At 41.4% G+C, this 144,179-nt stretch overlaps 1 protein-coding gene, 1 non-coding gene and 1 pseudogene across 3 annotated transcripts; 1 reads left to right on the top strand and 2 right to left on the bottom strand.

Annotated features, from left to right (window-relative positions):
• Positions 1 to 5,567: 5,567 nt before the first annotated feature.
• Positions 5,568 to 6,113, bottom strand: LOC101618167 (annotated as a pseudogene).
• Positions 6,114 to 47,048: 40,935 nt separating this feature from the next.
• Positions 47,049 to 143,542, bottom strand: Anapc1 (anaphase promoting complex subunit 1). 2 transcript variants are annotated; one of them, XM_045146906.1, is made up of 48 exons: positions 143,437 to 143,542; positions 141,339 to 141,575; positions 140,092 to 140,253; positions 133,256 to 133,307; positions 132,957 to 133,057; positions 131,697 to 131,779; positions 129,943 to 130,016; positions 125,513 to 125,658; positions 125,078 to 125,298; positions 124,652 to 124,861; positions 121,697 to 121,792; positions 120,202 to 120,292; positions 120,020 to 120,085; positions 117,708 to 117,842; positions 114,074 to 114,214; positions 113,580 to 113,640; positions 110,563 to 110,750; positions 107,278 to 107,352; positions 103,664 to 103,932; positions 101,014 to 101,105; positions 99,809 to 99,957; positions 96,231 to 96,309; positions 95,771 to 95,807; positions 95,604 to 95,674; positions 90,006 to 90,184; positions 88,889 to 89,103; positions 85,816 to 85,934; positions 82,558 to 82,829; positions 81,515 to 81,749; positions 78,968 to 79,059; positions 77,819 to 77,953; positions 77,569 to 77,651; positions 76,162 to 76,240; positions 75,135 to 75,209; positions 72,971 to 73,047; positions 71,515 to 71,605; positions 71,362 to 71,415; positions 70,110 to 70,303; positions 67,476 to 67,562; positions 66,524 to 66,641; positions 65,294 to 65,371; positions 64,878 to 64,945; positions 62,911 to 63,049; positions 60,818 to 60,904; positions 57,309 to 57,404; positions 56,322 to 56,520; positions 53,586 to 53,720; positions 47,049 to 47,977 (listed from the first exon to the last, which is right to left on the bottom strand). In XM_045146906.1, exons 2-48 carry the CDS (start codon positions 141,549 to 141,551, stop codon positions 47,862 to 47,864), a joined length of 5,835 nt encoding a protein of 1,944 aa, XP_045002841.1. In that variant the 5' UTR covers positions 141,552 to 141,575; positions 143,437 to 143,542; the 3' UTR covers positions 47,049 to 47,861. The 2 variants fall into 2 exon arrangements, with proteins under 2 accessions (XP_045002841.1, XP_045002842.1); XM_045146907.1 differs by lacking the exons at positions 133,256 to 133,307; positions 141,339 to 141,575; positions 143,437 to 143,542 and having other exon boundaries at positions 140,092 to 140,225.
• LOC123460415 lies at positions 51,596 to 51,702 on the top strand. The gene has a single exon (XR_006636980.1). It is a non-coding gene; the product is annotated as a U6 spliceosomal RNA (small nuclear RNA).
• Positions 143,543 to 144,179: the final 637 nt, after the last annotated feature.

The following is a 144,179-nucleotide window of genomic DNA, read 5'->3' as shown; positions in this document are numbered from 1 at the left end:
CAAGATGCCTGGTTAGTGAGAATTGTTTAGACTTTGTATGGGTATAATTAAAATATCATCCTGGGGCTGGAGAGATTGCTCAGTGGTTAAGGTATTTACCTGCAAAGCCTAAAGGCCCAGGTTTGTTTCCCCAGTACCCACATAAAGCTAAATGCACAAGGTGGTACTTGCTCTGGAGTTCATTTGCAGTGGCTGGAGGCCTGCCACACCCATGTATTCTCTGTCTCTCTCATAAAGAAATAAATATTTAAAATCTCATACTACCTCTGCTTTCCTCCATCTCTGTATCATCTCAATCATCAAACATAACCACTGATGTTCATTTCTTTCTAAAAATTTATTTATTTCTTTATTTGAGAGAGAGAGAGACAAAGAGGCAGAGAGAGAGCAAGAGAATGGGCACATCAGGGCCTTCAGCCACTGTAAACTAGCTATAGACACATGCGCCACCTTATGCATCTGATTTACATGGGTCCTGGGGAATCAAACCTGGGTCCTTTGGCTTGGCAGGCAAATGCCTTAACCACTAAGCAATCTCTCCAGCCATGATGCTCACTTTTTGCTGCACAGAAACTTCTAAGTCCCTTGTTGCTTCCATCGCAGTCCTCAGATTAGGAATCACTGACTACTAAGATGAAGATCACAAAGAGAAGAAACAAAAGGGCCTAGAAGGTTTCTGGACTGAAGCCAAGGACATAGTAATATGAAAAGAGGAGAGGAGGGCTGGAGAGATGGCTTAGCAGTTAAGCGCTTGCCTGTGAAGCCTAAGGACCCCAGTTCAAGGCTCGATTCCCCAGGACCCACGTTAGCCAGATGCACAAGAGGGCGCACACATCTGGAGTTCGTTTGCAGTGGCTGGATGCCCTGGCATGCCCATTCTCTCGCTCTCTCTCTCTCTCTCTCTCTCTCTCTCTCTCTCTCTCCCTCTTTCTCTCTCTGTCTGTCACTCTCAAATAAATAAACAAAAAAAAAAAAAAAAGGAGAGGAGAGGAGAGGAAGTGCCCACCACCCAAGATGCTCAAGTACGTGTAACAGTTATTGTCTCATTTTTGGGACAAATTACCCAACCAGAAGCAGCTTATATAAAGAAAGGGTTTATTCCCATCTTCCAGGGGATACATCATCATGGCAGGAAAAGCATGGCAGGAGCAGACAGCCAGGCCTCACATCTCCATAGCAGCAAGGATGAAGTAGCAAGGGTGAACCTTGATTATAACTCCCCAAGGTCCACCCCTAGTGACACACCTCCTCTAGCAAGGTTGCATCTCTCAAAGGCTCAACATGCTGAAAATTAAGTATGAGGCTTAATCACAAACACATGAGGCTATGGGGGACATTTCACATTCAAATCACTGTGTGTGATATTCACTGTCAGAGTTCCCCATCCCTCCAGGGAAGCTGTTCAGGAGGAGACAAGGATGTTCCTAAAAGCCAGCTCTTCTTTGCCCCCAGCACTCCCAGTGTTTTCGTCTGTGTGTCCTGGAGGATTAAGAAGGCTGGTTTACCCTTGCAAGAAGACGCTCTCCCGTGACTCCCAGGCAACCTTAAGCACTCTTCCTCAAGATCACCAGGGATAAATGGTGTCATTTAAATGAGATGTTCCCCCTAGCCTCCAGTGCTCTGAATACTTGGTCCCCAGCTGGTGGCAGTTTGGATGGTGGAGCCTTAATAGAGGAGGTGTGTTGTTGGGGTGAGCTTGGGGTATCATAGTCCAGTTTACTCCTTGCCACAGATCAGCTCACTCTTGCTGCTGACTGCCAGCCATGACAAAATGTGATGCCCAATCTCTATCCTACCATCCTTCCCCTGCCATGATGGAGCTTCCCCTCAAGACTGTCAGACAAAATAAGCCCTTTCCTCCCATCAGCTACTTTCTCCAAGGTAAGTCCTCAGCACTCATTCATTGCCTTCCTCCGCATGGTTGTATTCTAGTGGCATGAGGCAACAACAGACAACAGATAAATGTCCTGAGCTGACTCCTAACTCCTATCCACTGTTAGCTATGTGTCACCGAAGTGAGCTCTGTAGTACACCTTCTCTCAGATTCCCAGGGGCCTCACAGGTTAATAGAGTCAGTGCAACTCTCACCATATGCTGGTTTTAACACAATCAATATAACACAGTGATACAGTGAGACAGTTAATAATAATGGTATTATTTTTAAAAGTGCTGAACACATACACTTTAGTGTAATCACCACAAAAAGTGATCATTATGTGAGGTCATACATACATATGTTAATTAGCTCATTCTACAATGTGTACTTATTCCAAACCATCATGTTGTACAGAAACATACACAACTTGTATTTGTATATTTTAAAATAGAATTACATTTTAAAAACACAGTCAAGTACAATTATACATTGGTGTTTTGAGAAGGGTGACCTGAGTTGATTTTGTCACCCTTCAGGCATATACTTAGATGATGTCCCTTCTACACACCTAAGCTTTGGGATATAAACTGTCATGTGCTCAGTCTATCAGCTGCCTGAATGTCATGAGGTGGCACACGACTGACCTAGTGCAAATGCATAGGGTAGGTGCTATTATAATCCCCGCTGTAGAGATGAAGAAATTTAGGCACTAGAGTTTATGGGTCCCCGCCCCCCACCCCCCGCCAGGGCTAGCGAGGAATAGGCAGGCTTCAAATCCTGGCAGTTTGGCTACTGGGCCTGTGTTCCCAACTATTTGTCATTCTGTCTTTCTAGGACTGTGTGTTGAATAATCAAGCAAGGCCATCAATCAAAGGGTCTCAGAGTTCCTACTTCATCTTACTCTTACACCAAAACCATTCCCCACGGGCACTGGGTGTGGCTCAGCAGTACTGTTCTGGCTCCAGCTTGAGGCCCTGGATTTGGTCCCAACACCAAAAAGAGATGGGGGAGGAGCAAAGGGGGGAAAAAGAGAAGAAAAGAAAAACAAAACAAAACTTGGCCCTAGGGTTGGGAAGGAGAAGCAGAAGAAAAATGACAGCCCTGTGTGGAGCTGTCACCACTAAAGTGACGACAGTCCACATAGGAAACAGTGTAGGCAGACATCTCTAGGTACAGATGTCACCAGCAGCGTGGGCTGCATTTCAACTGATACTTTCTTCCCTGCACTTTTCTGCATTTCGTATGTTTTAATTGACAGTAAGAATGATTTGCTTTTACAAAAACAAACAAAAAAAAAAAAACTTTTGAAAAGATCAGATTTAATTCCTTTTCTCAGGGATTTACCATCAAGTTAAGGCAATGTTCCAAAAGCTAATGTGCAGGCAGGGGTAAAAAAAAAAAAAAAAAAAAAAAAAGCCCCCCATCCTGAGCACCCCCGCCCATCCTGAGATGATGTAGGAGACTCGTGCAACAGGTAGACGCCTGGCTTGCAGGGTGGACCGCAAACCCTGAGCTCCAGGGTGCGGAATTTTTAGAAGCTGAGTCAAGTAAAACATCAGCTTTGGTGTCTCATTGTTTTTATTGAACTAAAAATGTCCAAAATAGCACCTCACTCTCCATCTCTTTTCTCATGAGCCAGAAAATTGCACAGTGCACACTCGGGACGTTTCTTGGGAAGATCTGGGTGTGGTGAGTGGGGTGAGGCCAGGCCCGGCTCAGCTGTGGGAGAAGCAAGGCGTACACACGACTCCCTCAAAACCAAAACACAGCAGAAGAGGTTCTGGGAACGAAAACCACAGGTGAGTCAGCACGTGGGGGGCGGGGGGGGGGTACAGGATAGGACATGTGGTCGAGGCCTTCATCCCACTCCCAGCACTTGAAAAGCACATTCCAAAGGAGAAACAACTCTCCGTACCCCAGGTGGGAGGCAGTGGGCCCAAGTCACAGGAGACCGCAGAGGAGTCTAACACAGTCCTGGTACACCGGCTCACTACCCCTAAGACTGACAAGGTTCAAGCAAGCCTCAATCCAGAAGCCAGCTTCACTTAGAATTGTGAAATATCTGACCCTGTAGAGAACTAGCCAGCAAGGGGCCCCTCCTCCAGCAGTGCCAGTTCCATGAATATATAGCCACATGATACTTCTGTCATCAACAGGTTAGTAAAATCCATTGATCCCTAAGTCTCAATTTCCATAATAGTAAATGCCATGCTTAAAGGTTTTAAAAGAAAGCTATGTGTCGGCAGTGAGGGAAGGGAGATGAGTAGGTAAAAGAGGAGACTTTAACTCAGAAAAATGGGTCAGGGCCGCACCCCTGTGCAGCACTAAGAATGAATCAGTGTGAATGACTCCTGAGCACTTGTTCGGTGTCTGGCGCTAAGCTGACTCTATAAGAATGATCTCATTTGTCCTCGGTGAACTCCTAACTTACTCTTTTTTTGCTGTTTTGTTTTGTTTTTCAAGGCAGGGTCTCACTGTAGATCAGGCTGACCTGGAATTCACTATGTAGTCTCAGGCTGGCCTCGAACTCATGGCGATCCTCCTACCTCTGCCTCCCAAGTGCTGGGATTAAAGGCGTGTGCCACCACACCTGGCCTAACTTACTTTCTATTGTCAGCCCTGCTGAGAAACCTGAGTGCCAGGTGAGTCGCAGAACTAGAACCTGAGCCCAGGCAGCTGGCCGGGGGTCTTCACAACTCCATTGTCCTGAAATGTCTCGGCACACTGCCACATCCTGATGTCAAGGGAACACAGAAAGAGCCAAATGAATGTCCAGGCTTAACACAGGGCAAAATCCAAGTTGGAGTAACATCTCAACAACAGGTTTCTTTGCTCCAAAATGTAAAGGCTGGCATAGAGGTGGACCGTGCAAGGAGTATTCCATGGTCCTTCCTACCCAAATGCCACCTGAGGTGCTCATGGGCTTGGCTAAAGATAAAACTGGGCTAGGGAGATTTCCCAATGGTTATGTGCTTGCTGCACAAGCATGAGAGTATGACAGTGGACCCCCAGCACCCATGCGACATGCTGAGCATGGTGATAAACACCTATAAACCCTGTGTTGGGGGGCAGAGATGAATGAATCCCTAGGGCTTGCTTGTTTAGTAGAATTAGTTGACTGGATGCCATCTGCAGGTTCATAGGGAGTATACGTTAGGAAATGCTGGCGTGCCCTGTGCCCAACCCCGGCTGTGTTCCTGGCTCCTCCATGACAAAGCGGGATCCACAAGCCTGAGAGCAACAGCCACTTATGGCTCCAATCACATCATGGGGGGGGGTGTCTGCAATTGTCCCCACTTTCATGCTGAGCATTACCAGCCCTGCTGTCACCTGCTTGGGGTTTTGCAGCTCCAAGTCCCTGGTGAAGGAGGGCAGAGGGCAGCCATTTCCTGCAGACACAAGCCCTCGACCCGGGCCCACGGACCCTTGCAGGACCTGGAGGCAGCGCAGTGCTGTGCGTGTTATTTTATTGACAGGTGCAACATTTTTTTGTAAAACTTTATTCAGCTTGTAAAACCCCATGTTGCAAACGCATGCTTGGAGCAGTGAGGGAAGACAGATGCTGTCCCTGGACAGGATCAGCAAGGACCACCTCTGGAACTGATGGAGACCCCCTGGGCCAAGATCCAGGCAGACCAGCAGGCTTGGTGACCATGGAAGTGTGATGGCTACTGCCACCCATGGCGCCCAGCTAGTGATGCTGCCATCCTTGGCAGTCTGGGTGTCCTTGCTCTGGAGGCCACCAGCCCCCAGGACGGCCATGGTTGTAGCTCCACACACAGTAGTTCAGCATGGTGGCAGAGGCCAGCCAGGCCAGGGAGGGATAGAGCAGGTGGACAACTGGTGGGCTCACCCAATGCCAGGCCATGGTCATGGCGGTTGCTGTCCCACTGATGAGCAGAAGGTCTGCCAAGGCTCAACCCATCTGCCAGGTGCCAAAGAAGATGGGGGTCATGTCCAGTTCCAGGCCAGCTGACCAGTATAGAGACCAAGAGAACCACAGCCTCCTCTGTGACCCCCCCCCCCCCAGCTTTTTCCAGAACATGTAAGAACCACACCTCATAGCTGAATACAACGTGCCCCAGACAGGAGCCAGGGCCCAGCGGGGCAGATGCCGAGAGGGCTTCTGCAGGCTTGCATACCAATGTAGGGACTCGCCATGCACAAAGCAGGCACCCATGAGGACCCCAGGCTGGGCACGTGTGAAGCGCACGGCAGGCCCCCAGAGTGGAGACATGATGGCTGCTGAGGCTGCTGCTCCAGAAAGTTAGACTGTGGGGAAAGCTCCGTGAGGGCAGGAGAAAACAGTGGGCATCAGCAGCGGATGGACTTCACCTCCTGGCCAACATCAGGTGGACAACAGCAGCAGAAGGGTGTGCCTGACAGAAGCTACACTTTTTTAAATTTTTATTTATTTATTTGAGAGAGAAAGAGGCTGGCAAGAAGAGAGAGAGAGAGAGAATAGGTATACCAGGGCCTCCAGCCACTGTGCCACCTTGTGCTTATATGGGTCCTGGGGAATTGAACCTGGGTCCTGTGGCTTTGCAGGCAAATGCCCTATCTACTAAGCCATCTCTCCAGCCCCAGAAGCAGCACTTTTATTGGGCTCTCAGAGCAGCCACCTCTGGTTTGGCAGATGAATAGAAGAGGAGGAGGAAAGAGGCCCAGGGCTCAGCTCTCCTCAGGCTCCCCAGCAAGGTACAGAAGTGTCACCGCGTACATGAGCATTAAACTGTCGGCACCTGGGGGCTCATTTTTGGCAGTTCTGGTGGCAAGGGATTCCCTGATGTTAGGCCAGGCTTACAAGGGTATCTCACCCAGGCAAACATGGACACAAGCTGGGCTGCTGTGTATTCTCTTTATTCTCATGCTAATGATTATTTTTCTAGATTTATTTTGGGGGAGAGGGAGGGTTTCGAGATAAGGTCTCGCTCTAGCCCAGGCTGGGCTGGAATTCACTATGTAGTCTCAGGCTGGCCTTGAATTTACAGCAACCCTCCTACCTCTGCCTCTTGAGTGCTGGGATTAAAGGCAGCTGGCCTTTCTAGATTTTTTTTAAGTATCCAAACAAAAGATAAGTCCTTAGAGGAGCCATCCAAAAGTCTGCACAGATATACTAGGGTGTGGGCACCCACAGTTGTTATCCTGTTACTCGAACTGTTCTGGGTGAGGCCGCCAGTCTTGTGGCCTCAAGTGCCCAGAGGCAGGGATTTGGACCTGGTAGAGAGAAGCCAAGGGAGGTGGAGCCAGGATGGTGTGGGCAGAGAAGGTTGGGCAAGGCTGATGGCAGAGGCTGCCACCCTGTTCTCAGGGCATGAAGGAAGGGTGGGGAGAGCACCTCCAGGTCCGCTCTGCTGAACTGCTTAGGCCTAGCTGCATGGCCAAACCCTCCCCTCCAACACCCACTTATTCCTGTCTTAGGAATTAATTACTCAATCGCTGCAGGCAGACTACAGCAGCGAGAAGAAGGCCGCCGGCACTTTGTGGAAGCCTGCAGAGCAAAACAAGCTGCGTTTGATGCCGGAGAACAGAGGAGACCCTGGGGGACGGGCGCGATGGGCCAAGCTCGCCGCGTTCGGAGCACGTGGCGGCGCCGCCCTGCGTGCTGGCTGGGAAGCCGCCGCAGCGGAGAGCAGAGCGCGGGGAGGCTGCGGCGGCGCGTGAGACCCGCTGCGCAGCGCTGAGCTGTGCCCACTGGTCACTTCGCACTGTTTCCATCGAAGTCCAAGAGAGTAAGCCCATACATGACTAAAACCAAAAGGAAGCGTAACATGAGAAAGCATCTGAAAATACAGGGGGAGTGGAGGGTCTCAAGATGCCGCTGACGGTCTTTGTTGCTTCATTCCAGGTGCTACTCTTTGAAATGTGAAAAAGAAAAAAAATCTTCAAAAACTGCTTCCCTAGAAGTAAAGGAGTTTTGTACAATTGAGAGCCAATTAAGACTGAACAGTAATGACTTGGAAGTGGAAGGAAGAGTCGCTATCAGAGCCAGGGACGAGTGGGGGTGGGGAGGGGATGGTAGCAAGACAGGCCTGGGGTTGGACAGGAGAGGGGCTTCTAAGCCCTCCTGCGCGGCCGGGCAGCTATGAGTGGCCGCAATTAACTGTATATCTCAAAATAGCAAGTAGCGTGGATTTTGAACATTTTTTAAAATTTTTGTTTATTTATGAGAGAGAGAGAATGGGCACACCAGGGCCTCTTGTGGCTGCAAACAAAGCTGGATACATGCACTACTTCGTGCTTCTAGCTTTACATGGGGGCTGGGAATTGAACCTAGGCCATCAGGCTTTACAAGCAAGCACCCTTAACCACTGAGCTAACTCTCCAGCCCATTTTGAACACTTCTAACACAAAATAAATGATAAATATCCAAGGTAAAAGGGCTGCTAACTACCCTGTTCTAAACATTACACTATTAGACACTTTTCTCATTGCTGACAAGCAAGAAGGACAGGCTTGCTTTCATTCGTGGTTGGGGGGACACTGTCCATCCCAGAGGGCAAGGCATGGCGGTGGGGGCACGGGGGAGCTGCCTGCACTGTACCCGAAGTCGGGAAGCAGAGAGCTGAGCTCTGACTCTCCACCTGCTTCTCCTCTGCTTCTTTTCCCCACACTCAGGGTGGGTCTTCCCTTCTTAGGTAAACCTCTCTGGAAATGACTTTACAGTCATAGCAAATTCTAAATCCAGTCACGCTGACAGTTGAGATGAACCATCACACATACTGTATACATGTACTGAACTGTCACACTGTATGCCATAAAACATGCAGTTACTAGACGTCAGAATACAAAAGGTATAATTAAAATTTATTACAGGCTGAGGAGAGGGCTCAGTGAGTAACGTGCTTGCCATGTGTAAGCATGGGGACCTGTGTTCAGATTCCAGTATCCCAAAACCCAGATTCCTGGGCGACATACTCATGTAAAATACTAGCTGTGGGCGCACACACCTGTAATTACATTTCTGGGAAGTGGAGACAGGCAGACCCCTAGGCTCATTGGCTAGTTTGAGCTGAATCCGAGAGACCCTGTCTTGAAAAATATGGTAGAGACTAAGGAGAATATCCAACATCAACCTCTGGCCTACACACACACACACACACACACACACACACATGAGCACTGGCATACACACATGCACACACACCTCACACACATACGTATATCTAAAAGCTTAGTTTTTAAAAAGTTAACAATAGCAAAGCCCATGATGAAAGAAACCTGCCCTCAGCCAGAGTGTAAATCAGGAACTAATGCTGCCTTGTTGGGGATGGAAGGCAGCAGGGAGGACTTGACATTGTAAGAATGTATCTCTTCATGTCAGGCTTACCAGAAGTTTAGGAGTAGGATGAGGCTTTCGTTTGGTAGGGTATTTCAAAGGGAAAGACCATGTACATGTTATATAATCAATTAGGTCTTCAAGAATGTCTGGAAAAGCAAATTAACTAAAAAATTTAAGTTCTTGGGCTGGAGGGATAGCTCAGTGGTTAAGGTGCTTGCCTGCAAAAACTAAGAACACAGACTCAATTCTCCAGGACCCACATAAAGCCAGATGCACAAGGTGGTGCATGTGTCTGGAGTTCGTTTGCAATGGCTACAGGCCTAGGCACCCATTCTCCCTCTCTCTCTCTCTCTCTCTCTCTCTCTCTCTCTCTCTCTCTCTCTCTCTCCCCTTCTATCTACCTCTCTCTCAAATAAATAAATAAATAATTTTTTAAAAATTAAAGTTCTTTAATTTCAATCTTTCATTCCCAATACACCCAATGATTTGGTATGCAACTTCCCAGAGCTACGTATTGTATGCATGTGAAATTGTTAAAAAAATTGCTACACACATCATTCCATCACGTCTTCTTTTTGTGTGTATGTGTAGGTTGTGTGCATGTGAGTATGTGTCCTCGTATGTGTGTGGAGGTCAGAGGTAGATGTCTGGTGTCTTCCTTGATCACTCTCCACTTACTCTTTGAAACAGGGTCTCACGATGAACCTAGAGTTCAGCAGTTCTGTTAGACTAGCTAGCTAGTGGTCATAAGAGGCTCTTTGTTTCTCTCTCCCCACAGCTGGGAGTGAGGCATGCAGAATCAGGACAACGGGCGTTTTACGTGGTGTGGGGATCTGAACTCAGGACTTACTGTTTACATGACTTTAGCTATGGGATCATCTCCCCAGCCCTGCATTCTTAATGTAACAATTTGTCATAGATATCATTTGATAAAAAGCTTTTTTAGCTTTTATTTGCAAGTAGAGAGAGAAGAGAGACAGAGAGAATGGTCACGCCAGGCATCTAGCCCCTGCAAATGAACTGCCTGTGCATGCACCACTTTGTACATCTGGCTTTCCATGGGTACTAAGGAATCAAATTCAGGTTGTTTGTCTTTGTAGGCAAGTACCTTAACCACTGAGCAATTTCTCCAGCCCAATAAAGAAACTTTTTTAAAGTACATGAACTCCAGTTTCTAAAGGATTTTATGTGACTCAGCTATAAAATATTCAACTTCATGGATAGCTAAATGAAAAAAGATAGCAAACAGGTAGAAAAGAATGCTTTAGAATTAGGACCTACCTATACAAGATCTGCACAATGAGGGGGGAAATGATAACATCAAAATAGAAGGACCTAGGTTCAATTCCCCAGGACCCAGGTAAGCCAGATGCACAAGGTAGCGTATGCATCTGGAGTTCATTTGCAGTGGCTGGAGGCCCTGGTATGCCTATTCTCAATGCCCCCCCCTCAAATTAAATAAAAATAAAAAATAAAAAGCTTAAGAAGTGAAACTGGCAAGATTTCTCAGTGGTTAAAGACACTTGCTTATAAACCTAATGGCCTGGGTTCGATTCTCCAGTACCCACATAAAACCAGATGCTCGAAGTGATTCATTCATCTGGAGTTCATATGCAGTGGCAGAAGGCTCTGGTGTACCCATGTTCTCTCTGACGACCTCTTTCTCTCTGTCTCTCTCTATCTCTCTAAAATAAATTATTAAATATTTAAAGAGAAAATAAGAATAAAAACTTAAAAAGAAAGAAATATTCCCAGTTGCCATTGCTGTTTGGATCTAGAGGCATCGGGATAACAGTAGGGTTACCAGGGCTCTAGCTTCAGCAGTTGCTATGTGACCCTGTATCATGGTCAGGCACACTTGGGGTCCAGATGGAGGTGCAGGTTTCTGCTGCTTCCCAGTGGATGTGTAAAACTCCACGTCACACAATCCCCAGTCACCACCTTCCATCCCGGGCTCCCACAGTTGCCCTCTCATGGGGAAAGAGAAAAAGGTCTTCTTTTGTTCCTGTGCCCCCTCCCCACTTTGATGTGGCTGAGGGAGGCAGGGATGCCTTTGCCTTGATCTGGCCTCAGGGCGGAGTCAACCACAATGCGGTCATGCCGCCAGAATTCAACTCATCTTCACAGAGTGCCTGTGCACTGTTCAGTTCAAAGGCCTGCTTTGTAGCATTGAGTCATATTTCAAAAATTCTCCTGTCTCTCTCTCTCCCTCTCTCTCTCTGTCTCTCTCTCTCTCTCTCTCTCTCTCTCTCTCTCTCTCTCTCTCTCTCTCTCACTGTGTGTGTGTGAGAGAGAGAGAGAGGAGAGAGACAGACAGAGACAGAGGCTCCAGGAGTGGGGAAGGGAGAGAAATCAGTCCTATTATATTGCTCACACTAGGTGCTGCATTCTCCCTGCAGAGGAGGGAATAGCTATATTAGGTGCCGGCCCATCTCCATCCCTTCCCCATCCCTTCCAGGACAATGTGTGCCACTGAGCTCTTCCATAATGTGAATAAGCTCATGTGCCCACAAGAGAGTGCATGGTTGGCTAGAAACAGAGCTCCTGGTGAAAGAACTACACCAAGGAAGGCTGCAGTTAAAGGCAAGGAAACACTTCACGATTGCAGTCCTGAGAAAGAGAACCAAGTCTGCCCAGGGCGGCATGTTGCATGACTCTGGTATTTGATGATGGAGCTGGATGGTCCCACGCTAGGCTCAGAGTCTGCCTGTGAACTTGAGTTGCGGTGGCCCACCCACTGGCCCCGTGCCTTTGCCCCAAACACCCAGTTGACTCTTCTAACTCTGCGTGGAGCCCTCATTCTCCACAGTTCACCTAGATAGCTCCAGGTCAAGCCCCAAACTTCTAAGCCATAGAAACATAAAGCTCAGAGACCTTGGCAATAATCCCAAGATTCCTCAGTTAAATATTTATTACAGGAGTTATTTTTAATGTTTGGTTAATGGTTTCAGAAAAAAATAAGAACCATTTCTGTGTGTGTATGCACATACATGTATACACATCATACGCATTCCTGTGTGTGCAAGCCAAAGGACAGCCTGCTGTACAGGCACACCATCTTCTCTGAAACAGGGCCTCTCACCAAACTGGAACTCCCTAAGTGGGCTAGACTGTCTTCTCAGAAAGTTCCAAGAATCCTTCTATCTCTATCTCCCTAGCACTGGAATTCAAGCATAGGACCTCATGATTTTAAGGCAAATAGTTTACCAACTGATCTATCTTCCCACCCAAAAGCCACTTTAAAAAATTTAATTTGTGTATTAATTTCTTTTATTTATTTGAGAGAAAGAGGCAGAGAGAGAGAGAGAAAATGGGCAAGTCAGGACCTCTAGCCACTGAAAACGAACTCCAGACACATGCGTCACCTTGTGCATCTGGCTTACATGGCTCCTAGGAAATCAAACCTAGGTACTTAGGCTTCATAAGCAAGCACCTTAACCACTAAGTCATGTCTTCAGCTCACAAAGAGCCACCTTAAAAAAAACTGTTATTCAATATACATTACACCTCAGTAATGCTACTTTTAATTTTTTTTTAGACAGGGTCACATGTAGCCCAGGCTGGCCTCCAACTCAGTATGTAGCCGAGGATGATCCTGAATTCCTAGTCTTCCTGCCTCCACCTCCAAAGTGTGCATTGCCTTGCTTGGCCTGTGGGGTGCTGGGGATCCAACCCAGGGCCTTGTGAATGATAGGCAGTCACTCTATCCACCGGACCACAACCCTAAGCCCACCAAGAAACACCTTAAAAAAACACTTTTAAAAGTCCTTAGAAAAACAAGCAGCATTTGGAATGCTGTGTCCCTTCTCCTCCTCTACCTATGCACCTCCAAACCTCACGCTGTTCCAAGCTGTAAGGACCCCATAAAAAAGCGGACTCTGGATTTCTCCATTCAGAAAATACTATGACCCTGGGTTTTCATTCTTGGTTCTTATTTTACAACTTTGGGGTAAATTTTTACATTGTATATTTCTCCCATTTGCCTCGATATCTCTAGGATTTGGCTAAGGGAAACAAGTTTTCCATGTTAGCTGTAAGAGAAAAGTGAAGGCCCACAGAGATAAGTAGTTATCTGTAAGTTCAGGATAATCTGTATGCAGGGCTGGGGAAACACTCTCAGGACAGCCAGGAGTCTAGCAGAAGTCTGGAACTTCCATGGCACCAAACCTTCCACCCAATACACTTTCCCTATACATACAGAGCATCAGTAAGCGTTGTAAGTTTATGAATAGTTAATAACAGGTAATAATTAGAACAATTATAAGAACATGCTGAACTTGGACTGGAGCGACGGCGCAGTGGGCAGGAGCACTTACCATTCTTAGTCTAAGAGGGCCTGATTTTCTAGCTCCCAAGTCAACAGTTAGCAGCAGCTACCCATGCCTGTCACTGCAGTCCTGTGAGGAGCAGAGATCAGAGTCACCACGGCTCGTGACAACAAAACCTCTGGGTGCAGAGAGAGACTCCATTTCAGTGAGACACCCAGGTGAGCAATGTAGGAAGACATTCGGCATTCTCGGCTGGCCTCCATGTGTGCACATGGAATGCATGCACACACACACACACACACACACACACATGCACGCACACATGTGAACACATACACAGACCACACCACACATACTACACATGCAAATTAAAAAAGAATATGCTAAACTTAAAAAGTTACTAAGTGGGCTATAGAAATGGCTCAGTGGATAAAGAGCTCGCTGTGCAACTCTTGAGCACCTGAATTTGGATCTCCAGAAGCTGTGGCAGGCTTCTGCAAACCCCAGCATGCTGGTGGCAAGAAAGGAAGCAAAGACAGGAGAATTTCCCAGAAACTGGTGAACAGAACAAATAAAGTGAGCAACACAGACCCTGCCTCAAGTGAGGTGGAAGGGAAGGACTGACCTGAAAGCTGTCTTCACAAACACACACACACACACACACACACACACACACACACACACACACTCACTGTATTAAATAAACAAATTTCAAAAGGTTATTTAAGACATGAATTATTTGCTTCTTGTATTTTCTATTCCGTATTTTCAGACTGCCATTGGCCTTGATGACTGAATCACAGAAAGCACAACTGTGGATCAGGAAGGACACTGTGCAAAGCCAGGGCTGGGCCAGAACCAAGGTTACTGGAGGGGACACCAGTGAGAGAAGAGACATGTCGGACAGCAGGTGAACCTGGCTCGGCCTTGCACCACAGGATGGTGGTACCAAACAAGAACCCACCTTCTCTTGGTGGCCCTTGTCCGGCACACCCTGCTCCACATCTCCTCAGGCCAGCTTAGAACCTTCAGGCAAGGTGGGGGAGGTGCCCTGGCAGGACATGCCCCCAGGCTTGATTCTAGACTTGGCAGCATACAGGCCAGGACTTGTTTGCGAATCCCATTTGTAAGGCTTTAAAAAAACAATTTATGAAGAGCAAACAGGAAGTGCATGTGCTGGCCTAACTTGAATCCACACAGCAGCTCTCTTTATCCTGCCCCGCACCCTTTGCAAGTCCTCTATGAAGGGTGCAGGCCAAAAATAGAAGCAGAAAAGAACGAACATTATGTCTCTTTCATACAGTTTATGACATCTGACATAGTTTTGTAGATCTGTGAGATTTATTACTCTCCTCCATCAAAGCATCATTTTCTAAACATTAGAAGTTTGGCTCTTGAGCTGGAAGGATGGGTTAGCAGTCAAGGCACTTGCCTGCGAAGCCAAAGACCCAGGTTCAATTCCCCAGGACCCACATAAGCCAGATGCAGAAAGTGGCGCATGTGCCTGAAGTTTATTTAACATGGGTGGAGGATCTGGCACACTCATTCTCTCTCTCTCTCTTTCAAGTAAGTAAATAAAAATAAAATATTTTAAAACCTTATTTTTATTTTGTTTATTTGAGAGCAAGAGAGAGAGAAAGAGGCAGAGAAAGGGAGAGAGAATGGGCATGCCAGAGCCTTAAGCCACTGCCAACAAACTCCAGATGCATGTGCCCCTTGTGTATTTGGCTTAAGTGGGTCCTGGAGAGTCAAACCGGGATCCTTTGGCTTTGCGAGCAAACACCTTAACCACTAAGCCATCTCTCCAGCCCCAAAATAAAATATTTTAAAAAGAAGTATGGGGCTGGAGTGATGGCTTAGCAGTTAAGGATGTTGCTTGAGAAGCCTAAGGACCCAGGTTCAATTCCCCAGTACCCATGTAGGCCAGCTGCACAAGGTGGCATACATGTCTGCAGTTCGTTTGCAGTGACTGGAGGCCCTGGTGCACCAATTCCCCCCCACACACTCTCTCTCAAATAAATAAATAAATAAAACTATTAGGGCTGGAGAGATGGCTTAGCAGTTAAAGCACTTACCTGTGAAGCCTATGAACCCAGGTTGTATTATCTAGGTCCCATGTAAGCCAGGTGCACAAGGTGGTGCATGTGTCTGGAGTTTGTTTGCATTGGCTAGAGGGCCTGGCGTGCGCATACTCTCCCCCACTATCCATAATAAATAAATTTTTAAAAACTTAAAAATAAAATAAAATATTTTAACCAGAAGGTTGGCTCCCAGACTGCTATATAGAACTAAGCCCTGTCACTGAAGGCGAGAGCCAGTGGTGGAAGAGCTGATAGTGACAGCGTTTGTGTGACTCTGTAGTAAATTGCTAAAATGCATATGAACCTGGCTAATGTTCTATGGTACAGTAAAACTATAAAGTTCATGTCATCGTTTCATCCACTCAAATCATTTGTATTTCTACTGGACAAAATTTCATTGATTATCTTCTACCAGTTAGCGCGCAGCTCCAGGCAGGTCTGAATCCTAACGACAGTGAACAGCACATTTTTAAAAAAGGCATTCTCCTGGGGGGTTAAATAATCATTGAATGGACCTTCTAGGCAATGCTCTAATGAATGGCTTTGGATATAGATGAAGTTGTATTTTTTTAACACATTATGGGCTCCTTTCTAGTAATTTGGACAGCATCCAGCAAGTCAGCAATGATGCCTGAGTTATAGCTTCATGACCAAAAACGGTGTGACTACAAACACACAGATAGCAGATAACCACCGCTGTGCAAATGGCCTACATATTGAAGAGTGTGAGCTGAAGTTCCCCAAGGAAGCTGCGTTTAGCGGGGAGCTGGGAGGACAGCTCAGCAGAGGAGTGCTCATGCCCGGGGTCCAGGCCCGTCGTCACCATGCATACGTATTATATATGTATCTATCCTCCAGGCAACTTGGTCTTGGCTCGCTAGAACATCATGATTGCAAAGAGACAAAATGTAATTTGTGAGCCAGAATGGTCTTGGGCTACCTTAGGTCTTTTAATAGCCTTGACTTTTCTATCTGACCTAACATGTTCATGACGAATAGATGAACTTTTCAGAATGTGTCACCAAGGCTTAGAACTCTGCCCTGCCCCAACCCAAAGACTTAGAATATTACAAAACAATGTCTAAACCTTCGAAAGAGATGTCCCCGCTCTGCCATGGCCCATCTTGCCTAATGTTCCCACAAATGTAACTGGAAAATGTGTCAATTTACGACTTTTTTGTTCTGTGGCTATAAAAGTTCATGTGACCCTTCCAGAAGGAACATGTCCCTCAGATTAACTTGAGTCTCTCCTGGGCCATGGTCATTCATAGTTGGCTCAGAATAAATTAATTGTTTTATTTCTTTTCAGATACGGTGGTGGTTTTATTTATTTTTTAAAAAAATTTTTTTGAGGTAGGGTTTTGCTCTAGCCCAGGCTGACCTGGAAGTCACTATGGAGTCTCAGGGTGGCCTTGAACTCATGGCAATCCTCCTACCTCTGCCTCCTGAGTGCTGGGATTAAAGGTGTGTGCCACCATGTCCAGCTTAGGGTGGTCATTTTAAATTGACAAAACAAAGCACAATATTAAATTACTAAATAAAATAACATTAGTTTAGTTGCCATGTACAACTGAGAGCAAAAATTAAAGATATTCAAACACCCAGACATACCTGACACCTTTCTTGGTCCTTATTTTTTAATATATTTATTATTTACTTATGTGTGCATATGTGTATGAGAGAGAGAGTGCACCAGTGCTTCTTTCTACTGCAAAGGAACTCCAAATGCATGTGCCCATGACTTTGTACTGTGTCTTTGTGGGTACTAGGGAACTGAATCCAGGCCATCAGGCTTTGCAAGCAAGCACCTTTAACCACTGAGCCATCTCTCCAGCCCTTGGTCTTTACATTTCATCCATCACAGATAAATTTATCTTGATATCTTTTCACTTAGTGTGAGAGGGTACAAGTGTGTGCCACAGCCCCTGTATCAAGGTCAGAGGACACGCTTGTGTGTTGTGGTGCAGGTGAGGTCCTCATCTTCTGCTTTGTTTGAGGCAGGATCTCACTGATGTTCGTGTCAATCCAGCCAGAGAAGAGCTGGGATTACAGACGTGAGCTGTGTTTGGCTTTATGTGGGTTCTGGGAATCTACCCTCAGTTTCTCACAGATGGGGTAAGTACTTTACAGAGCAATCTACGCAGCTCTCCCACTTGGCTTTAAAGAGAAACCTCAACCCTTCTCTATAGACCAGTCTGTCACCTCAGGCTTAGCCACTGTGTTAAGAGGAAGAACTGAGGAGCTGGGGCAGGGCCTGGCAGGGAGAAGACCAGACCCTAGGAGGGATCTGAAAACATATGGCTACATCAGATGCTGGGTCTGGAGTACAGCCTTTACTTGCCATCTACAATTTGCCAGGCAAGCATCGCTCTCCAGCAAATGTCCAAACCAGAGACCTTTCCCTTTCTCATCCTTCCTTGATGGCCCAGTGGCCGCCTCTGTAATCCATGCCTTTGTCATGCCACACAAGATTACACAGTAACATCCAGTGTTTTCCCATGCCAGGATCTCCAAACACCATCACCAGCACCGACACAACACTTAGCTTAACCAAAAAAACACTTTCTGGACAGCCTCCGAGTGGCAGCCAGCCCTGCTCTAGGTCCTGAGAACAATCAGAAGACAATGAGATCACAAAACAGTTCTTTGCCCCAAGAGCAAAGAAAAAGACAATTAGTCAAAGCAATGCTAAGTGATGATCTATAAAAAGAAAGTTGGACATTGTGGCACACACCTGACATTCCAGCTCTTCAGAGGCTGAGGCAGGAGAATCAGGAGTGGGAGGCTAGCCTGGGCTACATAGAGAGTTTAAAGGAAGCCTAAATAATAAAACACTGTCTCAAGAGGAAAAAAAATTGAAAGAACCAGGCTAGCCATGGACCCCTTTGCACGTGTCTCCCACCAAGCTGGTCCTCTCATGACTCTATGTCTAGGCCCCACCTGCCTTAGAAGGGGGAACCCCTGAAAACACACACACCGCCTGTCCTCCATTCTGTTGTTTCATGATGACTATGTCATCTAAGGCTGAACCTGCCCTCCCTCCAGGGAGGATCCTGAGCCTGTGAGTCCTTGCTTCCCTCCTGCGTGGCGCATCACCTAGCACAGAATGGGCCTTCAGCAGACTGGGTTGCTGATGCTAAAGAGAGCTGTGTGGCAGGAAAGAAGGCCACCCATCATGGTGCCTGAAGCGACAAAGGTTCCTGAGTGATATTGTGTCTGCAGGTAGCTTCAAGAGTGTCTTTAAATAGGATGAGCATTCTCCTTGGAGTATCTGTGCTTAGTGGGTCCTTCCTGTCCCTTCTCCATAGAGGAAAAACATGGCTCTCGACTCAGCTTCCTGTGGCCCACACTGTAATTGGAAGGGCCAGGCGTGGCGGCTCATACCTTCCTTCCCAGCACTCGGGAAGCAGAGGTAGGAAGATCACTGTGAGTTCAAGACCAGCCTGAGACTACATAGTATATAGTGAATTCCAGGTCAGCCTGGGCCAGAGTGACACCTGACCTAGAAAACCAAAGGGGAGAGAGAAAGGTGAGTCCCTTGGGCTCTGTCTGCCACCCCATGAGTCCCCTTCCCACCCCAAGAAGCCCTCCTCGGAAGAATGAGTCTTCCTCTAACTGTAAACTACTCCTAAATGGCATATCCTGTTCGGTATGTTTCAAAATTGAAAGAAAAAGCTTCTCCCACAATTATAGTCATCTTGCAACTAAAGCCCACAGTTTCCAGCTCCTTCTAAGCCTGCTTATTTTGGAAACAGGAAAATCCTGCCATGTCCCAGCATGCTCCTTCCTGGATAAGTGCAGCAGTCACAGTTCGCTGCCTCACTCGCCCAGAGCAGCTGGGACCATGGGACGCAGCACAAACTAGGTGATGTCACATGCTACTGTCTTCTGGAAAGATGAGAAAGCTGCTGTTTCAAGAAAGGCTAAGGCCCAGTAGAGGATTTGGAGGTCGGTGTGGACCTGCCTGCTGGGTGCCAAGACCAACAGAGGTACCAAAGGCAAGCGTGGGGCCTGGGCACTGCACTGGACTGCCCACTGGGCAGATGGCACGGTACCTCAGAGGGTCTTCCAACACTAAGACAGGATCCCCAGTCCCTTCCAAAGAATGAGCTGGTGCCTGCAAGCTTATGATATGACATTTTCTAGCGCCTAGTCATCTCTCGGAATGAAAAACAAACAACTCCCTCACCCCCGCGGCAAGGCATCCATGGAGTAAACGTCACCTAAACTTGACCCTAACCTTGTCATGAGTAAGCTACAGCCTCGAATGCCAGAAAGGACATGACAGGGGAAGAGGGGCTCACAAGAGACCATGCCTGCCATGAGCCTTGCAAGTGCAAGTTGACAAAACTGACTTCCCCCGGAGGCAGCTGAAGGATTCCAAGAGGACCAACTACTTTGCATCTTATGAACACCGGCCTATGAACACTAGTCTCTTCAGGTGAACCAGAATGACTCAGGGGACTGCCAAAACCCAGTGTGCCCCAGCACAGCCAAAGAATGCGTCAATTCTACAGACTTTGTAAGGAATTTCAGTCCAAGGCCAACTCGACAGTTGCTTTGCCCTCATCATAAAAAAGGGGGAGTCAATTTTCACCAGGTGTGAACCACAGACCACTGACCCCAAGCTGAATTTTCAGCGTCAAACCTTCCTGACCCCCAGACACTAGTCATCTTGGATTTAAACTTGACCCTGCCTACTCCTAGCATACATGAGATAAAGGTCAGGCAACTTGACCCTTCAACATGCCTTAAATGTCTCCAATAATTAATCACTTCCCACCAGCTGCAAGACAGCCACAGATGCTCTAATTCTTCTCACCTTCAGGCATTATCTCAACGCAGGATGAACTTGAAACTGTCATTAGAGGCACATGCACAAACTGGTCTATGAGGACTCAAAGGACACGTGACATTCCTGACTCACACGCTCTGTGACAACATGGATATTCCTGACTCACACGCTCTGTGACAACATGGATATTCCTGACTCACACGCACGGTGACAAGGTGGATGCGGCTCCTTCAGGAGGACAATGCAAAGCCCAAAGCTCAAAACTAGGGTCATTTCATCCATAGACAACATGTCTTTTTCCCCAAAGCCCAGTAACAAAATTACATGTGAGATCCTGTCAAATGTCTCTTGAAACCACTGCACAAATAGATCACCATGGAATCCAGAAAGGCCCAGCATGCATTCTGGGCTAAATATGTCCATCTTGATACAATACAGCAGCCATTTGGAAAAGTTTCACGGGATCTTATGAAATTTAGACATCTATCTGCCCTATGGCCCAGGAATCCCACTAGTGGGTATTTTAGCCCAGAACAATGAAAATAGGTGCTCACACAAAGACTTGTGCTTGAATATTTATAGTGGCATTATTCCTAATTGCCCCAAACTGGAAGGAGTTCAAATAGTAACTGGTGGATAGAAAATTCAATGTGGCCCAAGTCTACAAGGGAGTCCTGATTGGCAATCAACAGGGACCCACCACTGTCACAGTGACAAGGACAAGTGTCAAAAGTACTGTGACAAGTGAAAGAAGCTGGACACAAGAGTACACACTGATTCTAGTTATGTGAAGTACTAGAGAAGGAAAAACTATAGTGACAGAAAACATCACTGGGCGGGGCCAAGGGAGAGGGTGTGACTGCAAAGGAAGTTCAAGGGAACTTGTGTGGGGTGATAGAGAGCTTCGCATCTCCACTGTCAATATGCTCAAATATCAAAATTCATTGTGTGCACTTTACGTGAGTTTTAGAAATTCACCAACAATAAACATGAGTTATCTCAAAGAAGATGAGTGTCTGCCTCTGGGTGTAATTCAAAGCAGATAGGGGCGTCCCAAAGTCAGAGCACCAGAAATAAGGTGGATCTTCCATGTCTGCAGGTTATATATGCTCAGATTCAACCAAATCCAGACAGAATTAGTGAAGAAGAAAAAGGACAAAGAAACAATAAAAATGGTAATGCAGCAAAAATTATACAAACAGAAAGACAACAAAACAATTGTGTACATGGCATTAGTAATGTACTAAGTAATATAAGTAGTTTACAGATGATTTAACTTATGCTGGAAGATATGCTCAGGATATATGTAATTAGCATTCCTTTTTATTTTGGGATCCTGGAGTCATTTCCCCCTGGAGACCAAGGGATGACTATAACAATCTTCACTTCTGAGACATGGAAGCATGCCTTTCCTATAAGGTCTGACCAAATTCTAGGGAACACAAATTATTTGTCTTCCTTTCTAGAACACAAACCATGACACTTACTGAGAGGACAAACAGTGAAGGCTGATCTGTTGTTTTCCACAGATGTCACACATGCAGAGCCTGGGAAAAGTCTTGGGCAAGAATGAGAGGTGCCCACGGTTGCTGTTTGCCGGTCAGCAAAGTGACCACAGACTCTTCCCACCACCTCACTCACTGGAAAGGTGTTGGGAAAACAGAGAACCAACACTACCACATTACATGCCAACTGTTGGTACCAATTTCTGTGAAATAGCAAAGAAATCATTGCAGATCTCTTGAAGCCAAACCCCTGAATAATAGCCACAATCCCACAGCAGCCCCCAAATTAAAGGCTATAGCTGCCAGTCATGAAAGGACTGCCTGGTCACCCCAGCCACGATCTTCACTCCCTGCTGAATGCTGCCCACATGCCCAATTTTGAAAGCCACAAGAAAGTGTTAGGCCTTTGCAACCAAACTGGTGAGTTTACAAGAAAACATAAGAGACGAGTTAATGCCCTGACTCAGAGAAGAATGTCCAGTCGTTGAGGTCCCCAGGGGTCCTTGTCCAAGGTCCCGTTCCCACTCTGTTCCTCCTCCTCCCTTCCCCTTCTCCACATTGCTCTGCTCTTCCTGTGCTGCTCTTGATGAGCTAACCAGGACAGAGCCGTGATAAAGGGAAAGGCAATACGGGGAATGAAATGGCAAGGAATGTACAGTCCAATCTGCACTTAGCTCACATTCTCTCTCTGTTGGGGTGTTGAGGGGTATTGCAGTCACTTTTGTGTTGCCAAACACCCAACCAGAAGCAGCTTTGGGGAGGAAAGGGTTCATTTCAGGCTTGCATTATCCAGAGAACTCCATCATGGTGGAAGAAGCTAGTTCACTTCCACAGATCCACAGCAGAGAGACACGGCTGACAGCCAGCAAGCATGAGCAGCCAGAACTCAAGCTCACGGGGCTAAGCTGAAGTTCTATCCCCAGTGACAGCTCCTGCTGGCGACTTAAGTAGGAAGTTTAACCTTTTAATCAAAAATCCCTGAGGCAACATTCTTGAGGGGAAAGTTTTACTTCTCTGAGCCTTCCTTGCATTACACACTTGCAGATATTATTGGTGGTATTTTAACTCACTTGTCTTAAGGGCTGGAGAGGTAACTCAGCAGTTAAAGTGCTTATCTGCAAAGCCTAACGACCCAGGTTCGATTCCCCATGTATATAGGAAGTGGTGCCTGCATCTGGAGTTTATTTGTAGCAGCCAGAAGCCCTTATGCTTTCAGTTCTCTCCCCCACACACTCTCCCTCCCTCCCTCCCTCCCTCTCCCTCCCCCTCCCTCCCTCTCTCTCTCTCTCTCTCCTTGCAAATAAATAAATATACATATTTTTAAGTCACTTATCCTAAAGCTCAGCTTGAGTCTGGGATTAAGGAAGCCATGGCTTAAAAGTTCTGTTTTTGTTGTTACTGCTGGGACAGGGTCTCAGTATATAGCCCAGGCTGCCCTCAAATGCATGATACTTCTGCCCCTGCTTCTCCAGAGTTGTCATTATTGTATGTACCATCATGCCTGGAACACTGCCTGGGGATCCTCCCCCAGAGAGGCTCCAATGAGCTGGTTGCATAAGCTCTCCTAGATTGGTTGCCTGTGGACCTGGCGGGAAGATACAGGGAGTAAGAGTCTTCATGCTCAGGTCTAAGAACCAGGAGTATTCACGTCTATAGATGAGTGCCTCAGGTCAAGAAGAGACAGAGCAAGTTTGCTTTCTACCTACCTTGCTTTCCATGTGGGCTCTCAGCAGACTGGCTGGTGCTTGTTCATGCTGGTGAAGGTGGGGCTCCTTCACTCAGGTGCTGATTCAAATCCTGGCCTCACCCAAAATCCTCACCAGAAATTCCAGAAAGCATATTTACAAGCTGTCTGGGCATCCCTTAGCCCAGTCAACTTGACATATAGAATTAATTACCACATATACATCGGAATATTATTCAGCTGAAAAAAATTAAAAGTACATTCTGCTGCATGCTACAATTTGGATGAACCTTGAGTACTTTCTAGAAAATGAAATATCCCAGTCACAAAACAACAAACACTTCATGATTCCATGTATATGGGATCACTAAAGTAATCAATTTTTTTTGGTTTATTTTTATTTATTTATTTTGACAGTGACAGACAGAGAGAGAAAGAGGCAGAGAAAGAGAAAGAATGGGCACACCAGGGCCTCTAGCCACTGCAAACAAACTTCAGACACATGCACCCCCTTGTCCATCTGGCTAACATGGGTCCTGGGGAATCGAGCCTTGAACCGGGGTCCTTAGGCTTCACAGGCAAGTGCTTAACTGCTAAGCCATCTCTCCAGCCCTAGAGTAATCAAATTTATAGAGACAAAGAGCCTAAGGATGGTTGTTATTGTGCAGGGGATGGGAGGAAGAAAAGCACTTACTTTCTGGGTGGCTTAATGGGTATGGAGTTTCACTTCTGTGAGGTGAAATGCTCTCTGGAGTTTGGCTGCACAACACTGTGTATGTGCTTACTACTACTAAGATATACCCTTAACATGGTGACTGTGGTTGGACATTGTGGTATAAACCTTTAATCTCAGTCCTTGGCAGAGTGAGGCAGGAGAATCAGAAGCTCTAGTCCAGCCTAGGCTATATATATAGTAGGCTCTGGTCTCCAAAATAAATAGATTAGTAATAAAGTTTAAAGAAACACAGATTAGGGCTGGAGAGATTGCCTAGTGGTTAAGGCAAAAGGATCTTGGTTCAATTCCCCAGGACCCAGGTAAGCCAGATATACAATGGGGGCGCATACGTCTGGAGTTCTTTTGTAGCGGCTGGAGGCCATAACACACCCATTCTCTCTCTCTCTGCCTCTAAGAAAGAAAAGAAAGAAAGAAAGAAAGAAAGAAAGAAAGAAAGAAAGAAAGAAAGAAAGAAAAAGAAAGAAGGGAGGGAGGCAGGGAGGGAGGGGAGGGAAAGGGAGGGGAGGGGAAGGGAGGGGAGGGAAGGGGAAGGAAAGGAAGGGGAGGGGAGGGGAGGGGAGGGGAAGGGAGGGGAGGGGAGGGAAGGGAAGGGAAGGGAAGGGAAGGGAAGGGAAGGGAAAGAAAGAAAGAAAGAAAGAAAGAAAGAAAGAAAGAAAGAAAGAAAGAAAGAAAGAAAGAAAGAAAGAAAGAAAGGCAAAAAAACACAGATTAGCATTATAAATTTTGTACTCTGTATTTTGTTATTTTTGAGGCAAGCTGAACAGACTGCTTTTTTTTTTTTTTTTTTGACGTGAGAGAGACTTGGCACACGAGGGCCTCCAGCACTGCCACCAAACAAGAGATGCTTGTGCCCATGTGCAACCTTGTATGCTTGCATCACTGTACGTTTGGCTTATGTGGGACCTAGAGAGTTAAACACGAGTTCGCAGGCAAGTGCCTTAACCCCTTAGCCATCTCTCCAGCCCTGTTCTCTGTATCTTATCACAACTAATTTTTCTCTGCATATGAAAGTCCGCACTGCCTTTGCTGAGAAGCCTCTCTGCTCTGCTGCGGTGTCTCCTTCACCTTCACAGCCATCTGGTGCCGAGTTCACTAACGATAGAATGAGGCTCAAATAAACCTTCCTCCAGAGAAAGGACAAACTTGGGCAACTTTCCAGGACAAAAGAATAAGAAAATAAGCAAACCTCAGTGCAGAGGTGCCCTGGTTCTGCAGCCCGCCCCCACCCGGCTTCCCAGGCAGGCATGCTCCCCTGCATAAGCTGGTCTGGACACCAAGGACTGACATGTGGGGCAAGGGAGGAGGAGACAACAGATAACCATCCACAACATGTATTATCACTGCTCTTCCAGGTTCTACATGTTTCTTTCAGGGAGTCACAAAGGTTAACTGACTCAAAAACAAAACAAAACAAAAAAACCACAGGGTTTTCCATATATAGGCTGTCCTCAGGAGACCTCTCACGGAGTGCTCCCTCCTTCCTCTTCCACAACTAGCAGCTGCTTCTTAGCATGCGTGTTTACAGAAATACCAGTAGTTATTGCATGTTCCTTGCCATGTGATTAAGCATTGCCATAAAGCCGGGCTGGATTGGAAATAGATCTTTCCCTTCTGAGTGGAACATAGCTGGGCACAGTGATGTGCAACTTGTGCCACCTACTGGCCATCTCTGGAATTACATGCCAAGTGCCGAAGCCTGGACAAGGCTCTACCTGTCCAAAAGAACCTGCCCACCCTGCCTGGTGAGAGGGGGCTGGGAAATATGACCAACGCCCCCCCACACCCCGTTTTAATGTGTCCACGCCCAGTTGTGTGCTCCACAGCTCAGGTCTCCAGTCACCTGAGAGATCTGCCACCAGAGAAATACCAGGACCCATGTAAGCCAGATGCACAAGGTGGTGCACAGGATTTCTTGCTCCATACAGGTCCCAGAAGAGAAGCAGTTCAGGGTAGCAACGATCATATATTATGGCATAATATCATAAATTGCATATGAAACTTGGGGATGAACACAGTACATCTCACTGCGATTTATAACTTATTTGAAGCATCTGAAAGGTAGCATATATAAATTATTTGCTCCTTTGACCCCTAATAAGAACTGTATGGGGGGCTGGAGAGATGGCTTAGCGGTTAAGCGCTTGCCTGTGAAGCCTAAGGACCCTGGTTCGAGGCTCGGTTCCCCAGGTCCCACGTTAGCCAGATGCACAAGGGGGCGCACGTGTCTGAAGTTCGTCTGCAGTGGCTGGAAGCCCTGGCGCACCCATTCTCTCTCTCTTCCTCTGTCTTTCTCTCTGTGTCTGTCGCTCTCAAATAAATAAATAAAAAATGAACAAAAAATAATATTAAAAAATATACGTTTCTAAAAAAAAAAAAAGAACTGTATGGGGCAAATTCCTTTGTTATTATTTTAAAAGGGAGGCATGGCAAGTCTTGCTCACTGGGTTCTGATCCACAGAGGGAACTAAGAGGAAACTGTTGGGAAGTGGAAGTATAACTGCTGTTGTCTTTCCTTCGTTTCCCCCCACCACCCCAAGCATACCGTGATAAAGCTATCTAGTCTTTTCTATGAAGCTGGGAGAAACTTCTTAAGAGTCCCATAAGCAAATAACCCCACCTGACGGCTCCAGCTGCCCCTCCTGTTCCTTCTCCCGGGCTTACCACTCTCCAGGGCCACACAGAACACTAAGTTGTGGCTTCTTCTATACACACCTCGCTCTTAGCCTCAAAACCATGGTAATTTTTGAAACGCTAATCTTACATTAAGAAAGTTGGCCAGGGATGGCTTAATGGTTAAGGCAAATGCCTGCAAAGCCAAAGGACCCAGGCTCAACTCCCCAGGACTCATGTAAGCCAGATGCACAAAGTGGTGCTGCTTCTGCAGTTCCATTGCCGTATCTGACGGCAGATATTCAAGCACTAACAGGAACAAGACCATAAAATCTCTAAGTGTGACCATGTCAACCAACATTACACCCGTGCAAATATATACCCTGATAGGTGCATTATGGGGAGGGGGATCAGCAGCATTGTTTGAAGTCACACATGAAATTTAGAAAATTTGTTGTCATGGAAACTTTTCCAGACTCGTCCCTTCAGGAAGAACATGCTAGAAATGGACTCTTCCCCAACCCCAAATCCTGCTCTCCTATCTCTTTGTATTAGGTCCCAGATAATCCTACAATCGGTTCTTACCTTTATTGAAGGGGATGAAAGGAAACCTCAGTGTAACCACACAGCTCCCCTCTGGCATTTTAACAGCATGCCTCACTCCAAAGGCAAGGCAGAGTGAGGAAGAGCAGGGAATCCTCACAGCATGGACTTGACTGGAACAGGGAGCCTGAGGTGTAGCCAGGAAGCAGGGAGCTCTGGCCCATAGCAGGACCTAGGTGCTCAGAAAGGACTGTGGTGCTTGTTTTTGGGCACCTGATATTCAGGGTTTACCTGAGAGCCTGTAGCAGGTTTCAGAATAGTAGCCACATGCGTTTAGCCCTTTATCCATCAAAGCTCTCTGATGACCACTTTCCTATGAGATGTCTGTAGCTGAGCTCTGGGGGCTGTAGGTTAAGTTATTATTGCTCTCAGGCAGAAGGTTTGGGCTGTTTGCCAAAGTTCAAGGCAAAATATGGATGGCAATTCCATTTTCTGGCACCATTCTCACAAGTGCCATGGTATATAATACCCACATGAAAGAGAGAAGCTCAACTTCACAGGAAATTAGAAGATGAGACCAATAAAATCTCTTAGACATAATCTCCCCCCTGAAAATTTCCTTTCTGCTTTTTCATTACTGGGGATTGAAGCTAGGGCCTCACACATGCTAGACAGGTGTTCTACCACTGAGCTGCAGAGCTGTGTCTCCAGAAAGCTTCTCACTTCTTTTTTTTAAGAACTCTACTTTTTTATAAGTATGAATTTATATATATAAATTTATCTATACATAAATATATCTATACATATATATGTTTTCTCTCTCTCTGTATGTATATATATACATACATACACATATATACATACATACATACATACATATATATATATATATATATGTGTGTGTGTGTATGTATGTATGTATGTTATAGTCTCAGACCCTCTCATCCCTGGCCTCCATTTCCCTGGAGCTCTTCCTCAGCAGGATCTTTGGTATTCATTGTGGGGTAATTAGGGCCTCTGTTAGTTTCTAGAGATGGGGAGGCTGTACTTCCAGGTATTTCTACCCACCCTGTGGCTCTTACAATCTTCCTGCCCCTTCTTCCACAACAATCCCTGAGCCTTGAATATGTTAGCAATTTTTAGTGTTGAGTTCTCTGTAGCCTCTGTATTTCTGATATGATGTGTTCACCTCTGTGTTTGTTGCTATTTCCTTGGAGGTGGTTGTCAGGCTAGCACTGGGAGCAGTACTCATGCTTTCATTCTTTTTTGTTTGTTGGTTTGATTTTTTAAGGTAGTGTCTCACTTGTAGCCCAGACTGACCTAGAACCCACTCTGTAGTCTTAAGATGGCCTTGAACTCACAGTGATTCTCCTACTTTTGCCTCCCAAGTGCTGGGATTAAAGGTGTGAGCCAACATGCTTGGCTTTTTCACTTCTTAATTGATAGAGAGCTTCACTAAGTTATCAAGGCCAACTCAACTGTAGCCCAATCTTGAATTTGTAATCCTTCTGCCCCAGCCTCTCAAGTTGCAAGAATTATAGGTCTGTGTCACCAGGCCCAGTTCTCTCTTTCAGCATTAAATAAACCAGGAGATATGGTGAAGGACTGGAAATGGGGAAATGGGTTGGCTTCACAGGAGAAGAAGGGTCAGACACCAGCAATAGGGATTTATTTTTAACATACAAAGCAGAAGGTGGCCTGATTCTCAAATGATTCTGGAGTCATCAGAGTTGGAGGTAGCATTGATAAAATCTACCCCCCACACACACACACCATGTTCCTCATAAGGAAAAGAAGTTCAGAGGGCTTAAATCTTAGACCCAAAGTCATCCGACTCTGTAGAGCACGTTAAAGGCCTCTGTCTCAGGACAATACAAAACCACAGAGGCAATTCATGACGCAAGCCAGATGGGAGTCTGCCCCCTTGGTCCCCGTTACTCCCTGTACTTCTGCCAACATCGGTTCTTCCTGAAATCCATGCAAAGCTTAGTTGGCACTGCAGAGAGGAACAAGGCAAAGAAATGAAAGCAGGTGCTAATGTCCTGTTAGAAGTCAAGCAACCCACAGGCAAGCAGAGAAGCAAAGAGCAGAAGTTCCTAGTCTCTAACTTAACTAGAAGCGAGAGCTGAGGAGTGTGGAGGGGTAGAGGGTGAGGGCAGGGGTGGCGACATGTGTGGTGCTGAACAACAGACAAAAGGATTGACACAGAGCTCAGGCAGATGGGCATGTCAGAGACTTGCCAAAAATGTTGACTAAGGACCAAAAGAAACCCCAGCTCAAGCCTCAGTGAAACACCCACTCATTCACCAAACACATTTACTGAGCACCTACTCCACGCCAGCACTAGAGACTGACAACATAATATCTACATCAGCCTTGGCTCTGCTCTTGTGGATATCACAGCCAAATAGAGGATGCAGAAACTAAATGCAAACTATTTTGTGTCCAGAGTCGAAGGCTCCAGAAATAAGGCTGATAGCCAGAGAAAGGGAAGTTGGAGTGAAACTTCACTGGGAAGATGACATTTAAGTTTCTTGATGAAGATGCAGATGTAGATGTTGGCCAAGTGACTGGCATGAAGCAAGAAGAGTGCCCCAAGCAGAAGGAAAAGTCGCCAGAAAGCTCTGAGTACAAGACTCAAGTCACTAACCACTGGTGAAGGAGGCAAAGGGAAGGGGACTGGCAGTGGCCTTGTCTATTACAGTTGTCACATTGAACTCAAGCAATAGGAACTCACTGAGGACCAGATCAGAGCTGAGCTTGTCCAAAACCACTCCAGCTTCATGTTAGACAGTGGTCTGCGTCTGCAAAAAGAATGAAGGAGACATGCAAATTCTACTTAGTTCACCCTAGTGAAAGGTGGTAGGACTTTGTTCTTGTGAGACCCTTGGTCAGTATAGGAAGTAAGTAGGCTCTAGGAGACTTAAGAGGTTAGGCTCTAGGGAGCCTGCTGATGGGTTGCATATGAACAGACAGCATGAGGATGTCAGGACTACCCCCAAGAGGACGCGTGCGCCCTCTTGTGCATCTGGCTAACGTGGGACCTGGGGAACTGAGCCTCGAACCGGGGTCCTTAGGCTTCACAGGCAAGCGCTTAATCGCTAAGCCATCTCTCCAGCCCCCCATCTCCTACTAGGTCCCACCTCTTACAAGTACCCTGGCCTCTTAACACTGCCACACTGGGTGCCAGCCAAGTCTGTAGCACATGAAACTTTGGGGGTAACACTCAGACCATATACAAACCATAGTGGGCAGTCAATGAGGTCATTGAATAAGTAAATTTTAGGATCACCAAGGACAAAGATGCTGGTGCTGGGGATCACAAAATGACAGAGACTAAGAAATATTCATGGGGGAGAGTCACAAGATGTCTTCAGGCAGCCCTTTCCTGACCACCAGACCCAGGCTGGCAATGGCTACCCATACCTGAAAAACATTGGGTCAACAGAAATTTAGCTAAACAGTGACCTGTGTCTTTAGGTGTACTTTCCAGAATGTGTGTGTTTTGTCAAGAAAAATGAAAAACCAGAGCTGGAAAAATGGCTCTGCAATTAAGGCACATGGTTGCAAAGCCCAAGGACCAGAGTTTGATTCCCCAATATACATGTAAAGCCAGATGCACAAGGGGGTGCATGCATATGTAGTTCATTTATGGCGGCTAGAGGTCCTGAAGTGCCCATATTCATTCATTCTCTCCCTCCCTCCTCCCTCCCTCTCCCTCTCAAATAAAATATATAGAAAATTGCAAAAACAAGCACAAAAATCTCCTTGCCAGTGGGTACTTCCCTTGTGTTCCATGAGGACTGGCTCTTACCCAAGATTCCTATCTTCTGCAGTAGACTAAGCCGTGATGGTTTTATATTGCTATGAGTTCTGAGTATTTACCCACTGGCTTAGTTATTCATACTTATTTGGCACCTACTATGTGCCAGATGTTATTCTCCATAGCTAGGATTCCTGGGTGAAACAAACACAAAAAGACTTGCCACTAAAGATTTTATATTCTAAATACAGACACAATATCAGCATAAATGTGATGGGCAGTACAGTGAGAGATAAAGCGAGAAGGAAGGAACAGCGTTGGAGGAAGGAGGGTTAGAAGTGAAGGAAGGGGAAGGAGTTACAGATAAATTTTACAGAGTGGTCAGGGTTAGCCTCATTGCAAACGTGACAGTGAGCAGGGACATTTAAGACTAAAGTTCTCCTTCCCTCCCTGCACAGACAAAACAGAACAGACAAGTCCAAGGGCAGCTAGAAAACTCCACCCACATGATTTACTGTAAACCCACTGACAGATGTGGGCACAAAGCACTCAGGAAGGGTGAGCTAAACTCTCTAAGAGGCGAGCCTGGCTTTGCCATTGAGCGCGATGGTGATGAAGTAAGAAGACTGCACAGGAAGTCACTGCGGGTCGGGTGCGAGTGGCCTGCCCCCAAGCGGAAAACAGAACGTGTGACCAAGTGAGGACATGGCAAGTTTGACAAGACCTAAGTGACAGGAATCTGCTAGACACACCAATCTTGGAGTTACATCCACAGGCTATTGGCCTGTGACAGAAAAGGGAAAATCTCCCAGATACGGGCTTTCTGGCTGTTTCTCATTATATGGAAAGGGAGCTTCTACTTCCATGGAGAAGCCAAGGCCTCTGAATGGATTCCTGTCTCCTGGCCACGTCCCTAGCCTGCATCAGAGCTGACCTCTCTCATGAAAGGAACTGGCTTCTTCCAGGCGCTCTGCTCAGCCTCCTGCCTGGCCCCACTCTGGGATTAAAGTCAGGGGCAGGCCTGGTGAATCAGGAGTTTTTTATCATCTAAAAGTAAATGCCTTGCTCAGTCTCCAATTATGAACAACAGAATCTCCTCTGATGAACTGAAGGGTTAAGTGATTACTTACAGCATGAAGACAGCGCACCACATCACTCAGTGCTGGAGAAGAGAAGACAAGCCGCTTAGCACCACAGAAGTGACTCAGGAAGGAGGAGCTGCTGCTTCTGGTGCCCCCTGAAGGTGCTGACTTGGGACCCCCACCCCTAGTCATCAGGCCTTGCTGCTAGCCTTCCACGACTACCCAACCCGCACTGCATGCTTAGCTCCTTGACTGAGTGTGTGCGATTACTGGGTCAGAAATGACAAGTTTGCAAGGTAGGCTGTAAAATGTAAGCTTTGAGATTTCACATCAAAGACTGGAGTTTATACCTTGTGGAACTGCTGTGCTTTGGATCCAGATTGTCCCCCAAAGTCCTGCTGCAAAGGACTGGTTTCCAGCATGGCACTGGTGATGAGTTGGGGGTCTAGTGGAAGGTCACTCTGGGTACCCCCTCAAGGGGGATTGTGATGTCTTATGACCTCCCTCCTCTCTCTCTTTTTCTCACCCTCCCCCTCTCTTCCACCATCTTTCCCACCTGCTCTTGCCACTAATGTGCTACCTGCCCACACATGTACAGCAATAAGGCCCGTAGATCATGAACTGAAACTGTGAGCCAAACTGGATCTTTCCTCTTTGTAAGTTAATTAATCTCATGCATTTGTTATAGTGTCAGAAGACTAGCCCAGAAAAAATAAATAAATAAAGCATTAAAAAAGATTTGGGAGGCCTACAAATGATAGAGGTATATCATAGTGGCCTTATTGATATATCAAAAACAGACCTAGATTCCCCGCTCCAGAAGATGTCTATGCAGAATGAGTAGGCCAGAGCTCCAGATTTGTTCCCTAACCCTGGAAGAAATGGATGAATTCCTAGCCACATACCACCTACCAAAACTAAACTCAGAACAGATTACTCTCCTAAACAAACCTATAACATTCATCTAGATTGCAAGGTAATCAAAAACCACCACAAAAAGAAAAGTCCAGGACTGGATGGCTCCTCAGCTGAATTCTATCAAACAATCATTAAAGAACAGAAACCAATTTTTCTCAAACTGTTTTGCATAACCGGAGACCAGGAAATCCTCCCCAACTCCTTTCATGAAGCTAGCATCACCCCGATACCAGAACCAGACAGATACAACAAGGAAAAAAAAAAACTATAGGCCTATATCCCTGATGAACTTAGATGCAAAAATCCTAAACAAAATCCTCACAAACCAAATTCAACAACACATCAAAAGCATTATCCACCTTGATCAAGCAGGATTCATTCCAGGGATGCAGGGATGGTTCAACATATGGAAGTTGGTCAACATAATACACCACATAAATAAACTTAATAACAAGAACCACATGATCAATTCAACAGATGCAGAGAAGGCCTTTGATCAAAACGCTGGAAAAAATAGGCATAAGTGGTGTATATCTCAGCATAAAAGCTATATATAAAGCACCAAAAACTCAAATAATACTTAATGGGAAAAGACCCAGGGAGCTCACATTGAAATTGGGAACAAGACAGAGGTGTCCACTCTCACCACTGCTCTTCAACATAGTACTAGAAGCACTAGCTCAAGCAATAAGACAGGAGAAAGAAATAGAAGGGATACAAATTGGAAAGGAAGAAGTCAAATTAGCCCTATTTGCAGAAAACATGATCCTATATATAAGTGGCCCAAAGTCTCTACCTCAAAACTTCTAAGGGTGATTAATTGCTTCATTAAAGTGGCAGGATACAAAATCAACACACAAAAATCAGTAGCCTTTCTATATGCAAAGGACAAGTATACAGAGAAAGAGATCAGTGAGCCTGTCCCATTTTCAATAACAATAAAAAATTAAATACTTTGGAATAACACTAACCAAGGATGTAAAAGATCTATATAATGAAAACATAAAAACACCCAAAAGAGAAATTTGGAAGGACTTGAGCAGATGGAAAGACTGCCTATGCTCCTGGATAGGTAGAATTAATATTGTGAAAATGGCAATTCTACCAAAAGCAATATACAGATTTACTGCTATTAAAAAAAAAATCCAGCATCATTCTTCACAGAGGTAGAGAAAATGATCTCAAAATTCATATGGAATGACAGCAGGCCTTGAATATCCAAACAGATCCTCAGTAAAAGAGATGCCTGTAGAGGTATCACCATACTTGATCCAAAGCCATGGCAACAAAAACAGCATGGTACTGGCATAGCAATAGAAATATCGACCAATGGAGCAGAATTGAAGACCCAGACCTTAGGTCAAGTAACTACACCTACTTGATCTTCAACAAATGTGCCAATAATTTACACTGGAGAAAAGACATCATCTTCTACAAATGGCGCTGGACAAGTTGGATAGCCACGTGTAGAAAAATAAAACTAGACCTACTCATCTCACCATACACTAAAATCAATTCCAAGTGGATTAAAGACCACAATGTAAGACCTGAAACTCTCCAACTACCGGAAGAAAAATAGGAGGAACTCTCCACGATGTAGGAGAGGGGAAGGGCTTCCTCAACAAAACCCCAGTAGCCCAGGAAATTAAACAATCCCTTAACCAATGAGATCTCATGAAGCTAGAAAGCTTTTTCACAGACAAACATACCATAAGTAGAGCCGATAGATTACCCACTGAATGGGAGAAAATTTTCACCAGCTGTACCACTGATGGAGGCCTAATACCTAGAATCCACAAAGAACTCAAAAATCTAAAGAATAAAAAAATCAAACAACCTACTCAAAAAATGGGGTTGAGGGGACTGGGGAAATGGCTTAGCAGCTAAAGCATTTGCCTGTGGAGCCTAAGGACCCTGGTTTGATTCCCCAGCACCCACATAAGCCAAATGGATAAGGGGGTACATGTGTCTAGAATTCATTTGCAGTGGCTAGAGGCCCTGGTGTGTCCATTCTCTCTCTCTCTCTCTCTCTCTCTCTCTCTCATAAATAAATTAAATTAATATTTTTTAAAAATGTGGTAGAGAGCTAAATACAGAGTTCTCAGCAGAAGAAATACTGGGGGAAATAGCAAAAAAAAAAAAAAATGGTGTGAGCAAGCAGGGGTCTAAGCTACCCAGAAGCAAACCAGCCTGAGAAGAAGTACACCTTGGTGCAATGGTGGCGCACAGCCTTGGTGGGTAACCAATGGCTTTTTGATTGGCTAAGACATCTGCTCAGTGGAAAGTGGAACCCATATCTGGAACTGTGAACCAGGGCTGAAGCCTATGGAGACAAAGGCTGTGCTCTTCAGTGTCAAGCTCCTACTAGTCTTTGGCTAAAAGAGGGACTACATCCATCCAACTCTCCTCAAATTAATAATGTTTATCCAGTTTAACCTATGCTGACTTTACTCACATTGGAGAATCTGTTTTTCCTGTTCAGAACATAGTGAGACCTGAGGAGGTAAACCACCCCTCCCATCTCAGTCAAGGTGCAGGGGAAACCACAGAGGAAGTGGGGAGACGAGCAGGAGTGCTGCTTCCCTGGGGAGCCTGACAATCAGCACCAGGGGGAAGGAGGCAGATGCTGAGGAAACTCAACACTTACAAAGCAGAGATCCAGAGGCTCCTGAGAGCTCCTCACTGAAGTACACTTAAAACACACCCACCAAGGCTCAGGGAATTTTGTGGAAAAGGGATGCAGAAAGATTCTAAAAGTCACAGGTTGGGATGTTATGCCCAGAGGCACTGCCTCACCCCCCACCCCCAGTAACTGACTGCTGCTCCCACAATGCATAACCACAACCCCATGGGGAACACCAGCAACCCCACTGAGGAGGGCCCCCTGCGGAATGTGGGCAAGAAGGAGGGAAAAGATGGTACCAACACACGATGTGTCCATGCAAAATATGTTCTTAAAAAAACAAATGAAAACCAAGAATGTAGCTCAGCTGCAGGTGTCCCCCATAAACTTAGGTGTTCTGAATGCTAGGTTCCCAGCTGATGGAAATTTGGGAATTAACACTTCCTGGACAGAGTGTATTGTTGGGGGCGGGCTAATGGGTGTTATAGCCAATTTTCCCAGTGTTTGGCACACTATCCTATTGCTATCATCCATGTTATGTTGGCCAGGGGTGATGTCCACCCTCTGTTCATGCCATCATTTTCTCCTGCCATTATAGAGCTTCCCCTCGAGCCTGTAAACCAAAATGAACCTCTTTTTTTCCACAAGCTGCTCTTAGTTGGGTGATTTCTACCAGCAATGCGAACCTGACTGCAACAACCACTTTGTGCATCTGACTTTACATGGGTACTGGGGAATCAAACCCGGGTTGTTAGGCTCTGTAGGCAAATGCCTTAGCCACTGAGTCATCTCTCCAGCCTTCAGTGCCCATTTCTTTAGGCCTACTTGTGGTTCTTGATATTTGTGGACTCTTTGCCTCTGTATTCACTATACACGACCATGAGACTGCATGGCCCAGTAAACGTAATTCAGGATCGGAGCTGCATGAACACAGCCCTCCTCACCTGTGAGCACACTAAGCCCACTGAGAAAGTGATTACAGGCTCATTCTCCACTGACAAGAATTATGAATGCATATCCTCCCTGAAAGATGAACAGCTCCTAAATTAATTCATCCATAAGTATACGTAAGCATCTTAATAATTGTCCCATAAATGTCACATTTCTAACTATAACATTATAAATTCTCACATTTTGGTACTTTTTCACTCTTCTAACCACTATCCCATGTGATGATAGCTGTCGTCTCTCAAAGCCTACCTGAAGTAGCTAAGCAACTGGCTTATTCGCAGTAGACAGAAAGTTCCCTCCTTCCCATGAACCATGTAAGGTGAGGATGGTTTTACGATTTTAAAGTACCCCTCATCTAAGTATATATTACCTGTGTGGTATGCCTACACTGCCCAGGACAATTTCTGCACAGCAACCAGGACACGCAGGTGCTGCTGTTCAGGTACTGGACCACTGGAGGGCACTTGAAGCATGTCCCACAGCCACCATCAGAGACAGACCTTCTCTTAAGACAATGCCTGTGCAGATAACAAACTGGCATGCATCAGGCAGCCCTCCCATGGACCCCAGGAGGAAGCGAAAAAGAGGGAAGGAAAAGAGATGCGGCTGTGTTGACACAGTGATTCACAAATTCTCATTCAATAGCCAAGAGTTTTTGTAACTATGTCCTGGAGCGAGAGTACAGGTTGAGAAACACTTTTCTCCTCTCTCACTCTCTCCGCAGAGCCAATCCACCAAAATGAAGGAAAATATTCATTTTATGTCTTTCCTACAGGTTTATGAGGTGGAAAATAAAGGAGGCATGGTTCTGTTATCATATTCCATCTATTGGACAAAATGTCCTGCCAGAACCGGGGACACCTAAAGGTCACAGAAAGAAAAAGGTCTTTATGGACTGCTTGAGGTGTTTCTTAGCCCCCTTTGGTGAAGAAGCAGATATTTCCAGAAGGCTCCACAAACCCAGATTTCTTTCTCCACTCCAGCCTGCAATAACACCTCAAATTCTACATGCCCCGCCAAAAGCTAAGCCTCTCATGCCAATGGCCCTTAACCATTCCGCCAATAATGCCTGATGCCAATGGTACTGCCACTCGCATGCCAATAGTCCCCCCACCCATGCTAATGATCTCCCTCCCTGTGCCCACAACCACTCCAAGCAAGCCAAGGTCACTGTGTGAATTCCCAACTCTGATATGGCCAAGCTTGCCCTGTTCCATCCATGGAAATGTTAGTATACCTGTTGTAAATAACATGTGGTTGGTTGCTGTTTTTCTATCAAGTCTGTGATCCTTACCTCAAATTTATATCAGACAACGTCTGACTGGGGAAATTTGGTAGCCCAATACCCACCTCTTGCATTGTCATTGAAGACTGCTGATGGGTTCCCTATGTTGGGGTGGGGTATCTCTTTAGAGAGCTTGGTCACTTTTAGGTTTGCCTGCTGCAGACTCCAGAACACACATTCCATAAAGCTGTGTGAGGTTGCTGTATTTATTTGTTCTCAGTCCTCATCCATGTCATGTTCCAAGGAAAACAAGACAATGGAGAGAGATACTTTTAGCAAGTGGAATTTCCAGAGCCACATCTCACCTCCCAACACAGGCTGCTGCTTCTAGGCCTGCACAGGTCCTGCCTGAGGGTGTTTTCCAAATAGATAAATAAAATGTCTTTTAAAAAGCTTACAGGCTTTTTCCAAGGCTCTTGGTTGCTCACCACAGCTAGATGATAAGACCCTTCTGCTGAAGGCTCCACATGCCTGGGCTGCAGGTCATGAGAAATCAAGCTGGAGCTGAGCTGAAAGCCTCCTTCCTGTTGACTAGCTGCCAGGGTGCTGCAAAGACCTATGCAGCCTATTGGGGGAGAAAAGCCAACCAGCAGTGGACCCTGAAAGCTGTGTGGATGACCAGCCAGGCCAAATGTACCAACTGGTACAATAGTGGCATATCTGTTATGGGGAAACCAACTGCTCTCTGACTGGACTTGAGGCCCACTCCACAGAAGGGAATTCCTGCCTGGTACTGAAAACCTAATCAACACTGAAATATCTCTATCACATCCTCCAAGGCTCAGGGTTCATTGTGGGAGAGGTGGCAGAAAGAATGTAAGAGCCAAAGGAAGGGTACCACTCCTTACATGCAACTGTCTGGACAGAAATTGGCCTCAATATCCAAGACCTCACAGTGCCTATCAATACCTACACAAGACCCTCATTATAGGAGAAAAAGATGATGACATCAAATTAAAAGAGAGACTAATGGCAAGAGAGAGGGGATGTGATGGAGAGCGGAGTTGTGAAGGGGAAAGCAGGGGAGGGGAGGTAAATATCATGGTTTGTTGTCTGTAAGTTTAGAAGTTGAATGTATATATATATATATATATATATATATATTTAAAAGGCCATGGCTTGGAACATCACAAGCCCTAAAAGGGAAACTACTTCTATTGTTTGATTTAGTGGATTTATTATACCTACCAAATTGCCCTCTCAATACTTATGCCTATATATCAATGATGCTCTCACCTTTGGCTAGAGAAGAGTCTCCTTTTAGTTAACAATGATTACTAGAGTGACTCAAAACTCACAAAAGTGCTGAGAAGTGACAGTGGAATGTTTGGCACAAAATGAGACATTTCTATCACACCATCCAAGGCTCACTGAGGAAAGGGTGATGGAAAGAATGTAAGAGCTAAAGGAAGGGGAGAAGGGCTTACAGTGCTGTCTTGCAGGCACAAAGGGGACTTGATATTCATAACAACAAAGTGGCTGATAGTAGGAGGAAAAATGCATAACAGGCAGAAAAAGTGGCATCCGAATAGAAGAGAAACTAGTTGGAAAGACGGGCTTCAATGGAGGAGAGGTTTGGGAGGGGGAAAGGAAGAGTGGTAGGAGGGGATTATGTTCATGGTATACTATTAATATTTGTGGAATTTATTAATAAAGGTTTTTTATAAAAAATGTTCTGTGAGGCTTCACATTCTCTCTTACAGTCGCAGTCTCCTCTTTCCTGACCCTTTCCCCTCAACTGGCAACTACTACCATGTGCCCATCTCCATAGTTTGTCAGTTATGCTATATGAATGGAGCCATACACCATAAGGCATTTGGATAGTGCCTAGCATGATGCCCTTGAGACCCACCCGAGTTGCTTCCAGGCTGCTGAGGACTAGCCCATGCTTTCCTTAGAGAACTAACAGAGGGCGTTAGAAAGACCCACTGTTTACCGTATTTCCTGTACAAGTGTGAAGGCCAGACAAGGCTAGGGCACCACTAGAGTTTAAGCCCCAGGACCCATACAACAGCTGGGAGGGGCATGCATGCCCGTAACTGTAGTCTCATAAGGGGCGGAGACCTGAGAATCACTGGAACGTGTGAGAAACAAAAAGCATAAACTCAGAATCAGCAAGAGGTCGGAAGACTACCTGGGCATCACATGGGCCCTCACGTGGATGGTCACAACGCACACACACACACACACACACACACACAAGACAAAAGAATAAAGGTGTTATATTCTCTTGTAGTTCCAGCCAATAACACTACTTTATTAATGACACCTCCATTTTCGTCAACATTCGTTGTCTCATTGAACAAATGGAAGGGAAAAGAACTATGAATGAAGTTGCAACCTACTTTCAGTTTATATTTTTCCTCCTAACTTGCAGAGGGGTTTGTTGTTAGTGTTTTTAATGAATGAAGCTTTTGGGCATCCTCTTCCTCATGAAATTTCTCAATAGTAACTAAAAGCTCAAAATCTTGTAACTCTTCTGGTTATGAGCAAATTGAGTGGCGTAGATAAACTTCTTTCTGCTCGTCCTTCGAAATGGGGCAACACAAAAGGCTGAAGTGCAGGGATGAGGAACAGCCTGAATAAGGACCTAGAACATGAGAAATGACACAAGTCTTCATGCTTTGTTTGGCTTACCATCTCAGATGAGAACCAGAGCAGCCAGCAGTCCAAAAAACACCAACATGCGCAAACAAGAAAGCTGCTTTCTGAGACCAGAGGAGCGATCCTCACAGGGCACAAAACTTCTATTGCCAAACTTCACTTGTCTGAACTCTTTTCTATTTTCTTTTCTATGCCCCTTACCACAGATGCACATCATGGGGCTGAAATGTGGCCCTATCCACACACTTGTTAAGAGAGGTCGAGTGGTGAATTGGACTCTACCCTGTCTTGGTAGTTACAAGGCCACCTGACACTCCCACACTACCCTGGGGGTTATGATGCAAGGCTAAGTGAAATGTAGGGATTTAATTCACCCTGGGAAAACCCACAGCATGTCTTCTTGCAGTGTGGGAGGAAACTGAATGGAGATCCCAAGCTCTCATGCACACCCAGCAGAAACAAGCATCCCTAGCCAGGGAGGAACCCTGGGCCTCCACTCCTAACTGGCTCTAAGGCAATGCCACCTTCACCTGCAAGCACAGTGTCAAGGAATACCTACTACATGCTGAAAGCAAACAAGAGAACAACAAAAAACCACCAAAAATAATCAAAACAAATGTCAGACTAATAGGCTTCCAAAAAAAAAGATGAGTTATTTCATTGCATCATATCTTGTAATAGAAAAAAAAAACTTAGAAATCAAACAATACTCTCTAAAATATAGATCAATGAAATATAATTTAATCAAGTAATGAAATGGTATATAGCAATAAAAACAAAAGATTAGTGGTTGGAAGATGGCTTAGTGATTAAGAGGACTTATTTGCAAAGCCTACCAGCCCAGGGTTTATTTCCTCAGCCACCCACAAAGAAACTGGACGAGCATCCATTTTCACTGGTAAGAAACCCTGACATGGATACACACACACACACATATAGACAAATTTTAATAGACTTTAAAGACTGTAGCAGGGCTGGAGAGATGGTTAGTTGGATAAAGGTAATTGCTTACAAAGCTTTCCAGCCTGAGAATGCCACCCCCAGGCCCCGCCCAGCAGTTCTCTACTTCATCTCCCTTAAGTCTCCCAGTCAAGTTCTACAGATGCGTGGCAAGGGCTGTCCCAGTGAGCCTGGAGAGTGCGTTCTGAGTCACATCTGTAGGTATGGCAGACCGAGGACCAGAGAATGCGTTTGTCTGTGCAGGCTTTCCCTCTAGGCACACAGATCCCAGCACAGGGCCACAGAAGAGAAGCCTTTCCTTGGCAAAGAGAGGTTTGCAGCTCAACTCCTAGCCATCTTGGTAGATAAATGCAAACAGGTACGAGTTGCTCTTTTCATGTCCTCGACAGACACATCAAGGTGACTTTGAAGAGGAGCCCATCCTTGCCCAGAATGCTTCCATGGTAACCTGGGAACCTCTCTCCACAGACCCACAGGGCTGCAGCCCTTGGGTCTCCCCTCTCAGCAGAGAACCAAGAGGAAGAGGGAACAGATGAAAAGGAAATTGATGATGTGAAGGCAGGTATGTACCCACAATTGTTCCTCAACTTTCTTGTCCCTAAAGGAAGGGCCAGGTACAGCTGAGTATCTACTGATCAGTTTGTTCAAATGAGTGAGGTCTAGATTTCAGAGTAGATGTCAGGAAGTGCCCCAGTGTTCCCAGACTGTCCCATGCGTGCTCCCTGGGACTTTGTTCCCTGCACTGTCCCAGGACAATAGCTCTCAGTCCTTCAGTGCAGCCACCTCAGAAGCTGTCTCAGAGCTGAAGTTCTGTAGGAGGGAAGGGACAGAAGAGGACCATATGCACTGTGAACTATGTTGAGGGGACAAACTATGGATGTCCAAAAGGAGAAGACCTAGCTACTGAGCTGAGGACCTAGAAGCTTTCTATGGGCTTTTGGGTAGGTTATCTGGGCTGGGTTCGTTTCCCTAGTTGCATGGAGGCATGGGGGGGGGGGTGCTCTTTTTCCGAGCTGAGTTCTTAGACAAAGGAACAGAAGCTCAGAACTGAACAATAAAGGGCCATCTCTCCCTTCAAAGCACACTCACTGCTCCCACCAGTCCTGATATTAAAGACTGGTAATGGAGGGACTAGTGACACCCTGGTCTCCTGGCGCTCTACCTAGGAGTTACAAAACAAATACATAAATGTGTTCATCTCAGCAACCGATAACTGCATGAAAAGCAAGGTGCATGGCTCTTAGCAGTGGGTGTGAGTTGTGAGCAGGACAGCATTGTGCCAGAGCTTGCAGGCAGGTGTGGCAGGCTGGGGATGCTCAGGTGACACGGCCCATTACAGCATCCACTAGCCACATGCAGCCACATGAATTTACCTTTACCTCTTCAAATTCAGTCCCTCAGTAGCTGGAGCTGCCTTTCTGCTATTCAACATCCATGTAAGGGTGAAGGCTACCATACCGGACAGGAGAGGAATGGGATGTTTTCATAATCACAGGAAGTTCTTTTAGCCAATACTCTTCTGAGGATCAGGCAGTCTGGAGAAGACACCTGCTGTTCAAAGGTCATTATCCTGGGCAAGATGTAAAGGACACACAGAAGTTCACCTTCACAAGCTCTTTTGCAGGAAGGAAAGCCGCTCATTACTTCACAGAGGAGATAAGGGATGCTTATCTACAACTACAACTACAGGGTAGTGTGGGGATAAGGGTAGTATGAGTATTCTGTCCCTACCCAGGGGTCCAGTCATCACACAGGACAGAGGAGCCACACACAGTCACAACATGGTGAGGTGATACACTGCATCGTCATAGATACCATTTCCAAATATTTTTAATTTTTTTTTTAATTTATTTGAGAGACAGAGGGAGGGGAGAAAGAGAGAGAGAATGGATGCACCAGGGCTTCTAGCCACTGCACACTCTACATGCATGTGCCACCTTGTGCATCTGGCTTATGTGGGTACTGGGGAACCAAACCCAGGTCCTTAGGTTTTGCAGATAAGTGCCTTAACTGCTGAGACATTTCTCTGGCCCCCAAATGCAAATTTTATTTATTTATTTTTTATTTTTTATTTTTTTTTGGTTTTTCGAAGTAGGGTCTCACTCTGGTCCAGGCTGACCTGGAATTCACTATGTAGTATCAGGGTGACCTTGAATTCATGGCAATCCTCCTACCTCTGCCTCCCGAGTGCTGGGATTAAAGGCGTGCGCCACCACGCCTGGCTCCCAAATGCAAATTTTTGACACGAAGCAAATGTGTTAAAACTTTGAAAGCTGGGTAAAGTCTGTTCCATGAAGACACATATTATACTGTACCACTGGTCAGGTTGAAGAACCAGTGCCTGCAAAATCCAAAGTCCAAACTTAAACAGTAGAGTGTCCATGAAAGGACCAGGCACAGTTCCTAATACTAAGGCTCAATGCTTCCTAGACAGAGACAGCTGCTCCCCATCAGAGACAGCCCAGATGGAAAGGTCTGGACACTGTCCTTCTTTCCAAAATAACCCTGAAGACAGTAATCCTCCCAGACGAGAGCTCCAAGCCCCCAGTACCCTTCTTCCTTTGCAGAGGATCCCGTTATCCAGAGCTTCTTGGCAGCTGACGTCTTATTGAAGGTGACTGACAAAGTGCCTACAGCACAAAGAAGGGGTTGATGGAGTCACCGAATCACAGCTTCCTGGAGACAGGCATAAAAGCCACAGACCTGTGCCAGACCAGGAGAATCCCCTCAAGAACCTGCTGTTAAGGACAGAGGAAGTAGAGACACTGACCTTTCCTGCCCTGACCCCGAACTCCTTCCTGGCTTTCCCACTGGCTCACGTCTGAGACACAGGGATTTGAGACCCTCAGCGAGTCTCCCTCTGAGTATCACTGTGGTCCCCTTACCCCGTCCACTACTCTCTTCCCAACATGCGTCACCCTCAGTACCTCCTGTGCAGGGTGGTGGAGCACTTTGGCCGGGCTGGGCTGCCGGGACACCTCTACAGCAGGATCCACTTCTTCCTTGCCCTGTGAGCACCTCCTTGGGGAACACTTCTCAGCCTGCCCACACCCTCAATCCTATAGGTGCCACTGCCCATCAGGACCATGCTGTGTGAGGAGGGATGGTTCTCAGGCACAGAAGACCCTGGCATGTCCATATACATATAAAATAAAATTTTAAAAATATTTTATTTACTATTTAAAAGCAGAGAGAGAATGGGCACCAGGGCCTCGAACCACTGCACACTCCAGATACATGCACCACTTTGTGCATCTGGCATTACATGGGTATTGGAGAAGCAAATCTGAGTGAGCCACCTCTCCGGCCCAATATATACATATATATTTTAAAGCAAGCCCAACAGATGGGCCTTTAAAAAAAAATAAATAAGAGAGCGAGAGCGCACAAGAGCAAGAGAATTGCCATGCCAGGGCCTCCAGCTGCTGCAATCCAACTCCGGACACATGTGCCACCTTGTGCACATATGCGATCTTGCACACTCAAGTCATCTTGTGCCTCTGGCTTATGTGGGACCTGGAGAGTAGAGCATGGGTCCTTAGGCTATGCAGGCAAGCACCTTAACCACTAAGCCATCTCTCTAGCCCTCAAAATGTAACTTTTTAATTTAAACACAAAGGCTAATTTAGTGAGCCAAATTTCAAGAAATCACACAGAGGCCTTTGTCTCTGAAGATAGATACACAGAGAAAAGAATAATTTGCCTGCTTTTCAAACATGTTCATAAGCTCTACTGGATGCTTCTGAGTCCCGTGGATTAGTAGGAGGAGGCAGCAGAAGCCAGGGTTAAGGCGGGAGTGCAGCAGCATGGCTTGGGATCCCAGGCTGTTAGATATGATGGAATGGCCCAGGTCCATCCTGGCATCTGGGCCTTCCTTCCCTTCTCAGACCTCAATGGATGAAAGTCGATGTCAGGATCCTTTGGGGGAAGAACAGCCTCATGAGTGCTTATCTGTATGATTGCATTGTCTCTTTGTCTGTCTGAGGAAGCAATGGAATGTACTTCTAGCTGTGGAAGTTGAGTTCTAGGTGAGCAAGAAATCAATCCTTGAGCTCAGCAGCATCTGCCTGGCCTCTTCCCCCACACACCCGTGGCTCCAGGAGGTGCAACTATGTACTCCTGGCTATCCAGCTCACTAGCAGTGTTGTTTGCCACTGGGGAAGCACTTCACTGCCAGGTGTTCCTTGGGCCAACTCTGAGGAGGCTGCCTGCCCTGGATAGGGAATGCCATCTTCTCAGAATTCCTGAGACCCATGACTGAGGAGGCTGCCTACCCTGGATGGGGAATGCCATCCTCTCAGAATTCCCGAGATGCATGACTCTGAGGAGGCTGCCTGCCCTGGATGGGGAATGCCATCCTCTCAGAATTCCCGAGACCCAGAAAAAGTCAAACTGGTTTCATTTTGGATGATGTTAGCATGGCTCCTCAAGTGCAGACTGACTGACTGGACCCTCGGTGCACTCCCCGCCAGCTTTCATTAGCATTCCCACCAATGCTGACTCTAGACTGCACTCTGTCCTCTTTCTAAAGCCTGCTACCCACTTTTGTGACCACATGCTACTGACTCTTCCTCCTAGGTGCCTTGATTATGACCAAAAACTAATTAATGTCTCTCAGGTCCTGCTGTGTGCAGGGAAAGCACAAGTCAGCTTTAATCACTGAGAGTGAACACAGCAACAATTCCCTGGATACTGGGTTAAATCTTGATGCCAGTGCAATTTTCATCACCTGCCAACTGATTTTTTCTTTTACCTATACTTACAGTAAAACTAACAGTGAAGGGAGACACATTTTGCCTTACATTCAGGAAGAAACTGCTTTGGCACAGATGGGAGACAGCAGACCACAAGCATCAAACACTGCCTCTGGGTGCCTGCCTTCAAGGTCCTCTCCAGAGGTGAGCTCCTTGTGAGAAGTCTACATTGAGGCATTTCTATTAGCTCCATTTGAGACAGTGATGTGAAGTCAGGGAATGAAGAGCTGTGGTTTCTATTTGCTCATGGTGCCACTGGCTGAAGGGAAGCTGAGGGCAGAGGTCAGACTCTGGACGGCAGGGGGCGCTCCTCCTCCTCTGTGGGGACCTGAAGCTGTAGGTGCCTGTGGAGGGCTGTCCTGGGCCAACTAGTCCAGAAACCTGGGGTACCTATGGACACCCTAATAAGCCTTGGGCAGAAAAAGACTTTTATTCTAAATACACTTTTGGGTTTTTTTTTTTTTGGTTTTTCGAGGTAGGGTCTCACTCTGGCTCAGGCTGACCTGGAATTCACTATGTAGTCTCAGGGTGGCCTCGAACTCTCGGAGATCCTCCTACCTCTGCCTCCCGAGTGCTGGGATTAAAGGTGTGCGCCACCACGCCCGGCTTCTAAATACACTTTTGAAGGCCACACACAAGTAGAATTGTTCTCATTCTAGCTCCTTAGAGCAGGACTCATGTATTAGCACTGCACCGCTTGCCAAAACAAAATGCAAAGACGAGATGACTTAAGCATCAGAAATTTATTTAATGCTCTTGAAGGTAAAGGCCAAAGCCAAGATGCCAAGAAATTCCCAGTGATGGCATCTTGGTACTTCTGGACAGTGACATTCTGTGCTCTCACACAGCACACAGAAATGGTTTCTCCTACTCCTCTGATATGACCCAGGAGTCTATGAAGATGGGACCTCACCCCTGTGACTTCCTTTACCCTGAGCTCTCTGCAAAGCCCGGTCTCCGCATGTACTCAAGGTGGGATTAGAGCTTAGTATGTAATTGTGGGAGGACACGGTCCATAGCACTTTGTGCTAAGATATTCTTTACTAAAGTATAATCATCACACTGGAGCAATCACACCACAAGAATGTCGATGCTGTCATGGGAAGTGTACACTTATTTTAGGGAAAACTGTGACATCTTAGAAAATATAAAATGTTCTATTTTGGCAGCAGAAAGTCAAACTTTTTGACATGGCTTCTCTTAAAACCTTATACTTTTGAGCGTAGACATTTCCCCTGAACTATTAGAATTCAAAAGTTTTAAAATTCACCCCATCACACTATTCTCTGAATTCCAAAACTGAGGCAATCACTAAGAGTTTTGAAAACAACCAAAACTTTATTTACAAAAGTAAATTTTAACTGACTTTTATGTCCGTTATTGTTACTCTGGCAGCAGTGATTTTCAGGAGTACTGAGACATAGGTTATACAAACAGCAAAGTATGCATAGCTGCTTTCCTCTAGTTACAATGTAGAATGGAGAAACACCCCTTAACTCGGTTGTTTGGTCACGGTTTTGTGCAGAAGTCATGTTTCAGGGTCACATAACCATGGGCTGAGGATTTCCCAGCAGCAAAGGAGCTAGTCTTAGCAAGGCTCTCACTGGCATTTTCAGCTGTTTAAACCTGAAGAGGAGTTCAGCGAAGCTTGTGCTTCCTAGAGAAAAAAGACAAAAGTTCACATCTATAAATAAATCCAGCCACACAACTCTTTCTGAGGATACACTGACAAATCACAGCTGAAACAGTCATTCTTCCCTTTAAACACAATTACCTAATGACAACAGCCCAGGTATGAACTTACCAGTTCACCCTAAAAATTTAGACTTACCCATTTTGTACTTCAGAAAGTGATTTCTGTAGAAGCTACCAATATGTGAAACCACTAATATTCGTTTGTACATTATTTAAACATAATTAGCAAAGGTGTAAATTACTACTAAGTCATTTTGAAAAACTGGTTCAAGGGGGGTGGAGAGATGACTTAGCAATTAATGTGGCTGCCTGAAAAGCCAAAGAACCCAGGTTCGATTACACAGGACCTACGTAAGCCAGATACACAAGGTGGCTCATGCATCTGGAGTGTGTTTGCACTGGCTGGATGCCCTGAAGTGCCCATTCTCTCCCCCTCCCTCCCTCCCTCCTTTCCTCCCTCCTTCCCTCTGCTGTTTGGTCTCTCTCTCTCTCTCTCTCTCAAGTAATTAAATTTAAAAAAAAATTTATGTCCCCAAAATACTTTAATTTTTTTTTTAAAGATGTCAACATCCTTTATTTTGCAACAGCAAATGGAGAAAGAGAACATGTCAGTATTTGTTCCTGGGTCAGCACCCCCAAACACCACTGCCACTCTCAGTAAGAATACTTTAATTTCTGATCAATGATCCTTTAGCCTACTGAGAAGGGACAAACGTGGAATGGGGGCAGGGAGGAGGGAAAAGATGATACCAACAAATGATGTAGCCACACAAAGTATGTCCTTAAACAGACACACACCAAGATGGCTGGAGAGATGGCTTAGTGGTTAAAGCACTTGCTTGCAAAGACTAGGGATCCAGGTTTGACTCCCCAGAACCCACATAAATCAGATGCACAATGTGGCACATGCATCTGGAGTTCGTTTGCAGTGGTAACAGGTCCTCTTGCACCCATTCATATTCTTTGTCCCTCTCAAGTTAAATAAAATATTTTTAAATTAAAAATACTAACAACAACAAAAATCCCAAAATGAAAATGAGAAAGAGTTGATCTAATACCCCTTGGTCTAACAAACAAATCTCAACCTTGGAATCAGATGACATGTAGTTCACTGAAAGTTTGGCACAATTATCTGGGGACTTTTTACAAAAGCTGCCCAGGTGATTTGGTTTCACAGACAGAGTCTTGACCAATGGCACCAAAGGCCAGCATTACCTAAAACTATTGCTTTGTTAGGCTTTCTGCCTCCCCCCACAGCCCCAACAACACAGACTATACATTCCTGGTATCTCCAAATCCCTTATGGTTTTACTCTGTCCCAGACAATGAAATTTCACCTCCTTGAGTATTAGGTATTATTTTAATTCTGAATTACCAAGCTTGGACCTAGGACATAGTTAAATTATGGGAAAAGCAATTTGAACCTCTTTTATTATGATTTGGTGACCAGAACACTGATTAGTCTAGAGTCAAATAATTCCCAAAACTGAGACAAGACCCTACTAAATCCTCCTCTTAAGGCCCCCAGAGTTATGACACTGTGGAGCCAGGCATTATTCTAATTGACAGAGGTCACTGGCACAGCTCTTCCCTCCAGGAAATTCCTCTCCACACGTCTTGGTCAGTAAGTGCCCCTCTGAGATGACGGGCACTAAGCCTCTGCAGATGGCTGCTGCTCTCTGCACAGCTCTTTCCTCTTTGCAAACTCTAACTCTCTTGCTTTCCCTGTATGCTCAGCTCCCTTCCCTGAGCTGAGAGTGTCTTCCAGGCTCTCTGGGGGTTCCCTCTCCTTCCCCATACTATGGAAGCTCCCAGAGAAGAAAGCAAGGGAGAAACATGGGGCTCATTTTACCTCATGGCTCATGGAATCACTGTTCTTCACTGGTTGAAATATGGTATTTGAAAAGCCACTAGCTCATGTATGGTACACTTTTAGTTTCAAAAGAAGAGTACAGCAGGTCTCTGTTACTCTTCCCTGGCTTGAATAGGAAGCCAAACACTTTAAAAGTTTCCCCTTTACTTTCAGGAGTTTGAATATTATGAGGAAGTAAGTCTAGGTGCTTTTGTAGTTAACCTGCTCAGGGTCCACTGTGGGCTATCCATCACCAGCCATTTCAGAATTCCTCACCCTCAAGTATCACTTCAACTCATTCTACTTGTCCCCTTCCTTGATGATCACCGCTGAATGCAGGAGAGACCTTTACCCTGGAGGTCCTAATGTGTCTTGCACTCTCTTCTGTGCTTTCTGTCCCTGTTCTCTGGGCTTCACACTATTTACATTCTCCTCATTGGTCTGCCAGTTCCCCCAGCACTGTGTAATATGCCATCTAAGCCAGCATGCAAGTTCAGTTGTTAGGTTTTTTCAGTCCTGGGATTTCCACTGAGCTCTTCTGTACAAACGGTTTTGGGTTTCTGGTGAAATTCTCTTTCCCGGTATTTATTTTATTGAAAAAATTAGTTATTGTTACTGTGGTGGTTTGATTCAGGTGTCCCCCATAAACTTAGGTGTTCTGAATGCTAGGTTCCCAGCTGATGGGGATTTGGGAATTAAAGTCTCCTAGAGGCAGTGCATTGTTGGGGGCAGGCTTATGGGTGTTATAGCCAGTTTCCCCTTGCCAGTGTGTGGTACACTCTCCGGTTTCTCTTGTCCACCTTATGAGGGCCAGGGGGTGATGTCCACCCTCTGCTCATGCCATTGTTCTCTCCTGCCATCATGGAGCTTCCCCTCTAGTCTATAAGTCAAAATAAACTTTTTTCCCACAAACTGCTCTTGGTCGGGTGACCTCTGCCAGCAATGTGAACCTGACTACCACAGTTACTTTAAGTCCAAGTCTAAAAACTCCAAAATATTGAACAAATATAGGTTTGTTTCTATTATCTGTGGAGCTTTTCTTATGTCTTATAATTTTTAACTCAAAACAAAGTACTGGGCTGCCTGACAGGAAGGAAAATTAACAGAAGTTAAGGAGCGAGGATGATGATAAAGATACATTATTACATATCGAAAAATCTGCCCACAGAAAATTAACAAAAATAATAGGTCTGGGGGCATAGCTGAGTAGCAGAGTGCCTAAAATGTGTAAGGTTCTGAGTTGATTAATCCCCAGAACTAGAAAATTAAAACACACCAAATACTGTTTATTAAAAATTACAGAGGGGGCTGGAGAGATGGCTTAGCGGTTAAGCGCTTGCCTGTGAAACCTAAGGACCCCGGTTCGAGGCTCGGTTCCCCAGGTCCCACGTTAGCCAGATGCACAAGGGAGCGCACGCGTCTGGAGTTCGTTTGCAGAGGCTGGAAGCCCTGGCGCACCCATTCTCTCTCTCTCCCTCTATATTTCTCTCTGTATCTGTCACTCTCAAATAAATTAATTAATTAATAAAAAAAATTACAGAGGGTAGCCAGGCGTGGTGGTACACGCCTTTAATCACAGCACTTGGGAAGCAGAGGTAGGAGGACTGCCGTGAGTTTGGGGCCACCCTGAGACTCCATAGTGAATTCCATGTCAGCCTGAGCTAGAGTGAGACCCTACCTCGAAAAACCAAAATAATAAAATAAAATTTAAAAAAAAGTTTCCAGAGGGTGCTTGCTTTGGCATCACATATGCTAAAATTGGAAAGATGCCAAGAAGATTAGCATGGCCCCTGCACAAGGATGACATGCAAATTCATGAAGTGTTCCATATGAAAAAAATAAAAATTACAAAGGTTCTGCAAAAGACTTCTCGAGAACCTCCTGAGGAAGTTAACTACAAAACGAGCAGACATTCTCTGTTCTCTTGCAGGCTAATACCACAATTGAGGTGTTTCATGTCCCCCTTCTCACCGGGCCTGACTGGGTATAATTTCAAAAGAATGGCTGAGAGATTAGCACAGCAAAGCTCCTTCATCTTCACAGCCCTGAAACCACCTTCCATCTCCTTACACTCTGCGGCTGGTGAAACGCCTGCTCAGACGCCTGCTCACATCGCTAGCCTCTCAGCTTTTGCTGCATCTGAAGCCGTTGCATTCCCAGGTAAGGACCCCAAAAGAAAACCTCCTCCACTGCTCCCTCCCAACTGAGATTTCACTCCTCAGCTCAGGAACATGCTGCTTTCTGCTTCATGGGGAAAGCCAGAGTAGATTCTCCTCATGGGGCTCCCCTTCTCTCAGAGATGGCCACAAGCAAGCCATCCAGCAATTGCTCCAACAGCTATTTAATGTTTTTTGTCCATCTTTTATATTTGGTAGAGGGAGCTTAATACAAGCAATAAAGACAAGTCTGTATAGAGTGCATGCATTTTGCTCGGAAGTTTCCCAAACAGTAACAAATCAGTACTATCACTGACTTTAAATGATCACATAAAACAGCTTTCATCCCACTCACAAATACTTTTTATCCTCAATTCAGGGGTAGCTATTTGACAGTCATATAAATAAATAAGGCCGCTGAGAAGTCACCACATTTTATTATTTACTTTATAAAACAAACTTTGTATATGTTTTCCCATTCTAAAAATTAGACAGAACCCAGTATTTATGGATTGTTTCTTTGGGGTAGGTTTGAGGCAGGGTCTCACTCTAGCCGCTGGCCTTGAATTCAGAGATCCTCCTACCTCAGGGTGGCAGTTTGAATGTAAAATGTCCCTCACTCCAGTTTCATGTGTTTAAATGCTTAATCCCCAGCTGGTGGGGTTGCTTGAGAAGGTTATGGACCTTTGGAAAGTGGAACCTTACTGGAAAAAGTGTATCACTGAAGGTAATATAGTCCAGCCCAGCACAGCCCAGCCTACCACACTGAGCTCGCTCTCTCTACTTTCTCCATGCTGAGGTGAAGATGTTTCACCCAGCTGTCTGTTCCTGCCGCGCTTCCCCCAGCATGACAAAACGTCCCTCAAAACTGTAAGCAATAAGCAAGCACTTTTCTTTCATAAGCTGCTTCTGCTAGAGCTAAAGGTGTGAGCCAGCACACCCAGCAACCCTTAAACTTTATATACCATTACAAGTGCAAACACATAAAATTAAGTACTTGATAACTTTAAAGTGGTGTGTGATTTAAAACACTTAGGAAATTTAAAAGTTTTTAATAAGAAAATCAAATGGAGCTTAGAAAATATATATAGCTTAGTAGAATTTGCTCAGCACACCTCAAGACCTCAGTACTACCAAAAAGAAAAAAAAATTAATACAGATGAATAATATAAATTTACTTCGCATACCAGTATTTCTTACTGTGTGAATAAGAATCCATCTTTTTTGCTTGTTTGTTTTTTTGAGGTAGGGTCTCGCTCTAGTCCACAATGACTTGGAATTCACTATGTAGTCACAGGGTGGCCTTGAATTCACTGTGATCCTCCTACCTCTGCCTCCCAAGTGCTGGGATTAAAGGCATGCACCACCACGCCTGACTAGAATCCATCTTTTTTATGAGTAAAAGTACACGCATACATAAACATGGTTATTTTCAGAACAATTTCTCAACAATGACAAAACACGAATGAAGATAAAAACTGCACCAGAGAAAGTCACTAGAAGCTTTTCTAAGAAACTGCTTGGTAAGAGAGGTTCTAAAAAGAAGACTGAGATGTGATTACCTTCCAATCCCAGAGGTGGCAGGTGCCGTGGCGCTGGAACAGAGTGGTAGACAAGGAAGCAGGCCAGCATGCTGAGCTGAGGCTCCTCCACAGGCTGCCCACTCAGATAAGCATGCACACACATGTCACCTCCAGCTGTGGGAGAGACCCAGAAGAAGCTGAACCAGCCGAAGGAAGGAATGAGCAGCATGGGAATGGCTTATTTTTCACTACTTTTCCATCAACAAGTCATGAAGTATTATACTGGGTACAGAGGCAAGCGTGGCCTGTCATTGCAGAGTTTGGAGTGTTGTGAAGAGACAATTTTACACAATTAGAAAAACAAGCAAAACACATTAACAAACTTCCATGCCAAGTCTACTGCCCGCTACCCTGTAGCATTTGAAGGGACTTGAACGCACTGCCTTCAGCCCAGAACCAAACCCCATTTATGATCTCACCCCCAGAGTATCTTCTTGATAGGTCTAGATTTAGGTCAGGAAAATTGGATTTGAACAAGTTGCAGGAGGTGCTACAGTTCAGAAATCATACTTTCAGAGCCATCGCCATAGTAATCACCTGAGGGCAAGTGATTTAAGCCATTTTGTGGAGACATTCTCTGCTACAAGGAAGAGGGGACTAAAAATGTGGGCATGGTGGTTTGAGTGCAAAGTGTCCCCCAGAGGCCCACGTGTTTGCATACTCAATCCTCATTTGGTTGTGCTGTTCAAGAAGGCTGTGAAACCTTTAGGAGGTAGAGCATTGCTAGAGGAAGTGTGTCAATGTAGTGGGCCTCCAGGTTTTAGTCCAGCCCCACTTGCTGCTTGCTGTTTTCTCTCTCTCTCTCTGTATCACCTTCCTCCCTCCTGATATGATGATGTGATGTCAGCTTCTGGCTCCTGCCATGCTTCCCCTGCCATGATGGACTCTGACTTCTGCAGCTGGAAGCCAAAATAAACCCTCTTCCTTCCATAAACTGCTTCTGGTTCAGTATTTTGTTCCAGCAACAAGAAGGTATCTGATACAATGAATGAGACACAGTCCAGGGTAGAAATAGGAGACACTCAATGTCATCTTTGCTTCTTGGAAATAAATTTCCCCATACTTATGCCTGCATTCCTGTAGGCAACTGTGTCCTTTCTCTGAGCACTGCGATAATCCTGAGGCAAGCAATTACCATGAGTAGGGATAAAGTGACCACACAGAGCACAAATGATGGAGACTCAGAAATAGAGTTTAAGCCCCTGAAATTAAGTCTCCTAAGCCTGTCTTAGCTCTGTACTTAAGTTCATGGCATGAGTTTATGCTTGTCCTTATTACATAAACCAGGTTCATTCAGGTCTTCTTCCTTTTACAGACACACAAGGCATTGGAACCCAAAAGAAACTTTGAGAGTGAGAAATAAAAAAATGTCAGGAAAATTGTAATCATCAAGTTCTGTAAAGAACAACCAAACAGTCCAGGCTGCTAGTTTGGAATACGCCAGTGACTGCCTATGTTACCACACTCTATGACATTTGCAAATCAGAGATTCTGCCAAGATTTAAATATATATTTCTCACCAATAGCTAACACACACTGTGGGTATTCAAATAGTACAGTGAATAAAAGAAAATACTGAGGCATATAAGATAACATATTTCCAAAAGAATGAGACTTAAAATGATTTTTAAAAAGTTAAAGCTACATGGAGGAAGCTGGTAGGCAGTTTACATAGCTGCTTCCCACATATACTCTCCACAAGCTGCTTTACAATTTGATTCTTTTTCACAACTTATTTTCTAGTCTATCATCAGGAAAACTTTTAGTTGCATTGTATTCAAACCTTAGCTTCTGCCTATCATTAGTAACTTAAGGAATGAAGCAGGACTGTCACTTCAATTACTAGCATTAGTAAAGGCAGGTTGCTATTAGAAATTTAGTAGATGTAATGAAATGATCCTGGAGTTGACTCCTGAAAGTCAACTTCAGGTAGAGTAACATACATTCTTCATCAAAACCACTTCTCCAAGATAAAAATAACCTTAGACATTCCTTGTAATCAGAAGTCAGTACTGCTTGCTACAGGCAGAAAACCACTGGCACAATGTCCAAGGTTCTCAATGACTGGCTCAGGGTTAGTACAAGAACTCACCCAAAAAGCATGTAACAAGTTCTAAATGGCTAAACGGTACAGGCAAGAAAAGGAAATATCAGTATCTGCTGCCCTCAGGTAGGCAACAGGCCAGACCCTGTAGAAACAGAAGTCACAGCCACTAGCAACATGCCCGATTCTAGAACAACATGAGGTCCTAACCCCGAGTGGTATTTAAAAGGCCATTTATATCATCGGCAAGTTTCATAAAAGAAGCTGAAGTGCTACATAACCAGTGTCTAACCTATCCCGCAGAAGTATTACATCTATAGCAATCCTAGCAATACACAGAATTGCTTGCCAGGGATAAACAATGAAGAATATGAAAGCCTCAGGCTGGAGAGATGGCTTAGCGGTTAAGCGCTTGCCTGTGAAGCCTAAGGACCCTGGTTCGAGGCTCAATTCCCCAACACCCACGTTAGCCAGATGCACAAGGGGGCACACACGTCTGGAGTTCATTTGCAGTGGCTGGAGGCCCTGGCGTGCCCATTCTCCCTCTCTCTCTCTATCTGCCTCTTTCTCTCTCTGTCTGTTGCTCTCAAATAAATAAAAATAAAAATAAAAAAGAATATGAAAGCCTCAACCAAGTGTATCCTACAGCAAAGGGCACAGGACTGCCATACCTTGCAGCCACTGGTCCAAGGTGTTGTCAATAGTGCACTTTACCACAGGCAGGAACTCAGAGTTCATGAAGAGCCCTCGCTTAGGGTGGTTTTGCAGCCGTTCCTGATGGCTTCGTGAGCTGAAAAAATCTAACACCAACTTTATCTGCCACAGGTCAGATGTATCAGACATTTCTCTTTTTCCAAGACTTCTTATAGACTGGAGAGGGAAGAGGAATAGCAGTCTATTTAATGATAGGGTAAAGTATGCCAATCATCTCTTCCTTAGTATGGTATTCTGGGGTATGCTGTGGGCCTATGGTATATTTAAACACAGTTATTCCCACACAGGAGCTCTCCCTAGCATAGTACATGGCTTCCTTTCATCAAAACACGACAGACTCCACATAAAAGCAAAAATGGCCAATGAGTTTATTCTTGGCTAAGCAGCTCAGAATAATAAAGATCCAATGGGTGTACAGCCAGTCACCTCTGGGAAACACAGGCTGAGCACAATGTCAATACATTATCAAGAATCTCCAAGTTTGCCGGGCGTGGTGGCGCACGCCTTTAATCCCAGCACTCGGGAGGCAGAGGTAGGAGGATCACCATGAGTTCAAGGCCACCCTGAGACTACAGAGTTAATTCCAGGTCAACCTGGACCAGAGTGAGACCCTACCTCGAAAAACCAAAAAAAAAAAAAAAACCTCCAAGTGCAAACCCAATGCCACTCATCTTTCACACACACACACACAAACAAAAAGGGGAGCAAGGAATTCCACAGAGGAAGACAGCCCCACTCCAGCCAGCACCAAATCCAATCTTTTTGGATCTACCTAGAGCTTCCAACTAAGAAAGGTTTATTTTTGTTTTGTTTTGTTTTTTAAGATGTCTAAAAGCAAACAAGAAACTGAAAAGAGCACACAGGGAACTCCTCCACACTGTTCACTAAGGTTTTTGAAATACAGGATCATACTTATCAGAAATGAAGCAGGTTTTTGGTCATACCTGATCCATTGCTATGTATGCAGGCAACATCTCTGGAGTCTCCTGAGTAACACATTCATAGAGTATTGAAGAAAAGAGATCCAGAATTTCCTGTTTCTGTGGAAAGCCAGAAGTATTTTGTAGCACATCAAAGGATATGACAAAATCAATTAACAAATCAATTATAGGGCTGGAAAGATGGCTTAGTGGTTAAGGCACTTGCTGTGAAGCCTAAGGACCCAGGTTCGATTTCTTACTCCCCATGTAAGCCAGATGAACAAGGTGGCAAATGCATCTGGAGTTCATTTGTAGTGCCTAGAGGCCCTGGTGCGCCCATTCTATCTGCCCCTTTCTCTCCACCTCTAATAAACAAATAATTAAAAAATCAATTGTATAACAGCTACTATGGCTCATTCTGAAGGCCTACAGTGAACATTACAACAGTTAATTTTTTTTGAAAATCACAGCAATGCAATATTAAACATCAATTTTTAAGAAAATTAAGGAACAGTGAAGTGACAATGTGTACTATGAAAGATAGTGGATCCAACTGGGACAAAATGAGTGGATAAGACACCACAAATACAAGCCTCAGGCAGCAGGGAAGAGATGGATCCATGAAAGCAGCAGTACATTATCAACAAAGATGCAGGAGTCAACACAGCCCTGACCACGTATGAAGGACCAGCAGATTCTAGTCCAGGCAGGAGGTGGGGAGGGGGGGTTTGGAAGGCAAGGGCAAGCACAGGCTTTATCAATTTTCTGGCCTTGAATGCATACCCTAGTTCTTACTAGCCATAATACACCTGGCATGTGGCATCATTGAGTAGCAGTTTCCTCATCTACAAACCCAGGTCAGAATAAACTGAGAAAATTATGTTAATTATTCAACAGAATGTACCATATATAGTGAGGATTCAACAAATAAGAAAGGTTATTTCACTCATTCTTCATAACGTTGTAAGATAGGTTTTACGATGATAATCCTACTTGATAATGTGGCAACTAATCACACCTTAGACAGGCTGCTGCGAGTTTTTCCAAAGACCATTTTCAATTGTAACCAGCAGGCTTTAATCCTGAATGATCTTATTCCTACATCCATTTTTTCCCTGTCTGCAGAAGTTAAACCCAAACCACTAACCACCCTTGGAATCCTGAAAAGAATAACTGTGACCCCCCCACCCAAGGGATATTTACAATACTACTTGTTTTCTGTCATTCTGATTGTAGCAACATAGAAAACTTTTAAAATATTTTTATTTTAAAAAAACGTGTGGCAGTGCACACTTTTAATCCCAGCACTTGGGAGGCAGAGGTAGGAGGATCACGAGTTTGAGGCCACCCTGAGAATACATAGTGAATTCCAGGACAGCCTGAGCTAGAGTGAGACCCTACCTCAAAACCAAAAATAAATAAATAAATATTTGGTTTCCATTGAGTGTTTTATTTCTTCTACATTTATTTTGTGTTCGTGTGTGGGGGCAAACATGTGCTACACATCATGTGCATGGAGGTCACAAGCCAACCCTGGCAGTCAGTCCTCACCTTCCCACTTGCTTGAGGCAGGGTCTCTTTGTTGCTCACTGTTGCATTCACCAGGGTGACCTGCAAGCTCCCAGGTGATTCACCTGTCTCCACTTCTCTGATTGTGTCATTGGACTTTTTTTTTTTCATTTTTTTCGTGTTTACTGACCATTTGTATTACATGTTTTGACAAAGTCCTGTTCATTTCATGAGCTCATTTGTTGATCAATAACAAAATAATATATAAATAGAATTTTATTTCAGCTATAAAAATAAAGTTATGTCACTTGCAAGAAAATGGATGCAACTGGAGATGATCATATTAAATAATTACCATGTTTTCTCACAATTATAGTTTCTAGATTTTAATATTTTCTTTTAGGGTATTTTAAAGTTTTATTTATTTATTTGAGAGAGTCAGAGAGAGTGAGAGAGAGACAGACAGACACACAGAATCAGCACACCAGGGCCTCTAGCCACTGCAAAGAACTCCAGATGCATGTGCCACCTTGTGCTTCTGGCTTATGTGGGCTCTGGGGAATCGAACCTGGGTCCTTTGGCTTTGCAGGCAAATGCCTTAACCACTAAGCCATCCTTCCAGTTCAGTTTCTAGATTTTATATAGATATATAAAATTGTGTATGGGAAGAGGGGCTGGAGAAATGGCTCAGCAGTTAGAGATGCTGCTTGCAAAGCTTGTCAGCCTTGGTTCAATCCCCAGTATACACGTACAGCCAGATTCACAAAGTGGCATGTGCATCTGGAGCTCATTTGCAAGGACAAGAGGGCCTGATGCACCCATTCTCATTCATTCATTCTCATTCTCTCCCCTCTTTCTCTCTCTGCTTAAAAATGAATGAATAAAAATAAAAATTAGGCCAGGCATGATGGCACATGCCTTTAATGCTTTTAATGTGAGGCAGAGGAAAGAGGCCTGTTGTGAGTTTGAGGGCAGCCTGGGTCTACAGAGTGAGCTCCAGGTCAGCCTGAGCTAGAATAAGACCCTACCTTAGAAAAAAAAAAAATAAATAAATTAAAATTAAAACGAATTGTGTGTGTATGACATGAAAGTCGAAGTGAAACTACACAGGGATGAAGGGGACTGATGGAAGGAGGGAAATCAAGGCAAGGAGAATAATGAGTATGAGGAGACTATGCATATAGTAGATACATGTGCAAGGCTTAAATAACCAGGAAACAGCCACTAAGCTGGTAAGCACTGAAAACAATGAAGAATCAACACAAGGGCTGGAGAGGTGGCTTAGCAGTTAAGTGCTTGCCTGTGAAGCCTAAGAACTTGGGTTTGAAGCTCGATTCCCCAGGACCCACATTAGCTAGATGCACAAGGGGGTGCATGCATCTAGAGTTCATTTGCAATGGCTAATGGCCCTGGCATGCCCATTCTCCCTCCCTCCCTCCCTCCCTCCTCCTTCCCTCCCCCCCCCTCTCTCTCTGCCTCTTTCTCTCTGTCACTCTCAAATAAATAAATAAATAAATAAATAAACAGAAAATTTTTTTTTAAAAAGAATCAACACAAGAAATAATCACCATGAAAACTAGCTTGAAATAGAAATTTAAAGCTGTTTTCCCTATTAACATAAATTGCTGAATTCAGTAGTTTCAGAACGTGCTAATCTGGGCTGGAGAGATGGCTTAATGGTTAAGATGTTTGCTTGCAAAGCCTCATAACCCAGGTTTGATTCCCCAGAGCCCATGTAAGCCAGAAGCACATGGTGGTATATGTGTCTGAAGTTTGTTTGCACTGGTGTGCCCATTGTCTCCCCCTCTTTTTCACTCTCTCTCTCCTTTTCTCTCTCTCCCTGATTAATTTAAAACAAAAATGTGCTAATCTATGTTACTCAAGTAAAGACTAGCTAACACATCTGAAGCATCTGATCAGTTTCAAAAGCAGATGAGGACATGACCATGTCTTGGGTTGTGTGCAGAAAGAAATGACAAATTCTTATTCTAATTCAGCTCAGCAAATCAAATAATTATATTTACCTGACCCATGTTCACAGATGGCTTGCAGAAATATTCAGCAAATGATAGAAGGGCTGGATCAGAAGTAAAGGCTGAGATTGTTTCTGGCTAAAAGAGAAAAGCAACAATATAAGTGAGACTATGAGACTATTTTCCTTTCAGTTCCAACCATAACTCATGGAGTTATAAAATTCCGCCTCTTTCCCTCCACATGGCGATCCCACAAACCCAAGTGTACGGACCTGCTGCAGCTTCATCACGCTGTTCTGCTGACCTGCAAGATGCTGGGACACAGCTAAGAAGAGCTACTCCTTTATCAAAATACCAATAATAAACAGGTCTTTTTTTCTTATACAACTCACCCCCAAAATGCTTTCCCCCTTCTCCAAATAAAAGACTAAAATGTCCACATAAAAGGATTGACAAAAGCCAGGTGTGATGGCACATGTCTTTAATCCCAGCGCTTGGGAGGCAAAGTCAGGAAGATCACTGTGAGTTTGAGGCCACCCTGACACTAGATAGTGAATTCCAGGTCAGACTGGACTACAGTGAAACCCTACCTTGAAAAACTTAAAAAGGGGGGGGGGGGGGGCTTGATAGAAACCATTGCTGGGAAAGTAATGGAACAAAAGAGAACCACTCAAAAAATTAAAAAAAGAAAAAAGTTGTTAAGGGCTGGAGAGAAGGCTTAGTGGTTAAGGTGCTTGCTTGCCTGTGAAGCTTAAAGACCCAGGTTTGATTCTTCACATCCCATGTAAGCCAGATGCACAAGGTTGAGCATGCATCTGAAGTTCATTTCCAGTGGCTAGAGGACCCAGCGTGCCCATTCTCTCTCTCTCCCTTTCTTTCCCTCTCCCTAATAAATAAATTTTTTTAAAAATGTATAAAAAAAAAGAGAGTCACTCAAAATGACAGTCACAGAAAGGACAAATACCATGAGTTCAAGGCCAGCCTGGGCCAAAGTGAGACCCTACCTTGAAAAAAAATTTAAACTTGATATTTACCTTACAACTGAATTAACTTTTCATATAGGCTCTAATTTGTAAAAGAAGTAATACTGCTAACTTAAAATTTAACTTGGCCCAAATATTTTTCAAAAGTATCTCATAAACATTTTAAAAATGCTGTCACACAAAATTCTTTAGTATAAATCATGGAAAAATACTTATAGATTCAAATCTTGCTAACTACTATAAAGGTTCATTGTTAAGTAAGTGACTAAAATGAAATATATGTTGAATTAAAATAAGCATGCCTTGGGAGGCAGAGGTGGGAGGACTGCTATGAGTTCGAGGCCAACTTGAAACTAATTCCAGGTCAGCCTGGGCTAGAATGAGATCCTACCTTGATAAAGAAATAAAAAGAACCAACACCTATGTACACATAAACTAAGAAGTGCTAGCATGAAACACTATTTGAGAACTATTTTTTATTTATATTTATTTATTTATTTATTTATTTATTTATTTATTTAGAGAATGGGTACACCAACCAGGGCCCTTAGCCATTGCAAATGAATTTCACACACATGTGCTACCTTGTGCATCTGGCTTATGTAGGTTCTGGGGAATTGAACCTGGATCCTTAGACTTCTCAGGAAAGTGCCTTAGCTGCTAAGCCATCTTTTCAGCCCTGATTTCAGAACTATTAAGTAAAATTATTAAACCAAAAATTATTTATAGAGTTAAAGTATACTGTGAATATCTTTGCCACTAAATATAATCATTAAAAATATTTTTACCTCTTTACTTGCTAGGAGAGAGAGAAGAATGAGAATGAATATGAATGGGCATGCCAAGGACTCTGGCCACTGCAAACAAACTCCAGACTCCTGTGCCACTCTGTGTATCTGGCTTTACATGGCTACTGGAGAATCAAACCTGGACCACCAGGCTCTGTAAACAAGCACCTTTAACTCCAAAACCATCTTCCTAACCCTAAATATAAGTCTTGTATAGAGTACTGACAGATTGTCCCTATTTTCATATGGCTATCTCACAAAAGAAATGGAATCCAAGGTTCATCAGGCTTTACAATCTGGAGCAATAAAAAAGAAAGTTGGTCAGATGGGGACAGTTTCTCTCACCCTTCAGTTTGAACCAGTCAACATTTACCTTGAAAGCCCGGGCTTCAGAATTCCTATTAGCAACTGTCTGTGCCAACAAACTCTGCCACCCCATTGGGTCTTCTTTGTAGGAGAGCTGGCCCGCCCTGAGCTTGACATATAACACCCCATCTTTGGAAAGAATTGACCTGAAAAAAAAAAAAAAGGATGCACTGCACTTGAGATATTATTGGTAGTCTTGACTGCAAATGGTGTTAACCACAGGATGTAAAGTCTTCACCATTCTTCACCATGATTACTTACTGTGTGGACAATTAAATCATTCCATACAAGCAAGCATAAAATACACCTCCACCTTTCTTGTGATCTAGAGTCATTAGCTGGTTTAAATGTGAATGAATTCTATCTGCTCAAGTGTAAGCCTGAAAGGTAGTATTTTACCTATCACTTCTTGGTATTCCCTATGTCCCACAGCACTTTGCTTAAGACACTGGAACTATTAAACATCTATTAATTTGTTTGCAACCAAACAAATAATGCAAATGTAAAGACAGCAATCAGTTATCAGAGTGGGAAAATACTAACTGGGACCAAACTAAAAATATTTACATCTTTGTTAAACTTTCACACTAAACTAAACTTACTTACATATAACTAGTTTCTACCTAAAAACCTACCATAATCTTAAGTCAATTCTAACAACAAAAAAAAATTGGCAAAGGCATGCAACAGAAGATATCTGACAAAAACCAGCTGTTATTTAAAAAAATATATATTCCTTTGATGGGACTTCTGGTTAAAATGGCAGAATAGGATCCACATCAAAGAAATTCGGGGGCAAGTTACGATACAATACCACCTTTTCCCAAAAAGTGAAGGTGTCAACCAGCTATTGTGATGCATGCCTTTAATCCCAGCACTCTGGAGGCAGAAATAAGAGGATCAATGTGAGTTCAAGGCTACCCTGGGACTACAGACTGAGTTCCAGATCAGCCCAGGCTTGAGTGAGACCCTACTTTGAAAAAACAAACAAATGAAAAAAGGATGCCGGGCATGGTGGCGCACGCCTTTAGTCCCAGCACTCGGGAGGCAGAGGTAGGAGGATCACCGTGAGTTCAAGGCCACCCTGAGATGACAGAGTGAATTCCAGGTCAGCCTGGACCAGAGTGAGACCCTACCTCGAAAAACCAAAAAAAAAAAAAAAAAAAGGGGGGAAGGTTTCTGCTCTTACTCTTGGTTGGTGAATCTGTTTTATGTTAAATTGTGAGTCTGGGAAGAACGAAGGTCAATCAATATGACAAGATAACCCACTGCCTACATGTGACCTTTGCCACATCTGCTGGAATCCAGGAGACACTGCAAAGAAGTAGAGATTTTGACACAGGTAGTGCTCTCACTGCTAGCTTGACAACCAGCTCCAGGGAAATGGAGACAAACACCATGGCCACTCAAAACTGATCAAAGCAGAAATCCAAAGGCCATAGAGAACTCAACACTAAATCAGTCTTCCATCATACCTGTCCAGGTTTAGGAAACCCTGCACAAGAGGGGGTAAGAAGAATGTTAAGAGGCATAACCAAGGCCTTCATGACCCCATAGTGAATACCAGTAACACCACTGAGTAGGGTCCTCAGTGGAATGGGGCAGCTGAGAGGGGACATAAGAGTATAACCTTTAAAAAAAACTTTTAGAAGGAAAACAATCCACTTTATGGACACTTAAACTAAATCTTACATTAGTGTATCAACAAAGTTTCATTACTGCCTGAAGGTACATCAATTTAAGTCTCTCAAGGAATAAATGTAATTACAGTTTTATTTTCAAATTAAAACATTTAAATTTTAATTCAAATCCTGTTTCAAATATACAGGACATTTTAGGAAACGTATTGGCATACCATCTTGGATGAGATCCAAAAGTGAGAGGCAACAGTCTAGATAGCCACCTTTAATACTGCCTCCCAGTATGCTTCTACTCACTTCCCAAAGGTACGGCTGAAAAACCGAGCATACTTACTTCAAGTGTTGTGTTCCCTTGCTTAAATCTATCAGCAGTTCCCAGTATCTTGGGCCTTTGACTTTAATCTGCCAAAACAAATGTAAAAATAGTTAACCCAAAGCCAATCATGCTAGTGTGGCCAACTGAAACCCATGCTCCTAAGAGGAATTAGTAACTCAACTGGAAGAGACTACAGGGTAACAGTTAACACTCCTTTCCTAATAAATAGGCATGGAGATCATATTCTGGAGGGACCCAGACCACCAGTAGATACTACTAATACAGCTTTCTCTACAGTTCATGACTATTCCATCAATTGCTGTTTTTTACAAAGCACAGAAAAACTGAGGCTTGTGTGCAGCTAGGTTTAACACTAGCCTGTCCTGTTTTAATCGATCCCTTGGACAGCATTCCCAAAGTCACCCTCAGGTTACCTGCTTTAAAAGATGGAGTTCTGGAAGAAGGGTTGGCGCCATCAATTCTTCTTTGGTTTGTTCATACCACTGAGTGCCCTTTATAAAAGTAAAAACATAGGCACTATTAAAAACAGAAACCTCCATTGTACCTATCTCCCTTCTTCATAGTCTGCAAACAGACTATTAAATGACAAAAAAAAAAAATCTCAAATTTTCCCCCCACAGCGGCGGGTACTGAACGCAGGAGTCGTGTACATAGTATGCTAGTGCTCTACCACTGAGCAACATCTGCAGCCATGACACTCAAGCTTAAATTAATTTACAGGAATCACCACTTGGAGACTTGCCCTTCACAGGCCACAGTACTGAAGGGCTGAACATTCACAGCCTCTGGTTTCTGCACATGTAGTCTTGCCTGCTCAGCCAACAAATCAAAACCCAGTAGCCACTGTGACAGCTGTTCCAACCTCTAGAGCTGGACACGGCATTCTCCCTTTTTCTGCTTTCCACACACATACCTCCACTAATGCACTATTCTCACTACATTCATGCCTGGTTCCCTAATGTGCACAAGTTCCTTAAAGAATATGACAATGTCACCACATTTTCATATCCCTAAGTGTCAAGAGGTATAAGATTTTATATACATACATACATACATACATATGTATAATTAAATATACAAAAGGTATTTCACAATTTGCTAAAGGAAGGCTATATGTCATATAATCTGTATATCTAAATAAAGATCTCTCATCAAATACATGACTTAGTGATTTCAAATCCCCCCCCAAAAAAAAGATCTAAAAATTGTTTCAACTCAGCCACATACCAGTCACATAAATCTACCAGGAGTATTTCCAAACGATAAGCTCTAAGGACAAAAGAATAGCTGATGATGAAAAAGTATATCTAAATACTATAAATAAGCCTAAGTGACCTGACGGTTGGAACTCTGGAAGCTTCTATCTCTTAGTGTTCAACCCACCATGTCACTTTTTGCCAGATAAACTTTCCCTTACCCCCACCCCCCCGAGGTAGGGTCTCGCTCTAGCCCAAGCCGACCTGGAACTCACTATGTGGTCTCAGGCTGGCCTCAAACTCACAGTGTTCTTCCGACCTCTGCCTCTAGAGTGCTGGAATTTAAGGTGTGCACTGCCATGCCCAGCTAGATAACAATTCTGAAATAATCTGACCTGCAAAGTTGGAGTGCTAATAAAACTGCAAATAAATGACAGGAAGAGTTACCTTATAAGTAACTTCTAAGAGAGCATAGCAGGGCGTGTTTGTATCTACATCCACAGGTACCAGCAGCCTTGGTTCTGCAGCTAGAACATAGAGGTGCCGGAGAGCCTGGAGATGATACCTATACACAGAAAGACAAAGAGGAGGTGACAAGAGCTGACAAAAGCATGACATGAGTTTAACAACTTACTGTTGCTTCCAGGCTGAAAGGGGGCAGAAGCTGGAGAATTAATATCCTCACATGAAGAGGAACCAGAAATGAAGACAGTAAATTCAATTTAAAACTACATGAAGGGCTGGACGTGGTGGCGTACACCTTTAATCCCAGCACTCAGGAGGCAGAGGTAGGAGAATCACTGAGAGTTCGAGTCCACCTGGAGACTAAATAGTGAATTTCAGGTCAGCGTGGACTAGAGTGAGACCGTACCTCAAAAAACCAAAAACAACTACAGAAAGGGCTATTGAGAGAGAAACAGAATAAGAGTATGCCAGGGCTTCTTGTGCCTGCAAACTCCACATGCATGTGTCATATTGTGCAGCTAGCTTTATGTGGTACTGTGGAAATGAACCGAGGTTGGCAGGCTTTGTAAGCAAACATCTTTAACCTCTGGGCCATCTCCCCAGCCCTGGTTTAATACTTTGTAAGAGAAACTTCTTAAAATGTTTAGCTAGGAAGATGAACAAAGAAATGGCGGGCGTGGTGGTGCATGCCTTTAATTCCAGCACTCGGGAAGCAGTAGGAGGAGGATCACTGTGAGTTCAAGGCCACCCTGAGATTACCTAGTGAATTCCAGGTCAGCCTGGGCTAGAGTGAGACCCTACCCAGAAAAAAAAAAAAAAAAAAGAAATGCCCATTTGGAAAGAGCTCTATGAAAGCAAAATGCAACCAATTACCTTCTATGATTATTTAGGAAAAATCATGTTGAAGTAAAAAAAAAAAAATCACTAGACTCACCGGTTGTCAGTGCTGTGAGCTGGGAAGTGTGGGTATAGGGCACAGAGGAGTGCAGCAATGGAAGAGTTTGACGTGCTCAAAGAGTACCTGCAGGAAAATTTGGAGGGGACAGATGCTATTAATTTTCCTGTGGATATTTAAGGCATCCTTGAGTTAGGAGAGTAGAGCATACCAGCAGGCAGACTGGTAACATGCCTTGAGAAACACGAATGTGTCCATGGTGTAATTTTGCTTATCAGTTACCCCATTTCAAAATCAACTATTTAAAGCAGAAGCAACATTTCACTAATGTTAAAATTCAACTCCACAATTTCAACCTTAGAATTAATGAGCAAGGTTTTAGCCTAACACAGTACAGGAGTGAGGACCATGAAACAAACAATCCTAGAAATTATAAGTAAGAGGAGTCATATATAAAGTATGCCACCATCTTCTGCAAGTTTCTGACTTTTAAAAAATACATAATTTGGGCTGCAGAAATAGCCCAGCAGTTAAAGACACTTGCTTGCAAAAGCCTACTGGTCCAGGGCTCAATTCCCCAGTACCAAGAGGCCCTGATGCACCTGCGCCCCCAAACCCACATGTTAATTTAACAAAATGTTTTGGACAAAAAGTACAGACTTTTTTACTTTGTACCTTACATTTTCTTCTGTTTTGATAAAACATGAATATTACTTTAGAATGATGGGCTAAATTAAAAAAAAGATCAAAAAAGTTACTTTTTAAAAAGTTACAGTGAAGACTGAGGGACTGCTTAGTGAATAAATTGCAAGCATGAGGACCAGAGTTCAGATCCTCAGCCCCCACATAAAGGCTGAGTGGCCATGGTGGTCTTCCTGTAATCCCAGTGTGGGAGGTTACACAGGGGGTCCCCAGGACTAGCTAGATTAGCTCCGTCAGCAAGCACTTGGTTAACCTGAGTGAATATGGTGGAGAGAGATTGAAGAAGACACCTGACATCAACTTCTGGCCTCCACACGTGTGCATGCACACCCCCCAAGCACACTTAGAAAAGTTACAGTGAATGCACAATTATTCTCTAAATGTAAATCATTTTTACCTTATCAATATTATACTTTTTTCAAAAAGACCATATTTTCCTAGTGAAGGATCTTTTGCAATTTTCCTTAGAGTATTTTACTGTTTCTAAAATGTAATACAGCAAACAGACAAGTTAGTCTAGAGTTCTAGAGATTTTCTTATAGATATTTTGAAATATAGATGGGACAGAACATTGAATAAAACAACTTTTGAAGTTACTCAGCATAAATATATATGGCTTTGTATACATGCTCACATATGCACATACCCAAATCTCCTTTCCTCCCTTTTTAATAAATAGAATTTTTTAAAAACTTGGTATTCAATACTCAATAACTTATTCATAGATAATAAAGTAAGAGATTCCAAAGTTCAAAAAACTATATCTACCTTGGCATTTTCTCTGCCATTTTGATAAATCAAAATTCAAAGATGTATGATCATATATGAAAGCTACAAACTTGGGAATCAAAAAATAAGGGTGTAGGCTATGCTATAAGCTTAAACATTGTTACAGAGTATATATAACCATCTAAAAATTTTAAAATCACTAACTAGGCAGTAACAGAGAGGGAAAAAATGGATTTAGCATAGAAGAGCATATACAGTCATGCCAGTGGAATGATGAAAGATGTGATGAAGACAATAAAGTAAGCTGGGAATGGTGGTGCCGCCTTTAATCCCAGCACTCAGGAGGCTGAAGGAAGAGGATCACTATGATTTCAGTGAATTCCAGGTCAGCCTGGACTAAAGTAAGACCTTATCTTGAAAAGCCAAAACCAAACAAACACAGAAACAAACAACAAAAATAATAAATAAAATACATCTAGGAGGTTATTTAGAAGCAAAATAATTTCTAAAATCACAAAAGTTAAAAAAAAAATCCATGTTAATATTACTGTAACAATTTTCTTGTTTTGTTTTTTCAAGGTAGGGTCTCACTCTAGACTAGGCTGACCTGGAACTCACTCTACAGTCCTAGGCTGGCCTTGAACTCACAGCAATCTTCCTACATCTGCCTCCCATGTGCTGAGATTAAAGGCATGCACCACCACACTCAGCCTTTAACTGTAATTATTCTTGTTAGCTCTTTATTATTTTGTGTGTACATGTGTGTGTTGCCAAGAATTCAAACCCAAGGACTTGCATACATGGAAACAAGTATGCTGGCTTTAACCATTCTTAATTCTAAATACATTTAAAAGAAGTTGAGAGGAAAATGCATACCTTTCTTATAATCTTTGTTTATATTATACTTCTGGAAAGCTGAGTTTCAGTGGTTAGTTTCAAAGGAGAAAAATAAGCCTATATGACTTGTATAATTGTTAGATACACCAATGAGAGAAGTGAATGAAGGAATACACCAGTCACAGAGAAGACAATAAGGTAACAACTGATATATGTCATCAATGAAATTCTAGTCAGTGTTTTATCAAGTCATGTGCTATGGACCATGAAGCATTCCAAGACTTATATAAAAATGTAAATGGCCAGGAACAGAAAAACATATTTTGAAGATTAAAAAAAAGAGATTATTATAGATTTCTCATGAACACATTTTAGCAATGGGGGAAAAAAACCATACTCATTTACCTTCCTCCTCCCAAGAACAGAAGTCCAAGGGCCATGTGGTGGGCTAAGTGAAAACCATAGTTCATTTCACCACCTGTTTTCATGTGCAAGAACCGACAAAGCTGCAACACCTTTAAGTTCCCAGAGCCAGCCATTACCATAGCAAGAGATAACAGCACAACACTCAGACAAGTTTCTAGGTTGTAAGGACCTGTCTGGTAACACAAAAAGATGGCATCAATGTAACTGCTGTTTCATTTCTTTATTACACAAACTAAATAGTCAGAAATGGAAGATTACAAATGCTTATAATGCCCAAAAACATCTAAGTAAAATCAAGTATGTACTCTAATAGAAAATACAAGTTTAATGTAGAAAATTTTAACAATATCTTCATGAAGGAAATAACAATTACTTGCAGTCATCCAATTACTCAACAAGAATTGACATTAACACCATGGATTTCTTTCTCCCTGAAACTTTCCCTATATATTTATTTTTTAATAAATAAAATAGAGGTATTATTACACATGGTATTCTTTTTGTTGTTGTTGTTATTGTTTGAGGTAGGGTCTTGCTCTAGCCCAGGCTGACCTGGAATTCAATCTGTAGTCTCAGGGTGGCCTCGAACTCACAGTGATCCTCCTACCTCTACTTCCCAAGTGCTGAGGTTAAAGGCACATGCCAACATGCCCAGCTCTACATGGTATTCTTAATCCTTTAAATAACTTATTATAATCAATCTTCACACTAAAAAACTTTTGTGCATGAATTTGCTACCTCCAATGTATAAGGAAATATGAATATGCCAAAATTTACTTAATAACTTTAAGACTTTTTGATAATTCTAAATTTTTTCACATTCTAAATATTGGTCATAGGTCTGCATAATTTTCCCCAGGAAATGAAATCTTATAGTCTTCTAGTCATGAGATCAGTACTGTCTCAAAGCAACTGAACCTTGACAAGTACCAATGCTTTTAAAGGAAATGTCTAGCATTCAATAACATGAAAGATCAAAGAGTATGGCAATCCTCTGATGTTATACCTATTATATTTATTCTCTTGTCACAAGAATTAGAAACACATTCAAAATGAAAGTATAATCATATTCTTACCTAATTAATATATTAAAACTAAAATAAAAAAACAAGTCAGTGCGTCAAATATCCTGTTTAAAACTCAAAAAGCAGAGGTATTTGTCAACACCAAGTATCTGGAATACAAGTAAGTTAGTTTATTTTATTCCCAAAATGAATCATAAAAGACTTACCACTGAAGCATTAGGTGCAGATAAGTAAGACATAAAATCTTTTGCAAACTTATGCTGAAAAAAATAAAAATCAGAAAAAAATCAAGTTAAAAGACCTAAGGCTTTAACATCAAAAAATTAAATTAAGGAAAACAAAGAGTGAAGCATTCTTACCAAACAATTAAATGCTGATAAGTTTTCTGAGCCAGCAAATCGAAAACCCAGAGATAAGCAGGCTCCTGCAATTATGTAGACATGTGCTTGCCTGAAAAAAGATTACAAGAAATTTGCTTTAGTTTTTATTTGCATGTGTGTGTGTGTGCGCGCGCGCGCACAAATGTGCATCCAGCTTTACATGAGTGGCTGGGGAACAGAACCCCGGCTGGAGGTTTTGCAGACACAAACCTTTAACCACTGAGCTATTGCTCTAGTCCCACAGAAATTTCGTATTCTTGAGGCTAGGAAAACAGCTCAGCAGATAAAGATGCTTATTTGCAAAGCCTGGCTGTCTGGTTTCAATTCCCTAGTATCGACGTAAAGCCAGATGCACAAAGTGGCGCATGTGTCTAGATTCCATGTGTAGTGGCAACAGACATTGGTGTACCCATTCCTGCCTTCCCTCTTTCTCTTTCCCTATGCTTATAAATAATTTTTCTTTTTTAGTGTTTTTTTTTTTCAAGGTAGAGTCTTACTCTGGTCCAGGCTGACCTGGAATTCACTATGTAGTCTCAGGGTGGCCTCAAAATCACGGCAATCCTCCTACCTCTACCTCCCAAGTGCTGGGATTAAAGGCATGTGCCACCATGACCAGCTTAAATAAAAATTTAAAAATGAATAAATATTCTTTTTCTCCAGAGTTTCTATCCTTCTGGGATGGGAATGCTCAATAATGTCCCTAACTAACCTGCCAAAAGATTTCAGTGTATTTTTTCAATAGAAGCACGATGTCACCCTTACTGACGACATCTGCCTCTCGTCTTACACTGTGTCAAATGCTACAAAAAGGGACAAATTTAAAAAAAAAAAAAAAGCAAACTAGAAATAGTAAAACAACGAGAAAGTACAATTAAAAATCTCTTATTTTTTTTTTCTTAGAGATAGGATCTCATGTATCCCAGGCTGGCCTCTGCTTACTACATACCAAGGATGACCTTGAACTTCTGATCCTACCAGCCTCTACTTCCCAAGTGCTGGGATTACAAAGCCTAACATAGCTAGCCCAACTTCATGCAGGGCTTTGTGGAGGACATGCAAGCACTCTGCCAACTGAGCTACATCCCCAGCCCATCCAATATACTGTGTGGTGGGTTGTTTTTTATATATTTTTAAAATTTTTATTTATCTATTTGAGAAAGAAAGATGGGAACAGAGGACTGGGTATGTCAGAGCCTCCAGGCACTGTAGCAAATGAATTCCATATACATGTGCCAACTTTTGCGTCTGGCTTACATTTGTACTGGGGAATCGAACCTAGGTCTTTAGGCTTCACAGGCATGTGCCTTAACCGCTAAGCCATCTCCCCAACCCTGATATGGTTTTTTAATTGATTGTTTTTTGGATCTATGCTCTACATGTATCAGTTATCTGACAGATGCTAGAACAGTTAATTTATATTTATTACATTACTTACGACAAAGTTTCCAAATTCAAATCCTCTGAGCAAGGCAATTCAATTTCACTAAGAGAGATGCTATTTTCTCGTATAATCTGTCAAAGCAGTAAACAAGAATACCTGAAATCCATTGTTTCAGTTTAAATATTTAAGAAACTGAACACTGTATTACTTGTCATGGCTACATGAACATAAAGCATTACCAGCCAGGCATGGTGGTGCACGCCTTTATTCCAGCACTAGGGAGGCTGAGATAGGAGGATCACCATGAGTTTGAGGCGAACGTGAGACTATATAGTGAATTCCAGGTCAACCCATGCTAGAGTGAGACACTACCTCAAACAAACAAACAAGCTTTACCAAACCATTTCAACCACAGGTTTTTGTTTTCTTTTTGGTTTTTCAAGGTAGGGTCTCACTCTGGTCCAGGCTGACCTGGAATTAACTATGTATTCTCAAGGTGGCCTCGAACTCACAGTGATCCTCCTGCCTCTGCCTTCCAAGTGCTGGGATTAAAAGCGTGCACCAGGGCTAGAGAGATGGCTTAGCAGTTAAGCGCTTGCCTGTGAAGCCTAAGGACCCCGGTTTGAGGCTCAATTCCCCAGGACCCATGTTAGCCAGATGCACAAGGGGGTGCACATATCTGGAGTTTGTTAGCAGTGACTGGAAGCTCCAGCATGCCCATTCTCTCTCTCAGCCTCTTTCTCTGTCTGTCGCTCTCAAATAAATAAATAAAAATAAACCCCCAAAAAATTTTTTAAAAAGCGTGCACCACCACGCCCGGTCCTGAGGTCTTTCTTTTAATTATACCAAATGCAGCCAAATAATAGGACTGAGTAAAACAAGCAAGAAAACTTAAGGATATTCTAAATCAATACAGTAGTAACATTTCACACTATTTTAACTGAAATACATGATGGCTTTAGAACTGGGGACAGAGGGTCCCAGACCTAGCAACTGGAGAAGAATCTAATCAGAGGCATGTACAGCTTCATGGATGTGTGCAGCAAGGAACCTACCTACCTACAAGGGGAAGACCAGTCCTAAGGCTGATCATCCAAGCAATGTTAAGTGGCCGGGGCTAGTCATTAGCCAAGTCACCCCTTCCCTTAGAATGCGGGCAGGGAACATGATCAAAACAGTGACCTCTGGCTTTCATATGCATGTACAAACACATGCATGTGTACCTGCACACACAATAATCACACACACACATATACACGTGTGCAAAAAAGAGGAACACTGACTAAACAAGTCTGTGAGGTGAAATATTAATTGTAGGACCTACTGGTAATGCTGGAGGAGGGGAACATTCAGTTCTTTCAAACTTTGAGATTTTTTTTTTCTAATGAAAATATGGGAGGAAACAATATAGTATATATATATACTATAGTATAGTCAAAATAAGATCTTCCAATATAAAGTGAGTGAGAGATCATTAAATACAAATAGTTAGCTAAAAGCAATAGTTACAACATTTAATTCTGATTTGCTATAGTCTGCTTATTTTAACTAATAAACTTGGCATATTTAAAACATATGCTATAGAGCTATATCATATATTATATATTATGTATATATTATTATTTATTATTTAAAACATATGCTATAGAGCTTAATTACTGTCTAGACTTGAAACTGTTACAAATTAAATGGCATCTATGATACTTGTGTGTAAAGATAATACCAAAAATTTTTTTAAAGTATGTTAGTACATTTTTTTTGTTTACTTTTATTTATTTATTTGAGAGTGACAGAGAGAGAGAGAGAGAGAGAGAGAGAGAGAGAGAGAGAGAGAGAATGGGCACGCCAGGGCTTCTAGCCACTGCAAACGAACTCCAGACACGTGCGCCCCCTTGTGCATCTGGCTAACGTGGGACCTGGGAAATTGAGCCTTGAACCGGGGCCCTGAGGCTTCACAGGCAAGCACTTAACCGCTAAGCCATCTCTCCAGCCCTGTTAGTACATTTTTAAAGCAACAATTTCTAGGAATCTGAGGTCAAAAAAGAATGAGGTCTATGGGCAGCATATATTTTTAATAAAAAAGGTTGTCCCTATTTAAAAAAATACCCTACAGATAAATACTGTCTTCATATCAAAAATATCCTTAGCATTTTGAAAAATCCCACAAGAAATTATAAAATGATATTTAATTTACAGTATGTTCATTATCTGTACTTACCTGAGGAACATTGCTGTCAACCCACTTGGAATTTGGTAAAATATCATCCCACAAAATCAGACATCGAGCAAGTGTCTTAAAAAGGCATTAGATAAAATTAATTAGAACAAAGCTCATATACTTCATTACAGCAAAATATTAAGTAGAACTATTCAAGAATTAGTTCTTGACTGGTGAGTATTTTTTAAAACATACAATATCAATTAAAATAAAGATTTAGATCGCTATCAAAGTTCAGAGAGATTATAAACTTTTAATTTGCTATACATAAGGAAAATCATACACACAAAAAATGGACGGGAGCCAGGCATGGTAGCACGTGCCGTTTTTAATCTCAGCATTTGGGAGGAAGAGGTAAGAGGATGGCCATGAGTTTGAGGCCACCTTGAGACTAATGAGAGAATTCCAGATCAGACTGGGCTAAAGCAAGACACCGCCTTGACAAACTAAAGAATAAAAAAAGTAAGTAAATGAATAGGCATGGTGGCACATGCCTTACAATCTCAGAACTAAAGAGTCTGAGGTAGAAGGAGAGCCATGAGTTTGAGGCCAGCATAGGGCTACAGAGTGGGTTTCAAGTCAACCTGGGCTAAAGTGAGACCATGCTTAAAAAAAAAAAAAAAAAGTCACAAAGAATAATAGCTCTGTTTACACATCTTAACTTAAAAGCTTTCACATGCTATCATTTTTTTAAGCATTAAAAAAAAGATGGAGGAAGAATTTTAAACAATTCCTAAACTACTATTGTCATTACAACCTTAACAGTAATATTACATCATTAATAATAACAAAAATAAAAACTAAAACAATTAAGTCCTGGTGATATGCTGCTTTATAGAAAGTTTTTAAACAATAACATGAGGAGTTGAAACGTCGATCAAAATATGGTCACCTTTCCTAGGAGTCCTAAGGTTCTATTTGGGAAATTTTAATGTTATCAATTAGATACACATAACAAGTTTATTTGTAAGCTATTTTGAGAACTCCCCACATGCCAAGAAAAACGAAAAATGGCAAAGCACTGTACCCTAAGCAAGAGAAATTCTGGTTTCACAAAGTCCAGCAAATACATGGTATCAGGAGCTCGGAGCCAATCAGCAATGGATCTGTTGAGGAGCACACCAGTGGTGGTTACTGCTCAAGAATGCAAGGTGATCAAGAAGCTGAAGACTACGTTAAATAATTTCGCCACACTTCTCCCATGACCTAGCTTTGCCCATGCTAATGTAAGATTAATTAGACTGTGAGATGAGGCAAAGTTTCTTATGTTTAGTTTTGGTCAAACATTCAGTGTCAAGAATGCATTGATATAAACATTCATGTAAGTAATTTTTTTTTACCACTTTGTCACTCTGTACAGACTTTTTCTAATGGAAAGAATTTAAAAACTGAAAATTTTTGTGACTCTGAAAAATATTTTTCAAATTAAAACAATTAAAAGTGGGTTGGAGAGAAGGCTTAGCAGTTAAAGGTGACTGCCTGCGAAGCCTAAGGATCCAAGTTCAATTTTCCAGGTCCCACCTAAGCCAGATGCACAAGGTGGTATGTGCTTCTGGAGTTTGTTTGCAGCAGCTAGAGGCCCTAAAGCAATCATATTCATTCACTGTGTGTGTGTGTCTGTCTCAAAAATTAAAAAGTTTAAAAACAATTAAAAGTGAGCTAGGGCTATAGCTCAGGAAAGACTGGGACATAGAAAAGTCTTTAAGCAAAGCCAAAAGCATTTTTAAATGGTAACCAAGAAAAAATAGTGTAAGTATTTCTGGTTTAACAAGTCCTCACAATGAGCCAAATTAATAAAAAGGAAATGGGTAGTTTTGGATGGTCCCTTATGTCCTTACATTTCACACCTAGTTGACAATATTTGGGAGGGGTTGAGGGAAACCTGCATCTATACCAAACACAATATAGCCTTTTTTATTATCCCTAAATAATATAGTATAAACTGGGTGTGGTGATGCATGCCTTTAATCTTAGCACTTGGAAGGCAGAATTAGGAGGAGGATCACTGCTGTGAGTTCAAGGCCAGCCTGAGACTACATAGTAAATTCCAGGTCAGCCTGGGCTACAGCAAGACCTTATCTCAAATATAATAATAAATAAACAATATAATATTAACAATCATTTACACAGTATTTAATATTCCAAGTAATCTAGAGATGATTAAAGTACACAGGAGGATATAACAGACTACATCGAACTACCACACCATTTTACCTAGGAAATGATCATTGATGGAATTTGCCATCTGTGGGGGTCCTGTGGATTGTCAAATAGCATTAATATAGAAAAATAAGAGTTTCTAGCTCCAATTATGTGAGAGAATGGAAATCAGGTTACTGTAGCACAGGGGAAATAGACACAAGAAAATCCTACTACTAAGATCAGAAAAAACAACTGTCATGTCATGCACCAGTGGGGGGGGGGGGGGGAATACCTGTTATTGGTTTTTAAGTAGATCATAGCCAAAGCCAGGGTAGCACCTGGACAAGTCACATCCACATTTATTGTATCACCTTCCTAATTAAAAGAAGAGTATTTTTAGTTTGTAAAGAGCTCTGAATTGATATAAAAATTTTCTAAACACAAGCTTATTCTTAAAATCAATATACTTGTAATTGCTAGTGTAAAAACTTATTTTTCAAATGAACTTCTCAACTTGTGGTATTTTGAAGACTTGGACTTACTTTGATTTGATAACTTGGAGATTTATGTTTTTCCCTGTGCATTCCGGCTTGAAAGCGCCTGTGACCTCCAACCATGTACTGATATAGCTGTTCAGGCACGTTGAGATCTGACATTCCTATTAAATTGCTGCCATGCTGGAAAATGATGAAAAGAAACCTTATAGAAGTGACTCCATAACATCCATGGCATACAAGAAATGAACTTCAAGTCATGGTATCTTGGTTTTTATTTCTTTCTGATTACACTAAACATTAGTCAATATCAAACTATTAATTGTCATAAAAATTATAATAGATGTATATATTCAGGTTTGTATACTTTCATTTCATAAATTACTCAAAAACTTCAAAACAGGTAGTTAATTACACTTACAGTAAAAAAAGAAAAGATGAAGTATGTTTTCAAAATCTACACTGTGCATACTGAATCCTTCATCACAGTGCACATGAACTCTTCAAGCAACTGTAATAATCATTAGTGAATTCTGACTCTGTGCTGGGCACTATTCTGAGTGTTTAATTGAATTACCTCAATTCAACAACTCTATTAAATAGTTACTAGTATGAATCTCATTTCATAATGAAGGAAGTGAGGAGCAGCTTAATCTAGCTCAACATTACTGAGCTATTAAAGACAAGGTCAAACAACAGTCATGAGGTCGCTTTAACCAAAAGGAACTAACATAGTCAAATCAACTGACTCACTAGTCAGGACCACAATTTAGGACCCAACTGCTAATATGATTAAAACAGTAGCTTCATGAAATGTTCCTGGTAATTGTACACATTTCTTGAATGAAGTAAGATTAGTCAACCTGATATTACATTTTATCATAAGCAAACTTACTATGGCTAATATTCTATTCAGTGATCACCAGGGTGGCCAAAGAGAGCTGGGTTATTTCTACCAATTACCACAGACGTTTCAGGTGCCAAATCTATCTTTTTGCAATACCTTCTACCTTCTTATCAGCATGGTGTACCACTTATTCATCATATTCCTTGCAATTTTTCAAGAAACTTCATTTTCTTGGTTCAACTATGAATGTTTATATTAACTCAGGGCAAAGAAATCTTAAAATCATACTTTTCACTGTAATTTTTCTCCATTTACAAATCTAGGACTTTGAGGGCACAGATCCCACTTACCCCCAAGCAAACCATGCCCAGGGCCAGGCCAGCAGCCAAAGAATATGACTCTCGATCAGTGCAGTATTCCATCTCAGGACCAGGAGGCCGCCCTGCAGAAAAGATAGCTACTCAGCCCAAGCCAGCCTCTTAGGGTCCCAAATTGTAAAAGTTTTAGACAGTTCACTTTTAGGTGGCAAAAAGTATAGAGTCAACATGACTATACTCAAAGTTAACACAATATCACAAATAATGTCAAAACTATCAACTTACTAGAAGCCCCAGAATGGTTCTTTCATCAATTTAAGCCTCTGTCAGCAATGACTTTCAAATACCATAAACACTTGGATTTCATCATAAAAATTACCAAGAATTAGTTTGTAATTTTTTTAGACAATTTTTTAAAGATTTATTTATTTATTTATTTGAGAGCAACAGGCAGAGAGAAAGAGGGAGAGAGAGAGAGAGAGAGAATGGGCACACCAGGGCTTCCAGCCACTGCAAATGAACACTAGACACATGTGCCCCCTTGTGTATCTGGCTAACATGGGTCCTGGGGAACCGAGCCTCAAACCTGGGGTCCTTAGACTTCACAGGCAAGCACTTAACCACTAAGCAATCTCTCCAGTCCAGAGTTTGTAATTTTTAATCTCAAAATTTGATTTTAGATTTTTTTCAAATCTATTCATAGATATGGTGAGATATGTTTCAAAGCTGATAATAAAAAGAACAATATGTTTTTAAGTTAAATATACTTTCAGTTTATTTACTTAGTTATCTATTCTGCTAGCTCTCTATAGTAAAATTTCTGTGTATTGATCCTAAATATCTGGCTATATGAAAAATTCATATGCTTTGAAAGTACTCAATAACTCTAATACTGTTCTTTGGGGAAACAAAAAGATATTATGTATAACCTTTTCCCACTTGAAAAAATTCACAATCCTGGAATTCTGTTTAAGAAGAGAAAATGTTTTATAACGATAACATCTATAATAAATACACACACATTATAGGTAGATAGATAGAGGACAAACAGATAGACAGACAGACAGATAGATAAACGGGGTTAAACAGTTTTATAAGTCCTAAAATTCTCCAGGCATGCAATTCTAGTATCCCTGCACTTGGAAAACAGAGCAGGAGGATCAGGAGTTCAAGGTCATCTTCAGCTATATACCAAGTTCAAGAACAGACTGGGCTACATGAGACCCTGTCTTGAAAGAAAGGAAAAGAGAAAGGGAGGGAAATGACCTGAAAATTATAGGATAATTGGGCATTTTACAAAATTTCCGTTCAATGAGATATTATACAATATAAAATCAATTTTTTGAAAATGTAAATATACATTATGTGCAACCCAATGTATTTTAAGGAACATATTATTTTATATATTTATATTATTTATTCGTATATTATATATATGAATTAAATATAAGATATTTGATAGGAAAGTTATTTACTGCAGCTAAGACTATGCAGTAACATCATTAGATGTAGTACAGTAATATAGCCTGGGAGTATAGAATTACTTTGTAGATGAACATGAGAGCATCTATCCTCTACGCTGGATCCTGAAATAAGACATAAGAGGCAGAATGAGAGCAGCTGGCTCACAGCTTGATAGCCTAAAGCAGAACTTCCAGGCTTATTTTGAGGGTTTCTTTTTCTGTAAAATTATCATGGCAAAAGCTAATGTATACTATCATACTAAAGAATAATATCACTAACATTCTATTCTAAAAATGTTAACTCCCCAGCCCCAAAACCAATGTATTACTTTACTTTCCATGTTTTCACTTACTGGTGGGAATCATGGTCTAAAAATAAACACCAAACCAAACCCTAGAAATAAAATTTTATAACTTTTAATTAGCATGTGTTACTATATTTTACAATAGTTGTTTTATTGTTATTGTTACTAATCTATTACTATGCCTGAAATACATGCAGGGTTTGTTTTTTTGGTTTTCCAAGGTCTCACTCTAGCTCAGGCTGATATTCAGTTTTTATGTTGTTTTTTTTTAAATACTTCATTTACTTATTTGAGAGTGAGAGAGGCATATAGATAGAGAGAGAAAGAGAGAATGGGTGCTCCCGGGCCTCCAGCCACTGCAAACTCCAGATGCACACACCACTCTTCATGCACCTGGCTTACATGGGTATTGGGAAATCAAACCTGGGACCTTAGGCTTCAAAGGCAAATGCTTTAACTATTTCTCCAGCCTGTTTTTTGTTTGTTTGTTTTGTTTTATTTTTAATTCATTATCAGATCATTCAATGTTCATAAAACATAAGAGTTGCTGGGGCATGGTGGTGCACGCCTTTATTCCCAGCACTTGGGTGGCAGAGGTAGGAGAATTGCTGTGAGTCTGAGGGCAGCCTGAGACTCCATAGTAAATTCTAGGTCAGCCTAGGCTAGAATGTGACCCTACCACGAAAAAAATAAAAATAAAAATAAAAAAGTAAAAATAAAAAACCTACTGTTTATATTTTAAGAACATTTTGTATGGGTTTGTATCGAGTAAGAAATGTACACCTATGAAAATGCAGCACTATATTCCATACCTATTTCAGCCAACAAGACTTCTGCTGTATGTCTGTGAGCTGTCCCTTGATACACAAGACCAATGCCAACCACTGCAGCCACTTGGACATTGTGAGGAACGTCAAGCTCTGTGGACGTTGGGGGTAAGAGGGCAGGAATGTGAATGCTAAGAAGTCGAGTAATTGACATATCCATGGTACCAAGTTTTGCAGCAGAAACACCAAGCAGCAGTCCAATGCTTGTCATTTCATGACCCTAAGATGGAAAACAGAAGAAAACTTAGACAATGCCAAAATAAATACATCATTTTAATTAAAATACTGCCTGCCATTTCTCATAAGTTCTTCCTGTGACAGACAGAGAATACAGACGCTAAATAAACACATTTGATCCTACCTCTCATAGTGTTCTATTAGGGGGAACAAGTGTTAATTAAAATATACATAAATCCACTGTTAGAAATTAAAATAAACAAAGCATTATGAGAGCATGTTGAAGGAGACTAATAATTTAAGATTGAAAATCTGGAAAACTACTGGGTATGCAATCTCTAAAGAAGATTATATTTTAAAAGATTTATAAGGCTAGAGAATGGATCAAGAGTTAAAGTTGCAAAGCCTAACAACCTGGTTTTAATTTCCCAGAATCATATAAAGCCAGATGCATAAAGTGGCTCAAGTGCCTAGAAGTCTCTTACAATGGCAAGAAGCCTTGGCATGCCCATTCTCTCTCTACTTGCAAATAAATAAATAAAATTAATTTTAAGATATTTGTAATAGAAACTAAAAGATGGTACACATTTGCAAAAAAAAAAAAATGATAGAAAAGGGGGTAATCAAGTTCAGAGGAAAGAACAATGGGAAAGCTGTACAAAGCCTGGAGAAGTGAGATCACACAGACTCATTAATTGCTTTGACTAAGAGGATACACAATGATTTACACTTTGGAAAGATTCCTTTGCCTGCTATGAGGTGAGTGGATTTAGAGGTACAAGAAGGTCAAGTCGAGCAATTAGGATGATGCAGTCGGCACTATGCTAAGCAGTGAGATCCTAAGTTCCCACCTTGGTCAAGTAGTCATGGATATTTAGAGTAGCCAGCTTGGTAAGGTGGCCATTCAGACCCAGGGCCATGAGAAAGCCAGCATACTCATTGGCTAACTCGGCATGCTTGGGTTTGTTGTAAACAATCCAGGCTGAGTCAATCTGAGAGGCAGGGGCTATCTTCAGGCCAGCAGCCACACCATTATGGAAGCTAGCCCAGCTTGTCATGTTGGGAGGCACATCAATGTTTCCACTATTCAGGTCTACTGTTGTGTTCCGAGGAGGGGCGCGCCCTAAAGAGACAGAGAGTTAAATTAAAATTGAACAAGAATCCACAAAATCAACTTAGATTTTTGAGAATAAGACTGCCCTCACTATATTCAAAACCTATACTGTTTAAAACAGTTCAGCATCTATTTTGCTAAAATGCATGGAGCACTAAGAAAACTGGTACCAATTCAACTTTATACCAACCCAGTTTGGATAATTCCACTTGGAGCCAGAAGCAGGAGGATCTAGTGTTTGAGGCCAGCCTGGACAACATAGTGATTATCTCAAAACCCAACAAAACAAGATGAAACAAAATCAAATGAAAGGATAACTTTTTTTGTTTTGTTTTGTTTTTTGGTTTGTCAGATGGCTAGAACAGTAAGACTGGATTAATGCCATGAATTTACTTAAATCATGCAAATTTAACTAAATGTACCTAGGGAAAAAAGCCATTTTGTTATTTATGTTTTAGCAACACCAAGCATCACTTGAACATTAAATTCATGGGCTTAATTCTATAATTTACCAAGTTTATACATTCTTTTATATTTAACTCAAATCTCTTTGTTTTGGTTTATTGAGACAGGGACTCATGTAGCTCAGGCTGACTTTGAGCTCCCTAAGTAGCTAAGGATGGATGACCTCTCAACTCCTGATACTCCTGCCTCTACCTCTCAGGTACTAGGATTACAAGCATCTGCAACCATATACAACCTTTTTATATGAAAATTTTTTATTTTATTTTTTTCTCTATGAAAACTTATATAGACAGGTGAAAAGACTAGTAAAATAAGTACCCATACATCATGCTTTTCATCAAAGTTTAGCAATTATTTAGATTTTTTTCCATAGGTGCTTTATGTCTGACAGAAAAATTTAAAAAAGAAACACTGCTCACTCAATGCATCTACCCTCAAAAATGGCCTACACTGGAGAGGGACATGTGTTTGCACTCAGTCATCCTCTCATTTCTTGCACACTGTTCAAGGCAACAAACTCTTTACAAATATGAGGAGTTTATTTTAAAATTTGCAACTTAGAGCAGGGCGTGGTGGCACACACCTTTAATCCCAGCACTCAGGAAGCTGAGGTAGGAGGATTGCTGTGAGCTCGAGGCCACCCTGAGACTACACAGGGAAATTCAGATCAGTCTGGGCTAGAGTGAGACCTTAACTTGAAAAAACAACAAAAATTACAACTTAAAACATTGCTCAGTTATATCTGCATATATTATGTACTTATAAACCACTTATATATAACTTATATACTATTATAGATGCTGCTGTATGCATGACATATATATATATATATATATATATATATATATATATATATGTTTAAATAAAATCACAGTTTACTTTAAAGAATGGTTTTCAGTAATTTTAGCTATATGTATTTATCACCTTTAGAATGCACACAGATCAGCATTAAGCAGGGATCATAAAACATAATCACAAATCTATATTCAATAGAAGTAAAACCGTATGCAACCAACCAGAAAGGCAATTTAATAACTCAGTGCATCAAAACTTTAAATTCACCCATCTTGATGTCCTAGAAATTCAGTGGGTAAAAGCGCTTGCCATACAAGCATGACAGCACCTGACAGGGTCTGATGCACCCCGAGTTTGACTGTCCAGCCCCTACATGAACAGCTGGCACGACCACATGCACCTGTAACCCCAGTGCTACGGGAAGCAGAGAGCAGAGAATCTCTGAGACTGGACAGTCAGTGGGTCTAACCAAAACTCCCAGCAGTTCTGGACTCAGTAAGTGAGTCTGCCTCAAGGAAACTGCAGATGACCAACAGAGAAGACACACAAAGTTCTCCTCGGCCTCACACTCATAATGCTCACAATACAGTAAATTTAAAAACATTTTCTAAAACATTCAAATGTTCTCATACGTAAAACTAAATATGCAAAAAATAAAGTGGGGAAGGGGGGCTGGAGAGATGGCTTAGTGGTTAAGGCACTTGTCTGCAAAGCTAAAGGAACAGGTTTGATTCCCCAGGACCCACATAAGCCAGATGCTCAAGGTGGCGCATACATGTGGAGTTCATGTGCAGTGACTAGAGGCCCTGGTGAGCCCATTCTCTTTCTGCCCTTTTCTCTCAAATAAATAAATGGATAAATAAATAAAAGACCTAGCATAAGTGACCAATTTTTCTTTTCCCTTACTTTGTTTTTTATAAAATAATAGTATTTTCATATTATGACAAGTACTAAGTATTGTCCAGTGTGGTGACATACGCTTGTCATCCCACCACCTGGAAAGCTGAAGCAGGAAGATCCCAAGGTTGAGGCCAACCTAAAGTATAGAACAGAAACCTTGACTCAAAAACAAATTAAAAAAAAAAAAACTAAATATTTTACATATTCCAAAATTGACTAGTCTCACCATTATCAATAAATTCTGAACTTTTTCATGTGACTTTTTATGTTTCAAAATAATCACATCAAAAAGCAAAATTAGTAATAAGTTATATTCTACATCACTCAAAACTCAGCTTGATTTGTGTGCCACAAGCGGCTCCTACCACGTTTTCCTCCCTGTAATTGAATATATCCTGTAACTCTGAGCCAATGTAAATCTTTCCTCCCTCAAATTATTTCATAATAGCAAAGAAAAAAAAAATCTAGGGCTGGAGGGATAGCTTAATGGTTAAGTGTTGGCCTGCAAAACCAAGAAATCCAGGTTCGATTCTCCAGGATTCATGTAAGCCAGATGTACTTGGTAGCACGTGCATCTGGAGTTCATTTTCAGTGGCCGGAGGCCCTGGAACACTCATATTCTCTCTCTCCCACCCCACCCGCCTTCCGCTTTCTCTCTCATATAAATAAAATAAAATTTAAATCTACTAAAATTGGCTATTTGCAATTTGATAGCTACTGTAGCTACTATTTATGCTTAGAATCACTGACAACAGTTTTAACTAAAATAATGCAAAAGAACACATAACTCATGTCTATATAGTTTCTTTTCTCAATAAGCATTAATTGAACACACCTGTGAGATTCAGCTTAGGAATTGGCAAAGGTTCTGTTGGAACAGGATGGTATGAAAACAAGGTAAACATTCCTCTTCCTACTGGAAGAGCCATGGTGCGCTGACATAGCTGGAGCAGTCTAGAATTAAAATACAAACCAAAATATAAGCATTCTGAAAGCAATGCATCATTGGAATAGAATCAGTAAGCAAGTTTTTCAAAACAGGGAATAAGGCATATAATGTAATCACCTCAAAGTAAATTCGTAGAATGTGGGTAAATTACCCAAGCACAGTTACTCTCATTTTAATATTACTGCTCCCATTAGGTACTCTAGGGGGAGATGCATTTCCTTTATTTCATGATTGTATCCGTACAAAGTATGTTCTTAATAAAAATAAAATTTTGAAGGGCTGGAGGGATGCCTTAGCAGTTAAGGCACTTGACTACAAAGCAAAAGCACCCAGGTTTGATTCCCCAGGACCCATGTAAAGCCAGATGCACAAGGTGGCACATATTTCTGGAGTTCATTTGCAATGGCTGGATGCCCTAGTGCACCCATTCTTTCTCTCTTCCTCTTTCTCTCCCCCCTTTCTCAAATAAATAAAAATATTTATAAAATACATAAACAAATAAAAACAAGCTAGCACCTTAGAATCAATGCACTGTTAGTGATAATGGCTGGCTACATTGAGCCTTACTGCATGTAAGGCAGTCTTAAGTAATTTGCCCACACTTATCCAGCAGATGATAGCCAAGCCTGGCTCTAAGAGCTCATACTCCAAATTACAGTACTATTCCCTGACTTCTTTACAGGTGGCAAATCCCTAAATATATGTGGAATGGAAGCAGTGATACAGAAATTAGGATTGCCTCAGTTTTCAGTGGCCTGTGTTGACCCCTACCCTTAAAGCAATGTCATAAGAAAAAGAAGATTCTTGGCCTGATGGCACATGCCTATTACTCCGAGTACTTAAAGCAGGACGGTTGTAAATTCAAGTCCTGCCTGACAACAGAGTGAGTTTAAGACTAGCCTAAGTAATTCATTAAAACCTTTCTCAAAATAAAATTATCGCATGTGAGGCCACAGAGGATGAAGGGAGGGAAGAGAAAGAAAGGATAGTAACAACAGATGACAGAAATATGGCAGATAAAAAGAGAAAATTTAAAGAGCTGAAGTGCTTCAAGGTAGTAACTCTGTAATGTCATGAGCAGGTGACATTGCTATTATGTTTTATGACTTCTCAAGGGCTATAATGTGTTAAGAGTAGATGAAGATGAAGAAAGGGTTATAAACTATTATCTAGCATATCAAAGCCAATACTAATGTCGTGGTTTAAACATGAAATGTGCCCCACATGCTTATGTGTTTGAACGCCTGTGGGGGGCTAAGAGCTCCTGCAGAACCTTTAAGAGGAAGGACTAAGTGAGGGAAGTAGGTAACTAGGGACAGGTCCCTGGGAGGAATGCTGAGGATGGCTTCTTCCTGCCATGTTTTCTGTTTCCTTATCCAAGAGGACGTGAGAAGCAGTTACTTCACATTCCTGACCCTATGCATGGGGACACTCCCACCACATTTTTCCTGCCATGATGGACTGGAACTCTCTGAAACCATGAGCCAATATATAGCAAAGCTCCCTTAAGTTGCTCTGTCAGGTATTTTGTCACAGAAACAAAAAAGTAAAACAACTGGCATGTGCTTAAACTATACTAAAAGTAACGCAACAATCTATTCAAAGAAGACACAAAAGAATGAATCTAATATAAGCCTCCTTTACAACTTTACAGTACTTAGATTTACCTTTTCTAAAGCACCTATAGTATTTCAAGAGGAGGAGGGTATAATTATACCCTCAAAAGCCATAGATGGGATGGAGAGATGGCTAAACAGTTAAAGGCACTTGCTTGCAAAGCCTGACAGTGAGGGTTCAAATCCACAGTACCCACATAAAGCCAGATGCACAAAGTGGCACATCTGTCTGGAGTTCACTGGCAGCGGGAAGAGGCGCTGGGGCACCTATACTCTCCCTCCCTCCCATTCTCTCTCTCTGTTTGCAAATATACAATAAATTATTATTTGGTTTTTCAAGGGATAGTCTCACTCTGGCCCAGGCTGACCTGGAATATACTATGTAGTCTCAGGGTGGCCTTGAACTCATGGCAATCCTACCTCTGCCTCCCAAGTGCTGGGATTAAAGTCATGTGCCACCAAACCTGGCTTAATAAACTACTTTTGTAAAGCCAAAGATAGGGCTGAAGAGATGAAATTAGTGGCTAAGGTGCTTGCCTGAAAAACCAAAGGACTCAGGTTCAACTTTCCAGGTCCCATGTAAGCCAGACACACAAGGCGACGCAAGCACACAAGGTTGTACATGCACACAAGGCAGTGCACACATCTGGAGTTTGACTGCAGTGGCTGGAGGCCCTGCTGCATCAATTCTCTTTCTTCCACTCTCTCTCACTCATAAAAAAATTACAAAAATTATTTTAAAAAATAAAAGGCCAAAGATGGGCTGGAGAACTAGCTTAGCAGTTAAGGCACTTGCCTGAGAAACCTAAGGACCCAGGTTCAATTCTCCAGGTCCCACGTAAGCCAGATGCACATGGCAGCACATGCATCTGGAGTTCGTTTGCAATGGCTAGAGGCCGTGGTGCATCCATTCTCTCCCCCCCCCATCTCTCTGTCTCTAATAAATAAATAAATAAGTTAAAATAAATTTTTTTTTTAAAAAAGCCAGCCAGGCGTGGTGGCACACGCCTTTAATCCCAGCACTCAGGAGGCAGAGTTAGAAGGATTGCCATGAGTTCAAGGCCACCCTGAGATGACAGAGTTAATTCCAGGTCAGCCTGGACCAGAGTGAGACCTTACCTCAAAAAACAAACAAACAAAAAAAAAAAAAAAAAGCCAAAGATATCCTGAAAACATATATGCTTTACTGAGGTTGGATTAAAACTTAAAAATATATGGTACATTTGTAATTTCAAAGTAATTTTTTAGCCTTTTGATATCTTCAGATACAAAGTTTAAGGAAAAACAAATGTGAGCAAGTCTCAATCGTTGTGACAAGAGGTAATGACGTGGCTTTTCCTTACCTGTTTTCTTTCTCTTCAATGAACTCGTGGTCACTGAGCTCCGGGTACTGTACTACATTGACACGGACAGGTTGTGCACTTTGAAGCAGCCTTCGCACATCCTGTACTCTTAAGTCTTCACTCCATATTAATGACATAACTTCATGATTCATGTCATTCATGCCATCATCTTCCTCCTCGGCCTCTGTTCCTGAAGGAACATCTGATGAGAGCACCTGAGTAACAGACTTTATTATAATAATTACTGGAGAAGCATTGTTCCAAAGCTGAACCAGTGGGTGTCCACAACTATACCAAAACTCTAACCTAGAAATCTGGCTTAGTTTGAAATAGGAGTTTGTGACCTTGCTCTAGCTAGTTGCCAACTCCTGATCTCAAGTGATCCAATGCCTCACCTTTTGAGAAGAACTGTGGACCCAGAGCCTACAAATCTTAAAATCCTATACTGCCTACTGCCCCCCAACCCCAGGCTCCAGTTTTACTATTTTTCAGTACTTAAGAAAAACCTATTTAGGGCTGGGGAGATAGCTCAATGGTTAAAAGTACTTTCTTGCAAAGCTTGTCAGTCCAGGTTCAATTCCTCTATACCCACACAAAACCAGATACACAAAGGGACTCTTGTGTTTAAAGTTCATTTGTAGCAGCAAAAGGCCCTGGCATGCTCATTCTCTTGCAGGCAAATCAAAAAATAAATTTCAAACATACTTATACCTATTTAAAAGTCTAAACTAGGGAAATTCAATACCTTAAAAAGTATGAGAAAAAGAAATAGACTAAGTTGAAGACACAGGTACTCTGATTTTTTCCATTACAACAGTTAGTTGCTACTACAGGTACAAGCCAAGACACAGTCATGACCAATGCCTTCTACTGACTTGGCACTTGTCCTGATTCCAGGCAAAGAAAGGTACAGGAAAGACAAAACAGGCATTCAGTAAAAGACTCCTGCTCCCATGTTCAAATTATAATTAATAAATCCCATCCAGCATATGATCTAACGACAAAGTAATATATTCAGTTGCAACAAGAAGTAAATACAAATGAGTAATACTACTACTTTGATTTTACTTAGGGTTAACACTTAACTTTGGTATGATTTTCCTATCTTGATACTCACAGATTTCCCTCTGGGTAAGTTTCCTTCACAAGCCTGCTTAGAAAGATCCTGCCGCCCAATCAAGAGACAGACAGCTTCTGGCCAGTCTGAAGCAGGCTGCTCACGACAGTGATATATTGCATCTCTGATGGGAAGAGCAACTCCAAAAGGAAGAGTCTCCAAATCTCTTAAAGTGAATCCTTACAGTGAAACAGATGGAGAAAATTTTTATTTAGATTTGGACTACCCCAAATATCCTGACTGATTAATCAACAAATAAAGATGAACAATACTAAGTGCTGGCAAGCGTGTGGAAGAACAGTAATTCTCACCCACAACTGGTGCTCTAAACTGGTACAATAACTTTGGGAACACTGGTACATACAGATGGTTCCACCCCTTGTGTCCTTCCTAACCACACTGACATTTAGGAACAAGTGCACCAAGACACAAGAATAAAAATACCCAGCCGGGCTTGGTGGCGCACACCTTTAATCCCAGCACTCGGGAGGTAGAGATAGAAGGATCACTGTGAGTTCAAGGCCACCCTGAGACTACATGGTGAATTCCAGGTAACCCTGGGCTAGAGTGAGACCCTACCTTGAAAAAATCAAAAGTAAGATAATATAAAAATATCCAATAGCAGCATTGTTTCATTATGACAGAAAAGGAAACAGGGGAAAAATTCCATTGTTTGTCCTCAATAACAGGACTTGCAGCTACATCAGTCAACATAGATGAGAAATGTGGACTGAAGGAGACAGAGCAGTTTTGTCTGTGTGTGTGTGTGTGTGTGTGTGTGTGTGTGTGTATGGCTCAAAAGTATGTACTACTAGCAAAATATAAAGGTGAATAGCTATGAAGAAAGGCAAGGCAAAGTAACACAAAACGTACATAGTTATATATAGCACACAGGTATGTGGGAGGAGCTATAACCACCAGAAACACAGGACTTCAACTGTTGTGTTTCTAAATAAATATACAATATTCACTTGAGGGCTAGAGAGCTGTCTTAGCAGTAGAAGGCACTTTCTTGAAAGGTCAGGTGGCCTGGGTTCAAATCCCCAGTACCCATGTGAAGCCAGATGCACAAGGTAGATGCATGCATAGGCACATGTGTCCACTGGAGTTCATATGCAGTGGCAAGAGACCCTGGTGCACCCATACTGTTTCCCCTCCCACCCCCTTCCCTCTCTTTCCTTGCAAATAAATTATTTTTTTAAAAAATTCACTTGGGGACTGGAGAGATGGCTTAGTGGTTAAGGCTCTTGCCTACAAAGCCAAAAGACCCAGGTTCAATTCCCCAGAACCCACGTAAACCAGATGCACAAGGTAGCACATGTGTCTGGAGTTCATTTGTAGTGGCTGAAGGCCCTGGCACTCCCATTCTCTCTCTCTATTTCTCTCAGACAAATAAAATAAAGTTTAAAAAAATATATTCATTTGGTGTTATTCACTAAGCATATACATTTCATATATTTTTATGCATAATATATTTCATATTTTAAAGTTTTTAAATCTTCAGAATAATTCAAATTTATTTTTCCTGTAATGATTTTCCTAAACTTTAGAATATCATACATTATTTATAATATAGAAAGTTGGTTATTGAAACAAATATGTTTCCTTATATAACATTTTTATTCATCATTAAGGGTGCTGTAGCTAACTAGAATTCATCAGTTTTTTCAGCATGAAGTATCCCATATGTACATTGTAAGATAATTGTGTCATTTTCAAGGTGGTAAACAAAAAAATGTGAAGAACATCACTGAGCATAATTAGGAAATAATCCAGAAAATCCTGTAACATTCATTAGATATTATTGGGTGTGTGTGTGTGTGTGTGTGTGTGTGTGTGTGTGTGTGTGTGTGTGTGTGGTCTGTACGTGTACAGGTGTGCCTGTTTGTGTGTACATGTAAAAGCCAAAGGATAACCTGGAGTATCCTTCTAAGACACTGTCTACCTTCCTTGGGGACAGTCACTTACTGGCCGACAGCTCACCAAGTAGGCTAGACTAGCTGGCCAGCAAACCCCAGGGATCCACCAGTCCCCAACTCCCCAGAACTGAGATTATGAATGCACCACTTCAGGCTTACTTCATGGAGGTTCCGGGGATCAAACACAGATCTGCCTCGCAAGCACTTCACCAACTAAGCTATCTGTCCAGCCCCAAAGCATTACTTTTTAGCAAACTACTTAGTACATCCTCAATTTTTAAAAATATATTCTACTCAGTGATCTTTTGGTTTTGTTTTTTTTTTTTCAGTCATTGGTGAAAACAAGTCATTAACAATTAACATAAAGGGCTGGAGAGATGGCTTAGCGGTAAAGCGCTTGCCTGTGAAGCCTAATGACTCCGGTTCAAGGCTCGGTTCCCCAGGACCCACATTAGCCAGATACACAAGGGGGTGCACGTATCTGGAGTTTGTTTGCAGTAGCTGGAAGCCCTGGCATGCCCATTCTCTTTCTCTCTCTCTCTCTCTCTCTCTCTCTCTCTCTCCCTCTCTCTCTTACTCTCTGCCTCTTTCTCTCTGTCACTCTCAAATAAATAAATAAAAATAAACAACAAAAAAAAAACAATTAACATAAAACCCAGCACAGGGAGCAAGGCGTAGTGGCACACACCTTTAATCCCAGCACTCAGGAGGCAGAGGTAGGAGGACTGCCTTGAGTTCAAGGCCACCCTGAGACTACACAGTGAATTCCAAGTCAGCCTGGGCTACAGTGAGACCTTAACTCAGAAAAACAAAACAAAAAAAAAAATTTATTTGGGGGCTGGAGAGATGACTTAGCAGTTAAGTGCTTGCTTGTAAAACCTAAGACCCTGGTTCAAGTCTCAATTCCCCAGGACCCATGTAAGCCAAATGCACAAGTTGGCACATGCATCCAAGTTCATTTGCAGTGGCTGGAGGCCCTGGCGCACTCATTCATTCTCTCCTGCCTCCCTCTGCTTCTTTCTCTCTCTGTTGCTCTCAAATAAATAAATAAAAATAAACAGGGGACTTCTGGTTAAGATGCTGGTGTAGGAAAACGAATGGATCTGGATCTGGAAAGGATTATACTAAGTGAAGTAACCCAGGCCCAGGAAGCCAAACGTCATATGTTCTCTCTCATATACAGATCCTAGCTATAGATGATTGGACTTCTGTGTGAGTAGGAAGATAACTCAGTAGCAAAGACCAGTAAGTTAGAAAAGAGATAAAGGGAAGAGAAAGGAAGGGAAGAGGTACTTAATAGGATGGTATTGTATATATGTAAGTAGAAGAATAGATTAATGGGGGTGAAAAGGCCCAAGTGAGGTCAGGGGAAGAGACTGAGTAAAGGAAAGGTGGAGGAAGAGCTAATCAAAATCTAACAGGATATAAATAAGTCATATGGAAATCTACTTTTTTGGACAATGGAACACTCAGGAGCCATAGACTGTTACTAGAAAATTTTCAGTAACAGGGATGGGATATCTTCCAGTGAGTTGTTGGTCAGGGAGGCCCTTAATGCCCCCAAAATATTATAGGCCTTTGCCAAGGCCCTTGGTTTCCCACCAGGAAAGACCCTATTGCTGAAGACTCCACATACTTGGGCTGGAAGGCCACTGAAAAATTGTGCTGGAACTGAGCTGATAACCTCCTCCATGTAGACCAGCTGACAGAAAGCTGGAAGAAGCCATTCTGCATGCAGTTCAATGGGAGAGAGAAATCACCAGTGAAGATACTCAACAGTGAACACTACAAGACTTATTTTGCCAGCCAGGCCAAATGAGCCAGCCAACCAGTGCAATAATGGCATGTATGTCATTGTGGAAACCACCTGCCCTCTAATTGGACTGGAGGCCTGCTCCATGGGAGGGAATATATCCCTGATACTGAAAATCTACAACAGGGGTAGTCATGAGCCCTAAGGGTATAACGTCTGTTGCTGTCTGGCTAAATGTATATACTATGCTCATCAAACTGCCCAGTAAGCACTTCTCTTAATGTTTATAACCCATATATTAATGCTACTCTCACTCTTGGTAGAGAACCTTCTCTTTTCAGATGGCAGTGACCTCGGGCTGACTCAGAAGGCTTCATGATGCCGGGAAGAAGTGACAGGAATGCTCAGCAGCGCAATATCTCTATCACACCTTCCAAGGCTCGGGGTCCATTGAGGAAGAGGTGGCAGAAAGAATGTAAGGGCCAAAGGAAGGGTAAGATGCCTTGTAACGTGCTCCTCCAGACACAAAATGGCCTGGATATCCATGACCTCACAGTGCCTGAAATTACCTACACAAGACCATCATAATAGAAGGAAAAGATCATGACATCAAAATAAAGACACTGATTGAGAGGGGGAGGGGCTATGATGAAGAATAATAGAATAATAGAGTTTCAAAGGGGAAAGTTAGAGGACAGCATTACCATGGGATATTGTTTACAATCATGAAAGTTGTTAACAAAAATAAATAAATAAACTAAAAACAAGCAAACAAACAAATAAAATAAATAAAAACTTTTAAAAAAACAGCACAGGGGCTGGAGAGATGGCTCAGTAGACATTTGCCTGCAAAGTCTGATGGCCTGAATTCAATTCTCCAGTATTTACATAAAGCCAGATGCACAAAGTGGCATATGCATCTGGAATTCATCTGCACTGGCAAAAGGCCCTGGTGTGCCCATTTTCTTTCTTTTCTTTCTGTCTTTCCCTCTCTTCTTTACATATATATATATATATATATATATATATATATATTTTTTTTTTTTTTTTTTTTTTTTTTTTTTCCTGCCAGGCGTGGTGGCTCACACCTTTAATCCCAGCATTTGGGAGGCAAAGGTAGGAGGATCATGATGATTTTGAGGGTACCCTGAGACAAATAGTTAAATTCCAGGTCAGCCTGGACTAGAGTGAGACCCTATCTCAAAACACTAAAAAAAAATTTTTTTTTTCCAAGACCAGGGGTGGAGAGATGGGTGAGCAGTTAGGGCACCAGCCTGCATAACCTAACAACCGAAGTTTGATGCCCCAGAGTCCATGTAAAGCGAGATGCACAAAGTGGTACATGCATCTAGAATGCATTTGCAGTGGCTAGAGGCCCTGTCACACCCATTCTAACCCCCCTCCTTGCAAATAAATAAATAAAAATATTTAATAAAAAAATTTTTAAAAACCCAGAATGGGTTTTGCAACCAGATAATATATAACTCTTTTTCTTCCCTTTATTTCTTCCTAATTGAATGTTTCATTCATCATGGTACTTAAATTTCCTTAAATATTCTGAAATGTTTTCACAGTTAACTTTATACTTTACCAGAAATATTAATCTTGATATCTAAGTATCACAATGGCTTCAATTTTGAAGGTACAGTAACAAAAGTTCCCCATTCTGAGATCAGTTTACATAGCCCCAGTGTCAACTGGTACACAGTGAATGGAAAGATTTCCTGTGCCTTAAGAGATTAAAAAAAAAAAAAACTAGTATCCTACCTACTCTTCTGTACGTCAGGAAAAGAACTGTATAGCTAATGATTGAAAATCTCCATCGTGGGCCTTTTCTTTCATAAAGCCAAAGCCTCTTTCCTCATGCCTTCCAGTGCTAGCTACTAAGGGGAAGCAGGACTTAGGAGATAACGAAGAAGCTCTTACCTACGCTGGTCATCCAGACAACTAATCTTTCAGCTAGGCTAGAAACTGATGTAGAATGGCGGAAACTAAACCTACACAGAATAAACACAGAGGTATTACATACCACAGCAAAGCATAGCATTTTAAATTTCAAATAGAAGAGCATAATCTGAATACAAAAACATCACCTGCTTTCTTCTTGTTCTGGTTGTGGCTTTTGGGGAGCTAAAAGGCAATAAAGTGAAACTTTATTTTGATAGTCACCGTGGTAAAGAAAACATAACATGTAGCAGACATGTAGGAATGACAATTCATGGAGGAAAAAACCCAAGCAATAAAGTGAGTAGTCTACAAAGTTTAACTTCCTTGAAAGTAGTATAGTACCTACACAGCCACATTGCAATACAAATGAGATTTGTCAGACTTTAAATAACACTGATATCTGAATATCAGTTGTAGACCGCAGCAGTTAAGGCATTAGCCTGCATAACCTAATGACCTAAGTTTAGTTATGAAAGAGGCAAGAACAGTATGAAAGGGAAGATGTGGCTCTTCAAGTAAAAACATATTTCACCATTTCTATTTCTGTTCCAATACTGACATCTGTAAATACTTCTTTAGGGAGGCAAAGCATTATTAACAACTTACTCATTGTCACTTTGAATAAATACCGTGAGGCTTCATCAGCAGTACAGTTCTCATCACCAAGGATGTAAAGCGCGATACTCTGCGGAGGAGAGAATAAAGCAATTATTTGCTTTCTATTTTCCACTTTTGAGTGATTTGCTTTGTTTTGTTGTAACAGGATCTCATGTAGCCCAGGCAGTCCTCAAACTCACCATGTAGCTAAGAAAGGCTGACCTGAACTTTTACTCCTCCTGCCTTTACCACCCAAATGCTGGGATAATAGGCATGTGGCACTATGTCCAAATTGGAATGGGAGGCTGGATTTGTTTGTATGGTTGGTTTTGAGTTTAGTTTTTTGATATTTACTTTTGTTTACTTGAGGCCAAGACTTCACACTGACCTACAACTCATTGTGTAGCTCAAGCTGGCCTGCAACTCACAATCTCCCCTGCACTAGGACTGAGTGGGCACCACACTCGGCTTAGTTTTGTTTTCCTTCTTCTTCTTATTTTTTATTTATTTAAAACTCACTCTGTTACAAGGGCTGGCTTGAAACACTGCACTGTCTTACTAACAGCCTCCCAAGTACTAGAATTTCAGGACATGCCACCACCTCAGGCTGAACTGGATATAACTTGTTATTTTCTAACAACAACACTGAGGTATAATTAAGGAGAAAATCATAATATAAGGAGACTCATCCATTTTAGGTCCACAACTCTTTGAGCTTAGACAAGCATGTAATGACTACTGTACCCAATATTTTTATTTATATATATATATATCATATTTATATATCTGTATATACTGTACCCAATATTTATATATATATATCATATCATATCAAATATATATCACACCTGAAAAGCTCCCCTGTGTTCTCTGTCACCAACCCGACCTCCTACAACCAACAATGGAAACATCATTTTGTGCGTCCTGAGACAATACGTAAATAAAAACATGCAGTGTGCAGCCACTTGTGTTCGACTTTTATAACACACTATATAGTACATGACATTCATCTACTTTAGTGCTTTTATGGGGAGTTGTGATTTTACAACTAACTTCAATCTACTCAATGTAGTTTGTTTCCAGTTAGGAGAAAACCTGCTTTAAACATTCATGTTCAGGACTTTGTATCCATATACTTTAGAACCAAAGAAGAATTAAGGTACTGGGGAGATGGTTCAGTGGGTAAAGCCCTTGCTGCACAGGCAGGAGGAAATGGGATCAGATTCCTAGCACCCATGTACAGTGCTGAGTATAGTGGTATGCATTTATAAACCCAGCAATGGGGGATAGAATAGAGAATAACTGGACTCTCTGGTCAGCTCATCTAGCTTAATCAGTGAACTGTGGGTTCTGTAAGATCTAATCTCAAAGAATATAAGAGGCAAAAAAGGAATATGAGAGGAACTGAGTAAGACACTCTGGACTGACTACACACACACACACACACACACACACACACACGTGCTGAAACAGGCACAAACATGTATATACATATAAAGGCATACCATACACATATACAAAATAGAAGAATTATTTTGCCTTACAGTAAACAAATATTAAATTTTACAAAATATTGGACCAGTTTTCCATGTCAACCAGCAAACTTAAGAGTTTTAGTTACTCTTAACCATCACTAAAACATGCTGCTAGTAATCCTAACAGATGTCTAATAGTGTCATAGCAGTTTCTGGTGGTAGTAAATATTTTCACGTACCTCATTTAGGCTTTATTTGAAACATTATCTTTACTTACAAATAACATCAAAACATGTGAAACAGTTTAAGTGACTGCAATTCATCAACTAGACAGATGTTATTTTAAAAAAGATTCACCAGAGGGGAATAAGGTTTGTATTGCATGGCGAAATTATTTAACTTAATTAACTGTAGTCCATCTTGGAAGTGGTGGAATTAACTACCAAGCAAAAACATTCTTTTTTATTTTTTTCAAGGTAGGATCTCACTCTGGTTCAGGCTGACCTGGAATTCACTCTGTAGTCTCAGGGTGGCCTCAAACTCACGGTGATCCTCCTACCTCTGCTTCCCGAGTACTGGGATTAAAGGCATGTGCCACCACACCTGGCCAAAAACATTCTTATTTATACTAAGAATCTCCATGTGGCATTATTATCCCCCAAAAGCTACAACAATATTTGTTTTGAGAAAAAAATCATAGAAAAAGCAAATGAAAAACTCTTCAAAAAGAACAAAATATTTACCATATCACTAATACAAGTCAATGTTTTAATCTAATATTTTTAGATATAAATCACATTACTCAAAGGTGCCACAATAAGTAGACAAAAACAAGGTCTATTAAAAGAGAAAATGAAGGTCCTTGAGGACAGGCCCTCATGAAAGTCACTCCCCTACTTTCCCTTCCTGTCACTTCAGCAAATTCGGAGCAGACAGGACCATTTGCACACAGATCAGCAGACACAGAAAAGTAAAGATCCACAACAAGCTAGAGAATCTGGAATGCATTGCTATAAATCTATCATTAGCTGAGAAATGTTTTAAACAGTTAAACATAATGAAACTCCAGCCAGGAGTAGTAAGTAGCTCATGGCTTTGATGCAGCCAGCCTGGGCTAGATCAAGTAAAACCCTGCCTCAAAGCAAACAAGAAATCTGGTGAGGCTCATGACAAAACCAAAAGCTGACCAAGGATCTTTGTGTCATATTTTTAAATAGTACTACACCTATAAGAAGAACATTATACAGAAATACCAACAGCATAAAAACTAAAGAAAGAGTCCAGTGGGTAAAGTACTTGCTAGGCAAATGAAAGGACCTGAGTTCAAATCTCAAACATCCAAGCGAAATGAGGGGAATAAGAGTGTGTGCTCCTGGAAACTAGGGAAGTGGAAACAGAAGGGATGGGACTTGCAGAATAGCTAGTCTTGACAAGCAGTGAGCTCTGGGCTCAGTGAGACTGCGCTTCAAAAACATAAACACCTTTAATCCCAGCACTGGGGAGGCAGAAGTAGGAGGATCACTACAAGTTTAAGGCCAACCTGGGACTACAGAATGAATTCCAGGTCAGCCTGGGATAGAGCAAGACCCAACCTTGAAAAAAAACAAAAAAAAAATTAATAAATAAGTTAGTTAATTAAAAATAAAGACAACTGAGGAGAAAACCCAACAAATACACACACACACACACATATGCATGCGCACACAAGCGAAAGCCCAGGAGATTAAGAACAAAATCCAGTTTTACAGAGAGCATTTGTGAGTTCTACAGAATGGGAGAAGTTGAAATCAAATATCTGATAAGTAATTAATATTTAGAGTATACAAACAGCTACATCAATCCTTAAAAAAATTCACAATTTAAAACAGTCCTTGAGAATGAATAGTTATTTCTACAAAGATATATGTAGCCAGTAGCATATGAAAATATGCTCAAAATCACCAGTCATGAAGGACATGCAAGTCAAAAGATGGTAATTATAGGAATATATGTATCTGCTGAAATTCATCAAACTGCACAGTGAGAGGAAAAGGTGAATTTACTACAACTTGAAATCAAACTTTGAAAGGAAAGGAAAAACTAAACAAAACAGCCAATATTCTGAATACATACCAGGACCACTAGTCTGCTTCTTTCACAGATCCCAGGGAGGTAAGGATAAGGTGGTGTTCCTTCACCCTTCAAACAAGAACTCACCCACTGATAAATACTTGGTGGCTCAGAAGTAAAAAATGATGGATGATGCATAAATCCCATTTGACCTTTAAAATGTTTATAAAGACATATATACATTAAGACTGTTTTAATCTATCATCATTTCAAAACTATCAAAATTACATTTTTCAGTATTATCCAAATAAACTGTGTTTTCTGCACAGTAAGAAGCTGACTATATTTATCATATGTAAATTTAAACTGTTTTGATTTTATCCCATTCAATTCCAATTTTTTCCGATTTTATCACTATCGTGTCCTACTTAGCAAACTGTCATGCCCAAAGCATGTAAGCATCTAACCAAATCCAACCAACACCTAAAGGTGAGAATGCACAAGGGACAAGATTGATTCACTACTGTTCTGTAAATCTCTTTAGCTAAAGTCTAGGACAGTACAGTAGTGTTGGAAATGATCTACATTTGTGCTGTTCAACATGATAAATGCTAGACCTATGTAGCTACTGGTTAGTGCACTAAGGATCTAAACTTTTATGAAACAAATTCTAGTAATACATATAACTAAGAGCTACTAACTGGACAGCACAGATCTAGGTAAGTGTATCCCCTGGCACTGGAAGCTCTCTTCAAGCTTTTCTAAGTCAGAACTTTCAAAATGGATAATGTTTTCCCTATACATTCAAGAAGTTATAAATTATGGTTATTACAACTCAGATATTAAATACTACAAATGAAAACCTGAGCTGGGGAGATGGCCCAGTTGTTAAAAGCACTTGGTGTGTAAGCCTGACAACTTGAGTTTGGATCCCCAGAACCCTCATAAAGCCAGATGGAGTAACACATGCATCTGTAATCTCACAGCATTTCCAGCAATGGGAGGTGGAGTCAAAAGAATCCAGAAGCTCCCGGGACAGATAGTATAGTAGTAAGAAACAGAAGAGACCACCTCAAACAAGACAGAAGGGAGGGCCCAAGGTTGTCTTGACCTTCACACACATACCAATACAAACACACAAACACAATCTGTTTGGCAAATGTTAAGAAATATACCCTTAGCAATTCACACACACACACAAATAAAATAAAATAAGAAGAAAATGCCAATACACTGTTCAGAAAATCTGGAACATCATCAAGACTTACCTTGATCAATTGTGCACACCTGTCCAGAAGTTCTGACAAGAGTTGGATAGTCTCTATAGTAATGATCTACATAAGGCCCCAATTGTAAGTCCCTGAAAAATTAAGGGCATACAAAAAAAGAAGATAGATATATATATATGGCATTTTTCCATCAGAGTTAGAAAGATCAGTGAGAGGCTGGAGAGATGGTTTAACAGGTAAGATGTTTGCCTGCAAAGCCACAGGACCCAGGTTCGATTCCCTAGGACCCACATAAGCCAGATGCACATGATGGCACATGCATCTGGAGTTCATTTGCAGTGGCTGAAGGGCCTGGAGTATTCATTCTCTCTCCCTCTCTCTCTCAAATAAATAAAGAAAAACAAAATATTTTTTAAAAAGATCAATGAGTTAAACTTTTCAATTTAAAACATATGTTTGCCGGGCGTGGTGGCGCACGCCTTTAATCCCAGCACTCGGGAGGCAGAGGTAGGAGGATCGCCGTGAGTTCGAGGCCACCCTGAGACTACATAGTGAATTCCAGGTCAGCCTGAGCCAGAGTGAGACCCTACCTTGAAAAACCAAAAAAAAAAAAATAAAAAAAAAAAAAATAATAAAACATATGTTTATAGGTTGATGAGATGGCTCAGCAGTTAAAGGTCCCTGCTTGCAAAGCCTGCCATCCCAGTGTTCAATTCCCCATTACCCAAGTAAAAACAGACACACAGATGCACAAAGTAACACATGCATATATATGGATTTCGTTCATAGCACCAAGTGGCCCTGGCACACCCAATATTCTTTTTCTTTCTCTATCTGTTTCTCTCTCTTGCTCGCTCTTATAGCTTTTTTTTTTCTTTTGAGGTAGGGTCTCACTCTGGTCCAGGCTGACCTGGAATTAACTCTGTAGTCTCAGGGTGGCCTTGAACTCACAGCGATTCTCCTACCTCTGCATCCCAAGTGCTGGGATTAAAGGCGTGCGCCACCACGCCCAGCTTCGCTCTTATATCTTAATAAGAAATAAGTAACTTTTTTTGTTTGTTTGTTTTGTTTTTCAAAGTAGGGTCTCACTCTAGCCCAGGCTGACCCAGAAATCACTCTGTAGTCCTGTAGTCTCAAGGTAGCCTCGAACTCTTGGCAATCCTCCTAGGACTGCCTCCCAAGTGCTAGGATTAAAGGTGTGCTCCACCATACCCGGCAATAAGAAATAAATAAAATATTTTTTAAAATATGTTTATGAGAAAGATAATCAAATCCTAAATCTCCTTACTATGTTTCTGGACTTTAAAGTACTTAGTATGACCAGTGCAATCCATCCTGCTTTCCTCTTTTCTCTAAACAAATTTCAGGGAAGTAAACCTAGACACGAAGCATGATGGTCTCATTCATTTATTATTAGTTAGGTGAACCTCAGCAAATAAGCTCTATGAGCCTCAGTAATTTTTTCCTTTCAGAAAATGAGGACATATAAGCTAACTTACTGTGAGAATCGTTGGTTATCTGGTTTTAGCTCCAGTCTCCCTTAGTTAGGCTGACCTCAAGCTCAATGCTTCCTGCATCAGCCTCACATGTGCTAGGATTATAGGTTTGTGCCATCACTCCCAGCTAATAGGAGGTTTTGAAGGTTAAATAGCATATGAAAAATATACAGCATGATGACACATGCCTATAAATCCTAGTTCTCAGCTACACATTTAGACCCCATAGCCCCCCAAAAGGAAAAACTTTAAAAATACATGACATTATAAATATCACATACTTCAGACAGCCATAATTTAGAATTTTAAAATTATTTAAGTACAGTTTTCATGGTAGTAACTATTTGTCATAAGAGAAACTAGTCATAATTAAAATGCCATGTTTTAGAAAAGTATTTCAGGATCATGAGAACAAGAGAAGTCAGAAAACATGCTACAATCTTAACTGAGGCTGAAGTAGCACCACCAATCTAAGTGTAACTTACAGAATTCAGCTGCAAACAAGATAAAAAGGCTGCTGAAACCTACTCTGAGCACCACCAATTGTGAACCTGTGAGAAGGCCAGGAACAAGACCACAGAGCACAACAAACCAAGCTATGGCTGAAACCTACACTTGCATTCTTAGAATACTGGGGCCAGGCTCCTCATCACTACAACAGGGGTCATGTGTACTTCGTCTGACACACTGTATGGAAACCATGACTTTACAAGCTGTAACACACACTGTAGGATTGTATTACTGCAAAACAGATGCTATTATAGTACTTCAACTACAGTGTGATCAAATATCTTGTCAAAACAGTTTAGTAAGCCATCCTTTTTTTGTTTTGTTTTGTTTTTTTTTGTTTTTCGAGGTAGGGTCTCACTCTAGCCCAGGCTGACCTGGAATTCACTACGTAACCTCAGGGTGGCCTCGAACTCACAGAGATTAAAGGTGTGTGCCACCATGCCCAGTTTAAACCCTCCTTTTTGTGTGTGACTTTCCACCATTAATCCTGAGATAAAATGTAACATTCCCAGCATGGCTGGCAGGTCCTTACATAACTGGTATCTTCAAGCAGTTCTGTAGTTTACAGAAAATACTGTATCTGAGGATGTAGATTCCAGAAAAATTTTAATAAGGTTCCTATATGATATCATAGAAAATATGTAAGGACCTCTGGCAGCTTCTGACATACAAATAATATTTACCTTGCCAGCTGAACAAGAAGGTCAACAAGTGAACAAATTCCTTCTCCCATTAAAGTATTTAACTTAAGCTCTTCATAGACGAGGTGAAGAACAAAAAAGACTGCAGGTATATGAGGAAAGAGAAGAGTAGAAGAATCCAGACTGAGGCTCTGTGAAAAATCTTCATTCTTCACCCTTGAACATTCCAAAGAACTCAAACATAAAGATTTGCTCTGAAGATGAGACTCAACATTATGATGGTAGTCTGAATTCAGTAAATATTCCCAGTCCTGAAAAGAATAAAAAGGATATTATTATTTGTATAATGCTTAAAACAACATTTAAAAAGAAAAGTAGGGGCTAGGGAGATGGCTCAAATGGTAAAAGGGTTACTGCGCAAGTGTGAAGACCTGACCCTCATAAATGCTACATGGACATAGTAGACCACCTCTAATCCCAGAGGTTGGGAGGCAGAGATGGGATACCTAGGACAAGATGGCTAGCTAGACTACCTGAATCATTGAGCTCTGGGTTCAGGCCAAAAATGGACTGTATAGCAAGACCCTGTCTCAAATATAAATATATTGTGGGTCTGAACCTGATGGCACATGTCTGCCTTGAAGCCCAGCACTCGGGAGCCTGAAACTGAGGCCAACTTGAGCTACTTGAGCCCCTCAGCAAGAGGACTCGTGCTTCAGAAGCTCACACCACAACCGTGTGCATCTTATTCTTTCCCACAGTGCCTTTGTATTAACCCCAGTGCTTAAGCTTCTGGTGAAATCTCTTGACAACTCCAACTCTACTTTAAAAAAGAAAATTAATTGGACATGGTAGAACTTGCCTATAAACTCAGCACACAAGAGGCCCAGGCAGAATGAGCACTGAAAATCTGAGGCAAGACTAGGCTACACATGGAGTTTGAAGCCAACAAGACTCATACAGTGAGGCTCTGTCACAAAAAAAAAAAAAAAAAAAAAAAAGCTGGATTGATGGTTCAGTGGATAAAGATGTTTGCTTGTAAGGTATGAAGATCAGGGTTCAATTCCCCAGTACCCACACAAAGCCAGATGCAGAAAGTAGCACATGCTCCTGGAGTTTATTTGTAGTGGCAAGTGGTCCTGGGGTACTCATTCTCTCTCTGTGTCAAACAAATTAATAAAATATTGGAAAAAGAAAAGACTTATAAATTGGATATGCAAAATGAAAAACTGGGGCTGGAGAGATTGCTTAGTGGTTAAGGAGCTTGCCTGCAAAGCCAAAGGACCCAGGTTTGATTCTCTAGGACCCATATAAGCCAGACACACAAGTTGGCATATGCATCTGGAGTTCCTTAGCAGTGGCTAGAGGCCCTGGTGCTCCCGTTCTCTATCTGTCCATCTCTCTCTTCAAATAAACAAACAATTTTTTAAATGAAAAGCTGCATTAACTATAGCTGGGTGTGGTATGGTGTGGTATGATATGATATGATATGATGGTAAACACCTATAATCTCAGTACTGGAGAGGCTAAGGGAAGGGGGCTGTTGTGATTCCAAGTCCAACCTACATTACTAGCCTAGCCAGAATTGCATGAAAAGACCCTGTCTCAAAAATCAGAAACAAAACAGCCTTTCTCATCCAAAGCTCTGTTACACCTCATATTAAGAGAAAATAGTGATTGGTATACATGTGTTGATATAACATACTTGCTAGATAAATATCAACAATTATTATTGGTTAATTTAAAAAAATTAAACAAGGGGCTAGAGAGATGGCTTAGTAGTTAAAGTACTTGCCTACAAAGCTAAAAGACCCAGGTTCAATTCTCTAGTACCCATGTAAAGCCAGATGCATGAGGTAGCACATGCATCTGGAGTTCATCTGCAGTACCTAAAGGCCCCAGCATACCCATTCTCTTTTTCTCTCTATCTTCTCTCTCTCAAATAAATAAATAAATAAAAAGAAAAAAATAAACAAAGGTGTTTAGAAATGGGAATGTAAAATACTCTGATTTGATAATTATGCACTTTACATATGTCAACTTTTTACAATGTATCCCATATTGTATAACTAATATAACAATTAATAAAAATGTATTATGATCATTCAAAAGAAAAAATATTTTTAATTTTTTTTTTCATTTTATTGGCAAGCAGAGAGAGACAGACGAGAGACAGACAGAGATAGAGAAAGAAAATTTAATTCAGGTCGTCAGGTTTGCAAGCAAGTGCCTTAACCCTGAGCCATCTATTCAGTACAAAAATATATTCTTAACATGTACATACAGCAAAAGATTCAGGTCCAAAATGTATAACCAACTTTCATAGCTGAATAAATATTTTTAAAACGTAAAAAATAAAGGATTTGAACAATAACAATGCAAAAGGATAAGTAGCTAATTAGTCTTAGAAAAAGAACTTCATTAGAAATCAAGACAAAGTAAATTAAACATGAAGAGAAACTACACTGGTTCAAATGAGAACAGCTAACAAAGGCAAATGTTAGCAAAGATAGAGCAGGTGGAGGAATTCTCTCTCATACATCACTGGCCAGAGGGTAATATAGTATGATATGACCAGTTTAGGCACCAGCAATGATCCAAAGCCATTTGTTCAAGAAAAAGGAAAATATATATTAACTGTTGAATGTTGGGAACAGCTTTATGGTGGTACATGCCTTTAATCCCAGAACTCTAGAAACAGAGGTAGGAGGATTGCTATGAATTAGAGGCCAGCCTGGGACTACAGAGTAAGTTCCAGGTCAGCCTGGGCTAGAGTAAGACCCTACTTCAAAACACCAAAAAAAAAAAAAAAAAAAAAAAAAAATTTAAGGAAATATCATAGAAACCCACTAGCAAAAGAAAGGAAAAACAACTTATGATATATTCATATTATTCAAAAATAAAAACTAGTAACTGGTATTTGCAACATGGATGAATCTCCAAAACATTACCCTGAATGAAAGAAACCTTACATATACTAGATATTAAGTACAGTACTATCTCACTTATATCAAGTTCTAGAAGAGGCACAACAAAAATAACAGTGACAGAATTCAGGCCAGTGGTTGTTAAAGGAAGAAAAGGGACACATTACAAGCGACATGCAAGGACTTTAAGAAGTCCAATATATTTCAGCCTCTTTAGAGAAACTCTACGAAAAGCTAAATGCTACAAATAGGTGATCAAATTGCAATAAATTATTTGTATGACCACAATGAAATCATGTAGCAATGCATGTGTTACGGTAATTTTAGATGATTAAAGATGATATAACCCCCACAGAAAATACAACTGATCCTGCCTTTCAAAACAACTTACTGAGTATTACAATAAAGTAAAAAGTGTTGAAAAAAATAAGACAAATTGGGCTGGAGAGGTGGCTTACCAATTAAGTTACTTGCCTGCAAAGCCAAAGGACCTGGGTTTGATTCCCCAGTACCCACATAAAACCAGATCCACAAAGTGGCACATGCATCTTGGAGTTTACAGTGGCTAGAGGCCCTGGCATACCCATTCTCCCTCTCCCTCTCTCTCTGTCTCTCTCTAATAAATACTTTAAAAAAAAATAAGACAAGTTGATAGGAGTACCATAACATGGGAAACCAATACAAGTATCCATAAATGAATCTATATTAGCAAAGACTAGTAAGGCTTACATCATCAGATCCCGTCTCAGAAGGCCTTGCTTTTTTAGGTGCAATAACAGGGGAAAGTGATCCTTCAAAGTCAAACTGAAAACACAAAAGAGAAGACAAAAATCATAACTTTATTACACTCAGCAAACCAGCTTAAAAGATTTAGGTATCAGTTCTGCTAAGCATGAAAATTGAGGAAAGTCAACAAAACTCATTTTTTTAAACGCAGAAAATTATGGAACAAGTCATCTTTCTTCTAAACTATCATGAAGAGGAAGGTAAATCATATATGTACAAGTATCTAGTACAGTGCCTGGGCTCACAGGCATTGTCATGATCATTTCCTTTACTTTCTACTTTTTAATGATGTACATTATATAGCACCTTTCTCTAGTAGAAATTTTAGGCATATCCACACAACAAAGAAATATTCAAAAGCATCATATACAGCAGAAATTTTGTACTCTGTACTACATTATGGAAATTAAAAACAATTAATAAAACTGAACATGGCAATAAGCACCATTTATCTCAACCTTTGATTATGAAACAAAGGACTAGGGAAAATGTTCATATGGTACAGTGCTTGCCTAGCATGCGCAATCTTTATTTTGAAAATAAAACATAATAAAAGTTATATGCAATCTTATCAACAAATGCCAAAACAATTTGGCCTCAAAAACTGCCTTCTGTAAAAAGCAAAGAGGCAACCTACAGAATGGGAAAAAATCTTCGCCAGCTATATATCTGATAGAGGATTAATATCTAGGATATACAAAGAACTCAAAAAGTTAAATAATAAGGAATCAAACAAGCCAATCAAAAAATGAGCTATGGAGCTAAATAGAGCATTCTCAAAGGAAGAAATACGAATGGCATATAAGCATCGAAAAAAATGTTCTACATCACTAGTCATCAGGGAAATGCAGATTAAAACTACATTGAGATTCCATCTCACTCCTGTCAGATTGGCCACCATCATGAAAACAAATGATCATAAATGTTGGCGGGGATGTGGAAAAAGAGGAACCCTTCTACACTGCTGGTGGGAATGCAATCTGGTCCAGCCATTGTGGAAAACAGTGTGGAAGTTCCTAAAACAGCTAAAGATTGATCTACCATATGACCCAGCTATAGCACTCCTAGGCATATATCCAAAGGACTCATCTCATTTCCTTACAAGTACGTGCTCAACCATGTTATTGCTGCTCAATTTATAATAGCTGGGAAATGGAACCAGCCTAGATATCCCTCAACTGATGAGTGGATAATGAAGATGTGGCACATTTATACAATGGAGTTCTACTCAGCGGTAAAGAAAAATGAAGTTATGAAATTTGCAGAAAAATGGATACCCAGGCCCAGAAATCCAAATGCCACATGTTCTCTCTCATATGTGGATCCTAGCTACAGATGATTGGGCTTCTGCGTGAGAAGGAAAATACTTGGTAGCAGAGGCCAGTAAGTTAAAAAGGAGACATAAAGGGTAGAGAAAGGAAGGGAGGAGGATACTTAATAGGTTGATATTGTATATGTGTAAGTACAATGATTGTAATGGGGAGGTAATATGATGGAGAATTTAATTTCAAAGGGGAAAGTGTGGGTGTGGGGAGGGAATTACCATGGGATATTTTTTTATAATCATGGAAAATATTAATAAAAATTTAAAAATTTTTAAATTTAAAAAAAAAAAAAGAATCTTGGGGCTGGGGAGATGGCTCAGCAGATAAGACAATTGCCTGCAAAGTCTAACAACCTGGGTTCACAATTCCCCAGTACCCACATACAGCCAATGCACAAAGAGATGCAAGCATCTGGAATTTGTTTTTAGTGGTTAGAGGCCCTGGCATACCTGTTCTCTCTGTCTTCTGTCTCTCTCTGCTTGCAAATAAATAAATAAAAAGTTTGTTTGTTTGTTTTTTAAAAGAATGTTGAATGGACACAGCTTCTAAATAATATTTGTCCTAATATTCTAGTTCTTAAGACTTTATTTATTTATTTTTGCTATGGTTTTTCAAGGTAGGGTCTTGTTCTAGCCCAGGCTGACCTGGAATGCACTATGTAGTTTCAGTGTGGCCTTGAACTCATAGCAATCCTCCTACCTCTGCCTCCCAAGTGCTGGGATTAAAGGCATGTGCCACCACACCCAGCTTAAGACTCATTTCTTGAGAACACAATAAATATATGGTTAATGGTTTGTGAAAAGAAATACTGTAAATTACTTGTAACATGAAAACAAGCTCAATAAGGCTCGAATATTAGCTACTCGTTTGTTGTAATAAAACCGCATTACAGTATAATAAAAAGGTTAAGGTTATTTATTTTAATAACATGAGAAATTCCCAACAGTATCATTTGTCTAAAAAGCATTATCAAAATATATACACAGTGGTTATTTCTGAGTACTACAGGATAATTATTTGTTTCTTAGCTCCTCCATTTCCCAAATCTTCCTAAGTACATAGTTTCACAATGAAGTATCTAACTTTTTCAGTGATTTTGCTAGTAAAAGGCTAAAATGCATAGGTGGGTACCACTGAGACAAATATTAAGAACATCCTGGAGTGACCTCTTCAGACTCCCAAGCAAGGCTGTCCTGTAAGTGATCGCCAGACTCAAATGAATTCACCAATACTGAAGTCACTATGCTGCTGCTTTTGTCTATAATTTATGAAGACCCTGCAAAAAATATTCTGGAGCATGGGGTCAGGACAAGCTTTATGCTCCTTACAGTATACTCAGACTAAAATTCCCTTTACAACAAGCCTCCCTCTTCACACGCCAAGAAATACATATGTCCAGGTGATTACTATGAGTCACAGGACAGTACTCTTCCCAATTTTGAGCAAACATAAGGAGGACATTTCTTTGTCACCAAAAGTAAGACTACTACTAATCCCAGAATCACTTGCAGTTATTTTACAAAAATGAATAGAAAAATAGTCAAAAGTGATTAACAATGCCACATGCCTATAATCCCAACATTCCAGAGGCTAAGGTAGGAAAATGGTGAAACTAAGACCATCTCAAGCTAGGAACCAAGACCAAGGGGGGAGGAGGAAGAGATAGTCAAATAAGTTTTAATATATTATAGACTTAATAATTATAATTACTAGTAAAATGTTATAAAAGTATTGAGAATCTCATTTATGACATAAATATACTAAGCCTTAGTATTGTGCCAACATTGTAAGCAAGGTATATATTAAATTAAGTATATTTCTTGGGTTTTATATGTTATGTTACCAACTATGCAAGCATTACATTTTTAACAGAATAATTCATGAAATAAATATATTTACTTACATTTCGGGTCCATGCTAAGCGGTCTGTGTTATAACCCATCATGTTCATGAGACAAATCACAAATAAATTCCACTCTGAGTGATAACTGGGTCCCCCTGGAGCACTGTGGACATTGTACCACTTGACAAGCATCTGAACAGCTATTTCTTTGGGCAGGATAAATTTAACTGCTTGCAGACATGTTTGTACTATTAAAAGTAAAGATTAATTTTAGTATACTTTCCATGCATGCATTCCTTTCCCCATTTCAAATGGGAAAATTCTTAAATTACTACTATGTAAAGGCCAGTCACTATGAAAAGAGAACTAACATTACTGAGCCAGTGGGATGCACACTACTCACCAATCATCAATCATCTGAAATTTAACCAAGTATTGAATTCAATGGATCTTGCAAAAGGTCTGAAATGTGCTGCTTGTTTTTGGACTAGCCTAGATCACCTGAGACAATCCTTATCTATATCCTCTACCCTAGTAACTAATAACTGCTCCCTTTTCACTCTCAAAAATGTCCTAGTTTGGGCTGGAGAGATGGCTTAGCGGTTAAGCGCTTGCCTGTGAAGCCTAAGGACCCCGGTTCGAGGCTCGATTCCCCAGGACCTACGTTAGCCAGATGGACAAGGGGGCGCCCGCATCTGGAGTTCACTTGCAGTGGCTGGAAGCCCTGGCGTGCCCATTCCCTCTCTCTCTCTCTCTCTCTCTCTCTCTCTCTCTCTCCCTCCTTCTCTCTGTTGCTCTCAAATAAGTTAATAAAAATAAACAAAAAAAATTTTTTTAATGTCCTAGTTTGGGCAAAAAAGGTTATACTATAAAAAATATAATTTCTACATCAATAAATTACATGAAATATTGCTTAGCGCTTTAGTAGACAGAGTATTCACTATGGGCACTCACCAACAGCATTGCTTTGATAGTACTACAAGATGATCTCAATGAGTAAACATTCCTGTTAACTCCACTTTCAACTGTCCATCATTCCTGGCAACACTTAATTTTTAAAATGTCTTCACTCACTGTACCATAAATGGATTAGGGTAAATACCATATATCTTATATGATTCTTCATGATGCAGTCATTAGAGTAAATATCAGTTATAGCTAAGAGGTTAGAGCTATTGGGAGTAAAAGACTCCAAACCAAAATGCTTTTGCATTCTCATATCCTCTCTTTATAGGATTTCCCCCTTCCCATAGTTAATGATTCCATCCTCAACAGTATATTCTTTTCCTCACTGATTTGCTATGTGAGCACATACACAGCAACAATTGGAAGCAAATGGAACTGTCAGAATTCAAATAAGTAGGTTATAACTGGATCCAGAGTAAGTGTAAACCAGATGTTACAGAGATGCCACTTACCACTACATAAACTATGTGGTTTCTATTTGTCTATAAAGGGTGAAGTTTCATTTGTTTTTATTTATACTATTTTCTCCCTTATTATTTTTTACATAGTTTGTTTAGGCCTATAACATTTTAAATACTTCATCTTTCAGGTAAATGCTAAATACCTTTTAGAAAAGTAAAGCCTCTCTATACAAATTACCACACACCCACATACACACAAAAAATTTCTTACAATAAGTCATTTTAGTTTATAATCTGCCAAGGCCTTGCTTTGGCAATATAATTCTGAAATTAATATATGTTATGTTCTTACATCATGCAGGCACTCTTACATTTCTCGGTAAACTCTTTCAAGTCTTTTTGCTTAAATTCTATGTTCAAAAACATTCTCCACTATTATCTTCCAAATGTACTTCAGTAGTAATATGAACACACTGCAATATATATTAAAATATTTCAAGTTATATTTGGCTACATTACTAATTTTATCTAAGCAAGGCAATTGTGGTAACTTCACAATTTAACCAATATTGAGAAATTTAAACTGAAAACAAAACAAGGTTAAACATGCCAGTAGTCATTTTAGTTGCCTAGGCTTCCTATTCCTCAGATTTTTAAAACAATCTACTAAGCCATGAATTCATGGGGAAGAAACTCTAGAAGCTTAGTCTCTTTTCCATGAATACGCACAAAGTGTGCTTCTCAGGGTGCCAGGTTGACACTTCAGATGAACCCAGCTACCTTTCTCTAGCTCCCTGTTTTTTCTAATCATTTCCTTCAACCATTTCAGGAAGCTATCTTGGCTCTTAGACACGCTTAACAGACACATTAGTTCTCTTGGCAAGAATCCTGCACTAACTGTGCTTGTTTACAACAATGGCAACAGCAAGCTCAGTAACACTTAGAATTTCAGTTTTGCCAAGGCAAGATTGATGGGACATTCCTTTCTACACAGTAGCAGTTTTCTTCATGTCTGCAATATCACTTTTTTCTTTGCAGATTCACATATATGTGGCCAGAAGAGCAACACCATGTTTTCTAAAAGCCTAGAGAACATGTTTTGAGTGTCTTTCCTCTTTTCCTTTGTCATTTTGGCAAATTACTGGAAGACAGCAGTCTGGCCAAAAGGATGAAAATTTCTTATGTTTTCTTGCAAGAAGCATGTTCCTAATCCATACCTTCACTGTGTGACATTCTCAGAGGCTGGGTATGGCAGTGGCACACATCTGTAGTCCCAGGTGCTCAGTAGACTAAGGCAGGGGGAGCTGTTTAAAGCCAACCCATGCTACAGAGTAAATTCAAGGCTAACTTAGTGAGACCTTACTTCAAAGTAAAAAGTAAAAAGGACTGAGGCTATAGTGCAGTGATAAAGCACTTGCCCAGCATATGTGAAACCTTGGTTCAATCCCCATTAATGGAAAAAAAAAAAAATCATGCAAACATGGTTAGCATAACCCCTCAACTGCACTCCAGCCTCAGAGCACACATGAAGGAAATATGGCACAGCTATGTGCAATTTCTGAAAAATAAAGAGCAAGATTCAGATTCAGTGCTTCAAAAACAGCAAAATAAATTTTTAAACTTTATTATTGATATAAATCAGCAATTACTTCAAATGTAGTAACTCAAAACTGAGAACATAGAAAAGTGAGGTCTGACTGTTAATCATACCTAATTCAGAGGTGGCAATTTCAGGAATAGTGATCCTAACCATGGAGCCATTACTCAGTTCCTAGTGAAAGGAATGAAAAAAAAAAATGAATAGAATATGCCTATCAAATCATAATTCAATAAAATAAGTAGTAACTGTCCAAACTAAATTTTAAAAACTTCCAAAAAATTTTTAGTAAAATATGTCTAATTTTTATACAGACATTAATAAACATCATCATCAAAAGAAAGTGACCTACAATGAAATGACAAAAGTCATGTCAATGTACAACTCAATGGATTAAACATGCTTGTTTTCAATAAATTTAACACAGAAACTTTAGAAAACTGAAACAGAATTAAAGCTAGCAAAGATGACAATGCAGTCTATCTTGCAATCCTAAGAAAGGTTTATTTTCATTTTTCACACAAAACTCTACATCCTGACAAATTTGATTTGTAGTATCAGCCAAATAATTCTTGGGCAGTAGCTGATCTTTTACCAGTATACTTACTAGAGTGACTCTGTTATGAACAGGATCTCTGACAGAATGAATATAGGTTCCAATCTGTTGGAAAGTACAATCCTCATTGTAGAGAGAATCATGAAGTTTTGAAGAATCCCTCAGTTCTGGAACTGGGGACAATAACACAACCTGTAAAAAGTCACAATATAGCAAAGGTGAAATACTTTCTGAGAAATTAAAGAACCTGTTTTTTCTTTTTTTTTTTTTTCATTATTTTTATTTATTTATTTGAGAGAGAAAGAGGAAGAGAGAGAGAGACATACAGAGAGAGAATGGGCACGCTAGGGCCTCTAGTCACTGCAAACCAACTCCAGATGCATGTGCCACCCTGTGCATTTGGCTTATGTGGGTCTTAGGGCATCGAACCTGGGTCCTTTGGCTTTGCAGGCAAGTGCCTTAACTGCTAAGCCATCTCTCCAGCCCAGAACCTGTTTTTTCAAATATGGTCTAATGATCTGAATCCGTCTGCTCCAGCTAGGATGGAGACTCCTGCAGGAGATGCAGGTCTTCACAGAGAACAATTGCAAAGGTGAATGTGACGACACTGCAAAGCTGTAGAAGTGATAAGGATGCAAGTGACCAAGGTCTAGGCAAGAAGAGAGCCTGGAGGCAGGAGGCACAACACTCCTATGCTGTTTCCTGCTCTGGGCATTTGTACCTAACTGGTGAAAAGAGTGGCATATGGACGGGCTGAAAATGCAAGCAACACAACAGCTAAGAGGCAGAAGACAGCAGCACTTCGGAATCTTACAGAGACAGGCCTGATATGAGGCAGCAAGACAGACATCACTGCAGGACAGAAAGGAGGGCAATGGAGATAGCTCAGTGGTCAAAGTACCTGCCTCACAAACCCAAGGACCTGAGTTCAATCCTTAGTACCCATGCAGAAAAATGCCAGACATGGCAACTGAAGGTGGTATTCCTAAAACTAAAGCCCGAGTACATGCATGTCCACACACATGCAAAAATTAAAAACTAAATAAGTAAAGCATTTAAAAATTGAAATTCTTAGAAAAAAAAAAAAAGCCAGGCATGGTAGCACACATCTTTAATCCCAGAACTCGGGAGGCAGATGTAGGAGGATCGCCATGAGCTTGAGGTCACCCTGAGACTACATAGTGAATTCCAGGTCAGCCTAAGCTACAGCAAGATTCTACCTTGAAAAAACAAACAACCACCATAAAAAAAAAAAAAAAAAAAAAATCCAGGGTTGGAGAGATGGCTTGCTTGCAAACTATCCACATAAAGCCAGATGCGCAAAGTGGCGTATGCATTTGGAGTTCATGTTTGCACTGGCAGGAGGCTCTGGCATGCCACACACTCCCTCCTCTCCACCCCCTCATTCAAATAAATAAATATTACAAAGGAAAAAAAATTCTCCCAAATCACCCAAAACCCTCTGATGCTCTTCCAACTTCCCTTTTGAAGATTCGGAAATGTACTGACTTGAAGAAGGAAAGCTCCTTGACACACAATTAAAAGTAAAATTAAAGGGGCTGGAGAGATGACTTAGCAGTTAAGGCATTTGCCAACAAAGCCAAAGGACCCAGTTTCGATTCCCCAGGACCCACATAAGCCAGATGCACAAGGTGGCGCATGCATCTGGAGTGTGTTTGCAGTGGCTGGAGGCCCTGGCGCGCGTGCACTCTCTCTCTCTCTCTCTCTCTCCTTTCTCTCTCGCTCTCTCAAATAAATAATAAAAAGTAAAATTAAGGCCTGGAGATCATCCTACCCTTCCCTTTGAACTACCCTAAATACCTGCACTTAAATGTGTTTCAAATATAGACAAGTTTTCTTTAGGCTTCCTAACCTAATGAACACAAGCATCAACCCAGATTGCTCACAGAACTCTGAGCCTCATTCCACAGTACTGCTCTCCAGCCCAAGAGCACAAAAGGAAGTAGCTGACAAACTGTCTCCACCTATTATGTTGCTCCTCTCCTTTCCATGCGTATATCTCAAGTTAGACCCTCTTTGCATCTCTTATGTTAATACTTAAAAGTCTAAATGGCCTCCCTATTTTCAAGCCTAGCACTTTCCCCCATTCAAGGCCCAACTCTACTTAGCTACAAGATCAGATGAGATCAGACACATTCAAGATGGCCATAGACCTAACCCTTTCTAAAACAGATCATGACACTCAAAGCTCCTTTCTGGCAACTGTATTCAGAAAACCACCTTTTCATCCATCTTCCTTTAAAAGCACATGACTAAGAGTATAAACCCCAGTTTTATCACTTAAATAGCCATCTGACTTTGGTTAAGGAACCTCTATGTACCTCTGTATACTCATTTATACAGTGAGGACCACAGAAGTATCTTCCCAATCAGTAAAGCTGTTGTTAGGTATTAAATATGCTAACACTGGTAACTTGGAAAGTACCTAGCATTAGAAAATGCTCAAAACTTATTATCTGCTCTCTGCTCTGCCTCACCCTACAGTTATTCTACAGATTTTAATATTTTTTAAATGCTTTTATTTATTTGAGAGAGAAAGTATGGACATATCAGGACCTCCTGCCATTGCAAAAGAACTCTAGATGCATGTGCCACTTTGTGCACCTGGCTTTACATGGTATTGACATATTGAACCTGGGCTGTAAGGCTTTGCAAGCAAGGTTTAACCACTGAGCCAGCTCTCCAGCCTTGTTCCATAGATTTTTCAGTCTGTAACTTGGATGCTAAGAGACAAATACAAGCTTTAGAGTTTTTGTTCTGGTGAATTATGGCGATGTATACTTGTAATCCCAGCACTTAGGAGGTGAAGGCAGGGTGATCAGGAGTTCAAGGTCATCCTTACCTACCTATCAAGTCTGAGGCAAGACTAGACTTACATGAGACACTGTCTCAAATAAAAAAACATGGAGAATGGAATTTCAATAGGGAAAGTGGGGGTGGGGGGAGGGAGGGTATTACCATGGGATATTTTTTATAATCATGGAAAATATTAATAAAAATTGTGAAAAGAAAAAATAAATAAATCAAAAAAAAAAAACAAGCAAGCAATAAAATAAAATTCTCTCATATTCTCCTGCCTTTATATCCTTACTTAGCAGAATCTGACATGCCTCTAGAGGCTCCAGTTTTGCCACATCATTCCATTAAGATGTATACTACCTTCAGCAAATGGACTGTGACACTTTTTGTTCCTCATGAGTTTTAAGTTTATCCTAAATTATACTTTCTTTTGTTAGAATATTTGTTAATATTTTTATTTATTTGAGAGAGAGAAAAAAAAAATGGATGTACTAGAGCCTCCCACCACTGCAAAGAACTCCAGACACATGCACCACCTGTGCACCTGTCTTACATGGGTCCTGGGGAATAAAACCTAGATCCTTTGGCTTTGCAAAGAAGCACCTTAACTAATAAGCCATCTCTCCAGCCCTAAACTATACTTTCTTATGTTGACATACATCTTCTACACTCAAGTAAACCACAAGATCTCTCATCTCTATATCTTCAAAGAGTACCAAACAGATCAGAAGTCAACATATGGCAACTATAACTTGCATTTGAAAACAATTATTTCTATTCAAGTGTTACCTAAAATTAAACATGGGAGGAATATTTGAATCAAGTGCTTTCAAACAGTATTAATTTTTGATACTCTATGTCTTACCTCATCCATTGATCCAAGTAGTTTATTAAGAGGCTTAGGAGTACTAATGCCATCAAGTGGTGTACTGGGCCGAGGCATTGTACTAGACATGGTCAGAGAAGGAACTGGCAGTCCTGGAATAAAAACCTTTCCCACCTTTGAGCAATAAAAAGATAATAGAAAAACAAAATATGAGATTTAATGCATGTATCATATCCTTAAGTAACAGACACACAAGTATTTTCTTTGGAGATTTCAAAGTTTATGCTAACTAAATACAAGTAAAATACAAACAAAATACATATTCTTAAAATCTTTCAAATTCCCCCATCTAACTACTGCAAATACTTCAATGTAATTTCTCTTGTCAAATTTCATTAACGATTATTTTACAGGAAAGCAAGGATGAGAATGTTAAAATAAGAGGTTTACAGAAAATCCACTAAGCAAGTCAGTCATGTTATGACATCCTCTATAAAAAAATTCAGGCCAGGGGGCTAGAGAGATGGCTTAGCAGTTAAGAGGTTGCTTGTGAAGCCTAAGGACTTCAGTTCAAGGCTCAATTCTACAGTACCCACATAAGCCAGATACACAAGGTGGCACATGCATCTGCAGTTCATTTGCTGTGGCTGGAGGCCCTGGTGCGCCCAGTTCCCTCTCTCTCTCTGCCTCTATCTCTCTCTGTCTGTCGCTCTAAAATAAATATATAAAAGGAAATATTCAAGCCAAGCATGGTGGCACACGCCTTTAATCCCAGCACTCAGGAGGAAGAGGTAGGAGGACCATGGTGAGTTCGAGGCCATCCTGAGACTACATAGTGAATTCCAGGTCAGGCTGGACTAGAGCAAGACACTACCTCGAAAAACAAAAACAAAATCTTTTATAAAAAATTCAAAAACAAGGAAGAGTAAACAAATTATTCTTTTGGGGCATGTATGCACATGTATGGAGTGTGTTGTGCATATGTAGTGGACACACGCGTGTATGCAGATGCACTTGCCCCATGCACATGTGTGTGGAGGCCAGAGGAGAAGATTAGGTGTCCTCTTCTATTACTCCTCCACATTGCTTGCTTGAGATGCAGTCTCTCATGGGGTGACCAGCAAGCGCCAGAGAGTCTCCTGCCTCCACTGTTTATAGGACTGGGGTTATGACTGTGCACGACCCCGGCTGGCTTCTTAGGTGTCTCGTAAGGATCCAACTAAGTCCCCCTCAGACTCTCATGCTTGAGCAGCAAGCACTCTTACTCAATGAGCCATCTCTCCACTCCCAATAAACACATTATTCTTTAATGATACATACACAATTTCAAAAGTAGTAAAATCAAGAGACTGATTTACTGTGAAAGTCGGGAGAGTGTCTATTGAAGGGATAAAGTTGCGATCAGAAGGCAACCTAACAACCATGCCAGTAGGCCACTGTGATTAAACACACTGTGACTCTAGCACTTAGGAGATGACGGCAGGAGGGTCCCAAGATCAAGGGCAGCCTGAACTTTAAGACAAAAACAAAAACAAAAAAGATTTTATGTTTGTTTTTGTTTTGTTGTTTTTGGTTTTTTTAGACATCACTTTAGCCCGGGACTGTCCTAAAACTCACTAGGTAGCTCCAGGCTGGCCATGAATTCACATTATTCCTATCTCAGCTTCTGGAGGCTGGGACCAAATGTATATGCCACCACACCCAGCTTATTTTTTTTTTCCTTTAAATAAAACATATATTGGCAATATTCCACTTTTTGACTAACTAGTTGTAACATGAATATTTCCTTCACTATTCTTCAAAGTGGGTTTATTATAAATTTCACAGATGTTAAAAAAGGAAGATGTGGGCTGGAAAAATGGCTTAACAATTAAGGTCTGTAAAGCCTAATAACACAAGTTTGATTCCCCACTACCCATATAAAGCCAGATGAACAAAGTATGGAGTTCGTTTACAGCAGCTACAGACCCACACACAGTAGCTATCTATCTCTGCTTGCAAATAAAAAAGTAAAAATATTTTTAAAAGGAAGATATAAACGATGTACATGACATTTAATAAAATAGAAGATTGTCAGAACACTGGCAATTACCAAACTTGCTCATGTATCAATTTAAAAAGTATTTTTAATAATGTACTCATTAAAGTTTACCCTTCAATGTCAAGTTCACAGCACCATTTCATTTAATGGTAGTGAGCCCTAGAAGTCCAAATTATGACCAGCTTACACAAGAAAGTTCATTTTCAACCTAACAAGAACCTTCTGGCAAACTCTGCAGGCAGGAGCATAGCAATTTTAAATAATAGAAGCACTCTTACCAAAAGTACGAAGTCCCAGTTTTGTTACTTACCCGAACTACTCCTGTGTACAAGACCAGGTTTCCATTGCCTTCCAGGACCAGCATGGTGTCTATCTTCTAAAAAATAAAACAAACTTTCTCTTCCATTCTGAGCTAATTAACATAATTTTCAGCTGACAAATCTGATCAAGCATAATAATTTTCAACTTCTCAAGAGATGTGCCTGCATTTACCTCCACTGGTGCTGCATCCTTGGCATGTATGTTAGTGACAGAGCCAAAGATGAGCTGCGTTTTGTCATTACTCTCTTGAAACTTTACACAGCTAAAAATTAAAAAAAAGAAATGTTACTGATAAAAAAAAATAAAAATAACCCATACAAGTCATACAAGCATGCTGAATGGAAAAATATAAATAAAAGCATAGATATATGTAACATCCTCAAATGGCAAAATTACAGAGCTGAAAAACAAGTTTGTGGTCACAGGCATTTAGTGGGAGGGGTACACTGAGACTATGAAATGACTACATAGGGGTAGGATAAATCTTCAAACGACACAGGCAGTTTGAATCTCAACTGTGAAAATTATTATACAAATCTCTATTTATGAGAAAACTGCTTGGAACCATAGAAAGACCCACACAATAAATACATGTAAAATTGATGAAATCTGAACTATGTGGATCATAATCAATTTATGATAACCAATTTCCTAATTTTGACAATGCACTGCATTTATGTAGATGTTATCACTGGGGAAAAAACATGCAAGGTACAAGGACTTCTCTAATTTTGATACTGTGTGTGATTTCTACATAACAATCTATAATTATTTATAAATAAAATGTAAATAAATAAGACATTTGAATAGACATTTCTCCTAAGAAGGAAAATGAGCGGCTAACAGCCACATGAGAAAATAATCAATCTCAAAAGGCTTTGGGGAAATACAGAAACCATTTCACATCCACTAGGATGGCTACAATCAAAGTTGCTCACAATATCCAACATTGTCCAGGATCAAGAGAAACGAATCTCAATACACTGGTGGTGAGAACACGAAATGGTCTGCCTATCTGAACTCAATTTCATAAAACATTAAACACAAAATTGCCATTGAACATAACAATTCCACTGCTAGACACCTAAGTATCTAAGAAAAGAAAAAGTACATATATCCATCCAAAGATTCTTGCTTAAAGGTTCACTATTATAATTCCCAGTAGTCAAAAAAAGTAAAGAGAAATGGGAAAAAAATTAAATCAATAAACAGGTGAATGGACTGTGTCATATCTGCCAACAGGGATAAAGTACTCATACATACATGTTCCAGCAATAGTAGTTCCTATAAACAGCATATTAAGGTAAAAAACTTGACTATAAAAACTATACATATATGCATGTGTGTGTGTGTGTGTGTATATACACACACATATATATATATCATATACACATATATATATATATATATGTATGTATATATATAATGTCCAGCCACAGAGTAGTTGCTTGAGAAGAGGAATAGGAACAAGATTTGATTGCAAATGAGCACATGTGGGTAGATATGCTTAAAACTGGATTGGGATGGTTGTATGCCTCTGTGAATTTATTGAAAATCACTGAGTTGTTACTTTAAACATATCAATTTTATAATGTAAGCTGTTTCTCAATCAAACTACATAATAGAAAGGACAGAACATGGAAACCATAGAAATATAAACACTTACCGTAACTGGAGCTGAGATTCTACTAAAAAGCACAAGAACTTTTGTCCACATAAGTCAGACGTAATAAAGACTTTTGAGGCTTGTGAATTTTTCTCTCTGCAATAAACAATTAAAATCAAAAAACAAAAAAACTTTATGCATTGATCCAAATATCTACCTCAGTAACTTTACAATCTTTGAAAACATTCTAAGAGAAATCTAAAAGCTTATTAGATCAAGCAATAACCATGGAAACACAAAAGTTCATGATGTATGTATCTGACCATCACTTCTTCCACGAGGCTGATCTCTCCATAGGCTCATATCAGCTTCCCTGCTCCTCAATCATTTCCTTCTCCTTTATTTTCAACATTTTCTCTACTTTGAGTAGAGTCCTACTAGCCTACTATCTCATTTTAAGTCTTGAAGTAAGAATATGAACTAAATGTGGGGTGATATAAATGGTCAGTTGGTTATATACAAATGGTACTATGGTTTGCAGAGAAACCATTCTTACCTTTTATGTATACACACCAACATATTCAGGGGAAAATTTCAGACACCACTTTTCTTTATAAAGTCCAAGAAAACCAAACTCTCCTAGACAAACTCCTAAAATAGTCTATTTGCATATTTTCACTGCCTCAAAAGCTGAAGTGACCTGGCCAAGGTCACTAGAGAGCCAGGTGCCAGCCTGGCACCTCCCTCTCAGCTCCACTGTCAGAGCCACAGCAGTTACCAGCACCTGACAACTGGCACCCTGTCTCTTTTCACTCCCCACAAGCCCTGTACCAATTCCAGACTTCCACGATTTCAGTTTTACCTCCTATACCACTGAGTTTTAGCTATCTGAAGGTCATAAACTGTTTAGCAACCCAATGATTGTTAAAAACAAAAAAATCCGGGCTGGAGAGATGGCTTAGCAGTAAAGTGCTTGCCTGTGAAGCCTAAGGACCCCGGTTCGAGGCTCGGTTCCCCAGGTCCCACGTTAGCCAGATGCACAAGGGGGCGCACGCATCTGGAGTTCGTTTGCAGAGGCTGGAGGCCCTGGCGCGCCCATTCTCTCTCTCTCCCTTTATCTGTCTTTCTCTCTGTGTCTGTCGCTCTCAAATAAATAAATTAAAAACAAAATTAAAATTAAAAAAAAAAAATCCCTGCTTAAGTTAGGCCTATATATGGACTACACAAACACAATTTCCTAGCAATTCTACTTACAGAACCCCTGCAAGCTGGTCCACAGCCCCCCAACCCCCAGGAGCTCCAGGAGCCCACTTCACAATCATCTTAAAGTCATAATCCAACTCTCTTGCTTCAATCACCACTTATGAAACTATATCCCATATTCACTGTTCTGTATTTTCCCTTGTGCTTACTACACATATGTAAAGTGCTGTCTTAATGCTCTCATTCAAAAATAGCCCTGGCCTGGGAAGATGGTTCTGCAGTTAAGGATGTTCACCAGCAAAACCACTGGCCAACACTGCTTTGACAGCTCCGTTCCCCAGGGACCGGGAGCTCACTCAGAACCGTCCGTGTCGGCTCCACCGGTGCTGTCTGCAGGGACACACACTCAGACGTCACAGTGACAGTGTGTGAAGGGAGGCCAGCCACACAGCCACAGCTACTAGTATTTTTGGTATAAAGCAGTTGCTAAAATTAATTCCAGTCTGAAATTTGATGAATTCTCAGTCATGGAATTAACAGGTTGTAAATGGAAAAATTAGCTTGATTAAAAATAAATGTTTTAGGCTAGAGAGATGGCTTAGCAGTAAAGTGCTTGCCTGTGAAGCCTAAGGACCCCGGTTCGAGGCTCGGTTCTCCAGGTCCCACGTTAGCCAGATGCACAAGGGGGCGCACGCGTCTGGAGTTCGTTTGCAGAGGCTGGAAGCCCTGGCGCGCCCATTCTCTCTCTCTCCCTCTATCTGTCTTTCTGTCTGTGTCTGTCGCTCTCAAATAAATAAATAAATATTTTTTTAAAAATTAAAAAATAAATGTTTTTCTGGGGGAAAAAAAAACCAGTGGCCAAGATTCAATTCCCAAGCCACCCATGTGGCCCAGACACAAACTGTAGTGCAAGTGTCTTGGGGTTTGTTAGCAATGACAAGAGGCTCTGGTGCACAAGTGTGTGGAAGGGGTGGGGGAGCCTGGAGAGATGGCTTAGGGTTTAGGCAAAGCCAAAAGATACAAGTTTGATTCCCTAGTACCTAAGTAAAGTCAGATGCACAAGGTGGTACATGCCTCTGGAGTTGTTTGCAGTGGCTGCAGGCCCTAGCACCTCCAGCCTCTTCCTTCTCAACCCTTCTTCCATTCATAAACTAGAATAGAATATTTATAACTCCCTCAATATGACATGCACTCACACTTCTGAACTAGTCTGATTATGGCTGCCTGCTGTGTCCTTCCCCCACTCATCTACCCAGCAAATACACATTCATCTTCCCAAAAGCCTACCCACAGAAGCACTAGGCTCCCCTGTGTCTCCTTTCAAAATAGGCTGTTACTTATTCTCCCGTTAACAAGTATACACACACTGGCATAGTGGCATGTGGCTGAATTAATGAATAAATTATCAAAGAGATTATAAAAGGAGAAAGACTATATAACTCCTAAAAAGTAGAGCTGACAACTAACATGGAAAGCAAACTTCATATTACCTATCTGTGGAAATTAGTTTTCTCTCAAAAACACCACACTTCAAATCTGAGACTGACAGAATAGTTATTAAGATCAATAATATCCTCTAGTGAAACTAAAGTAGCTTCATTATGTCTATATGGTTTATATGTACTAATAACTGAAAGAAACCTGAAGAAACTATTTTTTCCCTTTTGTAATATTGGGAATTATCTGGAACTCTACATATTAGCCAAGCCTTCTATCATTGAGCAATACCACTAATATTAATGCTTTGTAATACTTAATTTCTGAGCGTTTTAGCACTATTTTTCTTTGAATATAAAATGACATATTCCAAACCTTGTGTTTGTAATTGGTTCTGTCCACAAATGATCAATGCACAGCTCAGGAACAATTGGCTCAGTTTCCGGTGCAAGAAATGAGCCATTAGAATTGTTACTAGGAGAATGAGGAACACTGTGTCTCTTTGGAGATTGATTATGGCTTGAAAGGTTGAATCTTTGCACCCCTGAGAAGGAGTGCACGCCTAAAGCAGGAGAATGAGCACGACTGTAAGATAACCCAAAGAGAAGACACAGCAATTAGCAACTCAAATTCATGTAATACATATTCCAGTAATGCACCCCAAAATCCTCTATACAGAAAACTATTAATGGTAGAATAGTTATCATAAATAAACATTTTTAAGTTTAAAAAGAACACTTTATTGTGAAATGGGCATCTGTTGTTTGGAAAACCTTGTATTACACGAGGAGACATGTCTACCTTAGGGCTGCCATGTTGGAGATGGAAGGCGATCGGGAGTGCAAGCTGGGGGATGAGGCTGAGCGACTCTGGCTGTGAATGGAGGAGTAATTCTGGAAAGGTGAGGCCACAGGGGAATCGCCTTTGGAGAGGTTTCTGAGGTGTGCTGTGAGAGAGCTACTTGTGGCTCCATTCTGCGGGGTTCCCCCCTGTTCAGAGAACTTTAAAACAGCATTCTCTTCCTTGAGTCAAAAAAAATGAAAAAAAAAGACAATAGTCAGAAATAAAAAGACAATTTCCTTATAAGAATGAAGGGTAGATACTAGTTATTAAATATACAATATCTCTTTTTACTCAAGAAACTCAATTACCTCACAGTGATTCTTCTACAAACATGTGAAAGTACTCAGGATTAACTATCTCTCGCAGCAAGGAGAAGTGTGACATTATCCTCACCTCTGGCTTGACTCTCCGCAGAGTCCACACAGAATGCACATTTTGAACACTATCATATGTCATCACAATGGAGGGGCTGATATTGAGGAATACAATTTTCATTGCATGATCTACAACATATTGTACCCGTGATGAACCAAACAGACCTTAATAACAAAACAGAAACAATCAGGTTTGGGCTTTACAAAACTGATCATTACAGAGCTCCTAACAGTCCTACAGATAAAGAGAAACCAAGCTAAGTAAAGCACAAAATCCATTAAATATTATGTAATTTGACCCTAAATTTCAAATTTGCATTGGACATCAACTGCCTTAAGATGCATTAAAGGTAAAAGTATTACTACTTGCAATTTCATACACATGCAACTGAATGCTTAGAATTTGTGCTGACTCACTATTTAACTCATTAGCCAAAGGGAAAGGGTCCAAGACCCCTTCAATAACCAAATGATTTACAAAGTGCAACCAGCATGTTGTAAAGTGTGATTTGCTTGTTCTATTATGTCCTCTGCAATAACTAATCAAACCGTCCTAGCCAGTATAGTACTATGTGTGCTTTATTCATTACAGATGTAACAAGTTTTTCCTACTGAATTTAGTTTTTACTTCTAAAAGAGATGATATGTACACATTCTTATTTGGTAGTTCCTTCTCAGTTAACATATTGGGAAATAAAACATAAAATGATTATCTTATACAATTATAAACTATTTTATAAAAAAATAAAAGTTGGGACTGGAAAGATGGCTTAGCAGTTAAGGCACTTGGACCTAGGTTCGATTCCCCAGGACCCATGTAAAGCCAGATGCAAAAGGTAGCACAGGCATATGGAGTTCATTTGCAGTGATTGGAGGCTCTGGCATGCCCATTCTCCACCCCAACCCCCATCTGCTTTTTTTTTCCCTCTCTCAAATAAATACGTAATTTTTTAAATTAAAAATACAAATAAATAAGTTAGCCAGGTGAGGTGGCATCTGCTTTTAATCTCAGCCCTCAGGAGGCAGAGGTAGGAGGATGGCTATGAGATGGAGGCCCCAGCCTAAGACTATGGAGTGAGTTCCAGGTCAGTGTGGGCTAAAGTGAGACCTTACCTCAAAAAACCAAAAAAATAAACAAAAGTCGCTCATGATGCCTGTTCCCTCTTTTTAAGAGATGGGGGCCCAAGGTTGACAAGATTGCCCAAAGTGATAGGCTCAAGCAATCCTCTTGCCTCAGCCTAAAAAGTAGATGAAACTACAAGTCCACAGACTTCACCCAGCTTTTATCAAATTAGACTCTTCTTCTCATGCTTAGTTTGGTATCCTACCATTCACAGTACCCTACAGTATAAATAAGCATTTTGCAAGGACATTAAATACTATTCACAAAATGAATCATGTCTAAATACCATTTAATCACCAGCTCTAACATGCTTACTTACTTTGCAATTGTCATCAGCTTAATTTTAAAATGCTAACAAATGTTCTATAAGACCAGAGTGAATAAACAGTTCCAATTATATATATGTATACTATATATATATACTATATATATACTATAGATACTATATATATGTATACTATACACACACATACATACATACATACGTACATACATACATATATGAGATAATCCTATCACATAATCTTGTCTTGTTTGCTATACTACTTAAAATAAGCAAAAATTGGGAGCTGGTTCAGTGGTTAAAGGCACTTGCTTACAAAGCCTGTCAGTCCATTTCTGGTTTTCCAGTATCTATGCACAAAAGTGGGGTATACATTTGGAGTTCATTTGCAGTGACAGGAAGGCCTGGAGTACCCACCCATACTTACTTACTTTCTCTCCCTCCCTCCCTCCTTCCCTTCCTCCCTCCCTCCCTCTCTCTCTCTTTCTCTTTCTCTCTCTCTCTCTCTCTCTCTCTCTCTCTCTCTCTAGTGAATAAATAAAAAAAATTTTTTTAATTATGGCAGGAACCAATGGGAAGACTCAAAATGCTAAGAAGCACTAACAGAGAAGTGTTCAGCACTAAAACATCTCTATCACATCTTCCAAGGCTCAGGGTCTATTGCAGAAGAGGTGGCAGAAAAAAAATATTAGAGCCAAAGGAAAGGTAGGACTGCTTACAATGCAATCCTCCAGACACAAAACAGCCTGGATATCCATGACCTCACAGTGCCTGCCTAGTACCACCTACACAAGACCCTCATTATAGGAGAAAAAGAGGACATCAAAATTAAAGAGAGACTAATTGAGAAGGGGAGGGGATATGATAGAGGGTGGATTTGTGAAAGGGACAATGGGGAGGGGAGGAAATTATCATGGTTTAGTGTCTATAATTATGGAAGTTGTTAATAAAAAAAAGTTTTAAAAAATTAAAGAACTAAAAAAACTGCCTAGCACAGTGGCACAAGCCTTTAATCCCAGCACGTGGGAGGCAGAGGTAGAAGGATTGTTGTGAGTTCTAGGCCAGCCTGAGACTACATAGTGAATTACAGGTCAGCCTGGCCTAGAGTAAGACCTTACCTCAAAAGAAAAGAAAAAAAAAAATGTTGATAAGCTTAATGAAAACAAGGTACAGGCTAGATTTAACCCATGGCTATAGTACCCTTGACAAAAAGAAAAAATATCAAGAGCATTTCAGCATGTGTACTTGGGATAAAATCCTACAAATAAAAGTATCAAAGAATATATTCTTTTAAGTCAACAAGTCCTTGTTTGTTTATAACTGCCTATCATGTTTGGTAAAATCTAAAATTTAGAGATAAGCATATAGATATACTTGCAAGAAATATTGAAAGCTCTGAATTTCAGCCAATCATGTTATTATGAGCAAAGAAAGAGAAATAAGTAAATAAGGCCCTACATTTTTTTTGTATCACACAAAAAAAGTTTTGATTCATTCCAGTATCATTCATTTATTTATTACCTATTAAGCAACAATCCATCATCCATGGTTAATAAATATCAATATGTCTTACTGATGTATATTTCTTAATTTTATTGAGATAACTGTTAAATACTATCACAGTATTTTTCTCATTTTAAAATGAGCTACTTTCATAGTAAAAGTAACTTTTATAATGTGTTTAAAGTATTTTTTTATTTTGTTTTGTTTTAGTTTTTTTTGGTATTTTGGTTTTTCGGTTTTTCAAGGTAGGGTTTCATTCTAGCCCAGGCTGACCTGGAATTAGTCTCAGGGTGGCCTTGAACTCACAGTGATCCTCTACCTCTGCCTCCCAAATGCTGGGATTAAAGGCGTGCACCACCACACTGGGCTTAAACTGTTATTTTTATAAAACACTTCAACTTTTAAGTAAGCTCCATGTTTATTTCCTTCCCTCCTTCAAAGTGGAGGGGCTGGAGAGATTGCTCAGGGGTTAAAAGTGCTTGGAAAATCCCACTCCTGTCAGATTGGCCACCATCATGAAAACAAATGATCATAAATGTTGGCGGGAATGTGGAAAAAAAGGAACCCTTCTGCACTGCTGGTGGGAATGCAATCTGGTCCAGCCATTGTGGAAAACAGTGTGGAAGTTCCTAAAACAGCTAGAGATTGATCTACCATATGACCCAGCTATAGCACTCCTAGGCATATATCCAAAGGACTCATCTCATTTCCTTAGAAGTACGTGCTCAACCATGTTTACTGCTGCTCAATTTATAATAGCTGGGAAATGGAACCAGCCTAGATGTCCCTCAACAGATGAGTGGATAATGAAGATGTGGCACATTTATACAATGGAGTTCTACTCAGCGGTAAAGAAAAATGAAGTTATGAAATTTGCAGAAAAATGGATGGACCTGGAAAGGATTATACTAAGTGAGGTAACCCAGGCCCAGAAAGCCAAGCGCCACATGTTCTCTCTCATATGTAGATCCTAGCTACAGATGACTGGGCTTCTGCGTGAGAATGAAAATACTTGGTAGCAGAGGCCAGTAAGTTAAAAAGGAGACATAAAGGGTAGAGAAAGGGAGGAGGATACTTAATAGGTTGATATTGTATATATGTAATTACAATGATTGTAATGGGGAAGTAATATGATGGAGAATGGAATTTCAAATGGGAAAGTGTGGGGGTGGGGAGGGAGGGAATTACCATGGGATATATTTTATAATCATGGAAAATGTTAATAAAAATTTAAAAAAAAAAAAGAAATTTTGCTTATAAATAAAACAACCCTTTCTATCTTGTACTTTTCCAAAAAAAAAAAAAAAAAGTGCTTGGAAAGCCTCATGGCCTAAGTGCAATTCACCAGTACCCACATAAAGCCAGATGCACAAAGTGGCACAAGTATCTGGAGTTTGTTTGCAGTGGCATGAGGCCCTGGCATACCCATACATACACATAACATTCTTTCTCTCTCTCTGTATTGATATTACTTTTTCTCTCAAATAAATAATATTTTTTCAAAAGAAGACCTTATGTAAAAGAATATTAAAGTACTTACTTCCAGATTTACAAACAAGTGGAGTTATTTCATCTAGTGGATGCAGCATGCTGAACATAGTGGGCAAAGGTTCTCTAGCAATAAACAAATACATAAGTAATCACCAACACAAGTTGTTTGTGCATTATCTATGCTCTTTCCTTGCAAAGGATTATCTTTCCCACAGTACGCAAGCAACTAGAAACCTATGGTTACAGTTTAAATATGAAATATCTTCCATAGGCTCAAGTGTCCTCAGCTGGTGGCACTGTGGTGAGAAGTTATGTAACCTTTGGGAAACAGGGCCTAGCTACCAGTGGGCCTAAGAGTTACAGTCCAGTCCTGCTTCCAGATTATCCCTCCATTCTTACCTAGCAAGATCTGAGAAGCACTGATCACACACTCTTCCTGACAGGAACTCTGCCATGCCTTCCCTGCTATGGTGCTGTGAAGCCAGGAGGCAAAATAAAGCCTCTCTTCCTCATAGGGCTTCTGTCGAGTAGTTTATCTCAACAACAAAATGTAACACACCATTCAACTCAAAGGAGTAACGTTCCCAACTTTTTTTGTTGTTGTTGCTTTGTTTTTTGAGGTAGGGGTCTCACGCTATCCCAGCCTGGCCTTAAGCTCACAGCAATCCTCCTATCTCTGCCTCCCGAGTGCCGGGATTACAGGTGTGGGCCACCATGCCTTGCCCAACTTTTGATGAACTGTTTTTTCATAGCATCTTTTATTTCTAAAAATCTCTCTTCTTATAACAATTCTATACATAAACACATACAGGAAAGGTAACACAACATAGAAGAATATGTGCAAGCAACAGTCCTTACATTACAGAACCCACAAAGCAATGGGAAATCTTTTGTTTCTCTCTCTTAGTGGTAAAGTATCTATAGCAACTAAAAAGAAACTTAAGAGCCGGGCGTGGTGGCGCACGCCTTTAATCCCAGCACTCGGGAAGCAGAGGTAGGAGGATTGCCATGAGTTCAAGGTCACCCTGAGATGACAGAGTTAATTCCAGGTCAGCCTGTACCAGAGTGAGACCCTACCTCGAAAAACCAAAAAAAAAAAAAAAAAAAAAGAAACTTAACTTCCTACATCTGCTTACAGAGGGAGGGGTACACTTTGTAAAAATAACATACTTCAAATAAATAAAAAGTGCATTTTTTAAACAGTGAGTTAAAGAGAAAGAAAATGACTATCAAAACAGAAATTCAAATCTGTAAGCAATTCCAAACACGTCAGTATCAGCCTTTGTACTAAACTACGTTCTACATGCTCGTGCTTTTCAAACAGTTCACAATGTGCACACAGCCAAGCAAGCACACTACCAATAAGTGCCTGTCATTTACTGTACACCTAAGGCATAACAGACCCTGTGCTAAAGCCGGTATGTATTTAGCTTGCTTAATCTTTGCATAAGCCCTAAGAAGAAAGTGAGAGTATTTCCATTATAAATAAGGGAACAAAAACCAAGAAAGCTCTAGTGATCTGTCCAAAGTAGCACAATGGAAAAATACAGCAGCACTAAGAATTGAGTCCTGCATTGTTAAGCCATTATTCAATTTTCCTATGGGGAGGGGGAGAGAAAGAGAACACATGTGCCAAGTAATTGCAGCTCTTTAAGTGAGCTCACACTGACAGGGAAAAAAATGACATATCTATGCTATTAACATGGAAATTACTACCTCCCAAACTTTTAAATTAAAACTTTACTTTAGAACCAACACTTTAAAAGCCCAAGAAATATATTCTGAACAGAAGAAAATCAATACCTAGGTAGACCTGGAGGTGCCTCATGTGAAGAACTGCTTCGTTCAAACAGCAAACCATATTTGGTGGGCCAAACGTTTGCGACCTATCAAGTGAGAGGGTGGGAAGAGACAGAAGTAAGAAAAACTACTCTTTCTTTATAACATGTTTTAGGAAGCATGCCAGAACATTAGACTTCCTTCCAATTTAAGAAGAGTAAAAAAATAAAATGTAGTCTGGAGAGATGGCTTAGCAGTTAAGCGTTTGCCTGTGAAGCCTAAAGACTCCAGTTCGAGGCTCGGTTGCACAGGACCCACATTAGCCAGATTCACAAGGGGGTCAATGCATCTGGAGTTCATTTACAGTGGCTGGAAGCCCTGGTGTGCCCATATTTTCTCTCTCTCTGCCTCTTTCTCTCTCGGTCTGTTGCTCTCAAATAAATAAATAAAAATAAACAAAATAAATTAAAAAAATAAACTAAAATGTTCACTGGCTACTCTATTTAGAAACACTAAAACCTAACAAGGAACAAATCTGCAGAAGAGGAGCTCAGTATAAATTCCTATCAGGAATTTAAGAGTATTAGAACCAAAAGGAAAATATGATAAAATTTTAACAACAGCATTAAGCATCAAAAAATAGCAAAAAAAAAAAAAAAAGGCTAGTATCATTTATATGCCTCATTTAATAGGCCAAAATGATTTCTTATATATCATTTAAACTGGCAAAACACCTCAGTCATCAAATAATTCACTAAATAATTTTTAGAGTGGAAAGGAGTAAAAAAAAAAAAAACAACTAAGGGCTAGAGAAATGGCTTAGCAGTTAAGGTGTTTGCCGGTGAAGTCAAAGGACCCAGGTTTGATTCCCCAGGACCCACGTAAGCCAAATGCACAAGGGACACATACATCTGGAGTTCGTTTGCAGTGGCTAGAGGCCCTGGCATGCCCATTCTCTGCCTCTGTCTGTCTGTCTCTCTCTTCTGCTTGCAAATAAATAATTTTTTAAAATGAAATTGTTACTTGAGCAATTTATTTCATTTTTGAAGCAGCATCTCATGCTAGCCAGGGCTAACCTGGAACTCACTCTGTAGTCCAGGCTGGCCTTGAACTCACAAATCCTTTAATCTCTACCTCCCCAGTGTTGAAATTAAAGGTACAGCTACCACAGCCAGCATAAGTAACATTCTGGATCTTAAAGAGATCTACATTGAAAAAATGCCTTTGAAATCAGTTAAGAATGTTCTCCACACAAACACACACAGAAATAAAACACTCATTTACCTGAAATGGTAAGGAAGCTATATAGTCCTTTCCTTCTATGCTATGCATGTTAATACATGAGCTCTGTAATATACATATGCATTTTTCTACTTCATGGCTACCTGAAAAGAAAGGGTGCAGAGGAAGATTTATGGGATTTCTTCCCTGAGGAGTTCAATCCAAGCAACTAATAATTTTCAAAGCATACTGCCAAAGTGCTTAGAATAAACCACTATTATTAAGGGCTACTTACTATGAATGAAAAGGAATAAGATTAACATTTGAAATCATGAGTAATAAAATTTCATAAAGAAACTTACTGTAGGTCCTTTCAGACTTATCCTGTGATATAATGAAGTCACACCACAATGCCTAAAATTAAAACAAAATGCTTACCTAAGAAAATTATATCTAAATAATTTTCTATTAGCTAATGACATCTAAGTAATAATAGTGACATATACTTTCTCTCCTAATCAGCTTAACACATATTAGCATGGAAATAAATAATAGTACAAAAAGTAAAATTATACTACATAATGCTAAGTATTATTAAAAAAGGAAAATTGTGTTTATGATTAAATGTTATGTTATGAAAAAGGAAGATTAAAAATCCAAAGTCCTAAAAGATAAAAGTCTTATAATTAACATTTAAATACTGGCTCAACCTTTTTTAAATCCTATATCCTATACAAAACTAAAGATCATCTGAAGAGTTTTAAATTGCTACACTGTATTATAATCTTCAGACTTACTAACTGATCTTAGATCATTTTCCCACTTCTCTGTTGACTCACTTTAAAAGAGATTTGGAGAAACTAACATTTAACTTCATGGAAGTTCCATCTTATAAAAATATAAACTGAGAAATGTCATTAAATTTTAACTGGCATGACTGACACTCACTCACTGAAATTATTTAATGGATTTTTCAAATACTTAATTGTGACAATATACACAATATGAAATCTACCGTTTAACTTTTTTTTTTTTTTTTGCTTTTCGAAGTAGGGTCTCATTCTAGCCCAAGCTGATCCAGAAATCACTATGTAGTCTCAGGGTGGCCTCAAACTCTCAGTGATCCTCCTACCTCTGCCTCCCCAGTGCTGGGATTAAAGGCGTGCACCACCATGCCAGGCCCACTTAACCATTTCCTAAGTATGTAATTCAGTGACATTCAATACATTTACTGCTGTTACAATGTTATATACCATTGCATCACTATATGTTTGCATTTTTCTCATCTCAAATACCAATTCTATATCTATTAAACAATAATCCTCCATTTCACTCTCCCTCTAACCTTCTCTTCTACATTCCTAATGAACTTGTCATATAAAAGCAATCAAGTAACCTTTGTCATTTGTTTCTGGCTTATTTCTAACATGTTTTAAGGTCCAGTATTTTGTATTACTTATCAATATTTTGTTTATCCAGTTATCTGTCCTTGGGCTCATAGATTATTCTACCTTTTGGATACTATAATACATCTATAAACACATCTATAAAAACATTTATAGTCGGGCATGGTGGCACACACCTTTAATCCCAGCATTCAGTAGGAGGATCACCGTGAGTTCAAGGCCACAGAGATTACATAGTGAGCTCCAGGTCAGCCTGAGGTAGAATGAGACCCTACCTCAAAAAAAATTTTTCGTTTAATCTATAAAACAAGTATCTGTACAATTCTTTCTTTGTTGTGTACCCTAACCTAGAAGTGGAATCACTAGATAAGTCAATCCTAAGTTTAACTTTTTTCTTAAGTACTTTTTAATTTTTTTTTTCTTTTTTGCAAGGAGTGGGTTGGAGAGAAAGAATGAATGTGCCAGGGCCTCTTGCTGCTATAAGCTCCTTGTGCATCTGACTTTACATGGGTACCAGGGAATCCCAGGCCATCAAACTTTGCAATCAAGCACCTTAACCACTGAGCTCTCTCTCCAGGCTGTATCAGCCTATGTGTAACTTTCTTTTTTGTTTTTTTTTTTGTTGTTGTTGTTGTAGTTGTTTTTCAAGGTAGGGTCTCACTTTGGCCCAGGCTGACCTGGAATTCACTATGTAGTCTCAGGGTGGCCTCGAACTCACAGCAATCCTCCTACCTCTGCCTCCCGAGTGCTGAGATTAAAGGCATGCACCACCACGCCCGGCCTGTGTAACTTATTTTTGTGGCTACTCTTATGTATCCCAAATAGCAATGCCCAAGGGTTAAAATTGCTGCACAGGGCTGGAGAGATGGCTTAGCAGTCAAGCAAGCACTTGCCTGTGAAGCCTAAGGATCCCTGTTCGAGGCTCAATTCCCCAGGACCTACGTTAGCCAGATGCACAAGGGGGCGTACGCGTCTAGAATTCGTTTGCAGTGGCTGGAGGCCCTGGTGCGACCATTTTCTCTCTCTCTATCTGCCTCTTTCTGTCTGTTGCTCTCAAATAAAAATAAAAATTAAACTTAAAAAAATTCTGTACAGCCTCAAAAACATTGTTTTATTTTCCTTTAACAGCCAACTTAATGAGTATGATTTGCATATGCCTAATTAATAGCAATACCAGGCATCATTTAAGGTGCTTATAAGCCATATATTCATTTTTGTTAGAATAATGTCTTTACTTTTGTTGGGGGGGGGGAGGGATTTAAGGTAAGGTCTTTCTGTAGCCCAGGCTGATCTGGAATTCACTATGCAGTCTCAGGGTGGCCTTGAACTCACAGTGAATCTCCTACCACAGCCTCCAGAGTGCAGGGATTAAAGGCATGGGCCACCACACATGGCTATTTTTAAGTCCTTTGGCCCATTTTTAGGTTGTCCTTTGTTGTTTTGTAAATTTTAATAGCACTGTGCCAAATAAGCATCCATGGATAAGAATATACAGTGAAGGGCTGGAGAGACTGTTCAGTGGTTAAGGCACTTCCTGCAAAGCCTAACAATTCATGCTCAATTCTCCAGTACCCACATAAAAGCTAGATGTACAGTGGTACATGCATCTGGAGTTCATGTGCAGTGGCTAGAGGCGCTGACAAGTCCATTCTCTCTTTCTGCCTGTCTCTTCTCTGTGCTTGCAAATAAATAAATAAATCAGTAGTATACATTGGAGCTATGTTTCTTCATGGTATCTAAGATATCACTAGCCTCTTTCACTTCTCCCCCAGCTCTCTCACCTGCCTTCCCTCTCAAGGCATCAATCTCTTGAAATGTAACTGCCACAAAATGGAGACACGGGTCTCTCAGCTCTCTAATCAATCCTATATATTGCCACCAAAACTACACCATTGATTAGGTTGTTTTTGTAGGCTCTCTTTTGCAGATGAATAGTTTAAAATCCAAATTCTGTAATTTACACACAAGATCCTTTAGTAGAGATCTATGCAATACTCACTTCCATCTCTCCAAACCCTCAACAGTTATGCAGCCATTCCAGATTTCACAAAACTCATGTTTATTTTATGTTTGACCATAACTCTTTGTTACATTTCTGCCTAAAATGTCCTTTGTTCATCAATTTCTAATCCAACTGGCATCTTAACCAAAAACTTCCTCCACCTTCAGAATTCAGTCTTTTCTCATGACATTGTAGCTACCCAATTTATTATCCAGAGACAGAAAACAGCATCTCAATTTATCTGCTCATTCATCTACCAATCTAGGATATAAGCTTTTTTTTCATATGTGTGTGTGTGGTATGCATATGTTATATATATATTCCTTTGGGGTACATATGAACTTGTACACATGTGTGTGGAGCCCATAGGTCCACATTGGGTATATTCCTCAATCATTCTTCACATTATTTATTAAGACCAGGCCTATCACTGAACCCAGACTTCAATAATGCAGCTAGTCTAGGTAGCCAGGTGGACTGGCCAATCTGCCTGTCTTCACTTCCTAGGGCTCACTGGGGTGACCATGTGCCACCATGCCCAGGTCTTCACCTCCTAGGACTCACAGGTGTGTGTGCCACCATGCCTGACATTTACACGGATACCATGGATCCAAACTTAGATCCTCTAATTTGTGCAGCAAGCACTTTACCAACTAAGCCATCTCCCCAGTCCTCTGAGCCTTTCAATGGCATTAAGTATCTTTAATTTTTTTTATTATTATTAGAGATGGAGGGGAAGGGAGAGAGAAAGAATGAGAATGGGCCCATCAGGGCCTCTAGTCACTGCAAATGAACTCCAGACACATGCACCACCTTGTGCATCTGCCTTATGTGGGACCTGGAGAATCAAACTTAGGGGTCCGTGGGCTTTGCAGGCAAGCACCTTAATTGCTAAACCATCTCTCCAGTCCGTGGTACATATCTTATCTTGTAGCCCCAGCACCTAGAACAATGGCTAAAAAAGTAACACTAACAGTAGGGTGACAAAAAGAATGAACAACCATTACCTGAGTCACATACTCTAGTACTGCTCTAAACAAAAAATGGATAGTTAGTTTCCTCTTTATCAGCATGAACAGTAACAATGTATTTTCTAGACCAAAATAACTGAAATTCCAAATTTTTGATAACATCTGGGATGTCAATACAAAATGGACTCATACCTCACAGTCCTGGCACTACCTACACAAGACCTTCATAATAGGAGGAAAAGGTGATGACACCAAAATAAAAGGGAAACTAATTAATAGGGGGAGGGAGGCAAAGTGAAGGCTAAGGATACAGTTCCAAGGTAGAGTGGTTGCCTCACATGCACAAATCCCTCAGTTTGATACACAGCACAGAACAAAGCAATAAACAGATTGATTACAGTTTATCATAAGTAAATAAATAAGGACTAACAAAGAGGTAACTGTGTACTATCGGATCTAGTAAACAAGTAATTGCTCCTTGGAGAAATTAAGGTGGAAACACAAAAGCAAGGAATTACTTGGATACCATCAAATCTACTTTTCACATCTACACTAACTACATGAGTTATATGGGAAGAGAATTCTCCTTAAAAAGATCACAAACTTCAACAGTCCTATACAGAAATGCTTCCAAACCCTACACAGAATTGTTTTTAATTATGCCTTCAATTTTGGAATACTTTACTCTCCAATAGAGCATAAAGCTCATCAGAAAATAATTTTAATGGGAGGAGGAAGGAAAAAGCAAGTGTACAATCACAAAGAGTTTAGTATTTAAAAGCAAGGGCCTAGTGACAGAGGAATGCTCAGCATTGATGCATCTCTGTCACACCTTCCATAGCTCAGGGTCCATTGCAAAAGAAGTGGCAGGAAGAATGTAAGAGCCAAGGAAGGGTAGGACTCCTTACAACGTGCTCCTCCAGACACAAAATGGCCTGGATATCCATGACCTCGCAGTGCCTGACACTGCCTACACAAGAGCATCATAATAAAAGACCATCAAAATAAGAGATGTGCGCTGGTGCATGCCTCCCATCACAGCAGTCAGTAGGCTCAAAAAGATATCAGGGTCCCAAATGCCAGACCAGCTATGGATACACACAAAGACCTTGTTTCAAAAACAACAGGAGGGAGCTGGAGAGACGGCTTAGTGGTTGAGGCACTTGCCTACAAAGTCTAAGGACCCAGGTTCTATACCCCAGTACCCACGTAAGCCAGAGGCACAAGGTGCCTGGAGATGCACATGTGCCTGGAGTTCATGTGCACTGGCTAGAGGCACTAGTGTGCCCATTCTTTTCCTTTCAAATAAATAAATATTTTTTAAAATTAATTAAAATAAATAAATCAATAAAAACAGGAGTAACTGTGACAGTTCCTTTCTGCTTGTCAACTTGACAGGATTTAGAATCAACATGGAAACAATCACCATGGCAATGTTTCTGAGGGTTTTTCTAGATTATATTAGTTGAAGTGGAGGACTGATCCTAACTGCTGGTAGCTTAATCCCAGGGACTGGGTTCCTGTAATTACATAAAACATAATGTAATCATATAAAGAGAAAGCTAGCTTAGCATTCAGCCAATCGCCGTTCTGCTCTCCTTCCTCGCTGTGAACCTGCTTCAAGCTCCTGCCGCTTATGCCCCCCTGCCACGATGGAGTGTAACCTGGAGCTGAAACAATGCTTTTCTTCCTTCATCTGACTTGTTAGTATTTTTCCCAGCTATGAGAAGTTGACAGGACAGTGCTGGTATCTAAAATGAAAATCTTATTTTCTTGCCATTATCTTCATAGACACCAAAACATATACCTAGGGGGTAAAGGACAGAGCTTAGCAGCCAGAGCTCATTCCTAGTATATGCAAGGCTCTGAGTTTGATCCCCAGCACCAAAACAAAAAGAAAATAAACCATTCGTAAATTTTTTTTTAAAACAAATACTAATAATAAATAAAATGAATACCCAGCTGCCAAGATCATTATACTGCTTTAATCATTTCTGTAAATTTTTAATTTTTCTTAAAAAAAAAAAAAAGAGGTACTAGGGGCTAGAGAGATAACTTAGCAGTTAAGATTCTTGCCTGCCAAGCCTAACCACCCAAGTTTGATTCCCCAGTACCCACATCGAGCCAGATGCACAAAACAGCACATTACATCTGGAGTTCATTTTCAGGGGCTAAAGGGTCTGGCATGCTCATTCATAGTGTGTGTGTGTGTGTGTGTGTGTGTGTGTGTCTCTTTCTCTCTCCCTCTGTCCTTTCCTGCCTCCCTCCCTCGCTTTTCTCTTTTTACAAATAAATTAAGAAATTTAAATTTCTTAAAAAGGAGGTATTAGGGCTGGAGAGATGGCTTAGAGGTTAAGGCGCTTGCCTGCAAAGCCAAAGGACCTGGGTTCAATTCCCCAAGACCCACATTAGCAAGATGCGCAAGGGGCACACACAACTGGAGTTTGTTTGCAATGGCTGGAGGCCCTAGTGTACCCATTCTCTCTCTCTCTCTCTCGCTCGCTCGCTCGCTCTCTCAACTCTCTCAAATAAATAAATAAATAATTTTCTTTAAAGGAGGTATTGAGGCTGGGGAGATGGCTCAGCAGATAAAGGTGCTTGCTAGCAAAGCTGACAGCCTGTGTTTGATTCCCTAGTATCCATGTGAAGCCAGATGCACAAGCAGGACAAACATCTGGAGTGGCAGGTGTTGTAGTGGAAGGATGCCCCAGTGTGTCAATATACATTCTCTCACTTTCTCTCCATCTGTCTTTCAAATAAATAAATAAAAATATTTTTAAAGAGGTATTAATACAAAGCAAAAATCCAAATGAACTTACCTGTTGAACAGGACTATCCACTGTAAATGCTTTATAAACTGCCAATGCCTGGCTTTTACTTCCTTTGCTCCAAATCACCATATTCCCAGCCACATAGAGTTCCTCATCATAATCCACATCTCCTCCAATCTCACTTACACCTTTCCGTAACTGCCAGCTTTCCTTAAAAAATTAACACAGATAAAACATCCTCAGATCTGCTTGCAGAGCTAGACTCAATCTAAGTTCAACTCCTCAGGGGATTGGTAAACTGGTAAACAAAGTAGAACATGGCGGGGTGGGGAGGTGGTTCTTATATCTTACAGTATTTTCAGAAACAAGAATCTACTCAACAATTCTCTATTGAAAATGTTGTATATAGCCAGGTGTGGTGGCACACGCCTTTAATCACAGCACTTGGGAGGCAGACGTTGGAGGATCATGGTGAGTTCGAGGCCACCCTGAGACTACATAGTAAATTCCAGGTCAGCCTGGGCTAAAGTGAAACCCTACCTTGAAATTCCCACCGCCAAAGCAATAAATAGGCCTGAAGAGATGACTTGGTGGTTAAGGCGCTTGTCTGTGGAGCCAAAGGACCCAGGTTCAATTCCCCAGTACCCACATAAGCCAGATGTACATGGTAATGTATAAGTCTAGAGTTTATTTGCAGTAGCTGGAGGACCTGGAACACCCATTCTTGCTCTCTTTCTCTTTCTCCCTCCCCCTCCCTCCCTCCCTCTCTCTCATGCCTTTCTCTTTCTTATAAATAAATAAATAAACAAAAAGTTTTTAAAAAATTATAAAAGTACAAGTCATATAATATGCCTAAATAAACAGCTAAGGCATTCTAATACAATAGTCATTATCTTTTGGATTCTAATTTTCAAATCTTACTTCTAACTCAAAATGCATTGTACAACACATTTTCTCAGATTCATTTAGGTGGTTTTATTTATTCATTTTAAATGTGTTATTTTTATTTACTTATTTGAGAGAGTCAGACAAAGACAGAGAGAGAGAGAAGCAGACAGAGAGACAGTAAATGGACACACCAGGGCCTCCAGCCACTGCAAACAAACTCCAGATGCATGTGCCACCTTATGCATCTGGCTTACATGGGTCCTGGGGAATTGAACCAGGATTCTTAGGCTTTCAGGCAAGCGCCTTAAGCAGTAAGCCATCTCTCCCACCCCCAATTGGGCAATTTTAAATAAAAAGGTAGATTATGATTTTATGTTTCAATAATATAATGGGAATCTTAATAGAACCTTTTGTTTCTCGTGGATAGTAACTTCCTGAAGGGATCCAACCAAGCCGGCTGCTCCATCAGAAGACCATAATTCAGAGGCTGGCTGCAGCTGGCGAAGCTGAAGGTTCAAAGCATTAGGGTGGTGCTTGCAGTGGTCTCGACCAAAAGGAACAAATTCCTGCAAATCCCCGGCTGCAATCATCGTTGCCCTTTCTTCAAAGAAGTTCGACATGGGTTCCAAATATCAACATTATTTCTGTATGAATTCAAACACACTCTGGTTAGCCTCTATTAAAGTTGTGCATGTAAAAATAAGTAAAACAAGACTGGAGAGATGGATTTGCACATGAGGCACTTGCCTGTGAAGCCCACAGAACCAGGTTCCTCAGTACACATGTAAGCAAAATGCACAAGGTGGCACGTGCATCTGGAGTTTGTTTACAATGGAGACCCTGGCACACCCATTCTATCTGCCTATCTATATCTCTCAAGTACATAAAAAAAAAAAAAAAAAAAAGGCTAGGGCTAGAGAGGTGGCTTAGCAGTTAATGGGCTTGCCTGCAAAGTCTAAGGACTCATGTTCGACTCTTCAGATCCCATATAAGCCAGATGCACATGCTGACACAAGTACAAAAGGTTACACACACGCACAAGGTGGCCATGCATCTGGAGTGACTGGAAGCAGTAGCTCGCCAATCTGTTTCTCTCTTGCTCACTCTTGCATAAAGAAGAAAAAAAAAAAAAAAGACACCACATTTAATCCCAGCACTCAAGGAGGCAGAAGGCCAGTTTGGGACTACATAGTGAGTTCCAAGTCAGCCTGGGATAAAGTGAGACCCTGACCTCAAGAAAACAAAAATAAAAAACAAAACTGCATGTAGAGGCTCATGCCGATTCTCCTAGCACTCAGAAGGCTGAAGTAGGTTGAACCCTGAGTTCAAGGGCAGCCTCGTCTACAGTTTCAAGTCAGGCTTGGCTAGAGTGAAACACTGTCTTGAAAAAAAAAAAAATTAGTTGTGTATAGTGATGCACACCTTTAATCCCAGCACTTGGGAGGCAAAGGCACGAAGATCACTGAGTTCAAGGCCACCCTGAGACTACATAGTGAATTCCAGGTCAGGCTGGGCTACTGTGAAACCCTACCTCCAAAAAAACAAAATAAATAAATAAACAAACATATTTTTTTAATGATGGCTCATACTTTTAATTCCAGTACTCAGGAGGCAGAGGTAGAAGGGTTGCTGTGAGTTTCAGGCCAGCCTGGGACTACCCAGTGAACTCAGCCTCGGCTAGAGTGAAAAGAAATAAATAAATAAAACAAAACAACAACAACAAAAAACCTAGTTTATTACTACAGCAAGGTGGATGAGTTGTGATGAAAATGTGACACTTCACCTCACAAACATTTGTACATATGATAAAATGGTGATGGCTAAAATTTTAACATTGTGTAACATGGCATATAAAGTAGGTATCAGTTCCTCTCAGAAGACACCTGCCCAAAAACAAAAACCCAGATTTTATAGGATCTCACGGAAGTTACGATCCTCAAGTTTATCAACAGTAATATGTAGCCCTCATTGTAAAAAAGCTGAATTTGCCTTAGCTCTCTCATGAGGTGTTTCTGAAATGAGTTTTCTTTCGTGCACACACACCTCCGTGGTTTCTATGCAATTTCTGTAGCTGTAAAGTTACTTTATTGTGAATTAAAATTCTATTCCTGAGATAATGTCAAAGAAGGAACAAGTTTCTTTTCTACCTGGTACAATCAGAATTGAGAACACCCGAACTTGAGACATAACTGTCATAAAATCTAATATAAATAAAAAATTTACTGTCCTTTCCATATCCATGCAACAAGCTAACTCACATGGAAGAATATGCGACTATCCAACTCAGCTGTGCAATTTTGTAATGTCACAAACTGAGAGAAAACTAGGTTAACCATAGCACTGTTTTTACTTACTGCACGGTGCCTTTTTGCACCGAAGCAATACATTCATACTTTCACTGTTCCGCACACTGTCACACTATCATCAAAGGCATAAATACGAAACTCTACCCATGAATGTACCGAGCTGATACAATGAAACAGGATCATTAGGAGCATCAATTACCCTGCCAAAAAGAGGAACCCCAAATGCCTACAGAGGGGGCCTGGCGCTGGGCCTCAGCAAGGCCGGCGGGGCGCGCGCGGGCACCGGGAAGCCGAGCCGCAGCCCCGCGGCCCGCGCGCAGGCCGCCCCGCGCCCGCTCGGGGACCGGCGGTACCGACGTGGGAGGCGCGACCAGCCGGCCGCACGTGGGAGCCGTCCCGGCTCAGGCGCTGCGCGCAAGGCGGCTCCCCGGGGGCCCGAGGGCGGCGGCAGCTCGGGCACGGGCACTCGTCGGCCGGCCGCCACGGCTTCTCATCCCCTCGCCCTCCCTGTATCCGAGGACGCGCGCGCGGCGGCGGCGGAGCTGGGGCCGGGGCCGGCGAGCTGTTCAAGCGCACGCGTCCATCTTGGCGTCCCGTCCTGCCTCGCGCGGGCGGCGGGCGGGGCACGGCGGGGACGTGGCGTCTCGGGGCCCAGGCGCCTGCGTCGGCTGCGCAGAGCCCGCGGGCGCACTCCCGCCTGGGCGACGGCCCCGACGGCGCGCCCGCCCCGCGCCGCCCGCGCTCCTCAGCCGCCGCCCGCGAGCCCTCCTCACCGCCGGAGGAGGCGCGGGCCGGCCGGGTCCCCGCGCGCCCCCGGCCCGGCCCGACCCCCATCCACCCCTGTCTGCGGAGTCTGTGGCCCGTTACGCCGCACGTGACGCCAAGAATGTTTGTTTGTTTTCCCCCCTTTTTGAGGTACTGGAGAGCAAACCCAGCATCTGA

This window comes from Jaculus jaculus, chromosome 4 (genome assembly GCF_020740685.1).
Source record: "Jaculus jaculus isolate mJacJac1 chromosome 4, mJacJac1.mat.Y.cur, whole genome shotgun sequence".
Taxonomy (NCBI): domain Eukaryota; kingdom Metazoa; phylum Chordata; class Mammalia; order Rodentia; family Dipodidae; genus Jaculus; species Jaculus jaculus.
This window is presented reverse-complemented; position numbering and strand designations above follow the sequence as displayed.

Coding starts and splice junctions, on each gene's coding strand:
- Anapc1 (XM_045146906.1), bottom strand. CDS start 141,551: ATGTCGAACTTCTTTGAAGAAAGGGCAACGATGATTGCAGCCGGGGAT. Junction 133,058..133,255: donor TAAGTCTGAAAGGACCTACA/GTAAGTTTCTTT, acceptor CTTTCTTTTCAG/GTAGCCATGAAGTAGAAAAA. Junction 81,750..82,557: donor TCCATGACTACTTGACCAAG/GTGGGAACTTAG, acceptor TTTCCATCTTAG/GGTCATGAAATGACAAGCAT.